Source organism: Arvicola amphibius, chromosome 1, assembly GCF_903992535.2.
Source record: "Arvicola amphibius chromosome 1, mArvAmp1.2, whole genome shotgun sequence".
In the NCBI taxonomy this organism is placed as follows: Eukaryota; Metazoa; Chordata; class Mammalia; order Rodentia; family Cricetidae; genus Arvicola; species Arvicola amphibius.
This window is the reverse complement of record NC_052047.1, coordinates 184,449,861-184,593,173: the sequence shown is the minus strand read 5'-3', so window position 1 is coordinate 184,593,173 and position 143,313 is coordinate 184,449,861. Positions and strand designations below refer to the sequence as shown.

The 143,313-nt window shown below is 49.1% G+C and overlaps 1 protein-coding gene across 2 annotated transcripts; it reads right to left on the bottom strand.

The window, feature by feature from the left end:
• Positions 1-25,039: 25,039 nt before the first annotated feature.
• Pax2 (paired box 2) lies at positions 25,040-109,222 on the bottom strand. Of its 2 annotated transcripts, XM_038336023.1 has the most exons (13): positions 109,215-109,222; positions 108,384-108,400; positions 103,351-103,461; positions 99,735-99,903; positions 98,919-99,116; positions 72,205-72,290; positions 70,271-70,390; positions 64,288-64,356; positions 44,396-44,571; positions 41,958-42,084; positions 27,836-27,937; positions 25,653-25,739; positions 25,040-25,161 (listed from the first exon to the last, which is right to left on the bottom strand). In XM_038336023.1, the coding sequence occupies exons 1-13, from the start codon at positions 109,220-109,222 to the stop codon at positions 25,040-25,042; spliced, it is 1,392 nt and encodes a 463-aa protein (XP_038191951.1). The 2 variants fall into 2 exon arrangements, with proteins under 2 accessions (XP_038191951.1, XP_038191961.1); XM_038336033.1 differs by lacking the exon at positions 64,288-64,356 and having other exon boundaries at positions 25,104-25,180.
• Between the last annotated feature and the right edge of the window lie 34,091 nt (positions 109,223-143,313).

The following is a 143,313-nucleotide window of genomic DNA, read 5'->3' as shown; positions in this document are numbered from 1 at the left end:
AGTATCTGGTCCTTTCCCCCTGAAAACATATGAACTTTTAAAGGTAAAATACATATCTGCATTTAATGCAAGCATGGAGTGTTCTGTGTGTACAAGTCAGTTAAAGATTTTTTTTTTTGTTCTATGGGTTTGGGCAGGTAAAAGGCATCTATTAACCTTACAAATCTGTTTGGACTATATAACCAAACCTCTATCCATGCATGTAATAATAATAATTCATGAGGACTCTGTAGCCAACAAGATTTATCATGTCTCCTCCAGTCTCAGAGCTGTTCCTATAGCTTATACCTCACCTATCTTGTAGACTTTTTTTTTTTTTGCTTTTTCCCTCATATCTGCAGTCAAGATCCTTAGGAGATCTCCCTTGATCAAATATAAACTTTATTAATTTTGAGGAGTGTTGGGAGGCAACTTAGTTCCCAGCTGCTCGGCTCCAAAATAATCACACAGAAACTATATTATTTAAATCACTGCTTGGCCCATTAGCTTCTAGCTTCTTATTGGCTAGCTCTTATATATTAATTTAACCCATCTCCATTAATCTGTGTATCACCATGTGACAGTGGCTTACCGGGTAAAGTTCCAGCGTCTGTCTCCAGTCTTCTGTGGGGCTACATGGCTTTTCCCTTACTCTGCCTTCTTCCTCCTAGAATTCAATTTAGTTTTCCCCACCTAGCTCTGTTCTTCCCTCTCAGGCCCAAATTAGTTTCTTTATTCATTAACCAATGGAAACAACGCATGAACAGAAGAACCTCTTACACTACATCTCTATCAATCTGTGTATCACCATGTGGGAGTGGCTTACCCCGTAAAGTTCCGGCATCTGTCCAGCAGGGATACATGGTTTCTCTCTGACTCTGCCTTTTCCCTCCCAGCATTCAGTTTAGTTTTCCCTGCCTAGCCCTGTTCTACGCTATCAGGTCAAGGCAGTTTCTTTATTCATTAATGGTAATCAGAGCATACAGAGGGGACTCCCACATCAGAAGAGAACCATAACTTTTTGTTTACTGCAGAAACAAAGGTATAACCTCTCCCACAATGCAACATATTTTTTGACTTCCAACTTGAAGTTAAGAAATCCTTATAATACATAGGTTAGTTTAGTTTAGCAGTTTCCATAATCCAATGTCTCTCAGCAGCTATTGTCTTTTGTTTATTAAATTTTTTTATTTAAAAAATTTATAATCAACAAAGTACCATACAGGATACAGACACTCTGTGTACTTCCCATCTTAATATGGCTTTTTAAAACATTACTTTACTCTTCCTTTAAAGACCTTACTTTATTATTTTTAAACTATTTATTTTTTTTATGACTGTCTATATTCATTTTCCTTTCTTTCTTTGGCATTTAAGCACATTTTAAAACATACTGTACCTTTTTAGAGGGTTTTCTATATCTGAACCTGGCTTTACTAAGTATCTACAGTATTATCTGACCACGTGAGCCAAACCTTAATATTGCTGCAGTTCCACACAAGGTGCTGGCTGGCTAAAACCTGCAGACAATGGCTGGGAGCCTCCTTTCTGTAAGCCACGGGTCACCTGAGAGACTGCAGGATTAGGAAGCTGTATCTGACTGGTTGCATTTTTGGAACTTTTTAAAAAAGATTTCTCAGGTCCTATGTAGAAATGTGTGTCCTCAAGTTGGACATCATATGTGACAAGTCTTTGTCTGTCCCTACAGTCAGCTCCCAAATAATGATACAGAGACTTAATATTAATCATGAAAGCATAACCTTATCTTAGGCTTGTCCCACTAGCTCTAATAACTTAAATTAACCCATTTATATTAATCTATGTTTTGACTTGTGGTTTTTTCTTTCATCCCATGTCCAACTCCCTCCACATCTTGTTGTCATCTCCCATACACCTAGATGCGTCTCCTGTTTTTCTCTCTCTGTGTGTAAGTTCTGCCTGTACCTCCTACCCAGCTACTGGCCATTGAGTTTTTTATTACACCAATCACAGCTTGATAATTGTTCTTTTTTTTTTTTTTTTTTTTTTTTTTTTTTTTTTTTTTTTTTTTTTTTCGAGACAGGGTTTCTCTGTGGCTTTGGAGCCTGTCCTGGAACTAGCTCTTGTAGACCAGGCTGGTCTCGAACTCACAGAGGTCCGCCTGCCTCTGCCTCCCGAGTGCTGGGATTAAAGGCGTGCGCCACCACCGCCCGGCGATAATTGTTCTTATTGTATATAATTTTACTATTTTATTTAGTATTCACTAATTTTATTTAGACAAAAGGGGGAAATGTGTGATACTTGTACAGTGTGTGAAAATGTATCACTGTGCTTGGTGGTGATGGCACACAATTTTAAATCCAAGCACTCTAGAGGCAGAGGCAGGTGAATCTCTGAGTTCGAGGCCATCACCACCTCACTGAAATTAAGTTTTTAATCAGATAAAAACATTCTCCCTGAATTCTTCCTTATGTACAGAATCTCTGTGCTAAAAATATTTTTTTTCAAATAGTTTCCCTTTCATTGTTTCATTGTGGTAGAAAAAGAGAAGAAATGCACCATTTTAGTCTTTACAATTACACACACACACACGCCTACACACACACACACGCCTACACACACACACGCCTACACACATACACACACCTACACACACACACACGCCTACACACACACACGCCTACCTACACACACACACGCCTACACACACACACGCCTACACACACACACACACCTACACACACACACACACCTACACACACACACACGCCTACACACACACACGCCTACCTGACACCCTTGGAGGCCGGAAGAGGGTGTCAGATCCTGTGAAACTAGTTACAGATGATTGGGTGCCCCCATGTGGGCCCTGGAAATCTGGGGATTTAACCTAGGTCCGCGGGAAGAGCATCCATTGCTCTTAACCCCTGAGCTATATCCTCAACTCTTATTTTAGTAATTTTAAAGTATTCATTGATTATTCAGTGTGTTGTACAACTACCACCCCTCTCTATTTAAAATATATTAATTGCGCCAATAAAAAATAATGACAATTATCACTCCACCATTCCCTCGTGCCAGATCCTGACAACCCTATTCTACTTTCTGTCTCTGAATTTGTGTACTCTAGGAACTTTGTGGACATGAATTCACATATTTATCTTGTACACCGGAGTCATCAGGGTTCATTCCTACAGGGGTGTTTACCAGAGAATCTTTCCCTTCTGTGATCCAGCAATGTCCTATTGTTTGATTATGGCACATTTTGTTTCACCAGTCGCCTATTGATGTGTAGACATTCCTTCTTTAAATCCATTCCTTCAGATTGATGTTCTGTGTGCAGATACTGACTGGGAGCCTGTTTTCTGTTTTTTCAAATGGGAAGAATGTTAGCAGGCTGTGTGTCAGCTCAAATCAGCCGACTTCTTGAACCATAGCTAAAACCCAGGAAAAGACCTGTAAATAAATATCAGCTTCCAATATCAGCTTCTTTTTCCTGTGTGCGTGTGCGTGTGTATGCGTGTGTGTGCGTGTGTGTGTGTGTGCGTGTGTGTGTGTGCGTGCGTGTGCATGCATGCATTATGGTGCCCATGTGGAGGTCAGAGGACAACTTGTTGGAGTCAGTTCTCCCCTTCCACCATGTGAGTTCTGGGAACCAAACTCAGGTTGTCAGGTGTCTTTACTCATGAGCCATCTCACTGGCCCCAAAAGTCTTATGCTAGGATGTAAAGAACCTAGCACACTGCTTCCTGGGTACCAAACAGTGAGTACAACTGGCAGGAGCAGGACCTTGGTATTGGCCACACTCCAGGTTCGTATCCACTTGTCCACAAGTTTTATTTATTTATTTTTTTCAGACAGGGTTTCTGTAGCCCTGACTGTCCTGGAACTCATTCTGTAGACCCAGCTGGCTTGGAACTCATTAGAGATCTGCCTGCCTCTGCACCCTGAGTTCTGGAACTGGGTGCTGCTGCCCCAGCTGCGATCCTTTTTTGCTATTATTTTGAGGCAGGGTCTCACCTAACTCAGGCTGGCTCCGACCTTGCTGTATAGTCGAGGATGATTTTGAACTGTTGAGCCTTTTTCGCTTCTGTCTCTGGCATGCTGGGATTACAGGTGTGTGTCATCACACCTAGTTAAACAGCAAACACAGGGTTTCCCGAATGCTTGACAAAACTCTACCAACTGAGCTCAAGGGCCACACATATTCCTGACATTCTACCAAATCTATTGGAAAGGCAGTTTGGGATTCTTCCTGCACACCATTATATTTGGAATATCAAACTGAAATAGAAGACACACATACTGTGTCTGCTTTTGCTATATAGATGGTTAAAACATGTGCTATATTTAATCCCAGCACTCGGGAGGCAGAGGCAGGCGGATCTCTGAGTTCGAGGCCAGCCTGGTCTACAAGAGCTAGTTCCAGGACAGGCTCTAGAAACTACAGGGAAACCCTGTCTCGAAAAACCAAAAAAAAAAAAAAAAAAAAAAAAAACCAGAAAAAAAAAAAACCCAAAAAACAAAAAACAAAACAAAACAAAAAAAAATGTGCTATACATGTATCATACAGAGCTTGGGTATTACAGCCCTAGAGTTGTTGGAGGCAAATATTTATGGAATTTCATATGTAGTTTAAGGAGAAAAAGCAAGTTATATGGATTTATGTGCATAAATGCAGACCTCTGGAAGAATGTATGGCAAACTGTAAGCAATAGAGAATGGATTAGAATGGGTGATCAATGAGAACTTTAGCTTCATCTCTAATATTTGTATTTTGTAGAGAATGCATTTATATATTACTAATACAACTAAATGTAACATATATTTGTTTAATGCCCAAGATCTTTAGGGTAGAAGGTTATGATGTAGGATTAACCAAGACAGAGAGAGTCCTCTAATTTTTCTTTACGTTTCCAGAGTTAAGGTGAGTGATTTCAAATCAGAAGTAGTAGGGGAAGATCATAATTAAAAGTCCAGATATAAGACACTTGAGACTCTGCTGACAGGGACCTTCGGGGACTAATAGAGGATGGGAAGGGTCCTGTGGAATGTTCATCCCACAATGGGAAGGACCCTGTGGGTGGTCACACACAATGGGAGGACCCTGTGGAGTGGTCACACATGATGGACCCTGTGGAGTGGTCACACATGATGGACCCTGTGGAGTGGGCACACACAGTGGAAGGACCCTGTGGGTGGTCACACACAATGGGAGGACCCTGTGGAGTGGTCACACACAGTGGAAGGACCCTGTGGAGTGGGCACACACAATGGGAGGACCCTGTGGAGTGGTCACACACAGTGGAAGGACCCTGTGGAGTGGGCACACATGATGGACCCTGTGGAGTGGTCACACACAGTGGAAGGACCCTGTGGAGTGGGCACACATGATGGACCCGTGGGTGGTCACACATGATGGACTCTGTGGAGTGGACACACACAATGGAAGGACCCTGTGGAGTGGTCATACATGATGGACTCTGTGGAGTGGACACACACAGTGGAAGGAGCCCGTGGAGGAGTCACACCCAGCACAGACAGTGATAGCTTTTCATTGTTGTGGTGCAATAACTGGGAACATCAGGGGTACAGGAGCGAAGTTTGGCTCACAGTTCATGATCACTTGGTTTTGGACTAAGGTGTCCAAAATGTCATTTTGGGGAGCACGTAGGAAGTGAAGCAAAAACGTGTTTCATCTCATGGCAGCCAGGAAGCAGAGGGAGAGTAGAGGAAGGAGCCCATATCCCAAAATACCCTCCAAAGGCTTGTCTCCTGTGACCTGCTTCTTCCAATTAGGCTCCCTTACTCAAAACCTACCAGCTCCCAACAGCACCACTGTTTGGGGCCCAAATCTCACACATAACTTTTAGATGTATACTCTAATATATGAGCACAGGATCTGAAAATTAAAGATTGTCAAAATGTTGTCCCTTGGAAGAATTCTAGAAATGGTTATTGTTTTTGGAAAAGTAAGCAAATATGTACATCCTCTAATCTCAAGTTGATATTCTAAACACAATGGCATGCAGGAAGAATCCCAAGATGCCTTTCCAATAGACTTGGTAGGGTGTCAGGAATACATATGGAGCCCGAGCTGCAGCTTAGATGGTAGAACCCTGCTTAGCATGCAGGAAGCCCTGTGTTTACTGCTTAAACTAGATGTGGGGGCATACACCACATGCTGGCGGTGGAGGCAAAAGGAGCAGAAGTTCAAATCACCCTCAGATATTCTTGACAAGGACGGTGATAATTGGCAGAAGTCAGAATGTTTCCTCCATTAACCAACACCCAAGGAAGAAACATTGTATTCTGTTGTTGATGAGAACAACTAAATAAGTTGGTAGTGGGCAAAGGTTTTGGTTTTCCTCTTTTGCATCTGTTTTGCCTTCCATAAGGCAGTTTGTCACGTTGTTCTGTGTGTGAGAAGTGTGGGCTTCACGACAGCTGTGTCTAGAGGATTTTAACTAACCCAAAGAGGGATGATGCTGTGCTTTATGTCTTGCAGGTGGGAGCTCCTTGAGGCAGGGACTCAGCCCCACGTGAGGTTTCTCTCTCGGAGACTCAGATGAAGATGTGGGTGTCCAGCTCATTGCTTTCAGATGACACCAGGAGCAACAGGACCCTCTAATAGACTGGATGACAGGACTTAGATCGGAAATGATCTCGACAAGTGGAACAATGATCTGCATGAACAAACGGCACACGGGGAGGGTGGGTGTGGAGTCCTGCAGGCAGGCAGAGATGAGAGGTTCACCACATAGCTTAGGGGTGGATCACAGAGAAAAGGCTGAGGTTTTTCAAAATGTGTTCATCTCGAGTCAGTTGTGTGGCACTACCTGGAGTGTGTTGACTCCCAGACTGCCTCAGGAGAGTTCAAGTCCTGAGAAAGGAAACATTAGTGGTCCTGCTGGACCCCATATTTTGCTATGTTCAGAGCTAAAAACAAAAACAAAAAAACCCTTCTTTTAAAAGTTTATTAATTTTGAGCCAGGCAGGGTGGCACATGCCTTAATCCTAGCACTAGGGAGGTAGAAACAGGAGGATCTCTAAGTTTGAGTCCAGCCTGGTCTACAGAGTGAGTTCCAGGACAGCCAGAGCTACACAGAGAAACATCGCCTTGAAAAATAAAAAAAAAATATTTATTTGTATTTTATGCATATGTCTGTATACATATACCTGTGCACCTGTGTGTATCTGATGCCCTGTGAGGCCAGAATAGGACATCTGATATCCTGAAACTGGAGTAACAGTGATGGGTAGCAATGTGGGTGCCGGGAATCGGACCAGGGCCTCTGGGAGAGCAGTATACATTCTCCTGTCTGTGGGACGACTTTCCAGCCCCTAAACCCCTTCTTAAGAGCAAGGGAGGGAAGCTCGCAAGAGTGAGGGATCTAAACATTCTCTTATGACTGGAGTGATCATAAAATTTATAACTTTAGACTGGGACCCATTTGAAAGGGAAAACAAGTTATTAATAATTGAAATGTATAGTAATTCCACTTTGAGAGTTCATTTGGAGAAACTGGGACTTTTACCCCAGAGAAAGCAATCATAAACATACGTATATGGCCTATTATTATTTTAATTTTTAAAGATTTATTTATCTTATGCATATGGTGCTTTACCTCCATGTATACCTGTTTGCCAGAAGAGGGCATCAAATCTCTTACAGATGACTGTGAGCCACCATGTGGGTGCTGAGAATCAAACCCAGAACCTCTGGGAGAACACCTAGCGCTCTTAGCTGCTAAGTCGTCTCTAGAGCTCCCATTTCTAATATTTTAAAATTTGAAGTAAGAGAATTTGGTAAAACTTGGTAGTTTCTAAAATTTGAGGTATAAAGTATGAAAGTTTACTGTATTATTTCTTCCCATTTTGTGTGTGTCTGAAATTTTCATACCAAAATGGTCTATTTATCTAGTCCAGAAATGAACTGAAAAGAATATGCAGCTGTCTTCTGTTAGCTCCTTACCAACAACCTTTCTGGTTGTCAGATTGTCTAGATAAATCTTTTGGTGTGTCATTCCTTATTTTCCTAGATGATGCTTATATGCACATTTTAATGTTTTGTTTTTAGATGTACTCTGCTCACCAATGATGGAGGATTACGATGAGGGTCCAATATTACCATCTATATTCATTTTTTTGTAGTCTCCTAATATCCCAGTATTTTATCTTTAATAAATTAAATCTATTTTCAACAGTTGATCAATGTTATTTTATCACACTTCCTTCCTTCCCTCCCCCCCCTTCCTTAGCTTTTCCATTCCTTCCCATTTTTACCTTTATTTTTGGCCTCGTTGTAGCCCAGGTGCTCCTCAAACCTGTGTTCCTCCTACCTCGGCCTCCCGAATGCTAGGATTACAGGCTTTTGCCACCATGGCTGCCTTGTCACATTTAATTTCTCATATAATGTTTGTTTTTCCCTAGAGTTGATAATTGCCTTATGTTTTTGCTGTTGTTAAATTTTCTAGTCACTTATTCCTAATTCATTGCTAATAGAATAAAGTTTCCTTTGCTTTTGCTAAATACATATTGTGATCTCTAGTACTATGTTTTTATTTTAATAGTGAGATATTTCCTTGGTTTGTTTTGTTTTATCTCTTTGTTTGGAGGCAAGGTCTTGCTATATTGCCCAAGCTGGTGTAGAACCTGCTACATGCTCCAAGCTGGCCTTGACCTGTCTGTCTTCCCAGTGGCATGCTTTTGGGACCTGAATGTATCCATTAAGGGCTGCCACTTGGACAAATGACTATTTTGAATGAATTAGAAAAAAGTACTTGTTACAGATAGATGAATTTTATTTTATTTTTATCTTTATTTTTGTAGGGTTTTTTTTTTTTTTTGAGTCAGCTGTATAACAGCCCTAGCAGTCCTTAAACTTGCTTTGTAGACTAGGCTAGCCTCGAACTCACAGAGATCTGCCTCCTGAGTGCCGAGATTAAAGGCGTGTGACACCACACCAGGCTTGACAGATACAATTTAAAGGGGAGCTTTCTAAAATGACAAATTCAAAGATTTAACTCTAAGGGAAAATTAGTAAGAAATCCCTTTCCTAGAGTTGGGTGCAATCCCTCATCAGGACCTTGTCATGGCAAGCAGAGTGAAAAGGGGATTTCAGCTCTCTCCGATGGGCTCAAGCCAGATGCCCTCGGCTGTGGAACACCTGATGACCATATTGGTGAGCGCATCCTCAATCCTGTTTGGTACAAACAACACCGTCATTGTGAAATTTTCCTTTTCTGCCATTTTGAGGATTTTGCTCATTTCTCTCCAATGTTAGATCCTATGCTTACTGGATTTCAAGCAGTCTCCTTTCTTGGTTAATTCCTTCTTTTTTTTTTTCTTCTGCAACAAAGTTTTTCTGTGTGGCCTAGGCTGCTTTGAACTTGGTATCTGCCAGGCTCAGCCTCCTGCGTACAGAGATTACAGGTGTGCACTCTGTGCCCAGAAACCCAGTCTTTGTCCATGGTGGACACTCTCTAGCAATTTTTCAAGGTAACATTCACGAGAGCTGAGTTTGGGGAGACTTTGGATGTATGTTAGTGACATTATTTCAGTTTCACCGATGATTGATATGTTTGGTTGGGTATAGAATTTTAAATTTGAAATCACTTTTCCCAAGAAAATTTCACTTGATATTTGCCAAAAGGCCACGGAAATTTCCTAGGAACTTTGAAGGCATCATTACATTATTAAAGTTTCCATTGTTGCTGCTGAGAGGTCTTAGGCTATCCTTCTGAACAGTCATATTGGATCCTTCATGCACCCCTTTCTGAGACAAGGTTTCTCTGTGTAGCTCTGGCTGTCCTGGAACTCCATCTGTAGATCAGGTTGGCCTCAACCTCAAAGATCCGCGGCTGCCTCTGCTTCCCCAGATCCCAAGGTATGCGTCAACCACACCCTGCTTATTACTTTTTCTCCTATTCTAGAAGCTTCTATTTCTTCTTTGATGTTCTATAATTTCATTCAAATGGACTTTAGTGTGAGAATTTGTAAATCTATTGTACCTGCCTTTCTTAGGCCCCTTCAATTCAGAACTACATTCACTTCTGAGGAATTTCTGTAATTATTTTATTTTCTCACTCTATTTCCTTTTGTTCTTTTTCTGACATTCTTGTATAATGTTCAAGCTTTCTGTACTTATGTTCTCGTTTAATGTGTGTGTGTGGGTGCATATATGTATGTATGTGTGAAGACGGAGGACAACTTCATGCATTGTTCCTCAGATAATGTCCTCTATTATTTTTGAGACAGGTACTCAATTGTTCTGAACTCACAATGAGGTTAGGCTGCATGGCTTGCGAGGCCCTGCTTTCCCAGTTCTGGGATTATAAGTGTGCCCCACAATGCTTAGCTTCTTTTTACATGGGTCCCGGGATCAAATTCATATTCTTGTGTTTGTGAAGTAAAAATCTGACCAATTTTGCTATCTTCTCGGCCACAGTTAAACAGTTTCTCTTCTTCCCAGTTTTCATCTCTGTTGTCCTTTTTCATGATTTCTTGAATTCTATCTTGGAAATTTCTACTGGATTTTTTTTTTACTTTTGACATACACATACACAATGTACATATATTGATTTCATGGAATTAAAAATTATCATTATCTTCTTAAAGTATTTATTTATTCATTTTATGCACAGGGGTATTTTGTCTACATGTATGTCTGTATACCGTGTGCATGTCTGGTGCCCTTGGAGGTCAGAAGAGAGCATAGAATTCCCTCAGGACTGGAATTATTATAGATGGTTGTGAGCCACCATATGGTTTCTAGGATTCAACCCAGGCTCTTTAAAAGAGCAGCTAGTGCCCCTAAACATTGAACAATCTCTCCAGAGCCTCTCTGAATAATACTGAATCTACCAAAAATTGAAAATGTAACATGTTCTTGTTTCCTGGAGTGAGTTCTTTTTTCTTCTTTGATGGTACACAACATAGTTTATAAACGTCTTTTTTTCTTTCATGAATTGTTTTTATTCTTTTTTAATTAATTAATTTATTATGTATACACATTCCAGAAGAGGGCACCAGATCTCATTACAGATGGTTGTGAGCCACCATGTGGTTGCTGGGAATTAAACTCAGGACTTCTGGAAGAGCAACCAGTGCTCTTAACCACTGAGCCATCTCTCCAGCCTGAATTGTTTTTATTCTTCAAACTCTTTTTCTTTATGGTTTGTCGAGACAGGGTTTTTCTGTGTAACAGCCCTGGCTGTCCTGGAACTCATTCTGTAAACCAGGCTGGCTTCGAACTCACAGATCCACCTGCCTCTGCCTCCCAAGTGCTGGGATTAAAAGCAAACACCACCACAGTCCAGACAAACTATTTTTTCTTGGAGCATTTAATTTTGGAGTTTATCACTCTTGGCCAATGGGAGCCTCTAATTGGTGCCCTTTTGCTTTCTAACAAGACTTCCAGAACCTTCTTGCCTGTATTTTGTTCTATACCTGCGGTCTTCCATTTCCCCTAAAGAGTTCTGGTTTCTTCAAGTCAAAGTGGCGTATAAAGACCGCAACCTGGGAACTAGAGGTGCTTGTTGCTGTTGCATTGCTTGACTCCTTGCTCTTCATGGTGGAGACCATCCTGAGATAGATACTTTTACAATTAAGATGCATTGAGAGTTATCGCCGGTCCTTCCCAATCAAATTCAAGATGAGGGAGACTTTATTAATCCTCACTCACCATTTGTTTTTGTTTGTTTCTTTGCCCCACACCCAGAGCCTCCAAGAACATCAATATCATTACGTATTTGCTTTATTAGTGTATACCCCACCAGGGATGTATGTGGAGTCAATTATTGGATTTTAAATTACTTGAAATAGTTTCTCTCTATGTGATGATGACACCAGCTCAATAGACAGTTAGGTTCATTTATTTCATTTTGCTTTGGAGTTTATTTATTTATTTATTATTTGCTTGATTTTTATTGTGCCATCATGTAAAGTATTTTCATGCTTTTACATTCAAATCTATAAAATAAGCTGTGCTTGGTGATCTCTCTCTTCTACTCCATCCTCTCTTCACTTTGTTTCTTCCCTTCTCTAGTAATGATTTTAAAAAACATTTTAATCTTTTCAGTTCATGAAGTGTAAGCAAATAAGTATATTCATATTTCTCATTTTAAGAAAAGATAAACGGTTTCTATTATGTGCAATTTATCTACCTTAATATTTGCCTTTTAAAACATTTTTGTAGAAGAATGTGTTACATATTTATCTTGTGACTTAACCTGCCTCCTGATTTTTCTTATGTTGGCCCACTGCACACTTCTTAAAGCAAACAATGTCAAAGGTATGGATTGCTACCCCTCTCCTGCTGTGTGATTTGAACAAATAGGTTCTTCTCTTTGGGTGTCTTTATCCTCATCTGTAAAATGGAAACAGTGAGACTCTCCTCATAGGCGTTCATCATGGCTGAGCAGGAGGAGCGCTTGGCACCATTGTCAGTGCGTGGTAGGTCAGGTAAATGTGAGCGTTCAATCTTGTCACGGTTCGAGCTGGAGTTTCTTTCTTAGTCTTGTCAATTTGAAGATTCTAAGGATCTTCCACTTTTCCCTTCCTTTTTTCTCTCAGAGGCTGAGTAAGCTGTCATATCACTGAGTGACGTCAAAGAGATTCAGCTGCCAGTCGGCAGAGATGGTCCTCCTGACCTAGGACCAGCCTCCTCCATCCCAGCTGACTCACAATGCTGTGTCCTGTCTTTCAAAGCCACCACCACGTCCTGCCTCCTCTACTTTACTTCTTGGCTCAGCTCCTTCTGTCTCTGGATGCAGAATCCTTCCGGCAACAACCTTTATGCCTCTGTTGCATCCTAAAGTATCTTTCCAAAAATAATAAATGTCTTTTTATTCCATTCTTAGGGTACCCGGACCTTAGTCTAACATATCCATCTTCCTTCCTCTGCCTTTGAGACTTTATCATCACATGACATTATTCCTGTATCTCCATGATGTCATTTCATCATTACATCAGTACATCATCACCGAGCTACACGATTGCACTGTCAGGTTGTCATTCTGTTGCTGGGTTCCCCATACAGTTATGTCAGCACTACAGTCAGGATTACATGGTTACTTTATGACAGCCAAGTATTACTAACCTGCAATGCCTTGGCCCATCATTTCTTGGTTAATAGTAGTAAATTGTCACATGGTTATCTTATTTTGGAATATGTCATTACAGCCCTGCACTATGACTTTCACTTCATGGTGGCATGTCTTTGCTGTATTGTACAATTACGAGATTATTGTGGTTTAGTATTTTGCTATTATTCAGTTGAAGAATTACAGACACCATTCGCACTGAAATACAAATTTAGAGAGTTGAAGATGGAGGCAGGAGCATATATCTCCCAATTCCCTGAGCTACTTCACTGTAACTCTGTTTATGGGACATCACACCCAGGCACATCCAACTCAGGCATGGATAATCAATATACAAAATCATGCTCATTGTTAGAGTCCCGACTTGATCCCTCTTCCTACCTCTGCGAATGGCCCTACCAGCATTCAGTCTCACAGAATGCAGCCTCGGAGGCAGTCATTTTTACTCTGTCTCATTTTCTCATCTTCGTATCTAATTGATAGCCAAGTCCGGATCTGCTTGCTACTCCAGTGAGTCTGCATCAAGACCTTCTTGGAATCAGATATTTGGGGTTAGTGCCCATCCAGACACTTCAATCTGCTCTGCCCCTCGAAGAAGACTTCTCCATTACAGGTCAACCTGAATCTCTCTCTCTCTCTCTCTCTCTCTCTCTCTCTCTCTCTCTCTCTCATATATATATATATATATTTCTCTCTCTGGATATATATATATATATGAATGTATATATATGAATGATAGATATTTGTGTATATAGATAGATAGATCATTCTCTTCTTCCCTCTCTCTCCCTTGCTTACTGTATTGACCACTTTTATATTGCTGTGACCAGAACACTTCACAGGAACGACTTAAAGAACAAGGGGTTTAGTTCCTCATGGGTAGAAGTTCTGGCAGATCACCACAGTTCATGGTGGCAGAAATGTGCTGAGTGCTGGTTATACCATGGTAGATCCGGAAGCAAAAAAATCAGACCAGAATAAGGGACTAAAGAGCCACACCCCCTGCCATCTACTTCTACCAGCTAAGCCCCCCTCCCAAGTTTTCACAGCCTCCTGAAACAACACCATCAACTCAGGAACAAGCCCTAAAAAGACAACCTTACAGGGTCATTTCAGATGATGCACTAGCCTCCTAATGGCTTCCGGCCTCTACTCACCCTTCAACCTCTCTGTCTAGTAGCAGAATTAACTTTTCAAATATCACTTTGCATTGAAGATGCCAAACTCAGCCTGGCATTCATCACCCATTTTAAAATCACTCCTTCTTGTCACCCAGTTAGTATTCAAGTCCTGGCAGCTCAACTTCTAATGACCATGTCATCAGTCTGGGAACATTTCAGCTGTGTCCCCTGCCAGCACAAGACTTCAGTCAGCACAGGCTCGGAGCCAAGCCTGCTTTACCCAGACCCCATCTCTGCTCCTCTAGGATGTCTACCAGCAACCCTGGCCATCTTCTCTGAAACTAACTGCTAGCTTTCAGGACCTACCCTACCCCCACCACTGTCTGAGCCCCCTCAACACAGTAGTGTGAATCCCTATCATGGGGTCACAAGTTGCTTAAATAGTCTGAAATTTTCTCACCTCTTTAGCCCCTTAGCCTGTCCTGGGCTCCCAGCAGACTCCTGATTCTGAGGAACCAGGTTCTTAAATCAGGATAGGACCTGAGCCAACGCAGGTCCAGACATGTAAACATCTGAAAAGTGTTTTCTAGTATCTACTAAGATACATGGACTCCATTCTCATGGAACTTAGCAGTTTGGTAGGAAGAGAAAATAAGGGCTTGGATAGACAGCTCCATGGGAGAGCGTGCTGCTTTCCCAGAAGTCCCGAATTCTCTCCCAGCGCTCACATTAGGCAGTCATGGTCCCCTGTAACTTCAGGTCCAGGGGATCTGCTGCTCTCTTCTGGCTTCTGTGGGCACCCACACGCGGCATACACTCATATTGACGTACACACATGCACATAAAAAGAAAGAAGGAATGTACAATTACTAGGATGACCTATGAGTGAATGCCTTGTGGAAGTTTGAAGAACTATAGAAGTGTCTCACAGGGTCAGAAAAGGGTTCTGCCTACAGCACATTAATCCAAGTTTGGGAACATAGCTAGGAGTTAGTTAACTGACTGGTGGGAGTCTAGGGGTAGAAGGAGTGAGTCATGCTACAAGAACAAGGTTTACAAATGCCAGCAAGGAAGGTCAGTGGGGCTGGAGACAGAGAACACCAGAAATCATGCTAGAGATGTGTCTGGCTGGCAAAAGAGGCGAGATCACATGGCCTGTGAGTTGTTTAAGAGTTTGAATAAGATCTCTTGCAGGCTCATGGTAGTCTACCAATGTGTGTGTCGGTGTGGAGGGGTGTAACAGGATGTTACTTGTGTGTTTGAAGATTGTGGTCATTCTAAACAAAGGTGTAAGGCTGGAGTTGAGTCAGAGGTCATGATAGCTCAGCCTGGGGTGGTAGAAGAGAGCTAGAAGCAAGGGAACAACTAGATTTGTTGTATTCCCAGGGCTTTAAACTCTTAAAACTTAGATTCTGATTGGATAAGAGAGACGAGTTAGAGGAAGGAGCCAAGATGACGGACAGAATGCTGACTTGTGCGGCTGAATGGATGGTGGTACCAGTCCCTCAGATTCCCATCAATGAATGGGACAGTTGTGCTTTGGGTTACAAACGTCACCTAAGATGGGTGGGTGTAATAATAGAGCAGGATAAGAAGTTATGGTGTCTAACTCAGTTAAGTGGTTGAGACGCTCTTTTCGATTGGGCCAGCTGGTGGCAGGGCCATGACTAAACTAGATGGGAGGGGCCTGGAAGTGGAGAATCTGGAGACCTGGAGGCTTGGAAGTGGACCCAGGGTGGCCCAAGGCCTGGGTGACTCCAGCCTTCATTGGTGACAGACGGCTGGGCTAGGCCAGGCTGCCCTCTCCTCCTCTGATAATTAATCCCGCGCGGGGGCCGCGGGCGATGACAGGGCTGTCTAGCGTGCACTTAAGCATTAAATGACCAATTTCTGTCAGACTAACTTCCCCAGCCTCCCCATCCCCTCCCCTGCCGCCTACCCCCTGCCTCTACCCCCTCCCTCTGCTCCTTGCACTCTGAGTTTTTCAGCAACTGATGGCTCCTGGTTCATTTCTGTGGAATTAATTGGTCCCTGAATGAATTCTGTTGACAGGGCAATTTATCATGTGTTTGGGCTGACAGTGCGGGTGTGTGTGGGGGGGTAGGGGGTGGGGAGATAGACTGGGAAGGGTCCGGAGATGGGGGAGGAGGTTCCAGGTTGGGGTGAATATTGGCTATACATAAGGGCCTGAGAGGCATAATTCTAAGGGCTTGGGGTACCATAGAGTACCCCAGTCATGGCACCATCCTTTGCTGCACATCTTGGTGCCAGAAGCTTGAAAGCAAACCCCAAATTAGAAAGAAACCCTAAAACTTTGTCTGGCTTCTCTTCAACTCTTCCATCACCCAAAATTCAGGTGTTTTCATTGGGAGAACTCATTACCATCCTGCACTAATGTTGAGAGAGAGAGAGAGAGAGAGAGAGAGAGAGAGAGAGAGAGAGAGAGAGAGAGAGAGATAAACATTCTCATGCACTTAAGGAGTGAAGGGCTGATTAGTGTAGAGGTAAGTGGACAATCCCCAGGGAGCTGGGCGCTCAGCCGGCCTGGCTAACAGGGGCCTGAGGGACTAGCTAATTAGGGTATTGGGATGGTTTGGGCAGGCAGGCAATGGGGAGAGGGTGGAAACGTAGTTGGCCTCAAATAGCTGCTTCCTTTGTCTCCCTCCCTGTAGGCCCTACCTTGCACCCTCAAAGGCCTCCTCAGGCCACTTTCATTTGCCTTAATGCTTATGGTCTTGATCCTAGGGACCTCCAGGCAGACGCTGGGAAGAGAGACAGGAAAAGGAGATGGAGGATGGAGATGAGCCATTCAGTCTCCTCCTGTACCTTCTCCCTCTGCCTGGAGCCTCCAGAACTTTCAGGAACTTCCCCTGGCCACAGAAATCGCTAGAACAATATACAGTTACCAAAGACTGGACTGGAAAAGTGGGAAAGGGCCCTAGAAGCCATCAGCTTCTATGAGGAAACAGGCATAGAGAGGGAGAAACTTGTCACATAGTGACCTTGCAGGATGACTTCTGGGTTTCTTCTACCCTTGATTTGGCTGAACCTCTGCACTTAACATCTTTTTTTGCTGTTGTTGTTCTGCTTCAGGTCAACATAAATGGGAATTTCTGTGTGAAATTCCTCCTCTACACGTGTCCAGGCCTTGGCGTTAGACAGTCACAGTGACCAGATAGTGATGCTGGGATCCAGGTAGTTAGGGAGGGCCAATAAAGGATGGGGATGTGGTGGGAGAACAGGAAGGGAATGGAATCTTGGACGCTCAGGTGTGTGGCAGGAAGGGTGGTGACGAGTGAGCCACAGCGTTGCCACAGAGACACGGTTCTGCCCCTACAGATTTCCTTCTGCATCCTCGAAGAGGGATCACCATAATTCCCTGGCCTCCTCAAGACTGGATCCAGTCCTGTCCTCCTCTCAGGAACAACACTGTATCTCCCTATACACCTTTCCACAAGTCTCTCTCTGCCTCTCCCCTCTTCCTGGGCCCTCTTTCCTCTGCCAGCAAAATTCTCTAAGCCCCATCCACTGCCAAGGTGTGTGCCTCTCCTCATGCCTTCAGGCTTCCTTCCACAACCCCTCTCAGCAACTGCAGCAAGTTTGTCCAGGTAGTCCTGAGCCTGAAGAGACCCTCTCCTGAGCTCACTGGCCACGCCACCTGGCCCCTCCTGCTCCCCCTTTCAACTGTTCTAAAGAACCCCCACATTCTGTTCTCTACTTCGTTGGGCTCCTTATCCTACCTACACCTTCTGAAAGCACAGCTGAGAGGTCACCAAGTCACCTTGCAACAAACCCAGTGGCCTTTCAGTCACTGGAGAATCGAAAGAACCACATTTGATTTCTTCATGAGAAATTACACTTCTATGTGTCAAGGATCTGGTTGTCTATTTACTTTTTATTTATAATAAAGTCAAAACTAGACTTGAAGAAGTACCCTCAAATCTCCCTCTTGCTTTGTCCTCCCCCACACTGCTCTGTTTTCAGAGACACAGGCTTGCATTAGATCGTTATTGGGCTTTCATTTCTATGCAAACATGAAAATTTCTTGCCTTCTGTCTCCTCATACAATGTTTTCTCTATTTTGCTTTATTCAAAAATATAGCCTTGTCAGTGTCTGGAGAGATGGTTAAGAGCACTTGCTTTTCTCGCAGAGGACCCTGGTTCGGTTCCCAGCGCACACATCCGGCCGCTGACAACTGCCTGTAACTCCAGCTCCAGGAGAGCCAGTGCCTCTGAGGCTGGCACGTAGAGTACCTATTTACATGCAGGCACTCACACGTAAAAACAAGCAAGTCAAACGGTGGATAGGCTTATCACATCTCCATCTCTGCTTCTTTCCGGAGCCCATCTAATTGTTCAGCTAGTCCCCTCTTTTCTGGCTTCCCTGCACTGAGTTATGGGTGCCCGCACACTTCCTCCACTCATGGGCTCTCCTTATGTCCCAGTCCGTGCTATTGGCAGATCGTTCTTTCAAATAGCAGGCACACAAAGCGATTCTCTTTTGCCTATAAAAAATATCTAAAACCTTTAACAGGGTTTCATGTCCAGAGCTTCATGGTTGCAAACAACACCCAAAATATATTTGTTTAAGCCCCCAGATGGAAGCTGTATTGGCTTCTAACCCTGGAAGCTATAAAACAGGCCCTTATTTCAGATCTGTCTGGATCCAGAGGCTTAATTATCACTGCCAGGACTCTCTGGTGCTCTTTGCTCAACTGTGCTAATCTCTGCTTGATTGAGTGGGCCTCACTTATGGGCAGGCACTCTGCACAGTAACACATCAGAGGGGGTCCTTATGGCTCCTGGGCCCTCAACATTGCAGCCCACAGTACAGGTGGAGACCTTTGCTCCTTCACGAGCCAGTAACAGTCCTGCTGAGATGCTGAGAGAAAAAACTACCCTCCCTCTCTCCCTCCCTCCCTCCGTTCCTTCCTTCCTTCTGTCATTTTTTCCTTCCTTTCTTCTTTCTTAATTTTGAGACAGGGTTTCTCTGTGTAGCCCTCACTGTCCTGAAACTCACTATATAGACCAGGCTGGCCTCAGTCTCAGAGATCTGCCTACCTCTACCTCTTGAATGCTGGGATTAAGGGATTAAGAACAACTGCTTCTAACTTGTGGTCTGTGCCCTGCAGCCAGACACACAGGGTCTTCATTATCAAATGGGGTCCCAGGCCGCATGTGCGGTCAGGAGCTGATGTGGCACTCTGCCAGTACCATAAGAACTTCACAGGAACTGATTGGAGCTTTGGGTTGTGAAGAACAGTTACTTGAGACGCATGGGGCTTATAAATCTCAAGCCTTTGGTCTGTGGAAGGACCAGGAGCAGCAGCTGTCTCCTGGAAACTTTTAGCAACTCAGCTGCCCCCTCTGTGGCCACTCCTCCTTCTCTCCTCTGCTCCTGCAAGCCCCTGCCTTTGCCTCCAGCCCCCTGTTGACTCACCTCATTCGTGTTTGTCTGCCATGTTTGTAGAACAGCTATTGTGTGCCAAATGCTGTTCTTGACATCCCAACATACAGCACTCACACAACAAACACAAAGTTGCCCTTATGCCTCTTTGTGCCCCATTGGCAGACGATAGGAGAAAGAAAAGTATATTGTAACTGGGTGTGGTGATACACACCTTCAATCTCAGCACTCAGGAGGTAGAGGCAGGAGAACCTCTGTGAGTTTCAGACCAATCTAGTCTACAGAGAGAATTTAAAGCTAGTTGGGGATATATAGAGAGACCCTGCCTCAAAACAAAAACAAACAGACGAAAGCACATCCTTCCAGGTACTGCTAAAACAGTATGAAGCAGGGAGCGAGTGGCGAATGGTTGTGCAGTTTGCTTCTTTATTTATTCCAGTACTGCAGGATTAAACCCCCAGTCTTCTGTGTAGTAGGCAAGCGCTCTACCACTAAGCTACATCACCAGTGTCTGTATGCTACTTTATTTAAAGTGGTTGAAACTGAGAGAGCCAGTCATGAGCTATCTAGCAGAAGGATTTTCCAGGAAGTACATGTTTGCTGTGACCGTGGCATAACCCAGAGGTCAGCAGAGAGAACCGCAAACTGAGAGCAATAACAGGAGGTGAGATGAGGTGGTTGTGAGGGTGGAGCATGGGCAAACAGCCAGAGAGTGGAGAGCCTGGGAGTCAGTCAGGATTCACTCTGACTGGTGGAGAACCAGCTGAGGGCTTTGAACAGCTGGGAATGTGATCTGAGCATAGCTGGGAGGCTCATTCTGGTTGCTACCGGAGGAGAAGATGGAAGCAGGAAGACCAAGTAGGGCTTTTTCCTTTTCTCCCTCGCCCCTGCCCTTCTCTCTTTCTCTCTCTTGTATTTCTTTACAAGTGGCTTGAACAGTATGGTAGAGCAGGAAGCAGGAAATGGGCACATTCTGAGCCTATTTTTAATGGAGACTGATTTTGCTGATGGACCAGGTTGACGTGCGAGTCCATGAGAAAGGTGGGAGACTGGGAAGATTTGAGCTTTAGCCTTGAGGATCGAATGGAGCTAACTTTGCTGACCCAGTGAAAATTAGGGAATCCCCTCAGGGTCTTCATGGGGCTTTGCCTCTCCTGAGGAACAGCCTTAATTTCTCCATACTACCTACCTCTGCTTTGTGAGAAAGGAAGGAACACTGACTCAGTGTGAACTCAGCCCCATCTGCTTTGTGCCTGGGCAGGATGTGACTGTGGGGGACACAGCTTTTCTTAAATGGCAGGTACCATTCTGACATTCTCACCAGTGTCCTGGCTACTAACGAAACCATTTTCAGCCCCATCTGACATTTCCTCTCCTTATTCCTCCCCAAGTACCTGACACTCTAGCCGCTTTGGTATATTTTCATGTCTTTGTTCCCAACTGTTTGCCCAACCTGGGGCACATTTTCCCCCCTCTATTAAGCTGTTATATTTGGTTACATCACTTGGGAATCTGTGCCAATGAGGTGGGGTAGGGATAGCAGACAGAATTTGGGGACAGCAAAGTGAAGCTGGGAGACCAGATTCTCTTGGTGTCTGGGTGGGTGCAGGGGCTACAGTTAGACTAGGCAGCTGGCAGAGACCCCAGAGCAGGTTTGGGGGCTTTCAGGCTGATTCCAATATGAAACCAAGCACTCCAGGAAGGACATAGTGTGAGATTTCCACCCAGAAACAGTCATTGTAAACAGTGTGGCCCCTGCTGAAGATCAAGAAGTCTTAGAACTTCTGTTTCTATGTTTTCCTATTTCGTTCATAATATCCTAATATCTTTATGGGAAGTGTAAATAAATAGATTTACTTAGATTGAGGAGAACTTCCAGAATTCTTTTACAAATGCCTTAGTATGGCCAAAGAGATTGAAGAGTGTCTTTCTGGAGACTGGAGGCCAGGAGGGGAATCAGCCGCAGGGTGAAGTGGGATTGCCTGTTCCTGCGCAGGAGTGTAGGTAGACACAGGTGAGAAGGGAGAGAGAAGATGCTGGTGGTTTGCCAGTATTTTGGGGGTCCTGGTATCCCCCTGGTGACATGATATGAATAAGCCTGGGTAAATAGCTCTAGGAAAAGGTCTCTGGCATGTTGGTGGGAAGGAACTGTCTGGAAGGCACTGCCCCAGCCAAGCAGGGAAGGTCACTCTTCAGTCTGCTTCCAGATCCTGCTTGCAGCTCTAGAGTCAATCAGGAAGTTAGAGGCTTTCATGTGGATGGAGGTTGAGAAGGAAGTTTATGGAAAGTTTAAGCTTCCTAGAGTTAAGAAGGAAAGTCTCTCTGGGTGGAGCACGGATAAGGGCTGGTACCACAAGTCTGTGTCAGCAATAAGGAAAGGTCTAGAGCCGACAGGATGCTGAAGAGATGGACAGGGGACATTTCTAAGTTTCTCTGATACAGCAGGGCAGGCATGGACAATCAAGGCATCCCTTCTCTAAGTAGGAACAGACAAACAGGACAGACACAGATCTTCCCTCTCACCTGAGTGCAAATATGTTTTAAAAGACCAACACTATTCTTCCCTCTTCACTTCCAGACCCCTCTAGGACACACAGGCCCACACAGAACAACAAACGTGTTTCCTTACATGCAGGAAGCAACTCATCCACCCACCCACTCACATTCTCTCTCCAGGTGCACCCAGACCCTAAACCTGAGCCACTAGTTTCAGCTGCTGCTTGACAGGTCCTAAGTGGGACTCTGCAACACCCACATGGTCCAAGAGGTCCCACGAGCCAGCTCTTAGGGTCTAGAAACAAATGTTGAAAGAGAAACTCGGGGCCAAGGTCTGCGGCCTGTGTGGTGTCTTAGGGGATACAGCACAAAATTGGACAGCTGAAGCCACTGGGGGAGAGCAGAGAAAGACAGGGCTGCAGGCTACCCCTATCCACAAAGAGAGAGCCCTAGCTGTTGCTCATTCTGGGAACCTGCACCCTAGGTGTAAAGGTTGCAGGACACTAGCAGCAAGGCAAGGCTGATTTCTTAGAGAAGGGTAATGTCAGTTACTCTGAAGTTCCAGAAATCCAAAACTCCTCTCTCTCTCTCTCTCTCTCTCTCTCTCTCTCTCTCTCTCTCTCTCTCTCTCTCTCTCTCTCTGTGTGTGTGTGTGTGTGTGTTTGGGGGGGGGGGGGGGGGTGAGGAACAGACTTCTCCCGGCCATCATCAGAGTTCAGCTGCAGTCCAGGGGAGTCTTGGTCAAGGATTTAGAGGAATTCGCATTGGGAGTGGAGTTGAATCCTTGACAGAATTATTGAGGGTCCTCCAGTTGGAGTACAGGGGCAGGGAGAGACAAGCCTGGAGCCATGGGGAGTGCCATACAAAATTTTATTATTATTTATTATTATTTATCGTGTGCACAAAAAAAAAGGAAGAAAGGAAGGAAGAAAGAAAATAAAAATAATTAAAAAGAACCGACACGTTGAAAGTGGCGGAGGAGACCAGAACTGTGGAAGACCTTTCGAAGGCTAGGCCTGATCCTGGATTCCGCGCTCCTTGAGCGGCCACCAGCCAGACACAAGACTGGGGTCAAGCCTGGCCTCGAGCTCGGACCTAGGGCTCCGCTGCTGGGCCCGGACCAGGAGCCGGCAGTGCCCTTACACTGTTCTCTTTTCTCACTTTCCTTTTCAAATAAAAAGGCTCGAAGGGAAGAGAGATCTGGGCTAGGACTCCAAGCCTTTTCGGATTTGTTCAAGGATTTTTATTTAGTTACTTATTTATTTTTTCACTTTTATTGACTTTGTTTCTGTTATTTCGAGTCGTCACGATCCACGGTTGAGGAGACATGCAGGGAGCATCGCCGCTACCGAGAGAGAGCAACTACAGGACGGGGAGGGACAGGGCAGCCTGGCGGGAGCACGTTGGCAAGGCCACAAGGGGCTTGCCCGGAGGCTGGCTTTGCCACTTTTAATGTAGCCTTGGCGGCCTGGGGCAGGAGGGCCGGGACCGAGACAGAGACAAGTGAGGCAGAGAAAGAGACACAGAAGGGGAGAGCAGCAGAGAAAGGGGAGATGAAGAGGGAGGGAGAGATGCAGGGAGGTGAGAGCGGAAAACACGGAATTACAGAGAAACAGCCAACAAAACAGAGGCGAGAGGTGTCCACCGGACCATGTTCGTCATTTTGCATAGAGATTTCTTTCATAATTTTTTTGTAAAGTAAAAAAAATGCCCCCCTCCCCCAGGACGTGCTGTGCTTGAGTGGGCATGTAGCTGTGTCCCCCCTCCCCCCAGCGAGCGGCGACCCTCACAGCATGGACAGCAGGTGTATCTACAGGCAGGGCGGGCGGGGGACAGGGACTCTACGGTACCCGGCGGGCGGGCGGGGCGGAGAGGGAGGGGATATGTACATAGAGAGGTTCGCCTCCACACCACACACACCGTACTTCTACAAAGCAGCCTTTTGGGATTTTGTTTTGTTCGTTTATGCAAAGACCATCATATTAAATAAGTGTAGACTTTAGGGGCTCTGTTCGGCTGAGAGTGGATGGAGTGGGGCAAGCAGCCCCCGGTTTCCATCTCCCGGGCAGCTCGGTCGTCAGTTCCCTCCTGGCTCCGACCGCCCGCAGGTTGGGAGTTTGGGGTGGGGGGCAGCAAGTTACTGCTGGGAAAGACCAGTGCTGGCAGCCGCAGTCGGAGGAAACTGTTCCCGCGGTGGCCCCGATGGGGCTGCGTGCAAGGTGTCCTGGGATGAAAACGCGCAGGAGGGGAAAGTCAGAGGCCAGCAGATGGAAGAGGCGCTGAGGTAGGGGCAAGGCGGGGCCGAGAGTAGAGTCACTGCAGGAGATCCCACGCCCTGGGGAACTAGGCAGTCCGGGTGGACGAGCTCAGTTGGCGTCTGCTTGCCTTGGGTACCAGCCTTGGAAAACTCTGACGTCCCAAACGCTGTCCCTCGAGTCCGATCCTCGCTTCCCGGTGCCACTGTAAGCGGCTGGACGCTGACAGAAGGCGGGGTCAGCCTGGCAGGCACAGGGGGTGGGGTGGGGCAGGAGTTTCCCCAGGGGTTCCGACCACGGCTCCTCTTTCAGCACAAAGTCCTTTCCTTAGTTTCCCTAGCTCAGCTTCTGCAGCGAAGCCTCCCGGCGCCCGGGCGTTAGAAGCGGGCTGCCCCCGGGTGGGCCACGCTGATTGTGTGTCACAGAAACGTGCCGGACGCGCGGGCCAGAGGCTGGCGAGCTTCCGGGCGGCGCGGTGGCCCAGGCAGGCAGGGAGGGGCGGCGGGCGGGGCTGGCGATGAGCCGGGGCCTGAGGGTCCCACCCGCCCCTCCACCGGTGCTGTCAGGCCAACGACAGGGTGACGTGAAGGGCTGCGGGGGAGGGGGGTAGGGTGTCTCGAAGTGGAGGGGTGGGACTGGGACGGTGGCCGAGTGGCAGCTCGTCGCTTCGGTCCTCCCTCCCTCTGGGGTGGGCGGTCAGACTGGGACGATGTGGAGGCCGAAGCTGTCTGCCTGAAGCTTGATGTGGTCCCCGCGGTAACTAGTGGCGGTCATAGGCAGCGGCAGCAGCGGCAGGGGCGGAGCCCCGGGGGGCGGCACTATAATAATAAGGGGAACCTGGAAGTTAACACAGGAGAAGAATGGGCTGGGTGAGAGGACAAACAGGAGAACAAAAAAGGAAAGAAAAGCAAAGAAAAGCCCTCCCCGGGTCCGGCAGGATCAGGACTGGAGGAATGTGACCGCCCTGAGGCCAGATCCCCAGGAAGAGTGCTGCGTTCTCAGGGCGGGAGAGGGACAGGACAGGTGATTCCTGGCGGCCACAAGCCAAGGGGTCCTACCGGCCCCTGCGGCCAAGAGCCTTCCAGTGACCGAGAGACAGGGGAGGGGGAAAGAGGCAGAAGGCAAGGCGCCCCCGAGGAGTCCTCAGGCCCCAGCGTTGCTACAATGAGTCTGTCTCCCTGGCCCATCCGGGTACCCAGAGTTAGGGTGGTCTAGAGTGGGATCGCTGTCCCGAAGCAGCCTGCGCGCCCGACCGGGCGGGCGAGCAGGCTAGCCGCTGAGCCGCCCGCCAGCCAGGTGGCGTACTCACTTAGTAAGGCAGGGTTGCTGAATCTCCAAGCCTCGTTGTAGGCGGTGTACTGGGGATGGCTGTAGGGGTTGCCTGAGAACTCGCTCCCTGTGGGAGGGTGGGGAACTGGAATTAGATGTGCTCAGTGTGCCCGGTTGGCCTCTTCTGCCCGCCCCACTAGCCCCAGTCTCAGGTGTTGCAAGCAGAGCAAGGGTCCGTGGGGACAGGGTAGAGGTGAGGCAATCCACGCTCCCCGCGTGGGGACAGCCACCAAAGGCAAGAAGTACCCGTATCTCTGCGCACCTAGGCATGGAGGGATCTGTGGGCAGGTTTGTGCCTGGGCTCCCCCGCGAAGCACTTCTGGCTACCCAGAAAGGGTTTGGCTTGGTCTGGCTGTGCTCTCTTAAGTAACTTGGGAGCCCGAGAGCTTTTATGGTGGACACCTGCTTTAGGAACTTCATGGGATTAAAGAGGGGGAGAGTGGTGAAGGAAAGCCCTTGAGACACTTTGTCCCAGAAAGTCCTAAGAATGGTATCTCAGCGCTGTGCCAAAACTAGGCAGGTGGTGATGGTGTTGTTCTCCCGGGAAATAACCCCTTCCACTTTTTTCTCCTGAGGTCCACAATGAGCACCACGCAACTGGAGAAGGAGATTTGCAGGAACCAAGTGGACTGCCCGCAGGCCCAGGAGCCTGGGTAGTGGAGGGCACTGCCTTCCAGCGCTGCCTCCCTCCCTTCAGGAGGAGAAAGGCCAGGCCTATGGGTTTCCCCCTCGCCCTTTCTCCTGTGTGATGACCCCAGACTGTTTACAGTGATCCCTAACCGCGGGTTAAGTAGAGGAGAAGGGGCCGCACTCCAAGAAGGAGCTGGGTGGGGGTGGGGGATGCAGCCACTGGAAAGCCTGTTTATTGACGAGGAGGGAAAGCATGCGTGCAGCAGGATAATGAGCTTCTGAGCTCAACTGTGACCAAGAGGAACTGAGCTATCTCCTTCCCCATCGCTAATGAAACAAGTGTAATTTCCTCATCAGCACTAGATTCTGTTTAACGACTCCCCCCTTGCCACCATGAGCTCTCTGCGGCTCCCCTCATCCCCACCTCCCTGCAGACTCCCCACCCCCACCTTCCCACTCTTTCCTCACCCCCACCTCCCTAAGACCTCCTCCAGCCTCCACCTGCACACTGATCTACCTCCAAAGCCTCTCTTGCCCCCCACCAAGGCTTCTACTTGCCTTCTGCAGAGCCTGAGTGGACTCCCTTCATCCACACCTCCAGCTTCTCCCAGTCCCTATTCTCTATTGCCATTGCCCTACAGCGGACTCCCTCGTTTTCTCCACCCACCTCTGCTCACTCAGGGCTGTTCCTTGATGGATGAGGCCAATCACCCTTTCTAGCCTCTCCTTCTCCCCCTTCCAGTGAGAGTTGAACTTCAGGAACAGGGCAGACAAAAGACTCCAGAGGCAGTGGGTTGCAGGCTGGGAAAGTCTTGGTCATTTTAAGACAAGAGATTTTGGTGTTTCTTTGCCTTTAAACCACACCCATATGGAATGGACAGTGGAGATAGCAACCACCAAGGCTTTAAATACAGTCTCTGCCTCCTTAATTCCAAACCCAAGTACAAGGTCTCTCAGCAAAAAAAGGTGCGCTGGAGTCCCAGAGGGGCCCAGAGGCCCATGTCCTCTGAAGAAGTGTAGAGGTGTTCTAGCTTCTCTCTGAAGTTGGGGTCTCTCTGTTTCCCTCCTGTCCTCCACTTTGAGACTAGCTTTCTTCTCTCTCTGAATTAGGGTTGGTTCTCTATAGTGCTTTCCCCTCTGGCTTGGTGTGGACCAGTGTGGCTTTGTCTGAATGACTGCCATGCCCCTGAAAATGGTTTTTGGTTCCAAGTTTCCATGGAAACCAGGGCAGGCTCTTCCAAGCAGTGTCAGCTAACTGGGGTGGGCTGGAGCATTGGGGCATAGGATTGGATGGTTGGGTGCTGAGGAGGGGCCATAACCTACAGCTCAGTACACAAGGGGCACTTCTGAAAGTTTCCTCCTGGCATGACTTCTAAAGGAAGAACTGTGGCTTCTAAGGAGAAGGAGGGATGAAGGACAATGGTTTGCAGGACAGTGGTTTGTTGGCTCTCCTCCCACTCCCAGTCTTAGACTACAGACCATTTAGCAGCTCACCCACAATTTAGATCAGACATCTCCAGTATTGTCACCTACCAGGCACCATTCCTGCCAGGGTGGAGGTAGGATAGCTCCCCTGGCCAGTGGGGGGCACATGAGGGGGGTAACCAGGTAGAGTGGTGCTCGCCATATCACGACCTGGAGAAACACAAAGGGGAAGGCATGAGGCCCGGAAGAGAGGGGACTGCCTCAGCTCACACCTGGATGCTAGGGGGAGGAAGGGGATGTGCATCTGAGCAATCGGGCCCCTGAGTGCCTGAATATGGTCCAAATGTCTAGATGTGTGTCCGCCATCAGCCTTGTGCGCGTGTGTGTGTGTGTGTGTGTGTGTGTTTTATGTTGCTCATCGTATATCTGTGCATACATGTATGCCTCTCAACTGAGGAGGAGATGGGCGGAGATGACCTGGGTTTACTCCTCTGAAGACACTTAGCTACTGTTCTAGCTGACCTCTCATCCTGTCTACTGCTCTAACATCTATCTTTCCCTCGGGTTGAAGATACCTCACTACCACCTCCACAAGAGTAGAGTCCTTCTAAGCGGACCTGTAGATGCCAGGCCTGGACGATGGGGGACTAACTGGTGGGCTATTTTGCTATGGTTGGCACATAAGTGATAGAAAACCATCTCTGAAGTGAATCAGGAACTTTGAGGGCAAGCAGGATTGGATCAAGTTCCAGTGAGCAAAATCTGTTCCCCCTACCAACAGCCTCCCTGGAAGCCTCTATTAGTCAGAGCCTACAGAGTGGGAGATGGGACTTCCCTTGCCAGAAGCAGGGAGTCGAGGCAAAGTGAATCAGTATTCGAGAGATACTTCCACCCAGAGACATTTGTCCTGGAACACAGCAGCGTGTGTCCATTTCTGTGGAAGGGTACCTTCTAGCATACTCCAGTCTTCATGGACAGCATTGGTTCCTTCCTACCTCCCACACCCCATACACTAGAGCCTGCCCTCTCCGGGGGCCCATGTGTCTGCTGCAGATTCCCCTGTCTTCCTCTCCAGATGGTGTCATTCTATTCCTTGGGCCTCTGTCCAACCCTGGGAAGGCAAGGTGTGGCTGGAGGAAGTCATAACACTCTGTACACCACCCCTAGTTCACTTTCTGTCCCTTAGTTGGGTCCTAGTCATGGTTAGATCCATGGAACTTTTCATGCTATTCCATAGCATCTTTCTTCGGTACCGTCCACTTGATGACGTCACCTACTTCATTCCTCAGATGTATGCTTTCTCATCCCTGCCTCGACACCTGTGAGAGGGTCATCCTTCTCTAGGAGGAAAAAGCCACTGCTCAGGCTTTTCCATTTCCTGCTGCCTGCTGAATGCCCTCATTAGCTGTCCGCTGTCACCTCCAACTCAGTAGGAATAAAGGCACATCCATCTTCTTCTCTGTCAGTTTCCCAGCCCTTTTGAAGACATACCTAAAACTTCAGAGCGCTAGACACAGCCTTCTTTCCCCATCCCTGCTAATATGCAACAGATTCTCCTTAGCCATTTCTGTTGTATTCATTTCTATTCTCTCTGTCACATTTGTAGTTCGACCCCCGGGTACCTGCCTTTGGCGTGCTCCAGTGATTTCTCTTTGCTTGTATTCCTGCCTTCACAGTCTTCCCCCTTACCAATCTAAAATGTGGCTGCTAGCCCTTCCGAAACACTGCTTGCTTTCATTGTACCACTTCCTTGTAAATACTGCCATTGACTCCCTGTAGGCTACAGTTTGAATAGGGAACTCTCCAGACTCCATGTCCCCCAGGTAGTCACCCCACTTGGCTTTTTTTTTTTGGTTTTTCGAGACAGGGTTTCCCTGTAGTTTCTAGAGCCTGTCCTGGAGCTAGCTCTTGTAGACCAGGCTGGTCTTGAACTCACAGAGATCTGCCTGCCCCCACTTGGCTTTCTTAGCTCTGATTCTTACCTCTGGTTGCGTTTGTTTTCATCTTGTAATGTAAAATGCCTGTGTTTGGATATGACCTTTGCTTCCTTCTTCCAGCTCAAGCCTCACCATTCCCATTCTTGTACTCGTCAAGGAAGTTCCAAGTTTCCATGACATCTGTGCTCCATGGCTGACTATGTCAATGTCATTATATTGCAAAACGCAATGTCAGTTCTGCTGTTTCATGCCAAACCGACCATAACTCAATCAAGGGTAGGGCCTACGTTCTGATCTATCTCTGCATAGGTGAGAGCGCAGTAGACTCTCAGTAAGTACTTATTGACCAATTCTTACAATTCCTCCATTGCATCCACAGCCGATCCCTGATGGATGATAATGGGTTCTCATTGTTTCATATTGTGTTGGTCTACTACAGAGTAGCATAACCAAGACGGAATCTGCTTGTGTCTTTTCCCTTTAACAATCAATTGAAATGGGGCTGGAGAGGTAGCTTTATGGTTAAGAGCACTGGCTACTTGCCGAGAGGACCCAGGTTCAATTCCCAGCAGCCACATGACAAATCGCAACTGTTTCTAACTCCAGTCCCAGGGGACTGATGCCCCCTTCTGGCTTCTTTGGGTACCAGGCATGTGGTGCCTACACACGCATGCAAAACACCCTTATTTATTGAAATAAAAGCTTAAACATTTGAAAAATAAATTAAAACAGCAGTGGGATTTTTACAAAGATTTTCAGTGGTAGGTTTATCTCTGGTGACTCAGATTTACTATGCAACAGAACGGTTTCCTTCTATGCCTGTCGGGTGTGGCTGTCGCCTTACTCGTCCTGAAATGCACTAATCAGACAACCAGCAAAGAAGATGCCACTTCTGAATCCCAGGCAGTAGAAGAATCTGCATTTGCTTTTTGTTTGTCCTATTTTGTTTTGTTTTAAGACAGTCTTACACCTAGTTCAGGCTTGCCTTAAACTTGTGATCCTCCTGCCTCAGACTCCTGAATACTGGGATTACAGATGTGTGCCACCACATCTTGCTTGTGTTTGCTTTGTTGTAGGTTTTCTTGTAGTGTGTGTGTGTGTGTAAAATTTGTTTTTTCAAGGTTGGATTTCTTTGTGTAGCCTTGACTGTTCTAGAACTAGCTCTGTAAACCAGCAGACCTCGAACTCAGAGATCCACCTGCCTCTTCCTCCCGAGTGCTGAGATTAAAGCTGTGTTACTGCCTGACATCTGTATTGACTTCTATTGCCAAAAAAAGTGCACATCTCCTGAGCATCTCTCAGTGGAGAGGACCTGAAGCACACAGCAAGAGAAAAACACCTATCAGTTCCTAGAGAGAGAAATGAATTATATGGCATTTATTTGCCAGAGAAGACGCAAGAGAAAAGGAGATTATAGGAGATGTGGAGGTTTTGAAGAGATAAAGAACATGATTCTTCCAGGTCCTGTGATCTCAATATCCATAGAGCAGCCAGGAAGCAGAGTGTGCCTCCCTCCTTCTTTGCCCCTCCCTTCTTATTCTTTCTATTGTTTTTCATTCTGACATCACGCCTTTTTGTTAATAACAGGAAAATTGAATTTGATCTTCACTGCTGTCATTCTTACAACTAATTGAACACAAGTTCCCCTACAATGGAAGGTATTCACATGAAACAACAGATCAAAACAAAACAACAAAACTCAGAAGAGACTAAGAAAGGGTGGATGGTCCAGAAGCTGTCTCCAGTCAATTCTCTTGCAAAGTTTATTCTCACAGCTACCTGGCCTGCAAAATGGCATGTTCAACTTCCAGCAGGTAGAAGATATTGCCTGCTGAGAACCACTCTCTGAACGATTGATTAGAAGGCATGTTTCCAAATTCTACTTTTTAAAAAAAAATCTGTATCTTTAGGTAGCAATTTAAAATTTGAAAAATATGGGAGAAGAGGCCCGTGGTGAGGAAAAAGCATCTGAAGTTTCCAGTGTTTGTCCTACACCTGTGCTGTGTTCTGTAGCGGCGGCGTCACAAGAGGTGCCGGTACAGGACCTCTAAGTCAACACGGTGCCAGCCGCTGCATACAAAGCGCGCTCAATAACTTCATTAGCACACAGATGACACCTGACAAGCAGGGAAAAATTGACCAAAGTCTTGCTAGAGCCATATATTCTCCTGGAACACCATTGTCAATAATGGCAAACACACAGTGCAGGAAGTTTTCAAATTACTAAAACTATCATACCGTTTGCCCAGCAGCGTTCTTTGAGCAAGCCTCCTTTGGTGAGGGAATATCAATCGGAAGCAGAAGAATTGACAGAGCGCTGGGTACTGCAGCCTTACAGGAAGACGGGCAGATGGCGGTGGGGGTGACTCAGACACTGTAAGATGGCAAACAAGCCGAAGCACAGAAACAGGAGAAAAGCCTACACGGCAGAGTGCATCAGTTATGAAATATGTGCCATCCCGTGGAAGACAGGAAGCAGTAAAACATTGGCTTGCTCACTGACACTGCCAGTAACATAAAAAGCACCAGGAATCCAAACGGATAAAAAGTCAACATCCCTGTGAGGGAGTGGGCATTTCATATGGCCTGCTTGCCTTCTGATGCTACAAAGCTTTCAAAGATGAGTCTTTGGGATGACCATGCCCTTCTTTTAAAGGTAGAGAGATGGGGACACAGAGGCATAGTGACTCTCCTGTGCTACACGGCTAATAAATGATAGCACCAACATTAGAAGCCATGTCCATGCCGCACTGCCTTTAATGGCAGCATGGACCCAGATACTCCCCCAAAAGAGCTGAAGAGAAGGAAAAGAAGTTTTCCAGCAAGCAAAACCTCATACCACTACATTACCATTAAGATGAGGCAAGGAAGAGAAAAGGGACACAAGGAAGGAACAAGTGTGTGGGAGGTCTGTAGTAAAACTCCACAGGGTGGAGTCTTCGTCTCCTTTGAGAGTTCTTTAACACAAAAAAGCCCCTGTGAGAAGCAGCGGTAGTGGAGAGTCTTAAAGTACCCAGAAGTGTTAGAAGCACTGTACTTGATGAGGATGTCTTCGCAGTTCAACTGCGGGAGTCCCTGAAGACTCCAAAGCCAATTTTTGCAGCAGTCGCTCTGTCTGAATCAGACAGTGCACTTTCGTCAGGCATTCCTTAGCAAATGGGCCAGAGCAAATCAACTGTTTTGGAGAATTTAAAGTGCAGCCTCTCTCCCAAGCATGGGCAGAAGCAAAGTCCCAAGCTTTATGAAGAAATTAGAGGTTTTAAGTCATCAGATAGTGTGTGCCGTTTGGTTGAATCAGCAATCTCCTGGCTCCTGGTCTTTCTAGCATCCATTGAACAGCTACCCTGTGCTAGTCTTCACCCTCATTATCTTACATGTGTTATCATCTCCTTTAATTCTTATCAGTTCCACCAGTTGAGCTATCTTTAATCCCTGATTTTTCAGATCAGAAACTGAAACACAGAGGAACTAAGGATTATGGTCAGGATTTCACAGCTAATTGACAGGGAACCTGGACTATAGAAATGATAGACCAGGAGATTGATACCGAATGATACTCCCAAAATAACAGACCTAAAGACAGAGTAACCTGGGCTCATGCTAAATGAGCCAGTCCTTTAAGAGGACATCTTAGACTGTTTTGGTTTGGTTTCTGGAGACAGGATTTCTCTGTACAGCTCTGGTTGTCCTGGAACTCACTCTTAGACCAGGCTGGGCTTTAACTCAGAGAGATCTGCCTGCCTCTGCCTCCTGAATAGGGGGATTAAAGGCATGTGCCACCACCGCCCGGCTCAACACTGTTTGTGCATTTCAGCTTGCCTCATTTTTGTGCAGCAGGGGCTTTTAGACTAGGGTTCATTGATTTGGTAGGGCACCACAGATATATTCAAGGGTTCCATAGAAAGCTATATGTAAATATTACTATACCTCTTTCTGAGCAGGAGGTACATTTTAAAAATGGTATTCTCAAAAGTATTCATGACTCCAAAATGAATAAGCTATGCTTATAAAGCAAGAATGCAAATGAGGGAAACTCTGTCCTTTGGTAGAAGAAACTGATTTGCTTGTACCTTCTCAAACAACATTAATGAAACCATATAAGAAACAGCCAAGTGTGAAGCATCAGGCTTATCTCAAGTCCAGGTCTCGGTCAGTGTTCAGAACGTCAGAGGGAAGCTGCCTAGGCACAGAAACTGCTTCTAGAGTCTTTGGCAACAAGGCTCATTAGACACAGATTTACACAGCAGAAGTTCTACCCAAAGACTTCAGAGATGCTTTTGCTTGGCATCTTTCTCGGAAGATGAGCATTTCTGCTATCCATTTGACACTGCGGAGAACCCTAAGGCCAGAAAACATAACTCTTGTTTTACTGCCCTAGCCTCACGTTTGTCTGCTTCTCATATAAGGTGGCAAGAAGGAAGACGTTAGATTTCCTCAAGGCTAGTGGTCTGTGCTTACATCTGACACAAACATAGTGCATGCAAGAATATAGTCGCCGACTTTTTAATTGCTGCCTAAATTTTTTCTATCTTTGCATTTACAAGTTGTATGTAATACATTAAAACAGTGGCTCTTGAATCTATAAATGATGCTTTCAAGAGAGGGAAATCGTGTTCTATGTATTTCATTTTGGTTTTTATTTCTAAGATTTCCAGACTCTCCCAAGGTTTGCCTTCTAGAACAGAGGAGCCTGTGGAAGGACCCCACTTACACCATTGTGTGAACTTGCCTGCTCCGGATTCCAGCAGAGGGGGCTGTGCTCACAGCTCAGGGTGGCTGTTCTCCTAGCTGAGCGGCTTGTCCACTGACAGCTGGACCTTTAGTCCCCTGAGGTATCCTAGGCAGAGATGCTAGACCTGCACTGGCTCAGTGAGGTCTGTGCCTTGACCGCCAAACATCTGGGCACAACTGGTCAGGCTATTTCCACCTTCTCCTCTCACACAAGGCCCTTATAGGGCTGTGCTCTGCAGCATGGGGGCGGAGGGAGCCCAGGAGGGGGCGTTCCTCTAACTGGGCACGGATGGAACTGCTGGCTCAGCCTGAGAGAAATCTAAGGAGAATCGCACTTTCAAATAGCCAGAAGGTAACTTGGCTCACTTACAGAGGTAGAAATTGTGACTTAGGAAGGTACCGTCTTCTCTGACTCCATGAGCAAATGAAAAGCAGAGTTGGGCAGATGCCAGTGCCCAGGCCGTTGGGCTCAGTGCATAAGAGACCCTCGTGCTGGGTGGGCAGAGGTTAAGCCGGTTTGCACAGTCTCCTGCTACTCCCAGGTCTCCCAGTTCCTCTTTGGCTTTATTTTGTTCTCTGAGAGCGCTGGGTTGTCAGCTCTAATCCTTCTGAAAGCACAGTGTTTCTCAGGCTCTCTGTGTAAGTGAAACCCTAATCCTAAGGAAGATGGCCACTTAAGCTGCTGGAGCATTAGCCTGTTCCTGGAGCCACCGCTGGATTTCCTCCTCTCTGCCAGGCAGCCCCACTGCCACCAGGGAGGAGAGCAGAGGATTCCAAGCTGAAGGCAGCAAAGCCCCTCAGAGTGACAAGAGCGGCAGGACTGCCTAGCAGAGCTCAGGGTTAAAGAGGCATTGGCTTATTTGTCCTGAGGGTCTTCCTGTCACCTTGTGGGTATCTGGTTTTCTGAGAATCAGATTTCAAGTCTTGCCTTGGTGGCTTTAGGGCCACGAAGACATTTCTGAGCCATACCTGTGACATTCTTTAGAGCACCACCATTTAGAATTCCCGGTCATTCGGGAAAGGCTGTATTAGCAGCCTTCTCCTTAGACAGCCTCTGCTTAGGAAGTGCCAAAGAGTAGAGCAAACAAACTCAGTGTCGAGGGACCCTCTTCAGGCCACCCTAAGCATCTCTAAACAACATTCGGCAGCTGAAAGGGTCTTTCCACCTCCCTCACTGTGAAAGCAGGGTGCTAGCCCAGGTAGCCAGCCCTCCTTAGCCCGAGCTGGGTACTGTACAACCGCACATATTTAAAGACCATGGGTTTTGTCAGAATGTTTTGATTCACACTAAGAGGCCTGTCTCTCTTATTGCTAAGTAACTTAGAGTGCATGATGGAGGAAAAGCGTGGTTTGTCTGACATGCCCAGCATCTTGGGCTTGTTTCATGGATAGAAGAGATAAAGAGAAGTGGTAGAAACTCCCATGGTGTGGACCACATTCTGGCTCAGCTTAGAAGGCCACAGAACAAGTCTGCTAAGATGCCCCAAACCCTTGTCATCTTCCCCATGATTCCCTGTGTGGTCCCAGTGTGTGCTTCTGCTCAGTCCCACTTCTGGGGAGACTAGTCCAGCATTCCTGGGATGGCTGGTAGGAAAAGACGTGGGTATGTGTTACAACACTTCAGCTTGGGTTCTACTCTAAAGAGTGAGCTAAAGGCTCTTCTTCACATCTCTCTCTTCAAAAGGTAGACTGAATAAAAGAGGAAAGGAAGAGTCCCACCCAATGCTTCCCTAAGCTGCAGGCCCTGGGCACCAGCATATCTGTCAATGTCTCATTGCTATGGAAATGCCTCCATAATTAAATCACAGTGAGGTCTGGGGCTTGAGGTCCTTGGGGACATAGCTAGAGACCTCAGAGATAGCTAGAGGAGGCCTTACCTCTTTGCCTCAGGCCTTCTCTGCCTAAATAGAGGTGTTGAGGAGAAGCCCTCTGGTGGGGGCTGATCACCACTGGAGTGGGGCTCTTTGACTCTCCACAGGTCTGGAGTTGCTCTCTTCTTTCAAGGTTCGAGGGAAACTCTGGTGTCTGTGGTCTAAATTCCTCCAGCTAATCAGGGGCTGTGAACCAACAGACAAGAGTAGGAGACTCCCAGCCTCCTTCGGCAGCATTTCTGAGCTTTTATTGCCTTCTCCTACCTGTAAGGGAATAGCCAGGGGCTATGTGTTTATTTTATGGGGGGAAATGCAGTTGCATTGGAAGGGGGGTTGTTAACTACAGGAAAGGGGAGGTCCCTGGAGGTGCTCAGGACTCTGAGTAGAGGAGGAGGTTTCCCAGGGTTCACAGCTCTCTCTGGCAAAGGGTCACTTTGCTGTCCATTGGAGATTCGGGGAACATGAGCAAGATGCTGCACTGGCACCCTGCAGCCAAGGTTGTGCTGCCTCTAGCCCCCAGGACCGGGGTCAACCCTGCTTTAGCTCTGAACCTGGGGTGTCTAACCCCCTTATTCTGTTCAGAGTCGACAGTTTCTACCTCCTCTGTCTCTGCACTCCCCTCTTGGGTAGCACCCCAGATCTTTCCTGGACCTAAGTGACAGCTTCCTTCAAAGCTGTAGTTTCTAGACAGCCAGGAAAATTGCCCTGAGCTCTTGAACAAAACTACCTCCTCTCCACCAAGGCTGCAATATTCACAGGGGAGGGCAGCGCTGTTCTGGCTCTGAAATCTCTCCTAGTCAATATTATACAGAAGAAGAGCAAGACTCTGTACTGAAAAGACCGAATTGAGGTAAACTCGGAACGGGCTGGCTCCTCTTCCCGTACTCTCACTGGCCTTTTGGGTCTCCAGTGTCTTCCAATTGGCTTGGTACCAGGGGAAACGGCTCCTGGGTTTGAATCTGGGCTAAAGAAGAAGCTCATCTTTCTCTTTGAGTTTTTCCTTAATTGCTGTTCACTTTGGGGTATTCCATGAGAGCTAGCTCCTGGGGACATTAGTTGTCCTCTGTATCACTTCTGCTAACTTTCCCTTACGTTGATGGTTCATAGGCACATGAAATGTGGAAGCATTTTTATGATGAGCTCATCTTCTATGGTAGGTTCTTTTGTTTGTTTTTTGTTTTGTTTTCTCAATGGGAGTCCTCTGCATCTTGGATCATGGGCTATCTCTATATAGAAGGTTTTACTTCATTCCTGCTCACACCAGAGTAAACTATTGTCTTCCACAAAATTCCATTTAAGTTCTTAGCGTGGGGTTCTTATGACATGAACCTGGTCTTAGGTCTGAACTTTCCTGGCCCCTTTCCTCACAATGACATGTGCCTCTCTACTTTGTTTCCCTGGGTCATGAGGAAGAAAGCACCCGTGGCTCTCCAGTCCCTGAACAGTGTTTCCTTGTTCTGTCTCCATTTCTCTTGGGTCCAAGATCACACCTTCTGCCTGGTGCACTCTGTCTTAACATCTCTGCACTAGGGTTTACCTTATAAGAAGGCCACAGTGTCTCACAACCTGCTTTGACTCTGACTTTCCTCTGTTTCTGGGTCCAGAGTGAGGTGTGACTGTGTATTAACCACTTCTGCTGCTATATTTTAACCAGCTCTGTCTTATCTATAAGCTTAGTCTGCCTTGTTTCTGAGTACCAGGGCCGTTCCTCTCATACCCTTGACTCTACTGAGGGGGAGAACTGCATTTGTGCAAGGCTCGCCCAGGGCTTGGTGGTGTTGCCCACTAGAGGCCAGTGAAGCCCACTCTATGCAGACGCACTCTCTGGGGGCATGTGTGCTCCTTAGCCTCTCTGAGAAGCATCAGGGCTATGCTGGCACCAACTCCCCTCAGCATCATCACAGCCCGCATACACCCAGGAAGGAAACTTGCCCTGCTGTAGAGCAGATTTTGCCTAAGTCAAGGCACTCTCGAACCCCCAGGGACTTTGAGGATTCTAGAACTTGTTTTCAGCTTCTCCTCTCAGAACAACATTACTTTTGGGGTCTCTGCAGGCTTCCCTACTGCCGCAGCCTGGGCCAAGGCCAGAGAGGAAGCCATGGGGAAGAGGCCTCTTGCTGCTCCCGGTGATGGGAAACTTAAGAAATAAATGCTACAACAGTGACCTCAGCAGAGGCCTCTCTGTAGATCCCAGATCAGAGGGCTGGGGAATAGGTAAGGGTTAAAGGCTACTACTCCCCTGTGGGGTCCTTTGAAGAGGGTAAGCAGGCTTTGAAGGCAGCTCCAAGCAACCGCCCTGAGGAAGCCTGAGGCCAGAGTGCCCCTGGCCCACTCTCCCATCTAGTGGGTTCCCTTTCCCTTATCACTTAGTTGAGACTCGGCTCTGTTCCAGACCGGCAGCCTAGAGCAGTGGGCTGGAGCAAAGAGATGCAGCCGAGCTAGGGCAACCCAGCGGCGGCAGAGAGGAGAGTGGGTGATAAATTTAAATAACCAGCTTGACTTGGCAGCTTGCTGAGTTGTGATGCAGTGAAATTAAAATCTCGGCAGAACTTCCAAACGCTACCCTGAGAAATTGGTGTCTTGCCTTGGTTCCCTGCTGGAAGCTGGGTGGGGAGGCTCTCAGGCTGAGTCCTAGCCTGTGGCAGCCACCCTTGCCTGTGATGTGATAAGCTGTGTCCTGGCCCACTGGCTCCCACTCTCCCAGCCACACAATAGTACAGGCTCCTGTCTCCTCTCAGTCCTGACCTTGTGGAACAGCTGTATCAAGTGGCTGGTGAAGTTTGAAATCAGCCTCTAGTGCCAGGAGGTGGCAAGAATATCAATAAGGTCTGGTTTGCAGGTTGGGCCAAGGCCTTCCCCGCCAGCTTCCTTAAGACCCATTTCTTAGGGTTTGCCTCTTCTTAGGGAGGAGGCTGAGCCGGGTACCTGGGGATTTGCGGAATGCCATGGCACATTAAAGGCTATAGGCACAGCATGACCTGGCAGCTCCCTGATTTAGCACCCATGAGGTCATGCCTACTACTAAGTTCCCTTTTTCCTCCACGAAAGCCCTTACTATTCTCAGATGAAATAAGCTTTTAAAGAATGTTTGTGAGCTGGATGGAGTGGCTCACTTTTTTAATCGAAGCACCCAGGAGACTGAGGTACTTAGTTGGGCTGTTCTGAGTTCGAGGACAGCCTGGGTTACATAGTGAGGCTCTATGGGGGGCGGGGGTAGAAGAATTGCTGCAAACACACCAAGAGTCTCTCTCACCTCCCCAGCATGCTTGGAGCCCAGTTCTCACAGATGTCAACATCTCTCTAGAACTCACTCAAAGTCCATTTGTTCTGCCTGTCCTGGCCATACTGCTTCTTGCTACCTGTCAAGTCATGGTCCAAAAAAGCCAGCACGCTAAACCTGTCCCCAAGATGGCCCACGAAGTCTCTGGGCAATACCCGTTTCTCACCTTGACAGTACCTCCAGCAAATTCTGTTTGTCCCCATAATAAACACATCATGAATCATTCATCTTTAATAGATTATGCAAATTAGGAGGACATAAAATCAACAAAGATCAATAGCTTCAGCCGTTTAATTGCCAGCTAAAACATTTTAAGAATGAGCATAATCTGCAGCTCTTTCTCGAGCAATGGCGCTATTAATCCAAACATTGGCTCTTGGTCTAAGTGTGAACAAAATCATTCTCTGCCCCCAGCCACCCCTCCCTCCCCTCCCCCACTCCCTCCACACTTCTCTCTTTTTTGGTAATTTCCAGTTTCTGAGCGAGTTTCCCCGTCATTACCACTGGCGAACAGCTCCGAATGTTAATGGTTCTGCTTTTGTTACTCCTCGCTTGATTGAAATGTCGCATACAGATTGAGACGTTAGTGCTAACTTGCCACCTGGGAATGTCAAGCTGGGTCTGAAATGAACTTTTCTCACACTTGGATCCAGATGGATCAGCCGAAGATGTTCCCAGGCTGAGCTGGGACCGTTCCAGGGCCATGGGGGGGAGACTGGTGGGGGCTGCTCAAGGTGGAAGCATTTTTCTACATTAGCCCCCCAGGGTCCCTTGCAGCAGGAGTCCTGCCCGGAAGAGCCACATGTCCACCCCCAGGAAGTTCCTGCCTTCTGGACTGCAGCGCTGACTATAAAGGTCCTTACAATCTTTTCCGACTTTTGAGGAGCAGCCACTGTGCCGGAAAGCTGGCCTGGCATGGGCGGGACCATCAGAGAACAACTATATTGGGCTTCAGAGAACTCATATCCAGGGCCTGTTGGTCTAAGCTAGAGGGTTCTCAACCTGTGGGTCATGACCCCTTTGGGTCGCATATCCTGCATATCAGATAATTACATTATGATTCATAATGTAGCATAGTAACAGTAGCAAAATTACAGTTATGAAGTAGCAACGAAATACTTTTATGGTTGGGTTGGTCGCCACGGCGTGAGGCATTGTAGAAAAGGGTCACAGCAGTAGGAAGGAAGGCTGAGAACCACTGATCTAAGCTGTGTCCTGACTCAGCAGGCGTAGCTCAGGACATCATTCCGAGAAGCCGAGTCAGCTCAGGAGCCCATCAGAGACTCAGTCTCTGGATTCCTAGCCGAAGACGACAACTCTGTTTTTGCTGGACATGGCTGTATGGGGCATCACTTCAGGAGAGCATGGGAGATGTAGGGCTCTCTGGAGCCCCCTGGAGGGGCCTCTGAGCCCATCTCTGCCTGAGTTGACCTAGGCACCGGAAGTCACTAAGTCATCAACACCAGTCACCTCAGAGCCCTGTCCTGCTGCAGAGACTGTGCCTGCTCCCTGTCTGTGCCACTGAATGTGATGCTGGCTGCCTACAGCCTCACTGCCCTGTCCCCAGGCCGTCTCAGCTCACTCACAGGTAACGCCTCAGTGTCTCCCAATCCCCACCGAGACCCTTCTCAATCATCCTGTCTCCCAAGGTACAAACGGCACATTGGCTTTAGTGCCTCCAGAATAATAAGGTGAATTTTAATAACACCTCGATGTGTGTCTCTCTTACTTGAGCACTCTCCTGGCCTGGAAACCCTTCCATGGCACCAGGGACCTTCTGAAGCTGGCCTCTGAGGCCTCTCTACCAGCTTTCCCCTCTATGGCCACTCCAGCGCCTCTGCAACTCTCATCCCTGGAAGGCTTGGCCAGGATGCCTCTGTCCTGTATTTGACCTCCCCTGGCCTTGGAATCCAACTTTCCTCTTGGTGGCTTTCTCCAGGAAGAAGAAAGCAGAAAGGCCACAATAACTGTGTTCCACTCTTCAGGGCTACTACTACACCCTCAGGTCCCAGGCCACAGCTATTCAAGTGGCATGAGAGAGGAAAACAAGGCCCTCGGCACCCTCAGGGACAGAGAACTGTGAAGGCTGGAGGCTGGGGGCCTCTTAGGCGCTTTCCTCAGCTGGCCTATTTGCCCAGACATTCTTCTGCACATGTCCTAGCCAATGTGGGGAGAGGGAGGAAGGAAGGAAGAACAGCGGAGAGCAGGCCCCTAGCTGAAGCCCAGAGCCCTAACCACAATGTTTCAAGCCTACATCCACACACTTCTGTTCAGGAAGGCTCTCCCTCTCTATCTCTCTCTCATTCTGCAGATACCAAGGCAGGGGGCCCACTTGTCACACTAGGCCCCAGATGGCATCAACCGAGGCACCCCACTGAAAGCAGCACCCACCCTCCTGGAAGCCAACTTACCGGTCACGACGGGGTATGTCTGTGTGCCTGACACATTGCTGCCCAGCTCGGGGTTGGCGGATGCAGAGAGACCTGACTTGACTTCATCAAGCCCAGGGGTCAGGGCCGGGAGAGAGTACTCATTCCCCTGGGAGGAGAGAGAAAAGTGACAGCTCTCTATTGATGTGTATCCATGGAAAGACGCAGTGTGCAGATGGAGAGGAGGACCCTGGAGCCCTCCCAGATGGGGGAAGGAGATGGCTGGGTGGGGCAGAGAGTCAGGGAGAGTTTGGAGAGAGTGGTGGGCTAGTCTACCCTGGGGGTGGGGTTCACAGCACGCCTGGAGCTTCTTCATTAGCTTCTGCCTAAGGAGTTCCAGGGGGGAGCATAGCAGTAGGGAACCCCTCGCTGAGACATCTGGGGTGCTCAGGTTCCTCTGAGTAGGAGTCTTGGGGAGCAGAGATGGTCCCTGACACATGGCCGAGGTAGTTGTTGGGGGAAGGGCCTCGTAGGGCCTCCAGCCTGGCACTGCTGGGTTGGCTGATGGGGTATGGGCGCCCCTTTTTAAAAAACAAACAAAGACAGCCCCATGGGCCCTTTGCTCTCTGCCTGTGCACTGGGGTATGAAATTGGGGAGGGGGAGAGTCCACATGGCTAACAGAAGGGTGGGAGGGGGCCAGCCATTGAGTCTGAAAGGGTGTCCTGCCCGAAACACTTGGGTAATTGCCTTTTTATTGCAGCCACCACCAAGCCAGACCCTGGAGCTGGGCAGACCAGGAGCCTGCACAGAGCAGGAAAAGTTGCTCTGATTAATATTACGTTAAATTAAAACTGATTTTCTGCTCTTTCGGGTCCGTTTTTTTTTCCTTCCGCTTCCTGGCCCCCCCAGAGGACCCCCTCCCCTCTCTGGCTGGACGGGATTGCCTCGTCATTTCCAATTCCTTCTCGTATTGATCTTCCTGTAGAAATCAGTTTTGTAATTAGCTGCAAATTAGGCCTTCTACTGGGGGTGAAGCTGCCCCCTGATTTATCACCAGAGTAATTCGCTGTGATCGGAGAGAAATTAAAATGAACTCAATTAGGCTTCGGATTTGCTTTATGGGCCCTGCTCCGAGTTTCAGGGGGAAAAATGACTGTGCTGGTGTTTAATAGTCTAATGAAAGTAAATAAAGGTTATTCATTGTAATACAGCCGGGGACTTGGGGAGGGTGCACTGAGCCGCCCGCCTCGGCCAGCTCCTCCTTTGTTGGTTTATGGCTCAGGGCACCTTAAAAAGACTTTTGATTTTTGTTTTATGAAGACAAACAGCTTATGGGATAAAAGGCCGGGCGGGGAGAAAGTTGAGAGGCTAGGAGCTGTTGGAGTCTCTGAGTGTAAGTGTGCTTTGTGGAGCCTGAGGGGCTTTGCCAGTTTACAAGCGTGTGTGTGTGTGTGTGTGTGTGTGTGTGTGCGCGCGCGCGCGCGCACAAGCGTAAGTGTATCACAGCAGGCTGTGTTCTGCTGCACTCAGAGGCCTGACCTAGGTCATATATGTAGGCAGGCTGGGGCTATGGTGATGTGCGGTTGGAGGCGTGTGCTAGAATGAGTGTTGAGCGGGTGACCTGGGAAGCATGCGCACTTATGGGGTTTGCAGGACAGCTGGGTTACATAGCAAGAGCTGTGTGAGAGGGAAAGAGTGGGTAATGGGAAATGGGGAATCTTCTTTAAGTTTTAAAATAAAAAATTATAGTGTGGCACACATGTGGAAGGCAGAGGACTTTCACACATGTGAAAGTCTGTGGAGTCAGTTCTTCCCCTTCGCCTTCCTGAGTTCCGGTACCGAACTCAGGCTACCAGGCTTACAGCACTGGGTGGCAAGTGCCATTCCCCTCTGAGCAATCCTGCTAGCCCTGAAATGGGAGGTGCTTGGGGAAATGCTTCCAAGTGGTGTGTTTTGCTGATGTGGCGTATGCGCCAGGCTGTGATGCGCTCTGTACGCTTCTGTGTCTGTGGGCATGGTGGGCAACTAAGACAACCGTCGGCTGGCCTGGGTTCAGAGTAGGTGGATGCATCAGAAGGCAGCCAGGTGGGCTTTCCTTCTGACACAGGACGAGAGGATCTTCACGGAATTTCTGTAGGACCTCGTGAGGGCAGGGCACGGGTCGGAGCAAGGGGATATTTCTGTCCTTGTTCCAGGGTCACAGAATGCAGAGCTAGGGTGGGGGACTGAGGAATGTTGTACTGCCCTTCATAAGGAATCGGAAACTCTGACTAGAGATAATATTTATCCTTTCACCAGGGCTCATCATTTTCAGCGACTACATCCTGGGATTATTTCTCTAAGCTATGCCTTGCCGTCACGGTCACATAGTGCACACACGGCAGCCACATGAACGCATGCCGTGCTGGGCGTTTGGTGTGAGAGGGCCTTGCTCCCCAGTTCCTTTCTGTTCTGGGTGAACAGGAAGCTCCCCTCTCACCTGTTCTGATTTGATGTGCTCTGATGCCTGGAAGACATCTGGATAGGAAGGTCGTTCAAAGACCCGATCCAAAGCTTCCAGCTGCTGCTGGGTGAAGGTGTCGGCTCGCAGGTGCTTCCGCAAACTGTCCACACCGCTCTGGGAGTCTCCATTAGGGACAGAGCCCTCGGACACATCTGGGGAACACATAGACACTTAAGGCATGGGCACTAGGGGCCAGTAGAAACAAGGAAGGATGCGGTGGGTAAATGATTGGGCACTTGGCTCTGGACCGCGGCACCCTGTGCCCCTGCTAAGGTCCCTTACTTCTAGTCCATAAACCAGAGGAGGCTGGAGGCCTAGGCCTAGAGGCCTAAGAGTCTAGCCCTTCCTCAGAGCCCTGAAAGAGTTGAAGAGAGAAAAAGAAAGGAGGGCATAGCTGTATGGACAAGAAAGACAAGGCAGAGGTGGAGCCAGGGGGTCCCACAACGCTGTTTTCAAGGCTTTCTCTTCCCAGGACCTCCCCCCATCCCCCAGCCTGAGTCATCTAGACGAGGGGCTGGGTTCCCAGACAGGCATTACTGTGGAGAATTGAACTGGGTTCAGATAAATTTCAGTTCCACGGATTCCAGGGGCTGAAAATCATCAAATCTCTGAAGCTGAGTATAACACAGCGTCTGGGCAAAGTAATTAACTGCCCCCCGAGGAGGAAGGGTTCTGAGAGCAAAGCTGAGGTCCCCTGGCTGGGCTGGAGACAGAGCAAAGAGGAGCCATGTTTGGTTAGCACCCTGGACAGACTCGAGAGAACACGCCAACTGCTGTGACCTGGGCACCATTCTCGCCTGTAGGGTCCTGGCTCAGGCCTCAGTAGGCACTAGCTCCCTGGACACCTGGTTATTCCTTCAGGTTTCCATCAAGAGTCAAGGCTTGCTCCATGGAAAAAGGACTGGACAGTGACCACTAGAGCCCGTTTCCAGCCAGAAAGCAATTTGGTCTCCAAGTGAGGTTCCATGGTCCTTGTTTGCTGTTCATTGCCCTGTTTGTCCCTGCCTTCCAGTGTTGGGTCACTTGGAGCTTTTAGAGCATACTGAGAACAAAGCGCCTGCCCTACAGCCCCTTTGAGCCCATACCTAGCAACTCTCCTGGTCTTCCAGCCCCAGCCCTCCATCCCTTGGCTTCCCTCAGCCCATGATGAGCTAGGGAGCCTTGGACCACGGGCCAGCCTGTGCTTTAGGGCCCAGGGTGTTCCTCTGGGACTGTTATATATATCAGTTTATAGGTGATTATATGATATGATATAATCAATATCGCATTATATACAGTAACATCGTACAGTATCATTTGGGAGACCATAGAAAGTATTACATATTGATTAACCTCAATCTACAGCCATCCGCCCTTGCTGGCAGCCCAGATGGAGCAAAAAGCACTGCTTTCCAAAAGGACTTCCCATCTTCCCACCATACTGTGCAGGAGCAAAGAAAGAGTGTGGAGGGGGGAGGGGGAGAGAGGAAATGTGTAGAAAGACAGGGGAAGGAAGAGAATAAGAGAAAGAGAGAGAAAGACACAGAAAGAGAGAGACACACACAAAAAGATGACTCTGAGGTGGGCAGAGGCAGCCTTGGTGGCATTCCTGTGTTCCTGTGGATGCAAGACCTGGTAGCTGCACTTTTTTCTGCATGGTTCTGGAACCATGTGTGACCCTATAGGGAAACTGGACTACAGTATACTCATTTCCCCCTTTGTGTGGGTGTTCTCTGTGCATATATATGTGTATGTAATAAACATCTGGGTGAGTAAGTGTCTCGATGAGTATGAATGACAATGGGAATCCTTTTTTGAAAGCACACGTGCATATAAGTAATGTGAGCCATGCCCCCTCTCTTCCGCGAGCATCTCTTTCCAGGATGTGTATCTCCCTAGCTCCACCGCCTGTCACCGTCTGCATGGCCCACTGTGCCTAACTCTCTGCTTGCAGCCCTCCTGCTTTCCAGGGAAGCCCTGCTGCCAGGGCCCGGTGAGAGCAGCATCAGGAGACTTGGTATTTATTGCTCCTACTGAATGGGTCCCAGGGAGCAGACGGCACATTTGTCTGTGAGCATGCCTTCAAATATGTGTGTGAGTGTGAGCACACACACGTGGCAAGAGGCATTTCATGCCTCTGTGTGGATTTGTGTACATGCCTGTGTGTGGCTTGCTTCACCCTGTGACCGAGATGTGTGTGTGTGTGTGTGTGTGTGTGGGTGTGTGTGTGTGTGTGTGTGCAGGAGCTGAACTAAAGCTTTGTCCTCAGGTCACTGGCTGGAGGAGTCTCTTTGCCTTCATTTATTCAGGGGCCCTTCAGATCTTGACAAATCTGTCACTCTAAATTTGCGAGAGATTATGGCGCTCTCTCCCCAGCCCGCAGAGAGGTGATATATGATATCTGCTGCCCCTATTGATTGCCTGATCTGGTGGCAGAGGCCGGCGAAATGAACTTGAAATGAACATCATGCCTCAACTCATTGTGCGTATAATACACTACTTAATCCCACATTTTTCAGCCGCTATGGAATTCAATTGATCAATCATGTTCCACTGATAGTACTGTTTTAGGGGTTATTGCTGCTCCCTCCGCTCACTGACCTTTTTATTTATTTATTTTTTTGTACACACTGGCCCTGGTGGTAAGACAGGTTACAGAGGCAGCAAAGGAAAGCAGGGGAGGGCTGGAAGGGAAGGGAAGAGGAAAGCACTGGGAGGTAGAGACTGAGGAAGGGGCGAAGGGAAGTAGGGCAGACAGGTAGGAAGAACGGGCTAGTGGCTGGTGCCCGAGGACAAAGCTGGCAGAGAACTCTGACCTCAGGCTGGAGGAGTCCCGAGGGAGTCCCCGAGTGGGAAGAAAGGCCACAGAGGAAGCATCTTCTTCTGGAAAGGTGGGGTTTTGATGAGCAGTGAAGTACGGTAGAGGGACTCATGGCACTATGTGTGTGTGTGTGTGTGTGTGTGTGTGTGTGTGTGTGTGGTAATTGAGCTACAGGGCAGGGAGAGGAGTGCAGCTACTGCTGGGAGGCAGGGAGACATTTCCCTCCAACTCAGTCACAGGCCTGGGCTGTCACTGGGTGCTTTGTGAAGGCAATGAAGGAAGGGGGAGGATCTAAGGCGGGGGGGGGGAGAAAGGGGGGAGGGAAGAAGAGAGAGGGGAGAGGGAGAGGGAGAGAGAGAGAGAGAGAGAGAGAGAGAGAGAGAGAGAGAGAGAGAGAGAGAGCAAAGAAAGGAGATGGCAGGAAAGCAGGGGAAGGGCAGAAAGAGGGAGAGGGAAAGGAAGAGACCTTCCACACCAGAAACCAGGAGGTGCTGGGCAGCGTGAAGATGCTTAGCAAGAAGGATGGAACCTGGTGTTGCAGCTGAGTGTCCAGCTCTGGGGAGAGTCTGGAGCTAGGAGCGGGTGAGATGGGAGGCTAGGAAGAGGAGGAAAGGGGGAGAGAGCATGAAAGAAGAGGGTGGGAAAAGTGGAGTAAAAGAAAGCGGTGGGCAGTGCTTGCCACCTGGAGTGCCCTCCCTGAAGCCATGGAGACAGCACTCAGGCAGTCTGGAGAAGAGGCCACTGCAAGGGCCAGCCAGGGCCTGAGGGGCTATCTGGCAAAGCTGTGAAACTATGGGCAGAGTCATAATTGTGTTCTGACCTAAGTTTTTTACTGAAAGGGAAGGAACACATGAGAATAGTTAGGTAACACCAATCGCAAAGACAATTCCCCACCCAAGAAGTTCCTATGGGCAGGGACCATGGATTTCTGTAACTCTGTGCTAGGCACGACACATATCAGGTGCTCACTAGCTGACTGACTGACTGACTGAATGACTGACTGACTGACTGACTGACTGACTGAATGAATGAATGAATGAATGAGACTCTCCCTTAAGTTACTCAGAATGAGACCCCTGGCAGAAATTTTCTAGACTGGCCGGTCTCACCAGATTGGTCCAGCACAAGTACATGCTGTCGTTTGTCAGGTCAGTCCTACTGCCTGTTAGCTTCTGGCAGCATCACCTCAGGTCCCCTGGAAGTCCTTCCTGCCTCAGGAATGCCACCCACTTACCTGCAGTGCCTGAAGCTAACAGAAAATTGTTCCTAGTCCAGGGGAATGTTACCTAGAGCAGGTGGCAGAAGCTGCTCCAGGACAGGGTTCAGGATGTACACGAGTCTACATTTGAATGCCCTGTGCCAAGAAGGCTGGAGTATGGTGTCTGTATGTTCTGAACTTTCTAGAAAAATCCCTATTTACAATATTTCTTTCAAGACTCAGGCTATGCTTTTAGAGAGAGGTGGAAAACGCTGTTGTTGGCTTTTCTCAACATTTGTGGGAAATGACTGGGTGCTGGCCCAACAGTTCCCACAGATGAGTCAATCCTGCTTTCCCCTGGCCCCTGCCAGACACCCTAGCACTGCCCAAGGATCAGGAGCCCCTTGGACTGGGATGTGGTTCAGTGAGAGCATATACACAGCACATTCAAGGCCCTTGATCCTGTCTCCAGGACTATAACACAAACAAACACACAAACAAACAAAATAATGAAAAGAATTCTAAAACGTACATGGCAATGCATACCTGGAATCTCAAAATTCAGGAGGCTACAGCGGGGATATTGTGAGTCCCAAGCCAGCAGGGGCTATCTAGTGAGACCCTATCTCAAAAGAACCAAAGACCAAAAAGCAATGCTTCTGCGCTTCAGAACTCATTTAATCCTCCCAACAACGCCGTGAAATAAACTCCATGGCACTTATTTCATGTATAAGGAAGCCAAGACAAAGGACATTAAGTAGCTTATTAAAGACCATGACCCTAGTAAATGATAGTCAGGATTTGAGTCCGGTCTAATACGAGAGTTTGCCTTCAAATTACTTTACTCTGAAGCCTAGGTACTGAAGCCAGGGGTCCAGTGGAGCATCACTTGGCCCTATTCAGGGTGCATCCCCAGTTCTTTGCTGGTACTTTTCTCTAAAGTGAGGCTGATCCCTATGGTGTGTGCTGGCTGAGCACAGACTACTTAGACGATTAAGGCTCTTTCTACTAGTTGGGTGGACAGGCTATAGCTGGATTACTGAAGCCCATATTATCTTGTTTGACTTCTTACTTATTCACAGATCTTGGATTATTTGGGCTTCCAAACAATTACCCAATATTGCTAGTAATTAGTCCTCTTTTAACTTTGGAGAGAACTAAGGTTCAGAGTCACTGAAGTACAGATTGTGTAAGGGTTAGGGGCCAACTCTAGGGCACAGCCACCAGGGACCCCAGCACAAGGAAGTTCTTCAGCAAACGGATAAGCTCTAGGTTGATCTGAAAGACAATACTGCCCGCTCAGCTCAATAGTAGGAAGCCTCCGTGTAAAGAACAACCATGAACGCAAAGGTCATCTCCACTGGAATACTGCCCCCAACATGCTCACTGTGGCTTCTTCCTGATATAATCAAGTTTGCCTTCTTTCTGTCTCTGCCATCTTCCATTGTCTAGACTTTGTGCAATGGCATGTATTACCTCTAAGATCTTTATTTAAAAATGTCTCAGGACTAGCAGGGGAGCTTAGCGGTGTTCAATGTCCAACACACATGCACACACACACGCACACAGCTCAAAAAGGAAAGAAAGAAGGAAATGTCTTACCCCTCCATATGAACACCTCCTAACAGTCTTATCCCATCAATACTGTCACCTCCTCTGTTCGTGAGCTGCTCTGGAGCAGACACCGTCTCATACTGGACCCCGGGCCAGAACCCTTAATCTGGTCAGTCACAAATGGGAACGTCCAGTGAGGTCTCAGCAGCTCAGTGAGTAGCAAGTCACTGAACACCATGACTTGGGCTGGAGACAAAGGAGAAACGTATCCTCTCTTCCCTGTGTTTACCTTCACCTGGATTCCAAAAGTGGTCAGTGAGAAGGAAGGGAGGTAGATGGAGCCATGCACTCACCAAAAGAGAGGTGGGTTATGGGAGCAGGACAGAATTAACCATCTCTTTTGTCAGAAGGCACCAGGGCTCCTAAAGTCTACACCCTCAGGGTGAGGTGAGCTGGGACAGTGCACTAAATCCCAGCAAACAGGATTGATTTGAGCTTTTAAAATTATTCTGGTTTTTTTTTTTTTTTTTTTTTTTTTGACAGGGTTTCTCTGTGTTAAGAGCCCTAACTGTCCTGGAACTTGCTTTGTAGACCAGGCTGGCCTTGAACTTACTGAGGTCGCCTGCCTCTGCCTCCCAAGTGCTAGGGTTAAAGGTGTGTGCCACCACCACCTGGCTGATTATTTTTATTTTTAATGCTATATAGGCATGGGTTTTTTTCCTGTGTGAGAATATGTGCATGTGAATGTAGGTGCTACAGAGGTCAGAAACATGGGCTCCCCCTAAGCTAGAGTTATAAGCAATGTGAGATGCTCAGTTTGGGGGCTGGGACTTGAACTCTGGTCCTCTATAAGAACAGCACATGCTCTTAACCAGTGAGCTATCTCTCCAACCTCCAAGAAACTTTTTACCATAGGAAAAAAAGCCTATATAACTTTTATATTAAATTTTAATATAAAATTTAATTTAATATAAAAATATTAACTTTTTTTTCTTCTAGAGGTGGCGACCAAACTCAGGGCCTTAAATATGCTAGGCAAGCATTCTAGCATTGAGCTTTAGTTGTCTAAGAACAAACACAAAGGTGCAGTGGTCATGGAAAGACGAACAGTACACTTTTGCTTAAACTTATTAAATCTGCTCAACTTTACTAGGTTCTTGTTATCGTCATCATCATCATCATTGTTTTTCAGATAAAGAAATAAGTCTCAGAGAGCAAGTTGCTTTGTCTAACAGAGAGCTGGTCAGTAGCAAAGCCTGGATCTAAAGCCGGAAATGTCTCTTTCTTCCAAGAAAGCCGAGTTTGCCTTTGTCGTCCGACAGCTCTCAGCACAACCCTCATTTACTGTTCACTTCCTGCCCTCTTGGACAGACTCAAGGCATTTGCCACACGCTGCCTCTAGCCCTCCCTCACTGAGCACCTGAGAAAGAGATCCTGTCCGTTCAGTTTTACAAACAAGGAAACAGCTGTGGAAAAGTTCAACATGACCACAAGAACTGGTACAGAAGGGCAAAGAGTGTGGAAGAAAACAGCAGAGGCTGGGACAGGAGCATTAGATTTATTCTTCTACCTTATTTCCTCCACGTTCTTCCCCCTCAGAAGGGCTCACCCCCAGCCTGTCCCCCAGTCTCCCCAGCTGCCGGTTGTTGCAGTTTCAAACTCAATTGTTCTCCCCGGTACTGAGGCAAATGGAGTCATTAATTACCTTCTATCTGCTGGGCTGAGTTCAGAATGCGATCAATAGCTCTCTTGTCATTCAGGGCAGTCGGCCTGCGCAGCCCCGGCCCCACCCCCCATAGCAGTGGCACAGCAGGACCTGGACAGGTTTGGGCTGCCATTTGGGACCCCCCCATCTGATAGTGGGATGGGGATGAGATTGCTCCCCAGAACAAGGAATGAAGGGAGGAGGCAGAAGGAAGAGGAAAGAAGCCAAGAAAACAAAGGGGCATGAGCAAAGGAGTCTGGATGGGAAGAAAATGGAGAACGGACATGGGAAAGATAAAAAGAGAAGACAGGAAAGCCTGGGAGAAGAGTGAAGGAGGAAGAGAAGGAGAGAGAGAGAGAGAGAGAGAGAGAGAGAGAGAGAGAGAGAGAGAGAGAGAGAGAGAGAGAGAGAGAGAGAGAACAGGTGTCACTGTGTCCTGCAGTGGCCTGGGTAGGAGATAGGATGTGGTACCCCACTGCTTCCCACCTTAAGATGGACAACCTTGAAGTTTGGTCTGGCCACAAATACCAAATCAAGCTTGGAAGTCATGAAAAAAAAAAAAAAAACCCTTGGAAAGCCAGGAGTCATGGGGCCCGCCTTTAGTTCCAGCACTTGTGAGGCAGAGGCAGACTGATCTCTGTAGTGTAAGCTCAGCCTGGTCTACAGAGTAAGTTCCAGGACAGTCAGAGCTAGATAACAAGACTTTGGAGAGAGAGAGAGAGAGAGAGAGAGAGAGAGAGAGAGAGAGAGAGAGAGAGAGAGAACAGGTGTCACTGTGTCCTGCAGTGGCCTGGGTAGGAGATAGGATGTGGTACCCCACTGCTTCCCACCTTAAGATGGACAACCTTGAAGTTTGGTCTGGCCACAAATACCAAATCAAGCTTGGAAGTCATGAAAAAAAAAAAAAAACCCTTGGAAAGCCAGGAGTCATGGGGCCCGCCTTTAGTTCCAGCACTTGTGAGGCAGAGGCAGACTGATCTCTGTAGTGTAAGCTCAGCCTGGTCTACAGAGTAAGTTCCAGGACAGTCAGAGCTAGATAACAAGACTTTGGAGAGAGAGAGAGAGAGAGAGAGAGAGAGAGAGAGAGAGAGAGAGAGAGAGAGAGAGGGAGAGAGAGAGAGAGAGAGGGAGAGAGAGAGAGAGAGAGCGCCAGACCTTGGGAATCTGGCCAAGGCTTTGGCTCTGGGCAGTGTTAGGTCTGCCCAGCCCCCTAACCCTGGCAAACCCCACATGCTACCTTTGGCCACACCCAGCTTCTAAACACTGAGTGAGTTCACCCTAGGGTGAGAAGCTGGGGTGGCTGATAGTATCCCTGCCTCATGCTTGCTATGCCATATCCACTTACTTCTGGGAACACAATATTAGGGACCTTAAAACCAGGCTGGAATAGATATACCATCCTTAAGACAAAATCTGGCCCTGGAATAAATGTAACATTCCCCAGGGCTGAGTCTTGACTTTTCTTGCTCACATTCCTTGTGACCTTGGACAAATCCCATGAGCTTTTCTAAACTGAGTTTCCTTAGATACAGATGAAAAGGCTGGGGATCATCCGGCAGCAACATTGGTTTTTCCCCTCTCAGTGATCCAACGCTATCTACCCAAATCTCTGCTGTAGCAATAATAATAATATGGACCCAGATTCCAGTATGATACCAAACCCTATGCTTAACAGGAACATGTGGATTTAACTCGTAGAACAATAGCATGTTCTAAGTGTATAATCGGTTACTGTAGTAACACATTCAGTGTTCATAGGAAAAACTTTATCAGGGAGTTTCTCTTATTATACCCATGTCACAGGTAAGAAAATAGAAGTTTGGAAATCAAGGGACTTCCCCAAGGTCACATAGAGGCAGCTAAAGCCTCGCTGTTGTACCTCTGGAAGCTAAGCTCATAACCTGGGGAAACTGAGGGCTTTCAAAGATAGGTAACTGCTCCAAACAACTTACCATAGCCAATACGTCTGCCCCAAACAACTTACCATAGCCAATACGTCTGCCCCAAACACTTACCATAGCCAATACGTCTGTCCCCAAACACTTACCATAGCCAATACGTCTGCCCCAAACAACTTACCATAGCCAATACGTCTGCCCCAAACAACTTACCATAGCCAGTGTCAGAGCCAAAAGTAACCTCTGTAGGCAGCACAGTTACATTGCCATGCTTGCTCTCTTTACTGAACTGTCTCTGAAAGCAGAGACCCCGCATTTTCTTGTCTTTGTAAACCTAGCATCGAGACTGACGCACGTGATCTCAAATGTTGGCCGACTCATCAGATTCCAGGGCAGAGGTGGATGAGCCCTAAGCTTGCCTCCCTACCATTTCACTTTTCAGAAGGAGAAAAGAAGCAAAGATGGCCTCACCCTCACCCTCTCCAGCTGCCGAGTGTGTGCTGAAGATGCTTTGATCTGATTCCATCTTAGAGATAAAATCAGAACAAAACGCAGGTTCAGAGAGGCTAGGTAGTGTTTCTGTGTCACTGAGACGATCACCTGTCCTATCCCTTGACTCTGGCCAAGAAAGAGAAATGGATTAAAGGGAAATGATGGGGATCTGGGGGCAAAGCCACCCTGTCTAAAGCAGGCAAAGGAAAGGGACATCAGCAGAATCCCACAGGAAGAGAAAACACACATGAAACTCCATGTTAAGAGATTCTAAACGAAGACATAACCCCACAGATGGCAGATGCTCCGAAAGATGAAATTCTGCCTCCATAAGCTTAAACCTGATGAAGTAAGAGGACTGGGAGAAAGGGAGGGCCGACCGAGAAGGGCACTTAGGGAAAGCACCGTTGCCGCACACGACTAAGCTTTAAAATATGATGAGCCTAGACTTTAAAAGGACATGTACATTGAACAGTGGAAGATTATGCAGCCATTAAAAAAATCATGTTTTCAAGGAATATGTAATGACATGTGAAAATGCTACTATATAACGTTAAGTAAAACTAGCAAGACACAGAGCTGCGTGCAGAGCAGCGCTCCAGCTTTAATTAAGAACTACATATCTAAAGTTGCACATGTATAGGAGGAAAAGGCTCCAAAGTATTGCCTCATTTCAACACTGGTTATCACTCAATGGTGAGCTTATAGATTTTTGGGTTTTTTAGAAACATATTGTCCTATCCAAATATTTTACAATAAGCATGGACTGCACTTACAGTCAGACAAAAGCACCCTGTCCCCCAAAACGGTACAAAACAGATGGAAGGAGGGACCATAACCAAGGAGAGAGATGAGAGTAGCATATGCCTGCAGAAAGACAAAGACTCAGAAGGAGCCGAGACAATGCAGAGGGGTCTTCCTCTGCTTAGAGGGGAGTCACAAAGGAAGGCATGCTGGGCTCAAACCTTGGGAAGAAGATATGGAGAGGAGAGGTGAGAAGAGGAGAGGGGAGAGGAAGAATGGGGAGGAGAGGAGAGGAGAGGAGAGGGGAGAGGAGAGGAGGGAAGGGATAGGGAGAAGAGAAGAGGAGAGGAGAAGAGAGGAGAGAGAAGAGAGGGAACTCCTAGCTTGTCTTTGTCTCCATAGGAAAAGGCAACGATGCCCAGTGTGAGCCCAGGGAGCTGGAGAGGGAGGGCATTTCCCATGTGCTAACTCTCTCAGATCCCTGCTAGACCTCAGGACTCAGAGGAACCAAGGATCCTATTATTAAACTGTTATTGCTGAGTCCTTGAGTCCAGATGGTGGTTTTCAGAAGATTTTGCAAACGACACTGCAACGCATTCAGTCTTAGGCTTTGGGTATTCTTCTGAAAATAACCGAATATTACATCACCAATTTGCAGGGACTAGAAAAGAAAAGGTGATACCCCGGAACCTGAATGCACTCACTGAGAATAAGTTGTGACACATTAAAATGCTCTCCCACCCCTGCCGCCATGATGAGTGTGCCCAGTTGCCTTGCTGGAAGACACAACTCTGTTTTGTCTTTTAAAACATTCCTCGTAGCCGTCCTGCCATGATCACAGCATCAGTCATGTTCTTCCTGTGTGACATGTGCACATCGGCATATATGCATCTGTCTCTCAACTAGATGATAAGCTTCTTGAGGTCAAGAGCTGTCCCATTTACCTCTCTGTAAGTCGATCGCACATCTTTCCAAAGCAGGCGCTCAATTTTCTTACACTGATGTTTTCTTTCTTAACTGATTTATTAAGAAAATCATGTGGATATAGAATATGTTAACATTTGACAAAGACGCCCCTCCCCTTCCCGGGGGCAGGGACAGGGTAGGGAGAGTGCGTGCGAAAAGTTGGTGACTGCAGAGTTCAGTGGTATCTGAAGCGCTGGGGGGGGGTTGCTTCACTTTTTGCCACATGATTTTCTTTCTTTTTTTTTTTTATTTTTCGAGACAGGGTTTCCCTGTAGTTTCTAGAGCCTGTCCTGAACCTAGCTCTTGTAGACCAGGCTGGTCTCGAACTCACAGAGATCCGCCTGCCTCTGCCTCCCGAGTGCTGGGATTAAAGGCGTGCGCCACCACCGCCCAGCTCCACATGATTTTCTTTATGTGAAAGGAGAATAACAACGAAAAGAAGAGGGAGGAGGAGAAAGAGGAGGAAGATGAAGAGGGGAGGAAGAGGAGGAAAAACTCCCAGGACTTCTTGGACAGTGATATAGAAGACATCCTTATGACTTTCTTCGGGTAGAGTTAAGAGCCTGAACCAACAAGATGAAAATGCAACAGGGATAAATGGAATGCCCTATGTTTAGGTTAAAAAAAAAATCAATTACACAAGTACAGAATGGGTGGACCTGGCTGGATAGCAATTGATGTGAAAAAGATCTTGAGGTTTTAGTTGACCATGAGCTTAATATGTGCTCGAGTCTGACACGGCCGCTAAAAAATCGAATGTAATCTGAGGCTACATTATGGGCGTAGAGTCTCCAGGCGGGAGAGGGGCAGAGGTTCTGCAATAAAGTACCTGGCCTTGGTTGGACTGTCTCTGTCTGTCAGTGCTCACGAATCCAGAGATAGGTGACCAGGATGGAGAGGGGACCCCCTCGAGAGGAGGAACCGAATCATGAGGGAAGCTGAAATCCACCCAGGGTTCAGCCGAGAGTTTGCTGAGAGCCTAGCAGATAGGGTGGAAATGACTGAGGGAGAGGACAACAAAGGACAGATATCAAATGGAGGTCCTTTATCACCATCCGCTGTGGTCCTGGTAAATGTCATGACCTCTAAATATTTTACCAGAAACTCAGATGCTGCAAATACTCAAAATAGAGCCAGAAAGGTATGGGGTAGGCTCCTGTCCTATGCTGTGCCTCAAGCAGAGAAAGGCATAGCTGCAAACGGCGGGCACTGTTCAGCTATGCCCCGCGTCCACGCGCAGGCTGTAGTCCAGCTAGCGGAGTTGCAGAAAGGCGAGCTCTATGGAGAAAGGCAGGCAAGACCAACGACCCTCAAGAATCTGGGACTCTCCCTTGTCACCGCTCTCCAGGTCTCTGGAGACAGCCAGTCCCAAGGCGAGCCCCGCTGCCTGCTTGCTCTTTCTGTCATCTCCCTGCACCCCTCCCAAGTGCATAGCCGCAAGGGTCAGCTCTCAGTGAGCAGCCGGCCTGTGAAGCCCTGGCTTTCCAGTACAGTGGGCACCGGGGCCCACACTGGTACAAAACTCAAAGAGGACTCCTGTGTTTTCAATACCCTACCTACTGACCACAGCAACTCATAGCCTGTCAGCTTTGAAATCTGTCTGCAGACAGAGAGATCGTGAAAATGATCATTTAAGGCCCTCAAGGTTCATAGCCAACCTAGAAAAAAGAGACGGAGTAGAGGAAGCCGAGAACCCCAAAAAATTGCATGAGCACAGCTAAGTGGCTCATTTTGGGTAAGCTGGCTTCCTCTTCCACCCCAGAAAAGCCCGCAGGTTACCCACTGCTGAGGCAGAGCCAGCCCCAAACGTGGCCCCTGTAAAAGAAGTTGGAGATGCTCAGTGAATAGAGATGGGGTAGAAGAAGAAGGCCAGAGGCAATGGGAGGGCACACAGAGGTGGTGGGCGAGCAGACAGACCCACGGGAGGAAGGAGCGCTAGGGGTGAGTTCCTGTTGGCTTACCCGCAGTGGAGTGAAGAGTCCCTATTTGAACCCCAGTTCCCTTTCTACCCCCTTCAAAAGGGACTGGGGCCTTCTGCCTGGTGGGCTCCAATTGGGTCGGAACTGGTCCGAAACCTCTCTAAAGCTAAGAGGGAAGGGGTCTTTGTTAGCTCTAAGGACACAAGCAAAGCGAAAAATTACATACCAGGCCGCCCTAAGTATGCTTGTTTAGAGAAACTGCTTGCATTTATGAAGTCTTTGGTGCGGAAAGCAGGGTTGCAAATGACTGCATCAGAGCAACAGTAAAGGCCATTAATTTCCTGTTATGTTTTCCTGTGTTGGGGGCTTTATTAATTTAATTTTACACTGTCGAACAACAGCGAGAGCTGACACTGCCACACCGCCACGGTTGGGGTTTTCTTTTTGTGTGTGTAGCAAGGCTTTGCCTGACATGCAAATCAAGGCTATTACCAGAACCAATAAAGACATGCGGAGGGGAGAGGGGAGGGCTGAGTGGAGAGGGCAGAGGAGAGAGCAGGGGACAGCAAGGACCAAGGCCATCCCTGGACAGTTCCAGTCTTAACTCAGTGCCTGGTATATCCGGCATGCCCTGGTCTCCACAATCAGCAATTCCTGCCTACCCCTTCCCCCCTCTCCTACCTCTCCTCTTCTCTCTGTTCTGTGCCTTTGTGGACTCTACCCCTAATTCTCCTCTGTCCCAGATCCTGGCAGAACTTGAAGAGACATGGGGACAGGGTGGCAAGCTGACATCTCATTGCCAGGTCAGAGTCAAGACACTCTTCCCTTTCAGCCACATTTTCCCTCACAGTCCCATTTCTCAAAAGTTTAACCAGGTCCTGGTTAAACTCAGTAGGACATATACTATACACAACACACACACACACACACACACACACACACACACACACGACAGAAGGGAGGAAGGAAAGAAGGAAGGAAGAAAACAGGAAAACTAATCCCCCCTCCCACGAAACCCATGGCAATGGAAGAGGAAAGGGACTGGTTGGAAAGAGGAGATTAGAAGAAGGGAGGGAGATAAGAAAACATTATGGGGTGATATAATAAAAATATACATGTATGAGATATCATACTGAAATCCATCATTATCTATAACTAATATTTGCTAATGAAAAACAAAACATTATAAAAATAATAAAGTTATGAATTCTGGCCCATTCACATATTCCTAGCGCACATTAAGCAAGAGCTAGCCCTGTGCTGTCTGCAGAAGGTCTGAAAGGCTGCTACTCTAACTTGATTGTAAGTCCCTCTGAGATCTCTCACGGCCTCACCTTGCCAGTCATTTATTTCCTTAAGAATTTTCGGAGAAAAGCAAAGGTCTCAAATAATCTTTCCCTAAGAGACCAGCTGTCTTCAGTAGCTACGGGGAGCCCACGTGGACATCCTCAGCATTGGAAGAAGAGGTAAGTTTCAAGATCTAGTGGTACCACATTCTAGTCCCTTCCTCAGCCAAGTCTTCATTTCCACTGCCCAATGGGAATGAAGACCCATACTTTCCCTTACTGGCTTCCACAAATTGGCTGTCCCAGCTGGTCCATAATGTCTTTGGTTCAGTTTACCATACAGCCATGACACCCAGTGCCCATACTGCCAAGTGTCTGGGCTGGTCACAGTGCCCAAGGTGGGAATAGAGATGGCAGGTGGGCCTGGAGAGAGGAGGAAAGAGGGGCTGCTGGAGCTTCTCCTTCCAAACATCATACCATCTGCATCCCTCTGTCCTGGCTTCTCAGACATCCTCAGCCTGTGTGTGTGTGTGTGTGTGTGTGTGTGTGTGTGTGTGTGTGTGCGTGCATGCGCGTGTGCGCCCACCTAAGCATTTGCACAATGTCTGTGCATTTCTCCCCCTGTCACTGGTTCACTCACTCTCCTGCCCACACTTTTTTCTTCTAGAACCACTTGGCAAGCTTGAAGCAGCTGTTGGATGGAATCCAGCTCTCCCGAGGAGGAAAACATAAACTTCATAACCTGCATTTACTTTCATGCAGGTTCCTGGGGCTGTTTTCCTCTGGCTTCTCTTTTCCTCCCCCATCTTCTCTGTCTCCATCACCTTCTCTGCCCCTGTATGTACCCTGACATATACATGTGTGGGTGTGTACACTACACACACACACACACACACACACACACACACACACACACGCCGTGCAGGTACATGTGCTATATCTAGACCTGAGAAGATGAAAGCTGGGGTTGAGCATTGAGCAGAATGGAAGGGATACAAGTTCTGCGTGTCCATTGATGGGAGGCCACAGTCGAGGGTCCTCCACAGGCTCCAAGGGATGCCCACGTCCTACCTCCAGTGGGGATGAGCACAAAGGGGCTTTGAAGTTGGCCTGCCTCAGGGAGGGAGGGGATGCTGACATTTCATAAGGACGGCCAAATGAGGAGCCACCTGGGAGCCAGGCCGCAGGCCCGCTAGGAAGGGAGGGAAAGCAGGCCAGCCTGCAGCAGGTTTGTGAAGCCTCTTGTGTGGTGCTGTCAAGGTCAGCAGGTTTGGGTTCATTGAAGGGTCAGGATGGTTTGAATTACTGGCTCTGCTGCAACTAGGCTCTGAGACTCATGACTGACTTCCAGCCCCTGTGCCAGGCCCCACCCTCTCCCAGCCTGTCTGGCTTTTCCACTGCTATGGGCCAGAAAATGAGATCCCAGACAGCCCCAAGGCCGCCATGGCTCTGAGGAAGGCAGGATGAGGAAGGGTCGCTCTCTAGTCTCAATGCTCTAGAAGGCTGCCGGCATCCTGGGGCTCTCAACCCTTCATTTTCTTCCATTCCGAGGGGTTCCATGCTGCCTGTCTTTCCCCATTGCCCATTGGTCTGCAGAAGATGGGGGCACCCAGGAAGGTGGGCTCAGAAGCAGCAGGGTCAAGGCTTTCCTTGATCTCCCTATGAGAAGGAAGAGCCTGTCCTGGGGGAGGAGAGCAGACCCGAAGCAGGGAATTTCTCCAGGGACGCCCTTGCTGGGAGGGGGAAGGAGAAGCCAAACCAGCCTACAGGGCTGGAGGGCAGCTGCCTAGGGGAAGATGAGGAATGGCAGACATATTCTGATACGATGGCTTCCCGTGTGAGGGTGACAATAAGGAAAGGTGTGGAGGACCTGTTTGCCTTTGTGCAGGAGCAGAGAGCCCCAAACCATGCCCTCTGCAGCAAGTCAGTACCTCCTCTCCCGGGGCTGCCAACCTCTCTGCTCTTTTGGTCAGTGTACAGAGAAAGTACACGGTTGCAGCGAGCCTCAGAATACTTTAAGTAACTCACTCTGGAGCCACAGCACCACAAACTAGCTGGGAAAAAGGAAATATACCAACATGACTTTCATCTCTAGTGTAGGTAGACGAATCACGTGACCATCCCATACAGCCATGGTTAAACTTGGTACCTCCCCACAGAAAAACACGACTTACTTCTGCACAGAGCCCACCGCGAAGGCTTTAGTAATACATCAATACAACCTGCATTTGCTTCTGAAGAGTCACAGGTTCATGGCCAGTGTTATCCAGAGAATTCAGCTGAAATATGCGATCTAACTGAGATAGAAAAGAACCTGCCACAGGTACAGCCAGTCTCATTTCCCTGGTTATCAAGAACGTATAATCAGAACCACAAATGAACGTTCATAAGTGGGTTTCTCTCTCTGAAGTCTTAGTGACCTTTGAACTTAACTCTTTTTCGAACTGGACAGTAGCCAGGTTTGGAGTCTTTGCTGGAGATGAACATAAATTATTAATGCAGTTGAACCCAGCACCTGCCTATGGGGGCTTCCATGATCAGGCTTTGCTTCCTGGACTGCTGAAGGACCTGTTGCTCTGAGGCAGAGCCTGTGACACATGCTAGGTAGCATCTAGCACACACAAAGCCATAAAACCCCAGCGTGATCCACAAGGAGCCTTAGTTCTCCCTTATGGCAGCTTTTGCTTTCCCTGGCTTCAGTTATCTTCCCTCTAAAAATATTAAGTGGATGGGACTGGAGGGATGGCTCAGTGGTTAAGAGCACTGGCTGCTTTTCCAGGGCTCAATTCCCAGCAACCGCATGGCAGCTCACACCTGTCTGTAACTCCAGTTCCAGGGGACCTGACACCCTTGGCTAAACACCAGTGCACATAAAATAAATAACATTAAGTGGAAAATTCCAGAAATAACAATTCATTGGTTTCCATTCATATACCTTTCTGTGTGGGACTATAAAACTGAGCTGTCTGCTCAGTCCCACCCTGTGAGCAAACCATCCTTGTGCTCAGTGTATTCCTATTGGTCACTCAGTGGCTGTCTCAGTTATCAGATTAACGTTCACAATAGCAAACTCTCACTAAAATTGTCTGCTTTATTATCGTTGTTATTTATCTCTAACTGTGCCTAATCTATACATTAAACTTTTGTATGTATGCATTGGGAGAAACAAAGCCTGTATAGATAAAATTGGGCATATAAAACCCTCCATGAGCCGGGCGGTGGTGGCGCACGCCTTTAATCCCAGCACTCGGGAGGCAGAGGCAGGCGGATCTCTGTGAGTTCGAGACCAGCCTGGTCTACAAGAGCTAGTTCCAGGACAGGCTCCAAAGCCACAGAGAAACCCTGTCTCGAAAAACCAAAAAAAAAAAAAAACCAAAAAACAAAAAACAAACTCTCCATGTGTTCAAGTGTCTGCCTGGGGTCTTGGAGAGACTTCCTTATGGGTAGGAAAGGATTATGGTATTCTCAAGAATCCAATCAGATAGCATCCTCATCTCTTACCAACTTGCTCTCACTGAACTCTTTCCCAGACCAGAGAGAGAGGTGGGGGGGGATTCGGTGGGCATAATTGTGCCCAGGTGTTTGGTTTAGGCTAAAGAAGCAGTCCAATCTCATGTTATTGGCCCAACATGTGCAACCTTATGGTGTCTTCTGACCCCCTCTCAGCTCTTCTCCCAGCTCCTTCTCCCACTGAAACAGCATGCAGTCAGCAAAGCTTCCTCGTGCCCTTCTCATGGGACAAGCTCCAAGACTGAAGGCATTGAGAGAGTCAGACTCAGTTTACAGTCTCTGCCTCTAAATGCCAGCCCACATTCCTCTCTACCTGTCCAGCTGTGCTCAGCTTCATACCCACCCCTAAGCTGCTACCACAGCAAGCTGTACCCAGAGATCCAAGGCCAGGACAGCTTCTCCTCTTCCCCAGAATCCCCCTTGCCTGTCTGGTCTCACACCGCTTCTCTTCCCACGGTTCCTCCAAAGGACAGCTGGGAGAGCTCGGTGACCAGGGCACGCCTGGTTTCCATTAATGAGATACACGAGTGTAAGCCAGCCATGGAGGCAGCCTACAAAAGGAGGTGATCACGGGCGGCCAGGAGCCGAGCTGCTCAGGTAATTGGTTTATCTATCTGGAAGCAGGGGGAGCAATCTCCGCACAGACAGACTAGCAGTAAAGTCTCTTCCTTAAGGCTATTTCCTTTGTCTTTTCAATTGCTTGCACATCCATGTGAGAGAGGGAGAGAGTGTTAAAGAGAGAGGGAGAGGGAGAAATGTTAATTTGTGAATTAATGGCTTTTCTCAGCGGAATTGTAAATTCAAATGTCACCTCACACGGTGACACCACCGCTGGTCTGCTGAAGAAGCAATGATAAGATCCCCCACCTCCCTCAGTGCCCCTCCCTCCCCAAAGATAGCTGCGGAGTGGAACATGCTACTTTTAATTTGCAATAACAACACAACAGAGGTATGCAGTAATGACTGCCTCTTCCACCCTCCTCCCAGCTTCCTGCCCCCCAGTCCAGGTGGCTCCCCCATGTCCTCTCTCCCCACCCCCTTCTGAAGTACCTCACCTCACCCTGCTGCCCCCATCCACCCCAGCCAGTGGCTGATCACATGGGGGGTGCCTTTGGAATTGACGATGCTGCAACCCTCTCCTCTCCTTCAATAATCAGGGAATTAATGACCCTGAAGTTAAAGTGAGGCTGATACGAGGCCCTGCCCAGCGCTGGGAAAAAGCCTTCATTGTTTTCAAGCAGGAGGCGGGCAGCAGTGAGGGAGATTCATGGATGGAGATTGAATATGCAATTTTCTTTCACCTTGCCAAGAGCTGCCCCTGGGCTGTGCCTGGCCTAAATTTTTCCTTTTACCATCTCTGCCTTATCCGGCCCTCCCACCTCCCTTCCATTCTTTCCAGAAAATTACCTTCAAAATTGATTTCCACTTTTACAAACAAATATAATGGGAACACAGGAAAAAACTTGGGCCGTGATGAATTAGGGCTGTCAGGTGCTTCCAGGTCTCCTTTGCTTTTGTTTTACTTCCCGATCTACTCTTTGTTTTTCCAAGGGCTGGAAAAACTGCCCCCATCCACTGAGCGGCTGACCCTCTGGGCCACCAGGCCTCAGCCCCAAACCGCTGCGGTGGCCCATGGTGGAAGGAATCCAGGCAGAGACTGTTAGCTTTCTAAGGCTCCCAGGAAAGTCCGCGCCTCTGCCTCCAGTTGGCTGTCTGCCCTTAGGACCCATTTCTCTAGCCACCACCCCCAAGCTATCCCCCTGACCCCCACACCATGTTCCCTCTAACCCTCATACCTCTTAAAGTCCAGACCAGATGCAAACCTCCACCTCCTCTAATGTGGGCAGGATCAGGGTATACCTCGACTAGAGTAAATAAGAGATAGACAGACACTGAGAGATCCCGAAGGACAGGCAGGTAGATCGGGGGCCAGATCCCCAAACTGGGAGACCAGGCTCCTCTTCAAAGAGCTGCAAAAGTTCTGAGCTGCACATCACACACAGCCTGAGTGGGAAGGACTAGTTCTCTGCCTCAGTCTCCCTAGTCTTGGGACCGGGCAACTCTCAGGCGTAGGTGTAGGACAGCCCACTGATTTGCCAACAGATGTAGGCTGATACCAGTGGGTTCTTGGGGCTAAACTATATGCAGGTCCATGCCCAGGACCATGAACACTCAACACGCCTAGGTCTGACTTAGGATTCTGCTGGCTACCGATATCAGCATGGCCATGTAATACTCTCTGTAAGCAAGTGAATTACCTAGAAAACTGCATGCCTTCTGAACATGTGACATCCCACATCGCGTGACTCCCAAAGAGCTCAGCGACATCACACACACACACACAATACACTTACTTAAACCATAGAAATATTACATAGGTTCAGAAAACAAGCGTATGTTCTCCCAGGTAAATAAACAAACTTGCATGTAGGAATAGAAAGGCACACAGAAAGACAGGGAGCCATAGCCCCAGATTAGAAAAACAACGGGACTTTCATATTTACGTGCATAGAAAAACTATAGTGGAAGTTGAAACATGACGAGCGGCCCACTGAATGACCACAGAATGACGTGGACAGGGAGAGGCAGACAAAGGTGTCTCAACCATGCAGGTGAGGCCAACTGCCTCCTTCTTTCTGGAAAGAAGTGACAAAGAGCCCTGTTGGGGTTGGGGAGTGTAGGCCCAGATAGATGTCTTTCTCTCACGGCTTCATTTCCTCCTTGTGAAGTCTGAACCTGCCTATTAGACTATTTTTTGCCTAGATACGCAGTGACCCATCATCCAGGGTGGAGCTGGCTTAACACCTTAGAGCAGTGCTTCCCAACCTTACTAATGCAGCCACCCTTTAATGCAGTTCCTCGTGTTGTGGTGTCCCCCAACCGTAAGATTATCTTCATTGCTACTTCATAACTCTAGTTTTGCTACTGTTATGAATCATAAAAAAGCTGTGTTTTCTGATCGTCTTACGTGACCTCATGAAAGGATCATTTGGCCCCTAAATGGGTTGTGACCCACAGGTTGAGAAGACTGCTCTAGACACCTAAGGTTTTAGAAACTTCTCCGTAAAAAATAAGGGTTGAGCCAGGTGGTGGTGGCACAGGACTTTAATTACAGCACCTGGGAGACAGAGACAGGCAGATCTCTGAGTTCAAGACCAGCCTGGTCTACATAGTGAGTTCCAGGACAGCCAGGTCTACACAGAGAAACCCTGTCTCAAAAAGCAAACAAACAGCTGGGCGGTGGTGGCGCACGCCTTTAATCCCAGCACTCGGGAGGCAGAGGCTGGCGGATCTCTGTGAGTTCGAGACCAGCCTGGTCTACAAGAGCTAGTTCCAGGACAGGCTCCAAAGCTACAGAGAAACCCTGTCTCGAAAAACCAAAAAAAAAAAAAAAAAAAAAAAAAAAACAAACAAACAAAGAAGTAATGGTTGTTACTACCCCATTTGCCAAAGGAGCTGGGGTGGTGAAATGACTTCCCCAAGGTCACACAGTTGAGTGGCTCTAGGACTCCAGTCCAGTGTTCACAGTTAAGGCAGCGCTGTGAGACAACTCGTCCCTGCTCCTTCCTTCCTGATACGGAGTTTGGAAACTTTCTCCACCTCAGTCTAGGGCACCTAAACAGGTGTTGATCATTCCCATAGCTCCGTCCCCTCATGTGCTCCGAGCGTCACCTAAGCACTGCTCTTGGGAACTTCTCGGAGGGCACTAACCAAGGAAACAATCCTCTCCTTCCAGCGTCAGTGGCATCCAAGGCCGAAGGGAGCGATTCACGCAGTGACGGGACTCAGCCTTTTGCAGCCATGCAGCCTGTCCTGCCTACAAATGCACAACTGCACCAGCTTGGCACCACCCCATTGCACAATTCATTGTACACCTAATTAATGCAATACAGAATCACGGCCCCTGCAAGCCCACACATGGAAGGCTGACACCAACACACCTCCCTTCCCCAGGTCAGCAGACTCTCACCATATGACTTCATTTGCAGTTTTGGGTAAGTTATCAAACTTCCCTGAGCTTCAGCAGCGCCACCAGTGGACAGCAACGCACTGGACTGTGGCTGAAAGCAGCTGCTTGCCAGGCTGTGGATTGAACCTAGGACCGTATGCCTGTTAGGCAAGCACTCTACCACTTAGCCACACCCCCAGCCTGGCTTGAGCTCCTCAGTCTGATTATAGATGGGCTGGTTCAACACTGTTTTCCAACCACAAGAGACGAGGTGTGTAATATTCGGGGAATTATGTGTTTTAAATTCCCAGAGGAGCAAGCTCTAATATACCTGCTCATGACCGTAGGCTGGAACTGAAGCTTTCAACAGGGCATGGATAAAATATCTCTCCTCCTTGGACTGATAGACAGACTGTGTCCCAGTTCCCTCATGCATACTTTCTTTATCTCCCCCTGGTCTTTCTGCCTAGGGTCCTGGATCCCTAGGAGGAGGGATCAAGCTTCTTGAATGCCACATTTCTCCAAAGAAAGTCTGAATTTTTGCCCATTCCCACAGGCCAGAGCTTGGGAAGCAGTCTCGATCAGCTCCCCACCTCAACCCTGTGACAAAAGCCGATTGACTGGCCCCCGATGAATATCCCCATGGTTGCCACTGACACCAGCGATGCTGTCAACATTCCAAGAGCCAGTGCCAGTCACATTCTGGTTACGACCAGTGCGATACCAGTAACTACTGCTGAGAAGGAAGGTCTGCACTGATGCCAGGACACACTGCAGGTATTGCCCTTGCTAATGTGGTTAGAACTAAAGAATGGGCCATGTTGTGAGGTGGAAACCAGAGTAGCAGGAGGGCAGAGGGACACCCATCATGCCTCAAGATAAGACACTTCTGGGGAGATGTCACTCCATCCGAGGTCAAAGGAGGGTCAATATAGTTGATACATGTAGGAGTCTCCCAGAGGAAAATGCACCCGGTCCTCTAGTTCCTCTGGGGTCTGGTCTTTGAACATCCATCCCAATACTTTGCACTCCCTCAGATCAGTCTCCATTTTACCCAAAGTCCTGGCCCAGGAGTTGAAGGACACACCTGGGTGTGTGTACAGCCTACGCCTGAGGCTCCTCCTGCGACAACTAACTGGCCTGCCAGCTGCTTTGCTACCTTGGCCCGACTGCGGAGTTGGGCTACATCATCTTGACACATAATTATCTCTCCATTCTTAATCATCTGAGCTGCTCCCTAATGCAAACTGGGGCCTGCTGTTTGGAGGCCTCTGGAAGGGGGGAGGGGAGGAGTCCTCCAGGTCTCCCTTTACATCCTTTTTCTCCCTCTTCTCCCGTCCCACCTGGGTCCCATGGATCAAGACTGAGATGGTGGTCAGGGAAAGCTGGCATCCCTCCCAGGGCCAGCTTCCAGGAAAAGGACAGCCCCATCTGGCCTGGGGAGGGTGATTTTAAAAAGAGACAGAGAGGTAGAAACAGGGCAAGAAAACTCCCACAAAAAAACCTGGTGGGACACCTGATGTTTCTTGTAACCTGGTTAGGCCTAGCAGAGAGTGTCTGAGGCTCTCACCATTCCTCACTTCCCGGCTGCAGCTTCTTCCTGCACTGGCACAGCACCGGAGGCCCCAGACCAACCCTGCTCCAGAGTCTTCCTGCCCAGATACATTTAGGGCTACTCTATAGCTCAGTTTTGGTCACTTCCTGTGACTCTGTCTACTTGGGCTTCCTTCTCCAAGTTCCCCTTTTGCCCACTCAACTCGTCCTTGCTGAAGCCACCCTGCGATTGCTGTTCACAGACTTGATGGAGCAGATAGAATTTCAGGCTGACATTGTTCTCAACACCCGCCTCAGCCATCCCCAGGGCCCTCCTCACAGGACAGCCCTTCTTGGCCGTGAGTTCTCTCACTACCTCCTCCGTATAAAGGCCTGGCCAGATCTCCACCACACCATATCTGATGGCCATTCAACTCTCTGGACGCAGTGTTTAACATATGCGCTAGAATATAAGCTTCCTAAGGACAAGAATTATACCTTGTTTGGCTCAGGGACCTTCTGTACTAAGTCAGCTATTCTCATAGCTGACAGTCTGAGTGGGGTGGGGGTGGAGGTTGCTGAATTTAACTGACTAGGAACAATGGATGTGAGCAGGAGGAGTGGAGAGCGTTCTGTTCCTGCTCTGGCCGACTGGCCCAGCCTGGATAGCCCCAGCCTCCCTTCACCATCCATGAAGGCCCAGGCAGCAGAAGGCGCACAAAGCCACCACTTCAGACCAATGAGGGGTGCACAGAAGGGTTCTGGTGACCTTCCGGTCCCCCTGGACACCTCACACTCTAAACAAGGCAGGTGGCTAAAGAGAAACCCTCAGGGTTTGAGGCAGACTCTACCAAGGCACTCAGGGTGCCAGGGAGCTTGGCTAAGGCCTGGATGTCAGAAGCCCCAGGGAGAACCGGGGCTTAGGGCCTCTCCCGTAGTCTCCCTGTGCCCATCAGGGGCTGCCGCCAAAACAACCACAATGAAATTTAGTGAGTGGCAAAGGCCGTGGCAGCCAAATGGGTTTGGATATTTTGGAAGAAAGAGAAATCAAGCCAGACAAGCTGTTTCCCTGTGAAACGAGGCCATTAGGGCTCCTGGAAGGAGGCCAGCACCAGGTCATCACTGTCTTGCCAGACCTGGGTCTCTCCTGCACTGTGTCCCTTCTCCTGGAGGCCAGGGCTCTTCTACTGTCTTCCCTCTGCCTGGGTCTGCAGCTTAAGGAATGTCATCTTTGTCCCTCTCTCTGTTCTTTACCCCCTCAGGAAGAGCTTGTCTACGCTTGGGATGACCACAGAACCTACTGTCCAAACACAACATTTTCCGAAGGGAAAGGAGACATGCCTGGTTCAGATGCAGGGACAACAGGCATAAATAAATTACTTCTTTGAGCTAATGGAACATACGGTCACTTCCTCCTTTATGCTCAACTTCGCAGGTTCTGTTTCATGGAGAGTATCTTTAGAAACCCGTATTCCTTGAAATGCCAGACGTTACCACTTCCCTAGCTAAGACCATGAGAGAGCTGGAGTAGGAAGCCGGCCTGAGATATTGGCATCTGTGTTCATCTGAGGGCCCAGTCCTCTCACACCAGAAGAGAACTAGCTGGCCACCAATGTACCACGAGTACCAAGCTTCTGAAAAGCACCTTGTCTCATGCTTATGCCTATCAGACTCTCCCTTAATTTTCTCTCATTCCATGTTCTCCTCTTAATTCCCCATTCCTCTTAACTGGGTTCGTGCTACCCAAGGTACTGGGTCAGGGAAAAGGAGGAGAAGCGGGAATCAGAATGGTGTCCACTCTCATGGTGAAGAGTATGGTAAGACCCTATGTCCAGCTCCCCAAGTGGTTTCAATGGGAGCAAGTGGTGTCCATGTGCTACAGAGAAAGGACTCCAGGGCCGCCCACGTCCACATCACCTGCTACCTCTAACTGGGATCAAGTGAGGCCAAAGCAGGCTGGCCTTTCATCCCCAGGTCAGATACCAGCTGTCTCTCCAACCTCTACCACCTTCCCAAGGTAAACAGTTTATGCCACTCCTCCTGGCATCCCATGGGGACAGCTGGGGTGAGTCCCAGCAGAAGGTGAGACCATCGGGGCTGAGCAGATGGTGAAGCTGGTGGCCCCAGCAGCAGCCTCCCTCCCTCGCTTCAGGAACCAGCAGGGCAGTGGGGGTACCTAGGCTTTGCTGCTAAAACTGATCTCGCGGCAGAGCAGCTGCGAGGCCAGCAGAAACCGGAGCCCAGAGTCCAAGGACAAAGCACGCAAAGGGGAGCCAAAGCTCTTCCCTCCCCCTTACCTTCATCACGTTTCCTCTTCTCACCATTGGAGCGAGGAATCCCCAGGATCCCATTGATGGAGTAGGATCCCACTGGGTCATTAGAGGCGCTGGAAACGGGAGGGGAGGCCGTGCTGGGAACTGGATGAGAAGGAGGAGGGAACACCATCAGGATAACAGTTGTGACTGGAGCCCGGGGCTGGGACAGGGGGGAACAGAGGGCAGAAGGACAGGAGCTCATATCCTTTTCCTTCCTCGGGCTTGAGGGAGGAATCACTCCCACAAACAGACAATGCAGGCTGTTACCCAGCCTGAAGTGAGTGGTGACCAGTCAACCCAGGCCTCCAGGGCCACAGATGGCATTTACTGGTCCCTCAAGCCCCTCCTCTCAAACGGATATAGTTTAGGCCCAGAAACTGTCAAGATTAGCTGTCTAGAAAGCACTTCAGTGGCCTTCTGGATAGCACAGTTCCAAAAGACGCCCTCTGGGGCCACATTTCTAGCCTTCACCTAATCCAATGGCTGAACAAATCCTTCCAAGCAAACCCCAGCTCACTGCTTCTTGGTCTCCTGGGCCAGCCCTGATTTAGCATCTGAGGTTTCCCATCTCTGACACTTGGGGAGACACAAAGCTGGTCCCAGTGTTGCTCACTCTCTCCTGGATGTTTCTGGCCTCGAAATCACTGGACAAGTTCCTACTCCCCTCTTGGGAACAAGCCAGCGAACACACTCACTGTGCTATGGTCAGCTCAGGTACAGCTCAGCACACCCCAACCTCCAGCACACTAGCCCAGGCCTGGCTGAACAAAGGCTCCCATAGCCCTAGCAGAGCTGGATCTGTCTGTCTCCTGCTGGTCAGCAGGGAAGGAAAGCAAGGCAGTCAGTGTGCCTATGCGTGGGGCCTTGGAAAATTGCACTAAGTGTTCTGGCAGGCCTAGGTTGTATCTCTGAGATCCTGTGAAGAGCTAAGGGGGCCAGAGAGGCAGGCAGAGAGCAGCAGAGGCAGAGTCAAAAAGATGGAGGAAACAGGCCAAAAGAAAAGAAGCCAGGAGGAATGATGCAGAGAGACAGAGGGACAGATCCATAGCCGTGCACATGAGGTGAGGGAAGAGGACTGGGAGAAAGAGAGAGATGGGGAGAAGAGAGAAATTTTTTTAATTTTTCTGAAAAAATTTAAAGGCTGGGTATGTAACTCCATAGGAAAGTGTTTGCCCACCGTGCATAAGGTTATGAGTTCCGTGCCTTCCTCCTCCCCCACAATTTTTACTTTTTTTTTCAAAACGGGGTTTCTCTGTGTAGCCCTAGCTGTGCTGGAACTCATTCTGTAGACCAGGATGGCCTTGACTCAGAGATCTGCCTGCTTCTGCCTTCCAAGTGCTGGGATTAAAGGCATGCGCCACTACTGCCCACCAATATTTATTTCTTTAAATTCATGTGTATGTGTGCACACATGTGCACATGCATGCCCGAGGAGGTCAGAACAGTATCAGAGCCTCTGAAACTGGAGTTACAGGTGGTTATGAGTCTTGCCTGACATGGGTCCTGGAAACCAAACTGAGTTACTCTGTAGGATCAAAACATGCTCTTAACTGCTAAGCCATTTCTCCAACACATCCCCCAATTTAAAAAAATGTTTTAAAAAAGAGGAAGTAAAAAAGTAGATTTGAAACAATGTGGCACTTATTCAGGGAGAGTGCATCAGATAGTATAAATGAGGGAGGAACAGAAGAAACACCCGAAGGAAAAGGTTGAGGGGCAGGAGTAAGGAAAGGAGAGGGAGAGGAGGGTAGAAGACAGACTGAGGAGGATGTGGGAGGCACTGAGCTGGCATCAGTACCCTAGGAGGGACAGGAGGGATTGGGGACCACGGGACCATAGATCTCCCTGGAGTGGACAGTTCCCAGAGCTGAGTTGTGTTTTCTAAGTTGATTTCCCTCTTTCCTGAGCCTTCTTACCGATGGTGTGGCCAGGGGCAGTCACTCCTGTCCCTGCGCCATCCGGTGTTGGGTGGAAAGGCTGCTGAACTTTGGTCCGAATGATCCTGCAAAGCATCACAACATCATTACCGGTCACAGGCCAGGCCCAGGCTCGCCCTGCCTGGCAGAGGGGGCCTGCTGAGCTCAGCGCAGGCTTTACCCACTGCTGTAAGGCATGAGCTTCCTTCCTGTCTGCTCCGCAGTTCACCTAGCACAGCTCTCGGCAGAGGTGGTCTGCATGCTGTCCTGCCCTGAACACCAGCTGAGCTGCAGCTTGAGTTTGGGCAGCAAGAATTAAGGCTCAGTCAAGTGGACCACAGCATCTTCTCCATTTCTGAGGGGTGAGGACCGCCCGGGTGGTTAGTGATCCACCTTCCCTCCTCAGTCACATTTATGTAGCCCCTCGTACCAGGAACACCTGGGACTGGAAGTCATTTTGACTGAATTTCCAACTAGGACCAAAATTAGGGAAGGAACTTCTTCATGTACTGAAGATAGGAGAGAAGGCAGAAATGCAGGGCTGGTCACCGATGATCCCACAACATCTAGTCTCTGCCAGGCGGCAGGCCCCTCACAACTGGCTCCTCATCTGGCTGGCTTACAGTCTCCCTTTCTGTTCTATGGTCTTCCTTGAGTCAGAGTTTCTTTACCAGACTGGTTGAAGAGCTAGCACCATGCTTTGTACACCCCCAGGAAATAAAGGAACAAATGAAACCCTCTCAGGAGGGAGAGCCCACCTCACAGGAGTCCAGAAAAACACAAGAGTCCCATAATGCGAGAGACCAAGCCCAGGGACTGGGCAATTTGCTTCTCCCTGCCTGTACCCTATCCAACTCAGCGTTGCTCCTCCCTACAGAAAGCCAAGTTCACATTTACCACCCCAGGAAGCTGCAAGCTGGGAATCTTTCAACTTAAGTTTTCTTCCTTCCTTCTTTCCTTCCTTCCTTCTTTCCTTCCTTCCTTCCTTCCTTTCTTTGACAGGGTTTCTCTGGCTGTCCTGGAACTTGTTCTGTAGATCAGGCTGGCCTCCAACTCTCTCACTGAGATTATCCCTGCCTCTGCCTCCTGAGTACTGGGATTAAAAGTGTGCACCACCACCACCCTCAGCTCAACTTGAGCTTTTTCTAATCACTTACTACAGGCACATAGTTGGGACACTTTCTCCCAGTGCTGGAAAGTTGGGGGAGGGGATTCATATTTAAAGACTGCCAGGTAGCCCAAGGCAATGAGGCCACCAGTGCCAGAGGAAGAAGCATCCCTTGAATGTAGGGACCAGTGGGAAAAGTGAATAAGGATGTGGAGCCTGACACAGACCCAAAGCAGAGCTAAGCTGATTGCAGGAGGAGCACAGGAAACGGGAGAAAGTGTACCAGGCTGTACAACAGAGCCAATGTTTGGTTCCTGTCACTAAGAAGCCACACAGCCTCACATTTATCACTTAGTGTCTTTGTGCCTCAGTGTCTCCAAGTGAACAATAATGGGCTCACAGTGACACAGCATCTCCAAGGTCTCTTTCCCGGGGGTGGGGGAATGAACCTGGTTTTAAGACGAACAAGAGAATGGTGGCGCGTTATACACAGGTGCTGGGGGGGGGGAACTAGTGAGGAAGCCCAGGCAGAACACTAGGCTGGGGCTGATGCCTGCACCTTCAGTCAGAAGTAGCAGAGGTGTGAGCACGAGGAGAGGAAACAGGGCTGAAAGCTTGCACCTGATGATAGAAACAGCTCTTTTTTGCTCATTAAAATGTGTACATCAATATTATATATAATCTATATGACCCCATATGTACTTCTGTTCATTTGCACAACTTCAGAAATAAGGACCATTGCCTTCATTTTGCAGATAGAAAACCAAAGCCGACAACGGTTAATGATTAAGGTTTCTTTAGGACCATACTGCCAGTTAGAGCGGAGCCTAAATTCAATCTCTGAAGCTTGCATCTTTTGCTACTTTGCTATCCTTCTGTCATCATGTAAGAATCAAGCCTTAGAGGTCTGAAGCCATGAGCAATGCTCAAACTAGAGGGGACGTGGTCAAAGTGATTGATCACAGGAAGCTAATATGTACACGTGAGGTACTAATGAGGGGACAGAAAGAGAGAGAGGGAGAGAGATGGAGGGGTGAGAATCTTCAAAAGAAGTAAGGGAGACTGGTCAGAGTTTGATGACTAACTGGAGTCAAGCCTGGCTCTAAAGCACTCCTGGACAATGGAAGCCATGTGGCATGTATCATTGTGGAGAACAGGCATGCAGGAAGGTGAATGGCATGGGAAGGAAGTGTGCTGTTGGCTCTGGATGTGTGAGGTGGGCGAGCCCAGGCTTGGTCTGGCACAGAAAGGAGTCCATTGGAAAGGGACACGGAACAATATGGAAGGTTGCAGTTGTGGCCACCGGCAGCACCCATATAGAGCAGGGGAGCCTGACCTCAGTAGATGGAGGGAGACTACAGTGGCAACGGTGGCCATTAGTGACTTCCAGGCAGCTGGAGCAGGATCCTGGCAAAGAGGTGCAGGGAAGAGAGGGGACTTCTAAAAGATGACGTGGAAGTTAGAGGTTGGCCCAGTAACCACAGAGGGTAGGAAGGGGTGATTCAGGGCAGGAAAGAGGAGTACCAGAGAAGAGGAAGAGGGTGAGGTTGCCAGGGAGACAATAGATGGAGGATGCAGAGCAGGGCAGAATAGTGGGGGATTAGAGTGAAGGACAAGGGCAGAGTTAGACAAAGACAACCAGAATGTCAGAAAGGAGCTTTTACAGCTTTGTACCCTTAGCAGTCAGAAGATAGAGGAGAGGTTCTGAGTCACTGAGAGCAATACGACCCCACCTTCAAGAAAGCGTAGAAGGTAAGACTTCTCCCAGGCAGCTGTTTCTACACAAGCTTCCAGTGTCTGGTGAACCTGCAGTGGCTCTGCTTAAAGACTGACAGGCTCTGGTTTAAGGAGTTCCAGGGCTGGGGCCAGGGCACACAGATAACTGGACTGGCTGGTGCAGTTGCTGTCTTTATTACCAGAGCCTCTGACCCCTGAGGCACCGATACAGATTTAGCTGAGGCAGCAAGTGATGGAAAATCACTATGCCCTGACAGCAGCTTGGTGGTGCCTGGGAGAGAAGCTGGGCAGGGTGCCTGCTATGAGTTACTAAGGCTCTTGGTGCCCATCCATGACCCCAGGCAGTGGGCACCTGCCAGGCACCAGAGCTGATCATACGGAATCTAAGAACTGGGGTCCTGAAAACTCTATGGTTATTTATATTCCTCCTACATCCTGGGCTCAGCGTGAAAGAGAGGGCACTGCTCCCTTTCCCACCCGAGCGGACTTCCCCACACAGGATGCTCTTCCTCCTTCATTTCAGTGAGAGCCCACCTACTGGGAGCTTTACCTTGCTCCCAATAAAGGGGCTGCTGGGATTGCAGTGTCTCCCAAGGATGCAGGTATAACTAAAGGAATTCAGATCTTGGTTTTGCTTTTTTTTTTTTAAAAAAAAAGATGTTTTCATTTTTATTTTACAAATATTTACCTGTATAAGTGTATAAATACTATCCACATGTCTGGTACCCATGGGGGACAGAAGAGAGAATTGGACCCCCTGGAACTGGAGTTGTGAGCCATGATGTGAGTGCTAGGAAGCAAGCCTGGGTTCTTTACAAACTCAGCAAATGCTCTTAGCCATCGACCCAGCTCTTTTGGCCTTGGTTTATTTTGTCTTTGTTTGCTTGTTGTTTTGTAACAGGGTCTCACTATATAATCCAGAAATGCCTCAGAGTTGGTCCTTCTGCCTCCCAGGGGCTGAGTGGTAGTAATACAGGTGTGTGCCGCCACCCCTGGACCCGCCAGGGGTTTGGGATATGGGCTCCAGGCTCAGTCTACCTGGGTCAGAACCCCAGCTCTGTTTAACTCTTTTTGGGAAGCCCTTGGACTTTTCTTGCTCCTTTATCTGCGAAATGAGATAGTACTACTATGGACTTCCCAGGGCTGCGGCGAGGATTAAGTAGGATAATTCATGTAAAATAGCTAGAGTGATGGCCGGTTCGATATATGCTAGCTGTAATAATAATGTTCACTTGTGTTATTATCCCTGTGGGTGACCCCTATGCCTAGCTGCTTTCAATTTAGGGGCCAAGCCAGGTGCAGGCAGGAGGCCTCCCTTCTTAATATGTCCCAACTGGATCAATGCAGGTACTCCCTGGGAAGAAATGGAGAAGACACAGCAGCAGGAGACACGGGCTGATCCCGAGGTTGCCATCAGAAAGACTTCCCAGAAGGCAGACTGCGCCTGGACTGAGTTCTGCCCGAGTGCCCTGGGATGGACCCACAGAGGACTCAGGTGATGAAGCAGATGGTGAGGTCACTTCCTCTTTGGTTAAACTCCCAGGAGACCTCCACTTCCTCGCACCTTGAAGATCAATACAGTCTCAGGTGCTCTCCCAGCAAGCCTGTTACATTGGTGAGGAGATAGCTCAACCTCTCGGACTCCTACTTAACCCTTCTCTGTCTTTCTCCATCTCTCCATCTCTGTCTCGGCTCCTCTTTCTCCCTCTTTGTCCATCTGTCCATCTCCTTGCACCCTGAAGTCCCACTATGACTGTGTGAGTTTATTGATTCCCGGGAGCTGGGGGAAAGTGGGAGGTAGGGCTGGGGTGCGGGGCTCGGGGATGGAAATAGAAGGCTATAAATTATTTGTGACAGGAAAGCAATAGTGGCAGAGTGCTGAGCACAAGTCCTGTGTCACTATTAGATTCCTTTTAGCCTGATGACACTGTAAAAAAGGTTAAGTGTCTGCTGGAATCGTACACCTGGGGGGCCGGGTTGGCCTGGGAGCAGAACAAGCCACTGAGAGCAGGTATATCAATTCTCCAGGCCAATAATATTCCTCTCATTGATCGCCACGCAAAGTTCAAAAATCTCATTACAGCCAGGCAGACCGGGAACTTTTTACAAATCAATAGAATGATATAATGTATGTATACTTAGTACAAATGTATCTATTCATCCATCCATCCATCCATCCATCCACGGTCTGCCTCAGGGTTTCCAAGTTAGCCTACCCATCATATTATGTTATGTTATGTATGATAGTATGTTGCATTATATTATATGATAATAAATGGTGTGCAAAAACTTCCCCTCAGATGGAAACAAGAGGCAGTCCTATTAGCATTGAGCTGACCTCAGACAGCTCCCCTTGGAAGGAGTAAGGCCTAGGTGGTCAGCCCTGCTAAGAGTGACGCCTCCCGGACGCCTCCCGGATGAGACTTTAGTGATTAAAGAGCACTGGATCCTGCCTGGGTGAGAGAGAGGCCATGTTCTAAGTACGTCAGACATTTGATTTGCTCCGTTCTCCCAGGAACCTGCTTTGCAGGTAGTCAGAGGCCATCTATTTTACAAATGGCAAGTCAGAGATTTGGATTTAAGAAGACTCATCCCAAGGCCCACACCCTCAACCCCTCAGCTCTACTGCTCCCAGAGAGAGACTTTCAAGCAAGCAGACTCCCAAGCTCCTGTATCCTAGACCTAGACAAGGAGGCTAAGAGGCTGCTGAAACCTACGGGTCCTCACCAGGACATGGGAATAACAACGTGTATGCCAGCTGCCCAGACACGGGATCTCCGAGAACACCCACCTGAAATCCCGCTCACTGGCTTGAAGCAGTCTGCCCTGGAAACTCTGGAATCATTTCCTCAAGGAACAGCAGGCTGCCCTCAAAAGCCTGCTCATATTATTGGTTTGCTCCAACAGCCTTAATAGTAAAGTGTCAAGTATTTGAGCATACGTCCTCTGTACATATTTAAGCCAGCTTAGACTGTTCTACTCTGGAATCTACAAAACATACTCAGTTCCTAGTATGGGATTTGTAAGGCAGGGTAGGGAATGTTCCAGACTAGATAAGATGACTGCCCACTGAGCCTATAACCAGTAAGAGGGCGGGGCCTCTGCCAGTGACTTCAAGCTGAGTGGCGATCAAGAGCTGGCTCATTCTTAAAACAAACAACTATATTTGCTTCAGCAAAGGATATTTCATCCAACAAATGCAGGTAATTGCTTCATCTCAGGTCTCTGAGCACTGCCTGGGTTGGGCATGTATCCCCGGCTTGGCCCTGAGGCAAGCCAGCTGGAGACATTTCCTAGCAAGTGATATGCCATAGATCACCCGGAAGCTGTCACCTCTCCTGATGTGCTGCCTCCTGCAGAGGACCCCACAGAACTGAGTAACCTTACAGATGGGAGGCTGAGGTTTACCTTCTCCTCACACTAGGGCCCCCGGAAATCCTGCCTCTGTCTCCACAGTGACCACTTGGAGGGCCTCCACGCACACTCTCCCTTTGTGGGCTCTACTTCTGCAGTGTGCATGGTTTAGAGGTGTGGCCCAGGCTTGCTCACAAGCTCTGTGGGGTTTAGTTTGAACAATGAGAATACCAGTGAGGTAGTCATTCCCTACAGCTGAGAACACACCTTCCCGTTCCGGCTAGAGCAGGACACAGCTAGAACACACAGGTTCTCGGTTAGGAGGGATCTTCCCAGAGGATGTCAAGATCTCTCTCTCTCTCTCTCTCAATATATATTTTATATATAATATACAAAAGATATGTGTTTATATATTATATATACATATAATATATTTTTAATTTACACATTTATATGCAACATATTTAAACATTTTATATACTATATTGTATATATTTAAATATGTTATATATATATATATATAAAAACAAAGAGTGAGGAAGAGACAGACAGACAGACAAACAGATAGGTTGGTGCTCATGTAGCCTAGGCTCACATCTTAAACTTAATATATATGTAGCTCAGGCTTACCCTGTACTTTTTTTGTCTTGTTTTTCAAGATAGGGTTTCTCTGTGTAACAATTCTAGCTGTCCTGGAACTCATTTTGTAGACCAGGCTGGTTTTGAATTTATAGAGATCCACCTGCCTCTGCCTCTGCCTCTGCCTCCTGAGTGCTGGGATTAAAGGTGTGCACCCCCACCACCCGGCTTGCCTTGTATTAATCTTCCTGCCTCCACCTCCTGAGTGCTTGAATTGTAGGGATGCTCAGCTGGATGTTATAATTAAGCTTCAAGAATGAGAACCCTACCAGAAAGCTTGCAAAAGGGTGTCCTCAGGTGACTGCCCTGGAACTACGTGCATCAGAATCCCTTGGGACATTGGTAAAACTTAAACCCCTCAGTGTCTCCTTGATCTTCCTAAATTAGAGTTTCTGAACTCTACAGTCTGAGAAGATGAGCTCAAGCTGGGGTGTGAGGGAAGCACCTGCTGGTTGGGGACTGGGTGGGGTGGAAAATCAGGAGATGCTCTTAGTGCACGAAGATGGCTTCCTTCCTGATCCTTCAGGCCACAGTTCTCACTTCCTGGTAACCCTGACTCCAACCAACAGACACCAAAATTCCAGAAGCTATCATTTCCTCTGAAGAGACTAAATTCTAGGTTAAAAATGAAAACGTTTCAGAATAGTTCTTGGACATCCCAGGATGATCACCTTCTAGTGGTTTTCTAGATTCTACATGGTTTCCTGTCCTTCTAGGACTGGCATTGAGGGTGACAGTCCTTTCACTGTGTGTCCCTGGGATCCCAGGCCAGACACAATTTACCAGGTTAGATGGGCCATGGGGCTGCCCAAGGGGGCAATAGTGATAGTTTATGTGATGAACAGTAAGCATATGGGTTGATTTCACATCAAGATATGCATAGGTTTAAAAATTAAGGGGCAATGTGTTTAACTAACCGTTTGGAAACCGGTCTGTGGTGCATGCCAAGCCAGAGCGTGACCAGACTCCCTCTTGTCACTGGCCTGGCCCTCATCTGTCAGGGCTTCCCGCTAAAGCTGCAGTCCACAGCTGTTCACCCCACGGTCCTGCCTGGGAGGGTCTCGTACCTCAGGAACCGTCTACTGTAATGGTAAACCAGTAACTGCTATAGGCTCACTACTGCAGCGAGTCTTCCCTCTGAGCCTGGCCATCCTGCCTCCGGCTCCATACATATACCCGCACCCCTCTGTAAGCAGAAGGAAGCCTGCAGGGATATTGGACTTTCTAGTGACTGCCTGGCCTTGCTGCCTCTAGCACTTGTCACCTCAGCCACTCAGGGACTCAAAAAACAACCCATCAACCGTTGTCCTGAAAGAACAGGAAGGAGCTAACGCTGTCCTTGCTTCCTGTTTCAGACATGGTGAAGTCAGAGCTTCTCAGTCTAGTTTTTAGAGTTGCCCCCACCAGCCTCCTGCCCCTCCCAGCCTCCTGCCCCCCCACCAGCCTCCTGACCCCCCACCAGCCTCCTGCTCCTATACCTTCCCAGTCCATCTCTTTCTGCTCCCTTTGCCAGACAGAACTGAAACCTTTCTCTGCTTGCCCAGTTCATACTGAATCCTCCCATGGACTCAGCTCAGCAAGAACAAGTGTCACAATTATTTTTCTTACCGCCAAGCAACAAACAAGGTCAGCTATAACAAAGAGAACTTAACTACCGAGTTATTAATATTATTGGAACAAAAGAGTCTTAAGGGCTCCTGTGTGCTAACTTATGTTCTCTATGTACCAGGCATTTTCTAAGTGCTTTATATGGACTTTAAAATTTAACCCTTGTACTCAGGAAGCAGAGGCAGGCAAATCTCTATTGCCTGAGGCCAGCCTGGTCTACACATCAAGCACCAGGAGAATCGGGACCATATAAAGAGACCCATCTAAAAAATAAAATAATAATAATAAAATAAAATTCAAGTCTTATAAGTGTCTATGAAGATTATTATTCCTGTTCTTTGATGTGGAAACTGAGGCTCAGAAATATTAGCTAACTTACCTAAGGTCACACAGCATTTCTGTAACAGATCCAGAATTTAAACATGGGTGTCTCACTCTAGAACCCGCTCCGCTAATCACTTGGTAGAAAAAGTTAGTCTTATCACGAGCAAGTGGTAGGATCTGTCCAAGGCTAAAGCTCAGAAGAAGAGCTGCACAAAACAGCAGTGAAAGTCATAACTATCATATGTTTTAAAGCTTTTACATGTATTCATTTGTGTGTGGAGTGCTTCAGGGGAAGTCAGAGCGGATCCGTTACCAGAGGAAGCTAACTCTTTACACCAGTCTGGTTTTGACCAGGGTGGGGGGATTGAACGCAGGTCATCAGTCAGGGCAGCAGGTACTTCACCCACTGCATCTCCTTACTGGCCCCTATCATTTATTTTGTATTCACTGTATAATAGACATTGTACACAATGCATTTTTCATCCAAATCCTAACCATAGCTCCATCACAGAGGTGTGTTCTCTAGTCTACCGTAGAGTCAACAGCATGGCTAAGCAACTCACCCAAGGTCACATTCTTAATATCATATTGCTTTGGATCCAGGCCTGTGACTTCAATATCTGAGAGCTAAGGTAATATAATCTCCTCTGGAAATTTCTATATTAATAGCCCTTGTGTCTATTAATTTGAGTGTGAACAATTTCCTTAGTCTTTCCACAGACGTGATTTGGACAACTGCAAATATCTGTAGACAACCAGCAGAGGTTACATGTGGCTGTGTTTCAAAACATGCTTTCCTCTCCCATGCATGTGCTATAGATTATCTGATAAGCATCATGTCTGTTACAGACAAACCATAATTTGCAAATCGTGTACACAATCCCATGATGATCCTGCATATGGATGTTTCTCTGCTTCTACACTTTAGAAACTATTTCTGTGATGAGCACATCTTTATATTCATATCTTATTCGTATCTGTTCTGATGCATTGATCTGAGATTTACAACAGTGAATATTCTTATCAAAAGCTGATCATGAATATCTGCCAACTTATGCCTGTTTCTGTTGCGAAACCCATCGATGTTCCCTTTTCAGGGTGCTTGAAACTCTCACATCGCAGCCCCGTTTTTATATTGGCCTGTGTGGCTATCGACGTGCATAAATGTGCATTTGTATACCTGTGTATCTCCCTGTCTGTGGTCACAATGGGGTGGGGGTTGGGGATGTGGAAATGAGAGAATTATTAAATGCCAAGTAGATGTGCAATAAATTCCATTGATTTTATAAACTCCAACTTGTCTTCAGTCTCCTTCCATTCTTTATCCTGGGGGCATTGCAACAAAAACCTATTTTAAATACCTTGGCCTCCCCCTCGTCCCCTCCCCAAAAAAGTGTCAATATTTTATTTGGATTTTTAACTTCGCTCCATAACAGTTGTTTGACCTCCTGACTCGTGCAAGTCACATAAATTCTGGGACTTTATTCAGGAGCCATGTTCCTGCTATTGAATAAGCAATTTGGGAGGGTGAATTAATGACTTGTGCTGTTGCTGGAAAGTCCCTGAAGAAATATTAAAATTGCTTGCAGACCGAATCGATACTCAGTGAACACCCAGCAAGAGACGGCTTCAGCTCAGAATGGCCACAGAGGCAGGAGTCAGAGGGGAATTCCTGCACCCAGCTTGAAGAGCCCCCAGCCCCCACCTCTCCCCATCATCCCTAGAGTTCTGTCATTTGCCATAACAGCCAGGTCTTATTAAACCCCAACCAGGATAGAGCTGATTTGTCCTGTCTCGGGAAGCAGGCTCTGGGGACAGTTTACTCTTTTAGTAGCGGCCAGAGCCTGGAGGCCTTGTCAGAGGTGATGGTCTAGATACATCCACCTGCTGGACAGGGGCCCATGCTGGCAGCTGCACTGTGCTCAGGAACATTGTGGCTGTGACTGTATTCTATTCTGTAGGGTGTGCTGAGGGCTGGGTGTTTCAGTGCTGACTCTATCTTTGTATACCTTACCTACGTTTTTCATTGCGCCGAGGGCCACCTAAGTTCAGCCTTTGTGTCCAGGTGGCCTGTGGCATGGTGAGTTTGCATTGCCTTACGGGTTGGTGTGTGTGACCTCGTGTGGACAGCATTGCAGCAACTGGCCTCAGGTTTGTTTTGGTTTGTGGTGTTGTATCGGTGTGACGGCACTTCTTGTAACAATGAGTTGGAGGAATGTGAGTGTTGTTTGGTGTCGTTTCTGCTTTGAATTATTGTGTGCATTGATCATATCTGCATCTCTTTATTCATAATGTATGTCTCAGAGATTAGGTTAATGGGTGTCTCCTTGGTGATGTGGGCTCAGTAATGACGCTGGATCTGGGTGGTGGCTGTGTGATTCAGTAATTGCTTTAATGGCCTTCTTCTTACAGTTGTGGGTGAGAGGGCCGATCCTTTGGCTTTTTTTTTTTAACCTTACTCTGGCCTGGTCATTTGCACTGCTCCTTTCCAGAGGAAAAATTCCAGAGATGCAGGACAAATACCCTTTGGATGATGAAGTTTAGATTTTCTATTTCTATTCCTGGCTGGAAGAGTTCTGATATAACCACACGGGTTCAGATCTGGGTGTCTGAACACCCTCCCTACACCTGCCTAATCTGGAGAGTGAAACTCTATCCCTGTATTGAGTCTAAATCCTGGCTGGGGATGGGAGGATGGGTGGAAGTAAAGTTCCCAGTCCCAGTGGGAACAACACCATGGCCTCTGTCTCCCAGAGCCCCTGTTCCTCTCCACTCTGTGGCACTGCCCCAAAACATCTTCTCCCCCACCATTCCTGGATGATGTGGCCCAGGAGCAAGCAGATGGGCGTCATGGAAGATTTACAGGCTTGCCCTTCCACTGGGGCACAGGGTGCATATTTTAGGTTTGTAAGTAAATATATGAAATCGCAGCAGGGCACAAGACAAAGCAGGGACTAGTCAGGTCTGCATTCTCTTTGGTCCAGAGTAGACAAGAACAGTGCTGTAGTAGATAAGCACATGGGCTCCAGCACCACAACTGCATGGGTTCAAATCCTGGCTCTGCTACTTAGCCCGTGACCTTGAGCAAGTTATTTGACTTCTCTGTACTCTAGTGACCACAACTATAAACACTGCTGTAAAGCCCTGTGGGGTTGTTCATCAGGCTTACATCAATTAATACATGTGATCTGCTTAGACTGCTCTGCTGTAGCAAGGACTGTCTGAAGATGTCATGAAGATGACAAGGATTATAAAGTTTACTGGGTAAAGCTGCCATGAGAGTGACCAAGTATAAACACGTGTGCAAGTATGCACATGAAATCGTAAGGCCGATCAGCAGGTGTATGTGTGTGTTTTAAGAAAAGAAATATAGAAAGTGCAGCTGGGTAGAACGGGGCTGGCAGGGAACTCTTTCCCAGTTGTTTGGACAGTCAGGGGCTGGGGGTTGACAATGGTAACAGTTGGCTCTGAACTAAGGACTAAAAAGAAAGGAAGATGGCAGCCCTTGTGTAGGTTCATACTTAACTGGAAAAACTCTGAGGGTGATTGAGCCCCCCCCCCCCCCATTCCAACTTAGTTGATTTTAAACTCTTCCAAGGGTTAGGGATATAACTCAGTGCTAGAGTAACTGCCTAGCATGCACAAGGCCCTAATCTCACACCCCAGCACTGAGTTAGCTTTATAATTTAAAACATCAGGACCTTTAACAGCCAACTTGCCTGTTAGATATCCAGAAAGAGGCTGGAGAGATGGCAAAGCATTTAAGAGCACATACTATTCTTGTGGAAGACCTGACTTCAATTCTCGGCACCCCTGTCTGGCAGCTCAGTTACTGCTTGTAATTGTAACTCCAGCTACAGGGGACCCAACAGCTCTGGCCACAAGGGCACATGCCCTCACATACCCATACCCACTCTCTCTCACACACACAATTAAAAATTAAAGAAATCTTAGTATATCTGATAAGTGACAGGTAGGCCCTAGAGTGTGGCTCTTTGGGGTTCCCAGAACTGAAGGAGGTCACTGAGCAGCCAAAGGGGGATAGCACAGGATCGGTCCTCAGCCTCATCCCATGGGATATCCCATAGAGATGAGACCCATCATCCTGAGTTGGGACATATTTGGTTTTCACCTTATTTTTGCTGGGCACCGAGTAAGTAGAAAAATCTATTAATATGCAGTTACTTTGGGCCATTGCACCAAAGTAATTTTATTTCCCCAAATCTCTTCTTAAAATACTTTTCCCTCAGCAGTGGTAGTAACTGCAGTGGTTACCAGATCCCCGTCCTCCTGTGAACACCCAGGTACAAAGGAGAACACTTGACAGATGTGACTTGGGTTTGTCAACTACTGGCTTGCTCCTCTCTTTCATCCTTTGTCTTATCTCTATTTTCTTTCTTTCTTCCCCTCCTCTTCCTGTTTGTTTCCCTTCTCTCTCTCCAGCACAGCATTTAAGAACCAGGAAAACCCTTCAAAACTATCACATGACGATTTCCCCCACCACTGTTCCATTTATCTCTTGAAAAAATTACAAATGCAAAGGAGAACAACTCGGGAAAATGCCATGGAGCCTGGAAAATGCCAACCTTCAACTCCTCAAGCAACGGCAAGCTCATCCGGAAAGAGTGCAGCATAAACACGTGAGCACGCACATGGGCACACCCACGTTCACACATGTTTACAGGCTGGACTACATGCGAGCACGCACACAGGCACGTACACACTCACACGTGCATACAGGCTGGACTACACGTGAGCACGCACACAGGCACGCACACACTCACACATGCATACAAGCTGGACTACACATGAGCATGCACACACACGTGTATACAGACTGGGCTTTCAAAGTGGACAAAGGGACAATTACTCGACTAGCTCTAGTCAGTGCTCAGAGACCAGAGGCACAGAGATTCTCTACCTCCTGGAAAAGACACAGAATCAACTCCTTCCTGAAATCAGCTGGGCTCACAGAATGCCTTGATTCTCACTGGCTTTCACGATACTCAACCCTGCTCATCGACTACACGTTTGTCTCTTTAAGCCATCTTTCTTTCTTTTTGTTTTTCTTTTCTTGTTTGTTTTTTAGGTAAGTTTTCTCCATATAGCCCCCAAGTTGGCCTTAAATTCATGAACTTACTGCCTCAGCCTCTTGGGTGCTAGGATTACAGATGTGAGCCAAGACACCTGACCCTTCAGACATTATTATTTAAAATACTTCAGTGCTCATACACAGACAAGCCAGAAGACATACATATTGACACAGACTAGAACTAGAAATGCATACTATTATTACTATTGTAATAAGAATAGTAACATTTATTGATCCCTTAATATTATATAGTTGCAATTCTAAGTAGATTTATGGCTCATTTAATCCTCATGAGAGCCTGTAAGAGACTTAAATGATTATCCCTTCCCTATAAGACTAGGGAAACTGAGGTACAGAAAGGACATGAGATTAGCCAGACTCAAAATATGGCAAATTTCCCCTGGGATCTGCCTCTTGCTTTGTGCCAAGGGGCTTTATGTGACTTGCCTGGCACATAGCAGGCGCTTAGCAGATTTCTGAATGGGTGAATGGAACAATGAATGAGTGAATGACCATGTATATTAAGGACCTTCAGATGGCAGGTTCCCTAGTGGAAACCAGGCCTAATGGACAGCCGAAGGTTATTTGGATAAAGCCTCTTCCAGTGTGTCCAATGGCTATGCTTGTCCAGACAGTAACTACTGCCACCATTGTGCCTGGCCAGCACTCAGACCCAAGTGCATCCATTAAGCTCCCTAAGCACACTGTTCCCTAGAATATTTTCTTCTGAAATAAGTATTTCCTGAAATGCTGATCCTATGCCTGAATGGAACCTGAGAAACCCAATCCACCAGGGGGACATGCTAAATCACCAGATCTTTGGCATCCTATGGACAGCTAACATCGATGATTGACTAAAGTTTTTGATTTTCATCCAGATGTTTGGGCGTTGCCATGGTCATTAACCTGCTTGTCAGCAAGTGCTCATGCATTCCCAAGACACAAGTGAACACTAAAGAGGAAAAGAACAACCCAGAATAAAACAGACTAAAGAGGACAGGGGTAGCAGTTGTTTGTGAAATCAGTCAGGCAGGCGGTGTTCCAGGAATGGGCTGCTACCTCGGAGAACCATTAGAACGTGGATCCAGCTCACAAGGGACTCGTGTGCTTAAAGACCTTTAATGACCCTCATGCGGCTGTATCCTTGACTGTCTGCAGAGCCGTACCAATCAGATCCCGGCACAGGGAGCCGATGGATCAATTCCAGTATCCAGCACAGTGAGCAGCCTGCCCACTGCCAGGCCAGCCCACCCTGTCCACACTGTCAGGATGCCCTGGATGTGTGCACTCAGGCACACGGGACCCCCACCCACTGTCAGTCCAGGTTGTAGATTTTGCAAAGCTTGGTATAAATCTGGGTTGTGACTTTGTACATGAGCCCCTATTTGTGATTTAACACTCTGCCTTTTTTCATTTCTCCTGGCTCTATTTCCCATCCTTCTAGCGTTTTAATGCTATTTACAACTTCCTTACTCGTACAACACCATAACTATTTTTCAGTGTCTCTAACTGATATACCCAAATGATTTTTCTTACCTAGGTTTTTCTCTCCTCTCAGCTTAGTTTATGTTTTAGTAAGCAGGAACTTCATATCGCTTCATATCATTCAATAGTATTAAGGGTTACTGCTTCTATCAAAGGGATCGTGGTACTAAAAGACTCATCGCGAGGGCCATTTGTTTATTCTTATGAGCACCCAGTTCCCCCGATGTGTAAGAGGCTGTGTGCGTGCAGGCGTGCATGCACAATGGCCTTCTCGATGCATGCCTCTATGCTCCACTGCCCTGTGTCAATGCCACTTGGCACTGGCAGGAAGGACCCAGCAAAACCACGATGTGGACAGCAGCTGACCCTGCAAGTGCTGGAGAGAAAGCCAGGCTGTAGGCCTCCCTGTTGACCTTGTTGAGTTCTTTCAGAAGCAGATTCATATGTGCCTAATGGGGTTCTTTCCTCCAAATCCTCCCTCCCACACCTCTTTTTACCTCAGATGCAAGGAAGGCTTATGATGACATTATTCACAAGCAAGTTTGGGTTTGTGGGGGAGGAGTTTCCATTTCTTATAGAAGGAGGAAGGTTAGAAAACCAAGAAAACGCTTTCCTACATTGCAGGGTTATCTATTGCCTTTTCTCTTCTTTAATTCGTCCTATAACGTCTCCTCACGACTAATTGTGTTTGACCTTGACCTCCAGCCTCTTCCTGCACAGTTAAAATTTGTTGCACAATGGACAGAACCTGCAGAGTGGTTACCTAGTCTGACAGGCCTAGAGACCAGCAGTCAGAGGGGCCAGACCATCACTCCACTCCTGGAAATAAATCCCATTGTATTTGCATTTTAATTTTCCACATAAACAAAAGCTCAGAGTACTCGCTTGGGCAGCATCACTGGATGAATTTAATTAGAAATGAAAAGTTTATAGGGCCCTCTTTAATGCGATTAATGCTCAGTTAACATTTATCACATTCGGGTGCCGGAATCGCCTTTTCTGAGCAGCCACTGGCCATGAAATGAATTTCTCTCAACTTTTTGTGCCTATCCTGAGAGGTTGGTCATCTCTTAAGAAGTCTGCATGACCTTCCTGAGTGTCTCCCTAGGGTCGGGAGTTGAAGAAATAAATGGGAGTAGAGGAGGAGGCAGATGTTACATGGTAGACAGGAGGGCAGAGGGCAGACAGTGGGTGTGGATTCCACCCCCCACCCCATTTCTAGAAGGAACTGGACTAGAGCCAGAGCTGTGTCCTCTGCAGGCAGCCAAACCCCAGCCCTGAAGGCTCGCCCAGCCCAGAAAGCCCCACAGCTGCCTGTTTCAGCCCCAATTCAAATCAGGCTTGAGGCAGGGCCAGTCAGTGCCACAGCATCCGGTCCTCACCTCTCTCTCCTGCTGGTGTAAGGAACCTCCTTCCCTCTGGCTTTCCCAAAAGCCAGACAGTCACACTAAGTGGAAGTGTGCCTGCCCTTCTTAGACAAGCAGAGGAGAGTGGGGAACACGACACCTCCATTGGTCCCTGGAGGAAAGCTGCCTTTCCTTATCTTATCAGATTCTCTTCGCTCTTCAATTAGAATCAGCTGAGATTGGGCTGCTCCTACCCATCCTTCTAACCCAGGGAGGGAGGAGGGGAGGAGTGAGGAGCAGGGGAAGGACTGAGGGATGCAGGACTGCGGGGTGCACCCTGAAGATGATTGCAGATAACCGTCCTGACCCTTGGTCTCATCCACACACAGGTAGAGACAGCCAGCGCTATAGCCACACACAGGTGACACACTCACTTCCAACAGAGCAAATGTGCACCCATCTCACATGGGTCCACCCTCCCAGATCCAGGCGTGCTCATAGATTGTGTCAGAACCCTTTGTGGACCTGACTGACCCTTACTCGTTGACTCACTAGGACATCTACTGACATCTACTGTCCCTCTGAACCCTTGCATAGCATTCAGCGACATCCCGAACGAGCAGACTACCCAAGTGTTGGCAGGGAGTCTTGCTTTGGGGCCAGATGCTTCTGCCAACCAGAAGCTTTCTGAATAAGGAAACCACCAGCTCCTGGTTTGACAAGCCTGGCTTCTGAGAGTTCCCAGCAATGCTAGGTCAACCTCCCAGGCTGTGAAAGCCAGGCTCAGCTAGAAACCACCAGCCTACATAAAACAGAGCCACAGAAGCCACCCAGGCCAGGTCTTTCAGCTTCTCTCAGGACACGATGAGCTTTGAAGCAAGAAAAAGGCTGGCAATGTAAGGGGCAGAATGAGGTACTTCAGCCCAACTCTCAGGGATCCTTCAGACCTGACAGTGTCGGCACCTCCTGAGTCCTCTCCTTGCCTGGCAAACATGGACTGGGCATTTAAACCCCCAAAATTCCAGGGCCAAGAAAGAATACCAGAATCAGGACAGGCAGTCTCACAACTAGCTAGATGTCATTTGCTTGAGCTCTGGGGCCCCTTTGTTGTCCCTTTATGGCCTGTTCTTCCTCCTAGGTCACTAAATCCTTCCTCGCGTTGCTCCACTGTGCCTGCAAGGTGAATACTGTTCCCTCTGCAGCCAGCTGCCATGCTCTATACCCTGCCAGGAAGAGCCTGGCACGGTCCCCCAGCTTTCTCTGCTCTCAGGCCACTGCAGAGGGAGCACACCATGGAGAGCCAGGCCTGTAGACAGGCATAGCAGGAAATCTGGAGCCTTAAGCTCCAGGTAGCAGGTAGAGGGGACTCCATTGTGGAACTCCAGAGAGCAGGGGCACCCTACCTTCTTCTTGACCTCACTCATGCTTTTCTTGGGCCTGCCAATGACAGCCACAGTCACTGCCAGGAAAATGCAGTGTGCTGAGGGGTGGGTGGTCACAGCCGTGTTCATCTTCCCATAGGTCTCTCTTAGAAAGGACAATAAAACCCTGACCTTGAGAATATGCCTGCAATGTCATTTCCTCTGCCCCACCCTCATGTCGGGAACTTCTCCCCAGATGTCGTCTCCTTTTCGCCTTTGTCACCTCTGGGCTTCTCAGAATGTCACCAGCCTACACTGCCAGCTATCCTGGGCACTGGCTTTCTCTAACCATGTCTAAGATGCTTCAGGGGACCAAATGTCCCTTATTTAGATTTTGACACCGTACCCCTTTCTCAGCTGTAGTTGGCATTCTCTGTGTTCAGTCCCAAATACTATCAGGCCAAGGAAGCTATCAGACCCCTTTCACCTCCCAGCTTCTCACCTCCTCCATCACTCTTGTGATCAGTATCATATCTGCTGTCTCTGTCACCACCCCTGACTCCCCCGCTCCTCCTCCAGGTAGAAGGAGTCCTACCAACCCCCAGGATGGCCCCAGAAGCTGCTGTACTAAGATACAAAGGAATGTGGGACCCCTCCCACTTGCTCTGAGCTTACATTGCTCTTTCCTAAAGCAGAGATCAGTGTGTGGAGTTACACAAACTAGAGGCTGCCGACTGCCGGCCAAGGTAGAATCAGACCCAATGTGTGCTTTATTTGGCTAGCACGGAGCTGTTAAAATTTGTTTTTGGGGGTCCTGCAAGGTGGCCCACTGGGTAAAGTCATTTGCCATGCAAGCCTGAAAATCTGATTCCATCACTGAAACCCACAAGGTGGGGCGAGGGGCTGGGGAGATGCCTCATTGTTTAAAGAGTTTGTGGTGTAAGTGTGAGGACCAGAGAATTGAGATCCCCAGAACCCCCACAAATGCTGAGTAGGAGTGGTGACCCATCTACAATTCCGGCCTCAGAAGACAGAGACAGGGTCCCCAGAGCAAGCTGACTAGCAAGACCAGTCTTATCGGCAAGCTCTGGGGATTAATTGACCTTTTTCTCAATGGATAAGATGAAAACTATGGAGACTGTGTTCTCTCTCTCTCTTTCTCTCTCTCTCTCTCTCCACACACACACACACACACACACACACACACACATACACACCATGCACAAAAATGGGCGGGGAGGGGGAGAAAGAAAGAATAAAAAGGGTAGAATCAGCTCCCAAAAATTGTCTTCAGACATCATGCACACACAAACAATAATAAATACAAAAACTTCCTCTGTATCAGTGTTGTAAGCTGGGCCATGTCCAGCTCCTATGACCATCTATGCATCATTTCTGCCAGGGCCCTGGATACACTGGTGTATGAGCCCTGTAGCTACACGCATTTCCATCACTGCTCTCGGAACACGCCAGCTTAGACATCGGGACTCTACTGCCCTTACTCTTGCATCCAAAGCCAAGCTTTCTGGACTGGATGATCACTCTTAATTCTTTTCTCTCTGTCTCTCAGCACAAAATACCTTCTCACCACATTGTCACTTAAGAAACACACACAAAAACAAGGCCCCAACATTTCCACGACTTGAAAATAAGCTGTGAGCGGAACTTGGCTATATGACCACTGCCCTCTGTCCCCTTCCACCTGCCTTCCTTTCCTGCCTGGTAATTTCTGGGTGCAGGGCCCTACTCTTTCTCCTTCAGGTCAGGCCATTTTTCTCTCTTCTCAAATGCCAACAGCTCTCTTGCCTAGCCCTCTTAGTTCCCAAGTCACCCTTTGATACTGAGCCTTGTCTGGCTTCACAGCCTTCTCCAGTTCTACCATGTGTTTAATTTCTCATCTGGAATCTTCCCTGTTTCCTACTGCCTGGGAAGGATCTGGAGCTTGGGCCTAGGTCCAACACAGAGGAAGCTGTGTCCGTAGCTATGTACTACTGTTACTGCCATGTTTCATCCTGGGTATCCTGGCCTGTGGTTCCCTGACCTGATCACAGTGTGTGTGTGTGTGTGTGTGTGTGTGTGTGTGTGTATGTGCACGCGCACGCATGCGTGCATGCATGTGTGTTTGGGTGTTTTTTTTTTTTGTTTGTTTGTTTGCTTGTTTGAGACAGAGTCTCATTCTGTAGACCAGGCTGGCCTTGAACTCATGGAGGTCTGCCTGCCTCTGCTGTGATCAAAGGTATACACCTCCATGCCTGGTGTGGATCAGTTTTGGAGAAAATTACACACCTGGGAGAACATTGTCTTGGCTACTGATGTGACTGGTTCCTAACTAGTTCTAGCAACAGGCCTTGGGCTCGTGTCAAAGTAAGAATGAACATATGATCACAGAAGTCCCCCTAACCAAGGTGGCGCCACAGTGACAAAGGCTCTCGGATTGGGGTTAACTGGACTTAGGAATATTGTAATACAAACAAAAATTGATGGGAAACTTGACCTCAGGTTGTCTAAATTGTGGGATGGAACCACCGTTAGCCCAGCTCTATGACTATTGCCACTTCAGGCAACAACCTCACTGACTGACTTGTGATTAACCACCCGAGCCAAGGACGAGGTGCCCAGCCTTGTACTGTAACAACAGGCCACATACCAGAGACTGTTTTCTTTGTTCTCTTGACCCCAGAGCCCTGCACCTAAGAGTGGATACAGGTAGACACAAGCGCACACAATTTCCCGCACAGAAGATGATGACCTTTACTCCTGTATGCCATTGTGCATACATTCTAACTGCACCCTGATAGCATCAAACCCAAAACTGTGACCGGCAAGAAAAAAACCACCTGTGCCCAATGGCAGCAGATAATTCCAGGAGACACCTTCTCTCCAATTAGTGTTTCCCTTGCTTGGGTACTGGCTGAGAGACAACAGTCTTCAGGATTTAGGAACCCTCTGCCTTCCCTGGGTGCTTCATTGACCATAGATGCCTCTATCTTGTGAACCTGAACTCTGGACACCTAACCTGATAGGGAAGGAAGTATGAAAAGACACAACAGGAATCTAGAAAATTCGCAAGTCGGATGGGCATCGTCTACTGGATTCTTTTAAGGACATGGAAAATGACTTCTCCTCAATGTATTCATTCTCCTCTTAATAGGAGAACTGCAATGTAACCCCAGATAGCATCATGGAGGGTCTCAGGGGAGCCCTGAGTACCAAGGCCCTGCAGGGTAGCCAGGTCTGCAGCTATAGGAAGCTGGGAGTGGACAACGGGCCCCTGGGTTAAAGTGTTCCTTCATCAGTCCTGCTTAGAAGCAGGACCTCCGTCCTCTACGGGCTCATGGGAACCCCCTCTCCAGAGTGCAGGTTTTGGGGAGAATGACTCATCTATGCTGGTTACTACTCCTGCCTTTATGTCTAAAACTGTGGCGTTCTAATCCTTGAATCTGTCTCATCATGTTGGCCATCGAACCATCGTCCGTGTACCACAAGCCCATTCCCCAGCCGTGTCCTCTAGAACACGTGTTACCACCACCACCATTCAGTGTTGCCTCTCCTTCCCGAGGTTGACTGCGCAGCAATGCCTTGCTTGTATGCCAGGAAGCATATACAACCCTGCCTTCCCAGACTCTCCTCCAGGAAGCCCCACGTCCTTCTCCAGGAGCTGCTCCTGTCTGGCAACATCTCCACTTGGCTAATTCCCCTTGTGGCCCCTCTATTGAACTGTTGTGTTGTCCATTTCCCTGTGACAAGGGCTCTGGTTACAGAGTTATTGATTGGTTTCATGCAGACAGATGGGCCCTTCCTGGCTCCCATCGAAATCCCTGGCTGTATGGGCTGATTGTTGCCTCTCGGGGTATAGGATTGCACCAGAGACCACCCTCCACGCAGTCTCCTTTGCCCGGGCTGTGGATGGTAATAAATGGAGTCAGCCTGAGCAATAATAAAAGCAATCCAGTAAGGTTACCTGTGCAGACACAAGATTTATGCCTCTTCATATTTGATGTGATTGTTTTATTGAGTTCTCAATACAGTTGGGACTTTATTTGTTTATTTTGGGGTTCCCCCTCTCTTTTCCTCTTTACATCACCTCCTAAACCCAACCCGGAGTTTTTCTGAAGATAACCCTTCATCTTCTCAAAAGTTGCCAGCTGTGGTAGGAACTCACGGCAACCAACCACTGAAAACCCACAAGCCAACTACCAGGGCCTAGTCAGACCCGGAAGTCAGCGCAACCTTCTAAGTTCCATCCCAGAACCCACAAGGTAAAAGGAGAGAACCAACTCCCACAAGCTTTCTGCTGACCTGCACCTGAGTGCTGTGCTAGGTGTGTGCCACACATACTCACTCACTCACTCACACACTAAATAAATAAAAACGAAACATTAAAAACACAAGAAACAGATCAACAACCATGCCTGCCTCACATGCCTCTCTACGTATGGGTGACCAGAATAGCAGAGATGCCCTCTAGGAAAAATAGCTTTGAGACAGAAACCTCGGAGAAGACACTGCTTGCAGCCTCTTCTGCAAAGCCTGCAGCCCCAGGACAGTTCTCTGTCCTATCTTTCTCATTCCTCTTTGGGATGAGGCCTTTTTCTTAACTCACTGACCCGCCCCTGACTCTTGGCCTGTCACCAACAGTAGTGACAGACAGTTGCAAAGATCTAGAGATGTCGCAAGCAATGTCACCCCTCTGCCCTGGCTTCCATGGTCCAAGAGTCAAATCTACGCGCTCTAGAGCTGAATTTCAGAGGCAGGAACAGACGTGTTGGTCTAGGATGCAGCTCCACAATCCCCATGGCTGTGATTAGTGACTATCAGCTCACTTAAAAAAACAAGTGGTAAACCGCTGCCCACCATCAGACCAGTGACAAACACCTGAGAATTACACAGCAGGGACACCCAAGTGACACAAACTAGCATTGCTCAACACAGCAACAAGGCTGCAGCAGGCTTGAAGCCAGTGCTGTCACTGCAAGGAGAAATGTGCTAGAGGAAGAATACGGGGTGATTGGCAAGCCCTGAGGGTCCGCTGCAAAGATCTAAGGTTGCAGAGTCCTTGACCCCAAAAAGTGTTTACTAGCCTCAAGACATCCATCAGCTAGCTCAGAGACCACTCCCAGAGGGTCTTCAGTAGCCCTAGACTCCACCTGGAGTTCTTGCTGCTCTCTCAAAGAAGTGGTCTCTACCCAGGGCAACAGTCCAACCTGAAGACTCAAGCAGGAAAATCCTTCCTGCTTCATCAAAAACTCAACCTGGCCGGGCGGTGGTGGCGCACGCCTTTAATCCCAGCACACGGGAGGCAGAGGCAGGCGGATCTCTGTGAGTTCGAGACCAGCCTGGTCTACAAGAGCTAGCTCCAGGACAGGCTCTAAAGCTGCAGAGAAACCCTGTCTCGAAAAACCAAAAAAAAAAAAAAAAAAAAAAAAAAAAAAACTCAACCTGATGAGGTAACTTGCCCCTCTTTCGGTACATGGATCTTCCATCTCTCCCCTGCCCATAGGCCATCTCCCATGCCAGGTTTCAATCTAAAGTTACCTGTTTACAAACACTGTCCCCAACAGCGGTGTCATACAAGCTGAAGAGCTGGCAACTCCACACCAAGCTGTAAGTAGCCCAGTATTTATAATGATTCAATAAATTCCACAGCCTGCTCAGAGCTAAGATTTTAGCCAATGGTTTCTGGGTGTGGATGGTTCCCTACCACACCTTTGGCCCAGAGAAGCATTTCTATGGGGATTTGCCAGGGGAAAACTCAGGTTGGACAGCCAGGGTTTTATTGTGGCAGGACCAAAGAATGCCAAAACCATTTTTAAAGCATGAAAAGCAATTTAGTTTATAGCCATAACAGCATATTTCAGGTGCAGTGACAGCATCTGTTTGGGGGAGGAGAAGACGAAAACCATTGGCTCAGGTGGGTGAGCAGGTGTAGACTTCCTTTCTTGCCAATACTGGCTCCTGAGCACCTTACTCCGGACATGTATGTATGTACGTGTGTGTGTGTGTGTGTGTATCAACAACAACAGCAAAGCGAGTGGACACCCTACTACCCCCCAAGCTCTGAACTCAGGCGCTCCCCACTTCCTAGTGCATACCGCTTTCTATACACAGAGAGATCTCCAGCTCCTTCCTACAGTGAAAATTCTCAGAACAGAAAGGCCCAAGTTCCTGATACAACCAGCACCTGCAGGAATGCCATGCCTTTATTGGGCTCCACAAGAACCTTCCCCTTCAGGGCAGAGTACCAACAGGAATGACATTGATGGCTGGGGTGACCAAATGTGTACCCATGACATACTGGGAAGCCTCAACCAATTTTTCCAAAGTACCAACCGTGGGAAGATTCTTCTCAAAGCAAAATTTAGAACAGCCTAATAGATCCCATTGACAAATTAAGCCTTGAAATCTAACTACAGAGCCAGGGCTGCCCATGTTGCTGGATGGTGGCTTCCCTGCTCCTGGGCTCATGCTCCATTCACCTTTCAGCAATGCCTACCCAGAAATGCCTCCTTCTTCACATCCAAAGGAAGCCTGTGGGTACCTCGCATAACAGACACCAGAGGCCAGCAGCCTCTGTGGCTGGTAGAGTGGTTGGGCTTGGGCCATTCTTTCCCCGCGCTCATCTCATGGGCATCCCACTAATCTACTTTCTTATAGCTTGGTAGATGCACCTTCAGACCTCTGGAGTTGTATGTTAGGGTCCCTTGTCCTCTGTACTCTAGGACTTTTTAAGAATGAAACATCCTCAAACTTGTGCCTAAACCAGCTTTAAAAATAGTTCGGCCATCCATGGATATGTGTTGGAGGGGGAGTGGACAGGGAGGGTGCTAGGCAAGGTAGCCGCCACACCCCACCCAAATGAAGCAAATCACTGTGACTTATGTGTCTTGGAGTCTCCCAAAGCTTGCAGTCCCCATCACAGACAATAAGTGTATCTCCAAACAGTCCCCAGGGCACCGCTACCCAGCCAGGTGACATTGCCCCTCACTGCAGTCACTCTTGGCTCAGCTACTGTCCTCCCAAGACCTCAGCTCTAACTCACAGCAAGGACCACCAGCTGGTCTAGAGGCAAAGTCTCGGGTGGGTGGCTCAGGGAAAAAAAAAGGAAAAAGAAGAGTTGTTCCCTTCCCCTAACTGTCACACCTGCCTCAATCCCCAAGCTTCCCCAGCTTCCTGACTTTTAAACGCAAAGCACTTATTGCTTTCTCAAACCACCCAGTGTTATTCTCCAGCTCTTTTGGAAAAGTGTCTAAATGTCAAACAGCCACACGTTTCCAGTACCTAGCTGAGCCAGGCCCAGGGAGCTGGAGAGTATCAGAGGGTGTATAATTAGCCGATCAGTATTATGTTACCCTGTTCATAACTGAATAACCATTTTAATACAGATGGCACACACTGGGATAATTTCTGGGGTCGCCTTGCAGTACGTTACAGCACGAGTGTGGCAGAGGGAATCTTCTTTAGCCAAGGTACATTCTACCAGCTAATTCTACCTGCTGTTTTCAGGATGATTTGGGATAATTCCATATCATTTGCAAAATATTAAAAAAAAGACAGGTGACGTTAGCTGCAGAAAGAAACACCATCTGAATTATTAGTCATCCTGATAATGGGCCTATGAAGAGTACAAAGAATAACAGAGTATGAAACCCTTAACTCTCTTCTCGTTTGGGGGTCCCTGAGAATGAGGGGGACCTGCTTCTGGCTGGAGTGTGACTTTCGCAGTCCTGAATCTCTGTGTACCATGGTCAGGCTGTAACAGTTCTGAAGCCAGTTTGGGATCCTGAGATTGAGGGCTGCCTGAGTGTTCTGTAATCACCCTAGACTGATATCCTGGCTGGGGTGCACATGCATAAAGCATGACCTGCGATCTCCCAGACAGCACTCCAGAGTGATCTGGGACTTAAGAGACCAAAGTATCCTGCAGGCTGAGCTGACTAGAGCCCGCATGGTCCCAGTGTCTGAACCTATCATCATGGAAAAGATTGCAGCCTCCAGAAAGGCATGCTTAGTGGTGGGAGCATCTCCCAAGAGTCAGCCACAGGGACCCTGCTCTCACTCCCTGCCTGGCATCCCGGTCCTTATCCAGTTCCCCTACTCTCTGCCAAGTCCTGGCTGGTGGCTGGCGTCTGCTTTGTGGGCCTGGATGCCAGTGCTTCTCGGCCGGAAATTGGTGTGGCACTGGCTAGCAAGACCTGTGCTCCTGGGAGGCAAGCTTTGTGGGAGCTGGCTGAAAGGGTAAAGGAGTCAGGATTCTGGATGCCCCTGGGGAAGGGTACATGACTTTAGAAAGAAAAGTCTGTTTGGAAGCGATGAATAGACAGTGGTCATTTTAAAAGCTTTGCTATGGGCTGTGATTGTCTCTAGATCCCGAGGCGGGTAATCTTGGAGTCTTAATTACCACAAACACTTGGATTCATTTCCAGGACACCGGCGGGAGAAGCCTGGCAGGGAAAACCCAGCTCTGAATTGGAAAGAGCCCTGTCTGTCTTTCTGTCTATTTATGCCTCTCAGGTCCATTTTCCTTACCCAAAGACTTCAGGCTAGGGGCTGGAAGGAGGGATAGAGGCTGGGCAGAGCGAAGATGGACCCTGGGAGATGGCCCAGCAGGCAGGAGCAGGGAACTGGAGCCCTGCCCTCTAAGCCTAGGGGGCTTTGCTCACCTGTTGATGGACGAGACGCTGGGCACTGTGTCATTGTCGCAGATGCCCTCAGCTAGCAGCCGGTCACGGATCTCCCAGGCGAACATAGTCGGGTTCTGCCGCTTATATTCAGCAATCTTGTCCACCACTTTGGGCGTTGCCACCTTGGGCTTGGAACCGCCAATCACTCCAGGCTTGATGCTGCCAGTCTCGTAGTACCTGGGCCAGGAAGGCCGTCGGGGTCAGCAAGAAGCCGGTGGTGGCAAGGGCAGGGGGGCTGCAAGCTCCAGAGCTGCTAAGCCGCTCTCCCTCCCTAGGCATCAGTGTGAAGGGAAAAAGGCCCTGTGTAGCTGAACAGACTCCAAAAGGGGCTTGACTAGGGCATAGTAGCTGGGCATGGACAGCAGCTAGAGTAGGCACCCTGGGGAATGGAAGCCTGGCCTTCAACTTAGGAAGCAGAGAAGGACCCCTGCTGGGAGAGCTGATCCCACCTAAAGCCCAGAGTCCCTATGGAACCTGGACCCTCCTTTAGCCTGCTTAATGCTGTCTTTTCTCCTCTTGGGATGCCCCTTCCTCCAACCCCATTCACATTGCTTAGCTGGGAAAAAAATAATCCCTCCTTTTCTGAATGTAGCTGCCTTCCTCGGAAGGCCCAGGGAGCTGGGTTATGTTGGGTAGACTCTACTCCACCCTCACTCCAAGGCTCAGCCACCACAACGGCCCTTTCAAAAGGGGCAGCCTTTTGATCCCTTTAAGTCTGGACCTTCCTTTCCTGCCTAGCACCTCAACTTTTAACTAAAGCCTCAGCTGGGAAGGGAGGCAGCGCCCGGCCCTCACCTGCCCAGGATTTTGCTGACACAGCCATGGCTGACCCGCAGCTGCCGGGAGATGTCACAGGGCCGCACACCCTGGTGGGCCAGCTCCACGATGCGCTGCCTCACCACGTCGGGTAGGGGCCGGCCGTTCACAAACACCCCCCCGAGCTGGTTCACACCCCCGTGCCCTGCTGGGGAGAGACAAGAAAAAAACACAACACCCCACACACAGCAGGGACCGGCCATTAGTCAGGGTCCGAAGCCAGCCACGTGCGAAGGGAACAAGCAGGGCTAAGGGGCATATCCGGGGATTGGGGAGAAAGGTGGCTTGTTTGCGTGCAGGAAAGAGGATTAGATATCGGACCCCGGCTAGCTGTAAGAACCGAGAAGCTGGCCTAGGGAAGAACCTGCCTCTCAGACTAGCGAGCTGCAAAGGAGAAAGTGCGGGAAGAGTAGAGAAGCCAGGAGAGAACAGAAGCGAAGAATGGAGAGGGAAAACAAACGTCAAAGGGGAAATAATGTCAGCAGGGATGAAAGCAGGGAGATGGGGTGAGAAAGGACCGGGTCAGGGACAGCAATGTTGCCGACTAGGAACCCGCCTGCGCCGCAGGCTAGGCGCTGTTTGGGTATCACAAGGGCTTGGAGCCAGATGAGTTTGAAGGGTCGGGGTCCTCTTGACTCAGCTTAGCGGAGCCTTCAGTATAAAGAAGGACTAAGTCAAACGCACCCCTTTTCACTTTCGCTACCTGCCTCTCCCTTTGTATCTATTTTTTTAATTGTAATTATACCATGTCCTCTTTCCCTGTTTTTTTTTGTGTTTTTTTTTTTCATTTTGTTTTAATCGGGAGTTCTTCCTTCCCTTTATGTTTTCTGTCTTCAGGTATTTGGAAGCATATTTTCCCTCTACATCCCTAATATCTAAGATGGAAAGAAATCCAGGTTAAGAAGAAACTGCAGAAGAGATAGTGATTCGGGATCCGCTGCACTCAGAGACCGCGAGGCGGCTAAGAGCCTTGCTGGTCCCCGGGAGCCGCTGATGAACGTGGGCTGCTGGGGTTCTCTTGCCTACCATGCTGCTCGGGGGTGGCAAGGTAGGTAGGGACCGCACCTGCGAGGTTAGGACTGAGAGGCACTGGGTGTTGCAGTCTAAGCCAGTTCGGGACCCTCTGACCTCTCAGACCTCGGCAGCTGCCCAGGAAACCCAACAGTAAGGGCGGATGCACCTGCCGGAGCAGAGCCCTTGATTTCCAGACCAACTAGGGGAAGGAGGGCTCCCAACCTGGAAGCTGAGAAGGCCACCGGGGTGCCAGGCTCGAGGCCGCTGCCGACTGCCCCATTTTTCGCGGCCTAAAGCAGCCCAGAAATCCTGCACCTGGAGCGGTTAACCTACAGCTGCAGTTACTCAGCAATCTAACCGCAGAGACTTCTAGCGGAAGAGTCAGGACAGACAAGGTCTGCAAACTGCAGCCACTACCCCATGGCCTCCAGCGAGTTTCGGAGAAAGCGGGCACAGCTCGTGCCCCCTTTATCTCTTTCCCATAACATTCTGCCGAGACCAAAACAAGCTTGGGAGAAGCCCCTGGACAGAGGCCTCTAATCGAGAGGCTCCGGGAAGCCAGAACCTCTTATCTTACACCCCCAGTCCCCATAGTCTCCCCATCTTGGTCCCACTCTTCTCCCCCTCCCCGCCCTACAAACCCCGACCATCAATAATTTAGGCCCCGGGAGAACTCGCGTTACCGGTATGAAAAGGCGGCAGCTGCGGGCAGATTAAAGATGAATAATTCAGCCTCACCGGGCTCCGGGCCCGGCCCCTCTGCCCCAATATATGGGATGGGGATTGCAACGGGGCACTTCTGGAGTTCAGGGCCGAAGGACCGCGGAGGACCCGCGCTGAATCAGGCCTAGAATGTGCTACTGCCGAGGGCGCCGACCCGGGCTGTATGTAGCTGCTCGCCCGCCAGCCGGCCGCCTTGCCGGCCCGCGCAGTGCCCTTCTCCCTTCCTTCGACCACCTTCTGTTGGCTTTGCTCCCCTTTCGGTTTCAGAGTGGTTCCCTGAGTCTGGCCCTGACTGGCGCGTCCCGGAAGCAATCCCCCAAAAATACTGAGCTAGGCAGCGGCAGAAGGGCCGAGACGGAGGCTGGCCGCCTTGGTGAACCGGCGTGTGGACTGTTTCATTCCCTCTGAAAAAGAGCTAGGCTTCCCGGCTGCCTGAGACACCCGCAGTAGCAGTAGTCCCTCACTTGGGTTTCCTTTATCTAAAAATTATTTAGGGAACTATATTTTATTCCGGAAGTTTTTTTTATCGTCCTGTAAAGTTAAACGTGTGCTTAGAAAAGGAATAAACAAAACACGGTTCTCTCTTATTGTATCATATTTTAAAGTACAGATCAAGGCTAGGTCTAAAAAGTTACCTCGTGGAAAGTTACAAATTATCCTTAATTATTAATCTACACATGGGGAGAGCTTTTCTATTTAGAATATTATTTATCTTTTTAAGCAAAGGAAAATATCTGACAAATAGTTTTTCAAGCTAAAGGCCTAGCATGAATTAGATAAATTCAAAATTCATTAGATATTTCCCCGTTTCCTATTTTTCTATTTTTTCACCCCCATAACATTCTTTTATTTTCTTTCCTTGATTTCCCCCTCTTGATTTGATTTCTCTTTCCTTTCTCCCCGGCTTTAGCATTTGCCTTTCTTTTGTTCTTTCCCTCCCATTTTTCAATTCTTGCTGACCCCCTGGCCAGGGCGCTGGCTGCTTGGTCCTCAACAGAGAGTGGAGGCAGGCAAAGAAGTCTCCAGAATGCAGAGCATCCAGGAGCTGGTTCAGAAGGCTCTACTACATGCTTTCTTCCTGACTTTGATTTCTTCTCAAAACCCCTTACTGTTATTAGAACGATCACCCCTCCTGGGCAAAGTCAAGAAAAGTGACCACCTTCTCCTGCCAATCTCGTGCTCCTAGCTGAAAGGGAAGGGAAGGAGAAGGCGGAGAAGTGAGGATGAAATAAAGAGGATGGAAATATTCCAAACCAGTCCCAGTGAAGCCTTGGTTAAGCGGGAAGGAACAAGAAAGCTGGGGCTCAGAAGGGGGTCACACCCCCAGGAGCTTCTACTTTGCGGTCCTGACACCGAGGCTGCTCAAGCTAGGATCCTCCTCCTGATCGTCCACTACTCTAAGTTTGAGAGAGGTAGATATGAAGGGAGGGTGAGGAGAGAGAGAGAGAGAGAGAGAGAGAGAGAGAGAGAGAGAGAGAGAGAGAGAGAGAGAGAGAGAGAGCGCTGTCAATTAATCCTTCAGTCCAGGGCAAAAACTAGGAAGTAGGTGGCTCGGACCTGGGCCCAGGGCTGTGTGTCCCGCGAGGTAAGGAGGAGCAGGTGGAAGGAGCAAAGGCAGGTGGAGCACTAGCGAAGGTACAAAGGCAGACAGAACGATAAGCATGGGGTGTCAAAAAGCAGAAGAGAGAGTAGCTAAAGACAGGAGAAACACTAGGTAAGAGAAATAGGCAGGGCGCGAAAGGAGGGGCCGAGGAAAAGCCGGTGTGGCCTCTAGGATAAGACCTGAGCGCAGGGGGCCGGGCAACACTGGGGCTAGACGGGATTGGAACCGAGACAAGAGCCGGGCGCCGGTACTCACGGTGCATCGCGGAGAAGGGGTCTGCTTTGCAGTGCATATCCATGGGGAGGCAGAGGAGCGGGAGCAGCGCGGCCGCCGCCGCCGTGTCGCCTCTCAAACTCAACTTCAGGACTTGAGGAGAAAAGGAAGGGACGGTGGGGGAGGGAGGGTGAGCGGGCGCCCGGCTACTGCGGGGTACGCGAGGGCGGGGGGCGCCGCGCTGGGCTCCCCGCCGGGACTCCTCCGGGCCCGCCGGGGTTTGCAACCGCAGCGGCTGCAACTTGCCACCGTCGGGGCACGCGGCTGGGCAGTCAGTAAAGCAGCCCCCGGGCGACGGGCTGGGCCAAGGGGCACAGGGAGCGCATGGCTCGCGCGCCAGTTGCGGCCAGAGCTGAGGCCGGGTGGGGAAGACGGCTCACTCAGCTCCCCTGGAACCTGGTGGTCTAGGAGGCTCTGAATGGAGAGGGCTCAGGGCAGGGGCCGCCCGAGGGCGCCGGGAGGGGAGCCGGGCCGCTCCAAGTGCCGGCGAGTTGGCGAAGTTGGCAGAGAAGTAGCAATCCCCGGGATGTCCAAGCGGCGCCCGCGGGAGGGGAGCGCGCGAGCCGGCCCCCGCCCCCGGAAAAGGCAGGCGCTCGCCGCGGCGGCCGGAGGGCCAGGAGGGAGGGAGGCAGCCTAGGAGCCGAGCGGCGCCCGCAGCGCTGGGCTGGCCCCAGGTGGGTTGCGGCTGCAAGAAGACTCGGCCGGAGACTGGAGTCTGGGCTCCCGGTGTGTGTCTCTCTAAAAGCTGCAAAGCCCCCTCCAGACCCCCTCCTCCTCCCCGCGCCGGGAGATGGATGACTTGTCAGACAAAGGCAATAGATTCCACCACTCTGTGATTCGCCAGCGCCGGAGCCCCGAGCTTCGGCAAGGAGGGCCCCGCGCCTGTCACTCCGGTGCCGGCGAGGGGAGGGCCGGGGAGGGGGAAACGGGAGGGAGCAGCGGGTGAAGGAAGAGGGAGGGTGAGGAGCGGGCCAGGGGGAGGAGGACTGGGAGACCGGGATTAAAACTACACAGAGAAACGAAACTCGCTGGGAAGATAAACGTTAGATAAGGATAAAGAACGGCCAGCCTAATGAATATTCAGGCAGCCACAGAGGGCCTTCGAGGGCGCTGCGCCCCAAGCCAGAGGCTCTCTGTCCCAACTCGCCCATCCCTGCCATCCACCGGCCAATGCCCGCAGATCCCACAGCCCGCGGGTCCTTATCCTTAGTCTTAAATCGGCTCTCCTTAGCGCTGAGTTCCCTTCCGTTCCTCCCTATGTCTTCCTTCCTCCCTCCCTTTACCTCTGGTCCTTCCCTTTCGCCTTTCCCTCCTGTGGTACCTTCCCATCCACGCACGCCTGATTCTCATTCCGGGGCAAAGTGTCCAGCAGTTTGTCCCCTCCCGTCCCACACGCGGTGGCGCGCACCCCCTCCCCGGAGTCTGGGCAGCCCTGAACGCTTGGTTCAGAATCAAGCTAGAGGCCTCTGGCTAGGACCCACCTGCCTTGGTGGGACCCAACGGACGGCAGGAAAGCCAGGGAACTTGGCTCTTGGACCCTCGGGTCGCTAAAGAGGGAACTGGGCTAGAGACAGTGCGCAGCGGCTTGTCCGCCACGGCTGCAGAGAATGCAAAAGCCCAAGGCGGGACCAAGGCGCTTTCTCTCCCCGGTTGGGAAGAAGAGGAGACTGTGAACGCGGCTGAGCGCCGCCCGCCGCCAGCTCTGCAGATCCGGAACGAGCGCAGCCGGCGCAGTACGCCGGCACGGCCCGGCTTCTATCCGAGCCGCTGGCCCAGTCTCTGCAGTCTGACCCTCATTCGCTCCCTTGTTCGCTGGGGTCCTCTCGTACGCACTAGGCAAGAGAAGTCCTTTGTCTCCTAACTGGTTAAGTACAGAATATCCGGGAGATCTTTATGAAATATTTTCCCTCGTCTCATAAATCATCTTGGCACTTCAGCTGATGTTTTAACTCTCTCTCTCTCCCCCCTTCGCTCCCTCCTCCCAGGCTTCCCTGGGTCTGAGAAAGGGCGGCTCTGGGAAGCTCGAGCTGCCACACAGTGCTTTCTTGCCTGGCGGATCCGAGCCTCTTGGCGTTGTCTGCAGCTCCTGAAGCCCAGAGGAAGGGAAGTGAGCGGATTCATGCCCCTGTCCCTATGGCCAAAAAGCCTCAGCAGTATTTGGGATTGGGGAAAGCACCCACTAGACTCAGACTGACTCCTACTGGGCATCTAGAACCCTGGTTTCCCAGGATGCCCTTACTCTGGGAGGGTTTCAGGCCAGGCTCGGCGGGCTTTCCATTGCTTGGGGAGTTGGGTCCGCTGGGATCCGGGCCTTTGCCCTGTCTCCCGCAAATTTCTGATACCGATCTTATTAATCCAATTGCAGAGTAACTGCTGAAAAGTAAAAATTAAAAAAATAACAGAACAAGATAAAATACCTACCTGTCTGCAGCCCACCGCTCTGTCCCTCACTTCCCTTGGGCTGAGGACTAGGTTGGTTCCCCAGGGCAGGAGGTTGTAGGCTCAGGGGTCCTGTCTGGAAAGCTAGTACCTTCCTCCCAAGGCCTGCAGATGGCGCTCGCAGGTTTGCTTTGGCCTCACAACCTCGGGAACCCGCACTAACTTCGCGGTGGGGAACGAAAAAGGAGAAACAGAGTAAGGCAGTTCCCCAGCCAGGAGAGCCAGGAGCTCTCAGGTGGCACTAACTGGCATAGCCTTAGCTTCCTTCCAAGAACTAACCAACTCAGAATTGAATGTGGGGAGCGTTAAAAACAAACCGTGGTTAGAAACCCATAAAGGAGCCTTGGCCAGGTCTCCGTATGATGGGCGTACATAAGTTATGTCTTGATGAGTCTGAACTGTTGGAGAAACAAAAAGGAGTGGAGTCCCTCGTACCATACAGAAATCCACACTTCTCTAGAGCTCAATGTATTCCTTTTTCGTACACCATGAAGTGTGAATGTGGACAATGGGCATTTTGACGTACTGGGGGAGGGGCTGATCTTTACATTTTGTAAAGAGAACTAACAGTTTGTAAAGCAGCGTGTTTGAAGTTTGCACTCCCACACCCGTACCTTTTATATAGACCCTCTTGGGAATGAGGGCTAGTAACTGTCCAATGTCCAGGTAGCCTCAGAAAGCCCTAGCACGCCTTTCTCCCCTTGCTTCTGGGACACTCTATCTAGCTTCCCAGTCGGTTTCTGGCTCTAGATAATCAAAAGGCAAACCACCCCCGCTGCTTTGGAAGCTCCGTTAGCCTCTGCACAGCCTTCTCTCTGGACTTCAGCATGAAGGGCTGGCCTGCATCTGTCCCTCCTCGGTGGCCTCTCGCTCCAACTCCCCTTTCCTGTTCTTTTTCTTCTTCTATGGGTCCTAACAGAAGGGGAAAGAGTAGGGGGAAAAAGAAGAAAGAAGAGGAAAGGGAGGAAAGAGAAAGAAGAAAACAACCCAACCCCAAACACAACCAGGGCTCCGACCTGTCAGGGTTGGTTGCCTTTCCCTCGTCTGCCTCTAAATGAACCTTTTCTCTCCAGTGTTTTCAAAGCAGCCCTTCCACCCCCACCCCAACCTAGGGGCATTTACACTTCAAACAAGGCGCCCGCCTCCCTGCGGAAATTTAAAGGCAAATAAACTTTTGGGGAGTTGCTCTGATACCCATCTCGGGATTTGCTTCATTAGCCGCCTCTGTGCATCTGATCTGCCCAATAAATCTTCCTGTGGATCTCAGCTTCTTCGCCTTCTCCGCTCCCATCTCTGCCATGCTCGCTTGGCGCCTGGCGGCCCACTCCTACCTCCTCCCTTTCCGATCAGCTAGGGTTCTCCACTGCTCCTCTTGAGTGTTAGCGTGAGTGTTAGGTGTGCGGAGGGTGTGGTCGCGATAAGAAGGACCTCCTGTATAAACTTATGCAGAGGTGTGTGATTTACACCTCAGCTTTCAGTGTATATCTAAGCAGATTACGCCTAAGTTAAGTGTGAGTGAAGATCCTGCCTGCTAACCACGCTTGCCCAGACTCGTATTTGTGACTCTTTTGCTAGGTTTTTGGCTTGTTTGCTGCCGAGGAACTTTCTGTCAGGACGGAAAAGAGAGTGACGTGGCTGCCTCCCTTCTGCTCACACAGCGCTGCCCTGAGACTAGGCACGGGGTCTCAAACAGTTCTCGAAGGTGTCTGTGCTACCAGGGGTCTGGAGAGGGCCCGGCTGCAGTGGAGCATCCCAGCTGTGCCCCTCCCCCGTGGCCTAGGCTTGTCTCTTTCCTACTACCTCCTGGGGAGTAGCGAGGGGAGCTAGGGCCTGAGCTCCAACAGAGGGGATTAGAAATTCCGAAATTAAGCGTATCTCCCCAGGAAATGCTCCCCACAGCGCAGACCAAATTAAATGCATTAAAGTGTGTGTGTGTGTGTGTGTGTGTGTGTGTGGTGTGTATGGGGGGGGGTGCTGTTTAGAATTAAGGGACAAAAAAAAAACCTAGTCCGAAGGAAAGGAAAGCACAATCCAAAGAGGGAGAAAGCGCCGGTTGAGTAGCTACTACGTAGCCCAGTGTCTTTTCTGGATTATTCTGTTTAGAACTCATTATATCCACTAACAAAAAGAAAAGAAAAAAAAGTTCTTACAATCAAACTCTGGGTCGCACACCCGCGGCCCACTTGCCCTCCGAGTGCGCCCTTGGAGGGCGTACCCTAGGCGTCCACATCCCTGGCAGTGGGTGAACGCTCTGAGGCCCCTCTCCTGCCCCGCCTGACCGGCTCCCGCCAGCCCCCCTCCCCTCCCCCTGCCTAGCCGGCTTTCTGGTCACATTGGAGGATTTTTTTTTTTTTTTGGAAGAGCTTCTGGTACAATATGGAGCACCATGGGCTGCAATTTCACACTCCACAGCACATTCTCCCTAAAGCTACTTTTTTTTTCATCCAAGACCCCCTAATTTCTGCTTCCTCGCTCTCCCCCCTTGCTCCCTCCCTCCCTCCTGTTCTCGCTCTTCGTTTCCCGCCTTTGTTCCCAATATTTGGACACCCCACAAGAATCCCGGGGGTCCTGACTGCCAGCTGGCCCCGCCCGCCTAGTCTGTTGGTCCTGTAGAGGCCAAGCGCACGTGCTGAGCCTTTATCCTCCTTGGCTCCTCCTCCCTTTAACCCTGCTTTCCTCCGTAAGAGGACCTAGCAACCTCCCCGGCCCTCTCAGCTCCTTTGAGGAGTAATGACAATACAAACCACTTGGCTACTAAAGGGGCCTCATATTGGCACGGGTCAGCCAGGTGGCTTCCTGTGGACCACTGAACTGGTGGAGGGGTGTAAAAATAGTCAAAACTTGGCCAGCAGGTCCACAGGGCAGGAGTGGAGGACTTTGACCAAAGAGGGAAAAGTAGATGGGAAAGAATCAAGGAGGCCCCGATAATCCTGTCTCAGACCTGAATACCACCGAACCGGACCAGGCACCCAGGGAGAGCTGCTAAAAGAACCATTCACCACCACCCCACCACCCCCATCCCACCTCCCCCACCACCAACCCCGCCCCGCCTTCAGGAAGAAGCTGTCTCTGCCTGCATAGTCCCTATGCTTTTTTAGACCCCCAGTTTTCTCACCTGTAAAATGGGGACAATTACACTTGTCCACTATGGAGCCTTTGAAAAACAAACACTTCTATAGTGGGTGAAGGAATAATTGTCCAGCTTTCTGAACACATGACAACCCCAAAGAGGGAAGTGGGGGATCTGAGCTTGCAGGCTGGCAGAACATGAAGGTGTTATTTTCCATCCTACCCCATAAATGTTATTGGGATCCCTCACTGCCACTCCTTTTTATGTTTCTGCCTTGCAGACTCCCGCCCCTTTCCTTTTGACTACACCACACCCATCCAGGTTTCTCTTTTGCCACTCCTCCATTCCCACTTCCTGAAAACACACACACACACACACACACACACACACACACACACACACACCAGTCTACTGTAACCGCTAGATCAATTTCTCACCCACATCCCCAACAATCGGGTTAATTGTGACCCGAAGCGCAGTCCCCTTTGGGCCACTCCGCCAAAACCTTTGGCAGAGGTTGAGGAAAGGAAACCCCGTTCTGTCCGGTTCCAAACAAAGAGAGTTGGTCGTCCTAGAACCTGCAGTCAACTTGCCAAAGACCGAGCAGAGATGAGACGTGGCAGAGCCTGATAGGAGTGCTAGGAGGCGAAGGGAAGCAGAAGAGGTGAAACGGAGCACCCAAAAGGGGTGCTGAGGCCACCGAAAAGAGACCTGCCCCTGGAAGGCCTGCCGAGGCTGGTAGGGCAAACCGATCTCCATCGGGCCAGCTGCCCCCTCCTCTCTGAGCCTGGGTGAGAGAGTCCAAGGGTGGTTGACTGTTGATGGGGAGGTAATGATTAACCCTCTTCTGAGCCTGCTAGAGCCCGCAGCTCAGCGGACTGTAGTGGAGGGAGACTGTGCTGGAGGATCTGGGACGTCCCCAGTGCCACCCACCGCTACAGTGACCACAAGGACTGCAGAGGGAGAGGACAGGAGGTAGCAAGTGGTAGTTGAAAGGAATGCAAGGCAACTCCAGATGCGGGGAAGCTAAGGGTAGCGAAATAGCCAGGGCCCACACGTCGGGAAAGGCAGGGGTAGCCCGCGAACGAGGGCTCTGGGCCCTGCAGCACAGATGAATAGTTGGAGAGAGGGGCGGGAGCACCAGGGCAGAGTTTCCCGGGAGTTACGAGCAGACACCAAATCTACTGTCTCGGATCCATCCTCGCGCCGCCCTCCCTTCCTCCTCTTGCAGCAGCTGTGTGGATGTGAGGAGCAGGCGGAGTGCGCGCCTGAGCCGGGAGCCGGTAAGGCAGAGCGAAACCTGCCAGCGAGGCAAGGGAGGCCTTGGGGGCACGGCCGCACAGGCGGGGGAAGGGCTGCGAGGTGGCTAGAAACAAAGGACCGGAGAGGAGGGGAGAGAGGACACAGGGTAAGGAGGGCTGGATGAGATGATAGAGGCCCAAGAAAAGGGGTCTCTCGGGGACAGACCAAGGTTTGAACAAGGTTTGCCTGTCCTTTCCGTCAAGCCTAGCTTGGAGCCAAGACGCTCCCGGGGATCTTGGCCCGACGTCCAGTGGCCTCGGGTCCGGACAGGGGCTATAGCCAGGAGTAGATGCAGCTGCTGCAGAGGTGGGGCGGGGTGAGGGGCTTGTAAGCGTGCGAACTTGCAGGTGACTGGGCTGGGAAGAAATAGCAAGGGGAGGTCCCTCCTAGGGGTTAGATTTCTGCATTTGATGCTGCAAGCCTCTGCCCTTTGCTCTTGGCAAGCCAAAGCATCTATCCCCTCAAACTTTGCTGAAGCAAAAGGCCTAAATGTAATTTTTTGAGGTCCTAGGACAAATTCCCTTCTTTGGCGGGGAAGGTGATGATTTGGTTTGAGACTCTAAGGGTCATCTGTATCCAGGATTATCTCTTAAATTTCTGTCACTATCCTTAGAAAGAAAAAGCAGCGCACAGTGAATCCCTGGTAGAAAGCTCAGACTCGGGAGTTCTCTCACCACGTCTAGACCTGCAAAGAGCTCTAGACCCGCAGCTAACGAATACATTGATGAAACTGACTCAGGAATGGAAACCCCCCCTCCCTAACGCCTGAATCAATGAGGAGGTGTTTGACTGAATGTGTCTGAGTTCTGTAAGGGATTTGAAACGGTGGTGATGGGTGTTTAGGCAAACAGCTGTCTGTGTTCCACACCCGGGCTAAGGAAGAACAGGACCTATTTCCAGTGCCTCCCCCTGTCCTCACCCAGCCTCTCAGTCCAGGCTGCTCCAAGGCCAAGGCTTCCCAGCCTCTTCCAGCAGGACTGCCAATCAATCTTGCAGGTCAACACAGCAATTAATAACGGGGTGAGGAGGGCCAGCAGAAGAGGGTGGGATGTGTCAGGCTGCGTCTTCCCCCTAGGCTCTGAAGACCCAGTGACTGGATCAGGGAGAAGGAAGAGTTCTCTGAGGGAAAAACAACAGCAACAAAAACCCTGGGAACTCAGTGGGAGTCCGGGAGATCACTCTGGGTTGCCAAGGGGAAAGGCAGGAGATCATTTACAGGGAGCCAGAAAGCTGATGGGGGATCTGGACTGGTCAGAGAAACAGGGAGGACCCAGACCCTTAATTTTTATACTTTGGGTGCAAGATCACAATCTCCTAGCTGCCGATTCATCCTCCTTCGTCCTTTCTTTACCCTTCCTGTGTTTGTTGCGGTTGCTCAGAATCAGGCTAGAAAAACTAAATAAAACCCGCATCTCACGTAAACCCCCGCTGCAGCGCTACCGCTCCCAACGGGCTTATTTGCTGGCTGGCTCCCTTGCTCTTCTGTATGTCGTTGTCATTTTAAACAGTTAGGATTAGGAGCAAAAAGCTCATAGGGGGCCCATAGGGGGACACGGGGCACTGAGAGCTGTGCAGAAGTGAGACAAGCCTGTGATGGAGAGAGTGGGGATAGAGGAGCAGAAAGAATGGAAAAGAGAAAAAGGGAAACATAATTCAGCTGGGGAGGGTGGTGCAGGACTTGGGCCTGATGTGGCAGCCATGGGGGTATCTTGAAAGAAATAGCCCTTTTTCCTCTTCAACATTCCCTGCCTCGCTTGGCAACTTCTTCCCACCCTGTACGAACCGTGCCTGACTGGCATGCCAGCCTGACTCCAGGAAAGGAAGGCATGGCGGCACGTCTGAGCTGTAGCAGCTGGGCCACGAGCTGAGCCCCTTGCCTACCCCACCCGGAGCTCCCAGGGTAAGTTTGAAGAGCCTGGTTTCTTCTCCAGTGTCCCATACAACTTGGAATGAAGACCCTGACAGGGTCGCAGAGATGAGGCAGTGCTCTCTGTACCTCTGCTTCCTGGGGTGCTGAGCAGGAAGCTCGCATTGGGCACCCTGCGGGGACTAGGAACCCAGTCTAGGCACCTTATGTCTACAAGGCAGGCAGAGGCACCTGGTAAGAGAAAGGATAAAAATGTTGGAGTCCGAGCAAAGAGGACCTGGGGAGGAGGGGCAGGGGCAAGAGGCAAAAGAGATTCAGAGAGTGCGGTGGGGAAAACCCTACTTAGGAAAGGGAGGAAGGGGGAGAGAGGTTTCCAGGAAGGCTCAGCCATTAGGTCTGTCCTTGGGATGCATATTTATACGGTCGAGGAGGTGCACAGATGGGCTCTCAATTGAATTCCATCTTCAACACCATCAGAGATTGATTTTATACTCGCTTTTAATTTTGCCATAATTAATTAGATCATTACAACTGTTTGCTATTGATCTTCCTACTTAAACCTCTGGTGTGGAGGGTCTGCTCAGAGCCCTAAAAGCCCAGGAGGCCGCAGTTGACACTCACAGGGGCTCAGGCTCTTCAGTGGGGACACAACACTAAAGAAGAGTGGGGACAGTCCAAGGATTGAGCCGAGAAGTTAGAGCAAGAGACTCCTGTTGAGGCGGCAGCACCTGAATTATCAGTTGAAAGAACTAAACTTGAGCTGGGGTCGCGGGGTGGAGAGAAGAAATGAGATTTGTGTGGGTGAGGAGTGAAGAAAAAAGGCCGCGAGTTAGGCCTTGACCTCTACAGAATTATTTGGAAAACTCTGGAAACTTGATCCAGCCTTCTCACTCACTATCGATCTCAGTTTGGGTACTTGGCTTCCCACCCTTGCACTAAGCCAGGACGCCTAATGGGCAGTCACAGCTGAGTTGGCAGGTCTGGAGAAGAGGGGGAGGAAGGGAAATAAAGGAGGGCCACACTAACAGCTCTTGGATAGTCAGTTTCAGATTCTCCCCCCCCCCCATACAGGTCCCCTGGCGCCTGTCATCTTTCCCCTAAGCCCCCCCTTGACCCTCTCTTGATGGTGGGGGGGTTGTTTCTCTACACTACTGCTTATAACCAAATATTCAAAGCCCACACACGTGACACTGGCATATATATATTTCCAATACTGGAAACCAAAGCCTGCCCAATGTTCCCAACTTAAGGAAAGTTGTGTAAAATATTTATGCCAAGAGAAAAATAAGAATGATCAAAGTCCTAAGCACTCAATAGAAAGGAAAAGCCAAATTCTGCAAAGAGAAGTTGTAAAATCCACATTCCCTGGGTGGAAAGTTTTCAATAGAAGATTTAGAGGTCACCGGGAAAGAAGGTAAAAAGTCCCAAAAAGGAGCGGCCACAGAACCTCTTTTCCCCAGCCCTCACAGTCCCAGGTGTGGACCGAACCGGGGAAGGAAAGGGAACCCGCTCTCACCTACACAGTCCCCATCCTTCTCCAGTGACCAGCACCCCCACTCCCACTCCATCATCCCACGCTCTCACTCCCAGCCTTGGCTGCGAGGGGTTCTAGGTCTTACCTGCTCGACCCATACACTGTTCCATGCTTTGCTCGCTGCTGCGCGGGCCTGAGGCTTGGCTTGCAGTCTCCTCCGTCGCCCCACAGTCGCTCTTGCCTTGGCCGCCGCAGCCGCAGCCGGGAGATCCGGGAGCAGCCACCCGCGACCGAGCGGCTCAGATAACCGCGGCTGCCGGCCGCCTGGGCGGGCTGTGAGCTCCGATCGCGCCCGCGCTCACACACCCGGCCGCAGAACACAGCCAGCCACTGGCCGTGGAGCCGCGGGCTCTCCGGGCCGCGCACAGGCGCGCACACGCACGGAGGCCCCCAGCCCTGCAGGCAAGCCTACAAACATATTCTCGCTGCCCAGAGACATCCGAAGACCGAACCTCGGGTCTAGACGCCGGCACACCCTCTTACCCCACCCCCTCATCTTCACGGTCACACGACCCCCCCCCCTTTTCAGATTACAGACTGCGCGGCCAGGCTTTCGCGCTCTGGCCCTTGCCTTCTCCCCCAAGTTTGTGCGGTTCCCCTTCCCCAAGACTTCCGGTTTCACCGCGTCAGGTACCTTCTCCTGCCTCGGACTTTTTGGCTCTCAGTTTAGCTTTTAAAGTATCCACAAATGCACCCCAACTTTTGCAGACCACACAGTCTTTCCCAGAGTTCCCCTGGATTCTTTTTTCTTTGCAACAAATAAAAACTTAGGATAAACGGTGTCCTTGAAGAGGTATTGAGGACCATGGGGAGGAAGGAAGGGCCCACCCTTCCCTTACTCATTCTGCACTTTTTGGTGTTTGGCCAGAGCCTTTCTGCAGTATTGTGAGTCCCATCCCCCGCCCCCAAGTTTCTTGGGCCTTCACACTCAACCTTTGTAACCACACCCCTGCTTTCACCCTTGTCCCCGGCATCGTACCCCCTCAACCTGGAGCTCACGTCTCTCCCACTTCGGCCATAAATTCTGGAAAACTCTCACAGCCCATTTATGCACCTGCTTGTACTTCCACTTCTTTCAGAAGCACACACACGTGCCCTCATGAGCACTGCTGTGCGCTCCTTGTGGTCCCTTTCCTGGGTTGTTTCTTTTATCTTGCTTGCCCCAGCACTCCCCCTCTTAGAGCCTTGTTCTCATAACTAACCCTGAGCGGCTGTCCAGGAAAGCACTGGATGAGTCCTGTGTGAGAGAAGAGGTCCGTGATGTGCTCGCTCTCTCTCTCTCTCTCTCTCTCTCTCTCTCTCTCTCTCTCTCTCTCTCACACACACACACACACACACACACACACACACACACACACGTGCACACCAGGCACTACAGAAACTGAGGCAGGCAGATCTCTGAGTTTAAGGTCAGCATGGTTGGTCTAGGGTGTGACTTCCAGGACATCCAGGGCTACACAGAGAAACCCTATTTTGAAAACCAAACCAAACCAAACCAAACAACAGCAAAAAGAATGTGATTAGTCCACCACACCCTGTTTCCTTACTTGAAGATTTGAGTTAACTTCTGAGACCACATCCTTTCCATTGAGTTCACCCTAGAGAGATTGTCCAGCCAGAAAAAGGAAGCTGGATTAGCCTGCAGAGTCACAGGCAAGCCTATAACTTCCTGTCAGAAGATGAGTTTCTGGGCGAATTATCACCTCATTGGCTTTTTCTTTTCCAACAGCACTGGGGATCAAATCCAGGGACTCTGCCTAGGTATGCACTCTACCACTGAGTATGATATGCAGGCCCCAGACCTGGCTTACCAACATGTTTTCCTTCAAACATTAAATTTCATCAGCTCTTCCTCTTCCTTTTCCTCCTTATTTAACACTGATTTTCCAACCCAAATGCATAAAATTTTAAAAATAAAAAAAATCCTCAGTGGATGCACACCTTTAATTCCAGTACTCAGGCAGCAGAGGCAGGCAGATTTCTGTGAATTCGAAACCAGCCTGGTCTAGAAAGTGAGTTCCTGGCCAGTCCAGTCAGGGACACACACACTGAGACCCTATCTGAAGCTGTTTTTTTTTTCTTGTTGTTACATACAGAGAAATATTTCCATGGTCTAGAATAGGAGATGATGTGCACAATTAGACTCTAGTCTCTCTCTCTCTTTCTCTCTTTCTCTCTCTCTCTCTCTCTCTCTCTCTCTCTCTCACACACACACACACACACACACACACACAATCATGTGATTACTCTGTTCATGCAGGTGAGATGATGACTCGTAATTAGCTTCTCATTGTCACCTAGGACTGCACCGAGGTGTACAACTTTTTTAAATGTTTTTTTTTTTTTGCACTGTGTATGTGTATGAACAAAGAGTCCCATTGGGGGATCAGAGGGCAAGATTGGCAGGAGTTGGTTCACTCTTTCCACCATGTCTGTGGGGGTCAAAATCAGGTGATCAGGCATGGTGTCAAGTGCCTTTACCCCTTGAGCCACACTACACATACATGCTTGTTGGTGGTGATGGTGATGATTTTTGTTTTTTGTTTGCTTCTTTGTTGTTGTTGTTTTGAGACAGAATTTCTCTGTAGCCTGTCCTGGAACTAGCTCTTGTAGATCAGGCTGGCCTCGAACTCATAGAGATCCACCTGCCTCTGCCTCCTGAGTGCTGAAATTAAAAGTGCTGCCACCACCTGGCTTTGTTTTGGTTTTTGTCTTGTTTGCAACAGATCTCATTGTATAACTGGCTGGCCTAGAACTCAGGGTGGCCTTGAACTTGACCAGGGTGGACCCCAAAGACTAGGGTGGCCTTGAGCTTGAACTCACAGAGATTCACCTGCCTCTGTCTCCCAAGTGCTGGAATTAAAGGTGCACACTGGCACACATGGATTTTGTCCTGTGGACTCACACCTTCACTGCAGAGTTCTCTGTGTCTTTGTCTCCTAGCATCTGAAATGGTGGTACTAATCCCTACCCTTCTCACAAGTTTCTTAGGAGACAGGGTGCCTAAATGATTTACAAAGCAGAAAGCTGGACTACACTTTCATCAAATATTCTTGTTCCTTCTAAAACCAGGAATTGAGACTCAACCTCCCAGACACACAGGTAGGTAAGCCCTCTAGTGAGGACTTTTGAACTGAGGTCCCATACTCAGCTGTCTTGTTCCCGAGCTAACTACCCACTGGTGTCTAAACCCAGGGTTGGGGCAGTGCCGGGGTTAGACCTGGGTCCTGGAGAGGCCACTGAGTCCACTATACTAAGCAGCTTGTAGGCATCGTGGAAGGAGCTTGAGAGGGAAAAAGTTTCTTAGCTTCTTCCCCTGCTACTCTCCTCCAGAAGCCTACAAGATGCTGCCAGTCAAAGGCACCGGTCCTTCAGCTCCCTCCAGCCTCCTCCCTGGGGCTCTCTCTCCTTTTGTCACCAGGCCCTCACTCCTGCACCACACTGTCTCTTGGGCCCTTCTGCTCATCGCTGGGCCCATTGATTGAAAGTTTCTCTCAGGATCTCCCAGGAGTCACAGGAAAAATGATCCGCCAGCCTATTGATTCTTCATTAGAATTACATTTTCACGTGTGCTAAATTGGTTTTAAAAGCTTTTTTCTGTTGTTATTGTCTTGTCAGACCCTGCGGTCCAGGGCAAACCAAGTTTAAACGTTGTGGCTTCTTAAGGAGAAAAAAAATCACCAGCCCTGGGTCTGTGATTACCTGCCTTTCTGCCTTACTGCTGTCAGTATGACGGCTCTGGTTTGGTTTAAGTGTCTTTAAGAAAGGGGCCTCCTAAGAGGAGGCTCCCCAGGTCAGGTTGGCTGGCTGGTAAGGGATCTGAAGCCCCAGAGGAAAGACACTAGAACAGGTTTTGGGATTTTTTCTTGTTTTGTTTTGCTTTGCTTTCCTGAAATTAAATTTAGCAGTAGAACTTTGATAACTGCTTCGGGGACAAAAGGGAAGGCACAAATTTTAAGAAGGATCTTTCTGTTATCCTTTTCCCCTTCCAGATGGAAGAGGAGAAATGAAGACACTTTTTCTTCTCCTTATGTGTGTGTGTGTGTGTGTGTTTCTAAGTTTTGGGGGAAAAGGCTATTTTGTTTTGAGTTAGGGCAAAAGCCTAGTTACAAGAACTTTGGTCATCGTCATATTCTGGGCTGTCCAAGGAGGAAGAAAGAAAGACTGAGTCACGATAGAATAAGGGAGAAGGGAAGCTAATACTTGGGACTGGGGAGCAGGTATGAGGGACAGGGAGTGAACAAGGATGGCAGAGAATTGGAAAGAAAGAAAGATGGGAGGGAGGAAGAGAGGGCAAGCAAGCACAAGAAAAAAGAAGGAAATGAAATGGAGATAGAGAAAGAAAGGGAAATGGTCAAGAGAAGGAAAAGAAAAGGAAAGAAAGAGAGAGAGAGAGAGATCAAGGCAGGCAGAGGAGTAAGCCCCAGGGACTCCCTCTAGGCAGCCTTCCCTGCCTCCAGCCAACCCCCCTTTTCCTGGCCTGGCAACTGGCAGCATTGTAGTGGGCACAGGCATGGATGGAGCTGAGGCAGGAAAGCCGAATGTCTCCGTGATGTGTTTATCCCCTAATCAGTTCATTAGTTATAAACAACATGACATTAGAAGTTAGGAGGCAGTTGATATTAATTTTTATTTAACTAGTTGATGTTTAATCCGTCACGCCAGGCTGGGTAGCAGTGAGAAAGATCTTCCTGACACAAAACCAGTTAGAACTTCATAAGGCGCAATCAGTGTCCGTGCCTCGAAACAAACAAGAGAGACAGAGACACATGAGTGCGCGTGTGCGCGTGTACACACACACACACACACACACACACACAGAGAGAGAGAGAGAGAGAGAGAGAGAGGAGAGAGAGAGAGAGGAGAGAGAGAGAGAGAGAGAGAGAGAGAGAGAGAGAGAGAGAGAGAGAGAGAGGACAGAGACAGAGACAGCCCACCAGAGTCTGAAAGAACCGGGCAGGCAGGGAAAAGCTAACTCAAGGCTAGGGCTAGGGCAACAGAAGCTAGGAAGACCAAGAATGGGAAGACAACTGTGCACAGGGCAGGCAGGTCCAGAGTGTCCTGGGCGAGTCAGGCAAGGGCAGCCCTAGGAGCACGGGCCTCGGTAAGCCTGTCACCAACGCCTCTCAGCGAGGAAAGATCCTGGCTCTGGCAGCCTGGCGGGAGGCTAGAGGCTAAACGCGCTAGTCTAATCAGACGGGGTCCTAACTCCCAGGTTTTGAAGGCAATGACCTTCTGGTTCCCAGCTTCAGGAAAAACAGGCCTGACAAGAAAGGGGGGAGTGGTTAAGGAGTTTAACTAAGTTTGCAGTGGTCAGAAGCCAAAGCAGGGTGTGTGTACGTGTGGACTGTGGGGTGCTGTCAGTGACAAAGATTGGGGAAATGAGTGATCGATCGTCCCGGGTGTCTGCAGGCCTGAGACGGCTCTCCCCAGTTCACCTGTGTCTCTTGAACATCACCCAGCAAGCGAGGCTTGGGGTCGAGATCTGGCTGTTGCTTTTGGGTTCCTGGTATGACTTTACTGTGCCTGCCGGTGGCTGAGGTCCCGCGCTAAGTCTGGTTTAAGCTCCCCCCTCAACTTCGCTCCAGCACAGGAGCTGGGCTTTTTCCACCTTCTCTGCGGGCACTGCCTAGGTCACGGCCCCTGCTCAGGCAGGCGTGGGGGACCGGGGCTGTAGTTTTCCGCTGTCCGCCGGCGGGACAGTTTGGAGAGACAGTCATCTTCGTGGCGCGCAGACTCGAGCCGATCGCCTCCCCGTTTGCATGTTAATCTGCTTCCACGGCGAAAAGGAAATCGCTGAAATTCCGAAGAAAATTGCCTCTCGACAACGGTTAATAGTTAACTCAGACGGGAAAGTTCCCAGGGAAGGGTGAAGCTCGGGCAAGAGGGGCAAAGGAGGCTCCTGAGAGGCGCCCAGGGTGGCCCGCAACCCGCGTCTTTCCCCTAGCTGGCCCAGCTAGATCTGGTCCGGCGCGCCTCCCCTCCTCCGGCGGCGGCGCGTCCAGTACCCCGTAATTAGCGTCGTTTAGTTCACAAAACCCTTTCTGGGAGAAATCTGTTCCCTCGTTCCGGGGATCGGTTCAGCACCTGATTCCACAGAGCGAGGCGAATAAATCACCCTGGCGGCGGGGGAGCCGGACCCAAGCCCGCCAGACGGGGGACCCCTGGGAGAAGGAAAAAGTGAGAAAAGGGCGGAGGAGCCAGGGAGATAACGCCGGGAGACCATGCAACCTTCGTCCAGGGACAGCGGGGAGTCCAGAGAAAGAGACCTAGGAGACTAGAGGCCAAAACAGAATAAGAGAATAAAGACAGTCGATAAAAGAGAGGCAGAAAGAGAAAGAAAAGCGAATGGAAAGAAAAGGGAAAGTGGGGGAGAGAAACGAAGTCAGAGAAGAAGCGCTAGGAGGATGGAGAGGAAGAAGGAAGAAATAAAGCAAAGAAAAGTGAAAGAACAAATGCTTTTGCGGTTAATCGCGGCAGTGAATGCGTGCCATGTGGAGGGCAGGGTTGGAGCGGTGGCTACTGACTAAGGAGGCCACAGCAGGGAGCTCAGTATGTGCCCTAGGGACTCTAAGCCGGGTCCCATATAGAACTGGACTCAAAGGAGAAGTTCCATGGTTTGACCACACAGAAGTGTGTGTGTGTGTGTGTGTGTGTGTGTGTGTGTGTGTGTGTGTGTGTGTGTAAAATGACATTCTGAGTCCATGAAGTGAGGGAAACCCATGCAGATTTAATAACACAGGGTTCTTTTTAGGAGTTAAATTGGGTGCCCAGGACTTTTGGCCCTGCCTGTAGTGGGGCGGGGACCGGGTGGGAGCAGAGGACCGCCTGCACCCCCGCAGCTCGTACCCTTCACTCTTTAGCAGGTCCTCAGAGAATTTCCTAGTGGATCTGGAGCAGCCAGGAGAGACGGGTCACAGCCGTGAGAAAAAAAGCTAAGCAGAGAATCGCGATCCAGCGCCAGCGGAGGGCGCATTTCCTAAATCCGCTCCCAGGGATTTCTGAAAGGCGCTGTATCGATCCTGCTTGCTTTGGCGTGCCTTAGCCAGCACTGGCTGCCTAGACCAGAGGGTAAATAGGAGGAATGAAGAAACCTGAAAGAGGAAAGTAGTGGGAAAGAGAAGGGAGAAGAAGAAGGAAACGTGAGGAAAAAAGAGAAAGGGAAAGGAAGGCCTAAGGATGATAAGAATTGTCCTATGAGGTCTTTGTGTGAATATGGGTGGGAGCGCCCTCCCCTTTTCGGGTTTCGCCATTGCAAGCCCCAGCTTTGTCACTCCCGGGATGCCAGAATGAAGACTGAGGCTCCAGCAGGGTTGCTAAGGGCCTCTGTGTCGGTGTGACCAAAGTAAGGAGAGGAAGTCATCCAGTCTGGCCTGGCAGCCCCTGGATGACAAACGTTCAGGAAAATTTCCAGACTTCGAGCCGCTGGGTCGATGGGATCCAACCCACACACCACTGTTTCTGACCTTCCCTCCGTGCTGAAGCAGGATGAGAAAAACAGTCCTCCAGGAAGCAGATGGGCCGCTAGGTCACTTCCTACACGTGTAGGGACACGGGGTGTATAACTGATGCTGAGACCCGAGGGCAGAAAGGAGGCAGCACGGAGCTGGGACAATGGCCAGAGGCAGGATATCCCTTAGTAAAGCCTAGGTCTGCACCATGATGCACACAGTGGCCACAGATGTTACCCCACCCCCTGTTCCCATCCCCACTCCCACCCCTCGCAAACTGGTCCTTTTTAAGGATAACATTATCAGAAAAACTCTGAACATGTCACTATGTGGGCTCTTGTTGGTGCATGCCTTTATCCCAGCACACAGGAGGATGAGGCAAGCTGATCTCTGAGTTAGTTCAAGGCCAGTCTGGCCTAAATAAGGAGTTACAAAGGAACCAGAGCTACATAGTGAGACCCTGTCAGTCTGGGCTGGTGGTGGGTGTGGGTTGTCAAGGTGACTGGAATACAGGGGAACATAACTTAGTGCCAGAGAACACTTGGTTAAAAGTATAGGGCCTCACAGTGACTTGAGTTGAGCCTGTTACTGTAGGCGAGTGATCCCACTACTCTTTAAACTTTATGTATATGTGTGTGTGCTACATACATGCGAAAGCCCACAGAGGTCAGAAGAGAAGTGAAATCTGTAGCAATAGGCAGTGGTGAGTTGTCATTGTGGGAACTAAACCTGGATCCCCTGCAAGAGCAGTGTCTTTAACTTCTGAGCCTTCACTGTGGTCTCTGTCTAGCTACTCTTGAGGCCAACGCAGGAACACAGAAAGGTCAAGGCCTCTCTGTATTCCAGAGCAAGTTCAAGGCCAGCCTTGGCAACTTAGGAATTTAAAAACAGGGGGCTAGGAAATCTGGGGATATAACTCAGTGAGATATTGCTTTCCTAGGGTTTGTCATGTTCAGTCTCCTCTGGGAGGGGTAACTAAACGTACCCTAAATGGAGGGGTGAGGTGCATATTCTCTGGGCCTAGAGTGTATAAAGAAAAAAAGCACGGGGAGGGTCAACAATTTACCTATTGGGGAACTGTTAAACAAACAAACCAACCAACCTAAGAAGCCATGGAAGGGGAAGACAGAGACAAGGGCAAGAAGACAGTGGAGTAAAACAGCGTTTTCCCTAAGTTTTGATTTTCCTTGCAGGCCACGGGGTGTCACTGGGTGATTTTAGACAAGGGAGCAACAGGTTTGATTTTGGTGGGGAGGTCATTAATGGAGGGACAAGTAATAGGCTGGAGGTGAGAGAGAGAGAGAGAGCAGCAGAAACCAGGTCAGCTATCTTTCCCAGAAAAGACAAAACTCTCAAGGCCAACTAGACTGAGGCAAAGCGAGATGAGAGGTAGATCTCTCTCTCTCTCTCTCTCTCTCTCTCTCTCTCTCTCTCTCTCTCTCTCTCTCTGTTGTGCAGTGAGATGCTAAGTAAAGGTCCACTTAGGTTCCTGAGGAAATTTAAAGTATTTTTATTTGGTATGTGTGCATGTGTGCGTGTGTGCATGCGTGTGTGCATGCATGTGTGTGTGTACGTGTGTGTAGCATGCCTATGCCACAGCATGCATGTGGAAGTCACAGGACAACTTGCGGGAGTCTGTTCTCCCATTCCTCTCTTCAGGCCTCAGGGATTGAACTTGGGTCATCAGGCCTGGCAGCAGCTGCTTTGACATGATGGGCCATCTCACCAGCTATTGGATACTTTAATCCCAGCTCTGCCTCCTCCCAGTGACTTCATTCTCTCCCCAGGCATCATTCTCACTGGCAACCCCCACACAACAGTGCATAGTATCCAAGAGTCTGGCTTGTCACCAATCCCAAGACATCAGAGAGCCCTGAGGTGGACTCTTCCTCAGATAAGAAATATACCCACTGTGTGGTCAAATCCCCTTGGACAGGATTATAATTATAATTATAAATGTTCACATTTGTAATCCAGAGCACAGATGTTAAATACCCCTATATCCTTGGCACGTGTGAGCTCATTTCCAGCCCACTTTCCAACATTTTTTTTTTTTACAGAAGTCTCACTATATTGCTCAGTCTGATGTCAATCTGGATACCCACCTGTCTCCACCTCCAAGTAGCTGTATTATAGGTATATGCCACCGTACCAAGCCTTTGACTTCTTTATGCTGAGCACAGAACAGGGTGCCGGAAGCACAAAGACAACTTAATACAGAACTATGGGGGGAAGCAGTCAGTTCAGAGGGCAGGCCTGGGGTGGCAAGGTGAGTGACCGGAAACAAAGGCAGCTAACATGTTCATGGGCTCACTGCATGCGTATTTCACACGTGTATATATGCATGATTTCATGTATGGGCACGCGGAGGTGAGGTGAGAGTGCAGGCATGTGTGTGTATGCCTGTGAAAATCAGACATTACCATGGAAGGTCTTCCCCCATTATTCTCCACTTTCCTGAGGCAGGGTCTAACCAGTTTAAGCTAGCCTAGCTAGCCAGTTTGCCTTCTGAGTGCTGGGATTACCTGCGGCATCTATCCCATTTCATGTGAGTTTGGAGGATGTAAATTCTAGCCTGTAAGCTTTAGTAACAAGGGCTTTATCCATGGAACCATCTTCCCAACCCATCACCTACCTCCCCTCACCCCAGACAGGGTTTCTCTGTGTAGCCCTGGCTGTCCTGGAACTCACTTTGTAGATCAGGCTGGTCTTGAATTCACTGGAATCTGCCTGTCTCTGCCTCCCAAGCATTGGGATTAAAGGCCTGAGCCTCTATCACCACAATCACCTACTTTTATCAAGACCATTTTACAAATGAAGAAAGTGAGACACACAGACTTTTAGTAACTTTTCCTCCATCACAATGAGCAGGTGGCATAGACAGGCTATACCTTGAGGTTGCTTCTAAGGCTTATAGCTATGTGCTTATGCTGTGCTAGACATCTCTGGTTCCCAAAGGAGAGTCCAAGGGAAGAGAGATTGGCCTGCATCTGGGGACTGCCTGGGAAGTCTTTCTTGTGCAACACCGGAGCTTTCTTCCACGCCTGCCCTGCTCCCCACTCTCTCTCTCTTCCCAGGGCCTACCTAAATCTGGAAACTGAAAGCTGGCTTCTGTGATGACCCCCGAGGCTGCGGGGCCAGGCTGCCCTCACTCAACCCACACTCCAAATGTATTCTCTGTATTGAGAGGCTTCCTTCCCCAGCCAGGCCCTGCTCTGGCTAAGATGGCTTCTGACTTGGCTTTAAACTTCAGCATGGGGAGGTAAAGTACCCTTTGTACCTATGGCAGCTGGACTTAGCCTCTAATTCAGCTCGTTCCTCAACACCAACTACAGACAAGACCCCAAGGGTCTAGGGATTCTCAACCTTCCTAATGCTGACACCCTTCAATTCAGTTCCTCATGTTGTGTTGACCCCCAGGCATAAAATTATTTGTGTTACTACTTCATAACAGCAATTTTGCTACTGTTCTGAATCATAATGTAGATACCTATGTTTCCAGATGGTTTTATGTGACCTCTGTTAAAGGGTCACTTGACCCCAAGAGGGTCGAGGCCCACAAGTTGAGAACTGCTGCCTTAGGCTGATCTTCATCCCCAACTCCAAGGCAAGACCTGGGTTGCCCCATACAGAGGCAACTGAACCTGGTCAAAGCTCCCTGCACCTGCACTGGAGACTGGAAACACCACTGAGAACCCCACTCCTCTCTACAGGGCTCTCTGTGTTCACGTCACACAATGGGTCCTGTGACTATCCTGAAAAGCTGAGGACACCACCTGTACCCAGGCTCACAGCCTTTCATCACTGCTCCTTTCTCTAAACCGGAAGTCCTCACCTCCTGGCTGGCAAACCCTGAAACCCTCCAGGTCTGTGAGGGCCATGCCTCCCTTAACCCCAGGAGGAAAGAAAGGAGTGAGTGTGCCGGGAGAGAGGAGGATCTTAGGCGCATGTCTCTGGAGAAGTCTCCTTTTGTTAAATATGAAACAGTAATGTTTCAAAGTATATACATATAATATATACAACACTTAATACCTTCTTTCAAATGACCTTGGGGTTCTGTAAAACAGTCGCAGTAGTCGAGCAGATAGATAGTCCCACAGAGCAAGCACCATGGAGCAGAAACCATTTATGTACTCCTCTCAGGGGTCTGCCTTTACAGCTCCAAGTTTAGTCTTGAAAAATCTTGCGGTAGATGGACAGGGTGTTGGGCAACATGCCAAATCGTTCAGAGCCGACACTGGGGATGAAGGTGACTGACTGGATGGATGTAAATTAGAGATAGGAAATGTCTCTCTTGCGTCTCTCTCCCACCTCCTCACCTTTCTCAGCCAAGGAAAAGTGTGTGCGTGTTCCGGGAGAGGAGAGCAGACAGCTTCCCTCCTAAGACCAAGTTACTCTAGAATCTTAGGTCCTTCGTCTGGGAAGTGGGAAGCCTCATCCATGGGATTAGGGAAACCGAATTCTTAAAGCTCCTCGCACAGTGCCTAGCGTTCAATAGGAGTCTCATAAATATCATTGATTTGCCTTTCAAGGATGCGTCCTGCTCTAGGTCACAAGCCCTTGACACCTCTGGGGGCTGGGGAGGGTGGAAATGGAGTGGTTCTTCTAGCAGAGCCCCTTCGGGCTTCTGTTGCAGACTTGCTGACCTCCCAGGCTGACCTCGAGGAAGAGGGGGAGGGTTCACGCAGGTGCGCAGGTCAGGCCTGGAACCTGCTGCTCTATGGAGGCCCGGGTGACAGGTGCACAAGATCACTGGGGGACTCTGCAGGCTTCAGCTCACATCAGAAGGGGACCTGATCGCAGTCATCGCGGAGCCCGCCGGGCTTGCAGATGCCCCGGGCTCCAAGCGGACTGCACACTCGGGGCCTCGCTCACCAGCAGTAGCCCCTCCCGCCAAGCGCCGGTGCTCGATTAATAATCATAAACCCCCCGCTCACCCTGCTCTTAAAATTAATAACTCTGTAATTAGAGTCATTTCAGGAGCCTCTGGAGCCGCCGAGGCCAGCAGGGCCGCCGGCCGCCCCGCACGGTGGGCAGTAGTGAGGAGAGGCAGGGCGCGGGCGCGGCATCTGCAGGTACCGAATGAGAATTAAAATCGCTCTCGCCAATCCAATACACTTTTTATCAGCCATCTATCTGGGAGCCGGGCCCATTCATCATCCGAGGCATTCTCCCTGAAAACAAGACCCATTCAGATTTTATACAAATTATCATATTTATCATCGTCTCCAACTCCGGAGTAACATCTCCGCAAAGTGTCTGCGGTCTCCCCAGGGAGCCGCGCGCCTCGGAGCGCCCGAGCGCCCGCCAGTCCCCCACCACCACCCCCCGCCGAGTCCCTCCCGGGTCCCTCCCACCTCCTTCCCCCCCCCCCCCCCCCCCCCCGCACTGGCCTTTGATCCGTTGTGGTTCCCCAGCTCTGGGGTCCACATTTCCCCTCTCTCTGAGCTCTCCTCCTTATCTCTCAGCTTGGCCTTTGATCTCTCAGTCCCAATACCCCTCCCCCTCCACTTGCTGACCAGGGCCCTGTGGCCTACTGGTCTGCCCGGCTCGCCCGCCCTTCCCCTCCTCCCTCCCTTTCTTTCTTCCTCTCCTTCTGTGTCTACATCCTTCTCTCTCTGGTCTTCCTCCATCAGAGCACAGCTCATCACTTATCTCCCTAGGAAAACTAAGAAACAAGAAGGGCCCTCTAGAATTGTTTGTAGACTTCGCTCAGGGACTGCGGAAGTCTTCCAAAGCGGGGCTCACACTAGTGTATTGCAGGCACCATTTGGGGCCCGCATTCGGGAATGAAAAGAAATGAATCAGGGTTACATACATACCAGACATACCCATTCTAGTGTGTCAGCATGGCTGCTACCCAGTTCACTGCACACAAACAGCACACATAGCACAAAACCTCCCCCACAGATCCCACTGCACAGGCTGCATACAGTTCTTGCATTGTACATCCATAGCCCTAAGTTCTCACACAGCCTCCCAGTTGCATAAAGTCACATAAACACTAATACTTAAATCGAACTCTGGGCACAAGCATAACCCAGTCTCCATATGTAGACATAGCTCTCCGTGGTGATATTTTGTTTGTGCTTTAACAAATAAAGCTTGCCTGAAGATCAGAGTGCAGAATTAGTCACACTAGTTAGCCATAGAGGCCAGGCACTGGTAGCACACACCTTTAATCCCAGCACTCAGGAGATAAAGACGGGTGGATCTCTGTGAGTTCAAGGCCACCCTGGGCTATAAGAGATTGAATCGGTCTAAAAGAGAAACACAGCCAAGTGGTGGCGGCTCACACCTTTAATCCCAGCACTCGGGAGGTGGAGACAGGAAGTGATATGACTGGGATGAGAGGGGACTATAAGGTGGGAGGAGACAGGAGCTCAGCATTCAGTTTGAGGATTCCTAGAGAGAGGGTAATCCATTCAGCCTGAGGTTTCCTAAGAACTAGTGACTGGCCGCTCAGTTTCTCTGATCTTTCAACATGAACCCCTATATCTGACTTTGGGTTTTTATTATTAGGAACAATTAGAATTCTCACTACAGCTCTCCACATATTGCACACAGCTTCCCAGTGTGCGCACAGCTTTCTGTTGCATACACGGTCTCCCAAATACGCAGATACACGAAGATGCAAACACACGAATGTGGAGATCTACACTGGTTTCTTCTAGGGTTCCCACCTCCCCATCTCCCTGCCACTCTTGCCATCCTTCCTCCCCTTGTCCCCCTTCCTTCCTCCCCTTCATCTCCCTCCTTCTCCACACTGATACCCCTCAGGTGAGCACAGGCCAGATTACAGCAGTATCAAAGACATGTCTCCTCTGGGTGGGGTGGGAGTAGTCTCCCTATAGCTTGTTGCCTATACAGCCTTTGGAACTTGCTCTGCTCTGTGAGGTTGATGAGGTTTCTCTGGGTAGGAGGGCTTATCCGGACTTCAAAGAGAAGGTGTCACACATACAAAAGAGAGCAGCAATATTCAAAACCCAGGCTTCTGGCTCAACCATCATGAAGAACAGCTTCCTTCGTAGGCCTCAGTCCTGGCAGTGACCCTTTGGCTCCTCTGGGAACAGCTAGTCCCCAGCATTGTATTGATGTCCACAAGAAGCCCATTCTCAGTTTCCTAAGGCTTGCCTCAGTTTGCTGCTGTGGAAAAGTTTGTAGTTGTTTGTCCTGTGGGTCGTTGGTTGGCTTGTTCATTCGTTAATGTGTTCATTTGTTCCTTAGTTGTTAATTCCCACAGCGTTATTGAGAACCAGCTGGGGAAATGGCATGAGAAACAACAGTGGTGAATAAGACTTAGGGAGTTCCTGCCTTTGTGAGAGTCTAGTCTAGAGCAGGGTAGCCATAGAGCTCCCAAGATGCTGCAGATGTTCAATCCGGAGCCCACTAGCCACAGGTGACTGCTGAACATCTGAAATGTGGCAAGTGTGATTGAGGAACTGGGAGTGTGGATGTCCTCGTGAGTGTGCATTGGGTGCACCTGTGTGTGCCCGTGAAGGCCAGAGGTGAAGCTCCGGGGTTGTCTCCCAGGTGCTATCCACCTTGGGTTTTGAGACAGGCTCTCTTACTGGCCTGGAGTTATCAAGTGCCCAGTGAGCCACAGGGATCTGCCTGTTGCCACCTTCCCAACATTGGCATGATAAGAACATGTTACCATGACAAGCTTTATAAAAACAAACAAACATGGGTTTGGGAAATTAAATCCAGGTCCTCATGCTTGGATAGTGATCACTTTGCTAATGGCGATATCTTTCCATGTTCGGGGGTGCTGGTTTTTTCAGTTAATTTAATTGACATATTTGATAGAATTGTGGCGAATGGCTACCATATTGGCCAGCAAAATGCTAACAGGCACGTTAGTCTTCATTTTGTTAAATCCAACATGAACTAGGTGGAGGAATTTCCTCCCTCCTTCCCGAGCTTCGCAAGACCTGTGAGTGTATCTCTGAGAAGAAGTTCCTCTTCCTGTTTGGATCCCCAGTTTCCTAAATGCTCTCAGAATGCAACCTGGGTCTGCAGAGATGGCTCAGCCATGAAAAGCACTGGCTGCTCTTGCAGAGGACTCGGGTTTAGTTCCCAGCACCCACATAGCAGCTCAGGACCGAAAGTCCAGTTCTAGGGGATCAGACACCCTCTTCTGACCTCCAAGATACCAGGCGCTCATGCAGTACATACACACAAGCAGGCAAAACACTCATACACATAAAGTTAAAAATATATAGACTTGGGGCTGGAGAGATGGCTCAGAAGGTAAGAGTTCAATTTCCAGCAACCACATGGTGGCTCACAACCATCTGTAATGAGGTCTGGTGCCCTCTTCTGGCCTGCAGGCATACACACAGACAGAACATTGTATATATAATAATAAATATAAAAAAATATATGTAGACTTAAATAAAGTCCCACACATGCATAGAAAATATTCAGTTAAAATCAGAGTCCTCAAAACAGACACATTCTAGAACTGTAGTTAGAAGACTAGCTCCTTGTGAGAGAGAAATAATCTATATTACGTACTTCCTTGATAGCAAACACTATTTTTCTATGGTCTGTTGCATAAATCTTACCAGGGCTCAAATGTGCAGGAAGAGTTAGTTGAGAAGACAACAGAAAGGGGCCTATGCTCAGAGAGGGGAGGCCTCTTCTTTTAATAGTCTGTGAACCAGTCTAGAGCATGCTAAGAACATGCATTACCGCCAGAGCTCCACCAGCAGCCTAGGAAGGCCTCTTTAAAGTACAGGGTTTCTCGGTTCTGAACACACCAGGCTGGGATGTAGCTCAGAGGCAGAACAGTTGTCTACAATGTGTGAGGTCTTGGTTGAATTTCCAGCTCTGGGGGACAAAAGGAGACTATGGCTATGCAGAAGATGGAGTTGATGGTGACAAGTTGTCTGGTTGAAAAATATGGTTTGAGGGTTTATTTATTTATCTATTTTTGACATTTTGGTGCAGAGACCTAAACTCTGGATTCCATGAAAATCAGGCTTCTGCTCTCCCATTGAGCTACATCACTGACCCAAGTTGCTTGCTTTTTAAACAGCAACCAGAATGACTGATTTTTAAATGAAACACACTGGAAACTATTTAAAATATAAAAGACAAGTGACCTAATGGGTCAGTGATTAAAGGACAGATAAGCAAGGATAGTCGTGGCCATTTTACTTGCATGTCATTGAAAGCCATAGAAGTCGTTGAAATCCCACACTAGGCTGCATACCAGTAACCCCAGCACTTGGGAGGTAGAAGTAGGAGAATCAGGAGCTCAAGGCCATCCCCAGCCTTATAGTGATATTGAGGCAAGTTTAGGCTACATGAGACCCTGTCTCAATTTTTAAAAAAGGAATCCTAATGTCTATTGTTAGGGTTGAGCTAACAGACTTAACCATTTTCAATAGAATGCTATGTAGCCTTAACCCAGAGAAAAGTCTCTTCATGTTAAGACATGGAAAGATCTCCAAGATAAATGAGGAAAGAAAGCAAGAAACAGGTGTGCAGTATCTCTGATGTGTGAGAAAGAACATACAAATGTTCACATCCCCACGGTACCTTCATAGATCAGTTTTGGATTGACACAGAAAAACCAGGTGCTTCCACGAGGGTAGGGTAGCTTGAATGGAAGGAACAATCCTTTCTCCCCATGTACCCTTTGGCATAGTTTAAGACTTGTTTTTGTCTGTTAAGACAGCATCTCACAAATAAATAAATAAATAAATAAATAAATAAATAAATAAATAAATAAATAAATAGCAGCTTACTATGTAACCAGCCTGGTCAACGTACAATCCTTCTGCCTCAGCCTCCTAAGTGTTAAGATTCAAAGTGTGTACTTCCATACCCACAAGTCTGTTTAGACTTTCTCTCTAACTATGTGATTTACCTATTTACACTGTAGGCTGAGCAAACCTGGCTGAAGACCAGCTGTGGCTTTCAGCCACCTGTTTCTAGGCTCTGCTCCTCATGGGGCATCTCTTTGAAGCAGGTGTTGTTGAGTTTATTGGACAGATGAAGAAACTGAGGCTCATTCAGGTTGAAGTTGCACGGATGCTCAGAAATTATTTCATGGTGGGGCTTTGATTTCACCCAGCTGACCCAGCTGGAGCTGCACAAACCTCTTCTCATAAGGGGTAGAGGGTGATGGTGAGGCCAAATGTCAACATCGGCTAAGAACACGTCTGCACCAGGCATTTCCAGAAGTCTTTCAGGTAACAATTAGTCCTCAAAACCACCTTATGGATTAGATGCCATTATTATCCCATTTTACAGTTAAGGAACTTAAGGCAAAGAGGTTAGTTAAACTATCCAGTTATCCTGCCCGAAAAGTAGTTGACTTGAGAGCCTTATATGAGTTTTCTAACTCTTGAGCTGTTTCAATGCATAGAGAGAACCCTGAGCATTTTAAATTTTTAAATTATTTGTGTATGTGTGTGGTTGTGGTGCTAGAGACTAAGCTCACAGCTTCCTTCATGCTAGACACGTGCTTTACCAGTGGGTTTTCTTTCTTTCTTTTTAAAAATAATTTATTTAACTTTCTTTTATGTGCATTGATGTGAGGGTGTCAGATCCCCTGCAGCAGGAGTTACAGACAGGTGTGAGCTGCCATGTGGGTACTAGAAATTGAACCTGGGTCCTCTGGAAGAGTAGTCAGTGCTCTTAACTGCTGAGCCATTTTCCCAGCCCTGCTTCTTTCTGTTTTATGTGCATGCCTGTGCTGCCCCAAGACCGAAAACAATGAGAAACGTCTCTATCTTCTAAGTACATGTGAGTGTTGGACTCTTAGGACCTTGGGCATTAATGACAATAAGAAAATGTGGATCAAATTCTCTTTCAACCTGTAAAAGCAAAAACAAAAACAAAAAAATAAAACAAAACAACCTCCCCCCCCACAAAGCAAAACAAAACCCAGAAAGAATTACTGCTCCTCTTCTGTGCAAGACATCACAGAGACTCATCTATCACATCACGCACATACAGCCTGATCTATGTGAGACCTTATCTCAAAAAATAAAACAAAAAGAAATAACCTAAAAGTCCACTGTTAGGAACCTGGTTAAGTGACTTATACCATCTCCTCAACAGAATCCTCCTAGTCAACCTTAACATGGACGGAAATGGAATGATTGGGTTCAAATTAAATCAACTGCTCCATCATCTCTGGCAATGCTTCAAGTTCTTGCGACCATCTGGGACCTGCAGGAGAAGCCTTAAATAAGGACCCCAGACTGGAAAAGGAAGCTATCCTTTATAGCAGCAGAGATGTAATGGGAGAACCCTGGCTTATAAGCAAGAACTCATCCCATTGGCAGCTGGAGTATGACTTGAGGTCTGATGTCTCTTTCTGTGGTCAAGGACTTGTCTACTCCGGTGGCTCCAAAGGCTCCAAGACCCCCTGTATGTTTACCCACAATACCTTCGTTCTTCTACCAAACCTGTTCAAAGGGCAAATGGAGAAGAATGCCCCCAAATTCTCCACCTCCTCCTGCTCTAGGTGCCTAGCATTAATCCCAATACCACACATGACAAAGAAAGAGGAAACAGGCAGGCATTGAAGGAACTTTCCATACCCCTTCTCCTACATTCATGTTTCTGTTGGCCAAACAAAAGCTCTGGCAAGATCCAGATTGGTTGGCCTAGGGTAGCCAGAGACAGCCTTAGACAAAAAGTGTATATCTTGGCCTTGGCCTTCCCTAGGGCCTCAAATATTACCTCCGAAGAACTAGTTTTATAAACATTAATCAGGTACTTTCAACACCCGCGGCACTGTTTGAAGTAAGTTATTGGCATGTTAATTTCCTCTTGCTGCCATAACAAATTGCTACCATCTTTTAAAACACATTTTATTTTATTACATGTATGGGGTTTTGTCTGTATAAATATATCTGTACATCACATGTGGACCTGTTGCTCAAGGAAACCAGAAAAGGGCACTGGATCCAAGTGTTCTTGAGTGTTAAGTCATCTCCATAGCCCAAAATGTGAACTTGGGTGGAAGCCTCACCTCAGCCCTGGCTTCCATATACCCAGAGTCTGTAATGTTTGGGCGGAAGTTCCATCCCAAGACCCTCCCCAGGGAGTGTCCTTAGTCCAGACTCCACCCCCAAGAAAGCCCAACAAACGATGACCCCTTCCTAGAGATGCTTAAGACCACTCCCACAGGGTATTTAAACAGCCTCCCACAGAACAAACAAGCAGTTTTCCAGTCTTCCTTCCCCATCTCCTTTCTGGGGGCCTGGAAAGGCCACTTGGGAGCGTTGGTATCCATTAAACCTGGGCTTTTTCTAATTCAGTTTGATTTGGATTATTGCATCGGTGGAGAGGCTTACAGGGACCAAAAAACTTTTTAGTGAACATCTTAAAAATCACGTTTATTACATTTTGGGTTTAGAATTTTAAACTGTGAAAATGGGGCTTGACTTCTTCTCAAGGCTCTGAGAGAGAATTTGCTTGATTGCTTGGATCTTCTGGAAGCCATCCACATCCCACAAGTCATGGCGGCATCATTTCTGCCTATGTTTTTGTCCTCATTTCTCCTTTGACAACGTGTGTTCGCCTCTAATGATGGAGGAGAGTTATCTGTCTATGTTTCTTTCATTGGTTAATTAATAAAGAAAACTGCCTTGGCCCTTTAAGAACAGAAAATTAGGTAGGTGGAGTAGACAGAACAGAATTGTGGGAACAAGGAAGTAGAGTTGGAGAGACGCTTCAGGCAGTCGCCATAGTGAGTCTCCATGCTGCTCCTCTCCGAGATGGACGCAGGTTAAGATCTCTCCTGGTAAGCCACACCTCGTGGTGCTACCCAGATTACTAAATATGGGTTAAAGGAAGATGTGAGAATTAGCCAATAAGAGGCTGAAACTATGGGCCAGGCAGTGTTTTAAAAGAATACAGTTTCGGGGGCTGGAGAGATGGCTGAGAGGTTAAGAGCACTGCCTGCTCTTCCAAAGGTCCTGAGTTCAATTCCCAGCAACCACATGGTGGCTCACAACCATCTGTAATGGGGTCTGGTGCCCTCTTCTGGCCTACAGGCATACACACGGACAGAATATTGTATACATGATAAATAAATAAAACATTTAAAAAAAAAAAAAAAAAAAGAATACAGTTTCCATGTAATTATTTCAGGTGTAAAGCTAGTCGGCGGCCGGGTGGCGGGACACAGCCCCGCCGCTTCCCACTACACTCTGAAAGTATCTTTCTTATGGCATAAGGCCATCTAGATCATCTACAATAATTCTTCTTCTTCTTCTTCTTCTTCTTCTTCTTCTTCTTCTTCTTCTTCTTCTTCTTCTTCTTCCTCCTCCTCCTCCTCCTCCTCCTCCTCTTCTGGCCTTCTCTCTCCCCTCCCCCTCCTCTTCTTCTTCTTGTTCTTGTTCTTCTTGTTCTTCTTCTTCTCCTCCTCCTCTTCCTCCTCCTCCTCCTCCTGCTACTCCTCCTCCTCCTTTTCCTCCTCCTCTTCCTCCTCTTCCTCCTCCTCCTCTTCCTCCTCCTCCTCTTCCTCCTCCTCCTGCTACTCCTCCTCCTCTTCCTCCTCCTCCTCTTCCTCCTCCTCCTCCTTCTCCTCCTCCTCTTCCTCCTCCTTCTTCTTGGTTTTGCTTTTCAAGACAAGGTTTTTCTGTGTAACAGTTCTGACTTCCCTGGGACTCACTTTGTAGACCAGGCTAATCTCTAGTTTCTTAATCACACCTTGAAAACCCTTTTGCCATGAATACAACCTATTTATAAGTTTTTGGCATTTTTGAGGCACCAGTTATTCTTGTTTCCACCATAGCAAGTATTAATTTGTCTAACTCCAATGACAACCCTGTGAAACAGACACTGTCACCATTCTGCAACGAGTGATCTCAAGGTACCTAGAGGCTATTGGCCCAAGGTCATACACTCAGAACACAGAAAACACATACAACTCAAAATACATTCCCTGCGTGTGTGCTCCTAATCGCCATGAGTTTGGAGGCCCAATCCACAAAGATGCTCTGTGTCTGCAGATGCACATCTGTCAGCTCACATATAATGTGTTTTTCATGCATACACATATACTTTTCAAGAATATGTATTCTGCTCAAATATTTATGCACTATAGATATAGGCATTTATAGCAGATATCTGGGCATTTGCATCTATAGTCATCTCCGTTGCTCATTTTTACTCCCATCACACTCATGTGCACATGCCCTAAATACATACCCTGCACACTCACACTCATGGGTCATAGATCAAGTACTGCCTATGCAGGCATATCATGCAGACATAGAAAACATACTTTGTTTGTATGATAGTATTTGGACTTACCCTGTATTAAAAACCATGTAATATCCTTTGATGTATGCACCCTGCATACATCTGCACATGGAACCATGCAACACATAACCTCTTGGAAAAATATACCGTAGCTGCACTAAACACATGCACTGTCCACAAACACACCATACAGACATGTACAGACACCAACTGCCTATGTTCCAATGTTATCTAGACTTATATCTCACCCATACATACTGTTCATACACGTATATATTGCACACAGAAGCTCATTTATCTCACATACATGCTATAAACACTCAATGTACAACTCAAAACGTCTTGCCCTGAGCTCCCTATTTATTTGCACATACCATGCTTTTGTCCTCCAAATGAGTCATATAGAGAGAGCCCGAGAACACGGTACTGCGTACACACACACACACACACACACACTCAAACACACTGAACTCTTTTTTTTTTTTTTTTTTTTTTTTTTTTTTTTTTTGGTTTTTCGAGACAGGGTTTCTCTGTGGCTTTGGAGCCTGTCCTGGAACTAGCTCTTGTAGACCAGGCTGGTCTCGAACTCACAGAGATCCGCCTGCCTCTGCCTCCCGAGTGCTGGGATTAAAGGCGTGCGCCATGCACACTTCCTGCCGTTGTAGAGAGGTATATACACCCTATGCAGAAATTCTAAATCCATACTGAATTCTCTGCTTCATTCAATACATCACATAAGAAAGAGCCTCACAGATGTGCAAACTCATTCGAGGTCTGGAGGCGCTTCCCTCAGGCTTTCCCCACCTGGGAGTTCTGTTTATGCCCATTTTCCTGGGGAGGAGGCTGAGGCAGGAGAGAGGCGGGGCTAGCCCAGGACAGCCCCGCCCCCACCCCGCCCTCAGCTGAGGTGTGATCAGCCCCGGGCACCGTATCTCCTCAGCCCCAATAGAAAAGTAGTTCCAATACCATGTTTGTTAACTAGGTTATCTAGGCTGTGGAAGATTTTAATGTTGAATTTTATAGCTTTACCACGCTCTGCCGTCCTTGTGAATATTGTAATATTGCATTTTTTACAAGTTACTCTTCTGTTAATGTTCCAGCTAGTAACTTTTATAATCCTCCTCAATGAAATTTTTTTGTATTCTTCCGCACCGTTAACCCCAATGGCGGCGCCTCGGCCCCTGGCAGGAGGCAGATACGAGATGAATTCCTCTTTAATCAGAAATAATAATAATAAAAACACACACGCGGCTACGCTGCCTGTCGCCCCGGCTTCCCTCGCGCCGCCGCCGCCTCTCAGGGCCGCCTGTGAGCCCTGCGGCCTAGGCCCGGGGCGGCCTGCGACAGAAGGCGGCGGCGGCTGGGGCAGCGCGGGCTCGCAGCCACCTCGACCAGCCAGGTCCCTCCGGGTTCCCGGCTCTCTAGCCCGACCCCAGCCTCCAGCACCCCGCTCTGCCTGCAGCCTCTAACTGTGGGTGTCCATCTGTGTGCGTCTCTCTGCTGCTGCCTGGGCCAGCCACTGTTTCTCCCTCTTCTGTCGGTATCTGCCTGTCGCTCTCACGATCCCTTCATTTAGCTGCCCCCAACCACTTTCTATTTATTTTTAGACCTAGATATTATTATTTTTTCCTTCTGGCTAGTTTTCAGCTTTTCTTTCCTTCTTTCTGCACACTCCTCCCCAAAAGACCCAAACTTGGGGTGGAAGGTAGGAAGTTTCAGGGAAAAGATGGGACCCTGGCTTGCGAAGTGAAACTCCGGGCCACTTTGGGGATTGGGCTGGCAGTGGTGTACAACTGGACCCCCTTCCGGGGGAACCATAGGAAAAAATTCTGGTGTCTGTGGGCCTACTTCTAGGGTAGGCCTGTGAGGTAGGTTTGGGAGAGTGTCTAAGAGTTGAGCCTGAAAGGTCAGAGAGGCCTAGAGAAAGCAGTTGGCCAGTGGGACTCGGGTATTGTACCACAAACATTTTTTTTAATTAGATTTATTAATTTTATTTTTGTATATGTATGTGTACTACACGAGTGCCTGGCGCCCGATGAGGTCAGAAGAGGGCATGGGATCCCTTGAAGCTGGAGGTATAGGTGGTTGTAAGTCGGTGCTGAGAACTGAACCCAGTCCTCTGTAAAAGCAACTGTTCTTAACCGCTGAGCCATTCTGGTCCTGGGCTCTCGTCGAAAGGGAAGGAGCCACCAAAGATGCAGGGAAACAAGCTGGTGCCTGGAGTTAGAAAGGATGTAGTTAGGCTATAGTCTTGATGGAGGGAGACTGAATACGCATGCCTTTGTTCTGAGGTAGATGAACTGACTTCATTGATAATACCGAGAAAGCAGGAACCGGGACTCACAGAGTCCAAAGCATTTGCTGAGCATGCGCTAGGCCCTATACTAGACCCTGGGAAGCCAATGAAAAGTGGAAACCGGTCTTGACCTGCGGGGCCTGCAACCTAGTAAATATGCAAATATGTCTCTACAAACTAGGATCGCTGCCAGGGATTTCCGGGGTACATCTTTTATCCTCTGGATCTGATAGAGCTCCAGAGTCACCTTCCTGGGGTTCCCATCTTCCTACCTATGTTACACACACACACACACACACACACACACACACACACACACACACACACACACCTCCATTGGGGAGAGAGCGGAGCCCCCTCCCAAGCGAAATTTTAACCAGCCTCTCTTCAAAGACTCCTCTACATCCGAATTTCCTAGCCACTCCCAAATCTGACCATTACAGCATTCTCCTTCATCATGCAGAAGGGATTGTGGTCCCACACGTGAGAACAGAGGTGCCCAACATCTGGAAAGCAGAGTCTCAGCTCAGCCGAACATCTGGAGCGCTAATAGCAGGAGCCGCCAGCGGGCCCGGGATACTGGGTTCTGGAAGGGTGTTAGGAGTGGAAAGGCTTCGCTATCAGGACACTCAAGTCCTTAGCTTCACGCCCCTCAACCTAGAAAATCCACGTTGGGGCAGCATAAACGGTACCTGGTCCTTTCTGCGGCCGGCCGGCGCCTATACCACCAGCCTAGCCTCACAGACAGAGTCCCTGTTCTTGTAGGAAAGGGTTAAAAGGCTCTGCTTCCCCGCTCTACCTTTATTAACCAGTTTGCAGAGTGCAGGTGAGGGGAATATTGTTAAGTGGGATCTGGGGAGGGAAGAAGGGGGAGGAGGAGGGGCAGGGGCGCCCGCGCGGAGCACGGAAGCTGCGAACGCCCGCGACAGTAAAACATCTGTAATGTGCCATTCGCCGCTGCTCGCTGATTGCTCATGGATTAAAGATTAAAATCTCGGCTTTGGCAGATGGGGAGAGAGAGGAAACTCTTACGAGCACGTTTTGCATCTGCATTTCATTCTGCTCTGTTCCCTGCTCCACGCCTGGTGGCGCCCGCCCTACCCCGCCCACCCAGCTCCCGGCTCCCCCAGCGCGGCCTAGCTGGCCAACCACCCCTCTGGCGGCTAGCCCTCGTCCTGTCCTTCCTGGCGATCTAGGCTTGTGACTCTTCTCATTTTTGTCTAAGGTTCCCACCTCTGGTCCGAGTGATCAGTTTCCCGACCCGGCCCACGCTCTTCGCAGGTCAAGGTGAACATACAGAAAGGATAACGTTTCCTCGCCCTCCCCCCACCCCCAGCAACCCTGTGGCCAGCATGGTGCTAAACTGTCCGCCCTAACCGTCATCATCCTGCCGCGGTCCTTCTGTCTTTGAAGGGAAGCAACTGTGGCATAGCCAGGTGGGCTCACCTGGGCAATTGTCTTCCCATTGTGTTTCTCACACTGAGGGATAAGACAGGGATGAAGACAGAAGCTGCATACAGTTTCCTTCCCCGGCCTCTGATAATCCTTGTAAATTAGCCTAGTCCTAGCTAATTTTTCTAGTCCTAGCTAGAAAGAGCGTGCTTTCTCAGGCTCCTGGGTAGATTCTCTAGTCTCATCCTTTCCTCCTCCTAAAGATGTGTTCTTCACATCAAACTTGGTGGAGGAAGAAAATCCAGGCCGACAGGGTTAGAGACAAAGGACTTTCAGAAAGACAGAAGGGCACTGGAGAGACAGAAAGGGAACAAAAAGCTGCAGAGTGGCGTGGCAGATGCTGGCACCTGCATGTAGTGGTGGGGGCTGAGAAGGCTAGGGCGAGGGGCAGGAGCAGGTCCTGCCAGGTTTTCAGTGGGAGGAGAAGGTGGTCTAGGGTATGCAGAGGAAAAGCTGAAGGAGGATGAATGAGAGGAGGGTCGCTGTGGCAGATGTAATTAATTACAGCATATTCAAATGTTTGTTTACAGAGATGAACAGTGGCCTAGGTCCCATGGTAATTAATTCACAGAATTTCCCAATACTCTTTGAGCCCCAATCCCTATGGGGGGGGAGGAACTTGGGTCAGCTGGGCTGGGTAAGGTGCTCCCACCCTTCAAGAGGGATTAGAGGCCAGAATGGAAGGGGATGGTGGGTAACTCAGACTTTGCCTATTGCAGCTCCATCCTGTCACAGACACTTGGGGGATTCCAGACCGGCGGAGATGAATGGTTCTTTCTCAAAACCACCAGCTAGTTAGTGGTAGAACTAGGTAGGACTGTGGTCTGGGCTTCCTAGGAAAGTGTTCAGGGCCAAAAGAATATGGATGGAGGTCGTAGAGGAGGAGCAGAAAGGGGTGTTGGGACTGAAGGAGGGGTTTGGGGAGAGAAGAGAGATGTGGGTTCTTCCTGGAGAGATGATCAGAGACTCCCTCATTCTGGAGCAGTAAGTAGGCCGGAGTGGCCCCCATCCTCACTGCACTGTCCTGGCCCATGACACACTGTCCCTAGCGGAAGCACTGAGCATCCTCAACCTTAGTGTCCCGCAGCCTTTGTGACTTTAGGGAAACCTTTCTAGCCAGCCTTCCTTCCTTTCTCTAGTCTCATCTTTCTCCTGTCTTGCGCTTTTTACAAGGGAGATCACTGGTGGCTGGAGAGACGGCTCCACAATGAAGAAAGAGCCCCCGCTGCTCTTACAGAGGACGCAGACTCGGTTTCCAGCACCAACATAGCTGCCCTCTGGTTCCAGGAGATCTGACATCCTCCTCTGGCCTCCTTGAGCACTAAGCTTGTAAATGATGCACAGACATACATGAAGGCAAAACAGTCATACACATAAAATAAATAGTAAAGAAAGTAATTTATTAAAGGATCATAGTTGAGTACTTAAGAGACAGGTCTAACTTTAGTATATGTGCTACCGAAGCTAACACTCTTTTCAAAAATGTATTCTTATTTTATGCACAGATGGGTGTTTTTCCTGCATGTGTGTCTTTGCACCATATATATGCTTGGCTCCCAGGGAAACCAGAAGAGGGCATCAGTTCCCTTGGTACTGGTGGTACAGATGGTTGTTAGACTCCATGTGGGTGCCGAAAATCAATCCCAGCTCCTCTGGAAGAACATCCATTGCTATATTTCTTTTTCTTCTCGAGACAGGTTTCTCTGTGTAGCCCTAGCTGTCCTGGAACTCGCTCTGTAGATCAGGTTGGCCCCAAACTCATAGAGATCCACCTGCCTCTGACTCTGGAGTGCCCAGCAGGTAACCAGTGTTCTTAACCAGTGCTCTTAGCCAGTGAGCCATCTCTCCAGCTTCCTTTCCTTTGCTTGAGACTAGGTCTTAGTACGTAATCCATGCTGGCCTTAAACTTACTGCATAGCCCAATCTGGCCTCAGAATTTGGTCTTTCTGCCGCTGTCCTCACCCACTTCACTGTCACCTTGTCCATCTCAGCCTCTGGGATCGGCCACATTCACAAGCAATCGCAGTCCATTCATCTATTCATCAAGGACTCAGTAGATGTGTTGCTGGGAGGAGGCAAGATGAGAGGAATTACAGGACCCACAAAAATTATAGTGGAGGCTCAAAGGAATGTCAGTGGAGGGAGAGATACAGTGGAGATGGGAAATGCACTCCTGGGACATCTGGTCCCTGGCCAGGACACAAAGGACACAAAGGGGAAGTGGGACACATGTGAGGGCAGAGCTAGTTCCGGGAGGGTCTAGGTAAGTTGTCAGGTACTGGTAGAAGTTTGGCCCATCCTCAGAAGAAACCCCATAAAGGCTTCTCCTTAATGAAGAGGGGATCAAGAGTTCCTTCCACACCAAATCTCCTCCAGTGAAGAACACAGTAAGGGGAAATCAGGGTCCAGGTGAGCAAAGAAAAAGCTGAGGAAGGCCGTCTGGAAGGTTCTGACTTGGAGCAAGAATGAAAACTGGAGCTAGTGATCATAGACTACTCGCTATGAACAGCGTGCCCCCGACTGGACTATGCCTGCAGGTGTGTGGTGTGTGGTGTGTGTGTGGTGTGTGGTGTGTGTGTGGTGTGTGGTGTGTGTGTGTGTGTGTGTGTATGCGCACGCGTGTAGGAAGGTCATTACAAAAAAGAAGTTTCTTGCAACCAATACAAAAAAATACACAGATGACAAGGCCCAGAAGACGGAGATGAGCCCAAAGAATAAATGATACCAGGGAGAGATCCCTACATGTTTCTTTCCTTCCAATCTTTTTTTCTTCAGGAACAAGGGCAGAGCAGGCTGAAACCAACTGTGCCTCCCAGCACCTCTCTTTCTCCACTCTTTCTGTCTCCACATCCCAAGCCACCTGGCCATAGGGTCGCTCGGGCTCTCCTGTACAAACCCCACGCTCCGTAGAGGAATTCTGGGGGCGACCTGGCGGGCGTACTGCTGGGGAACCATGGGCCGGTGGGGCAGGCGCGGGGAGACGCGGAGGAGGGAAAGCGCGGAAGGAGGCGGGGCGGAGCTGTCGCATCCCATCAGCCGGAGGATTGTTCCCGACACGCGCAGGCCCCGCGGCGTTTCTGTGTCAGGGAGTTTTGCCGGCTCCGTGACCCATGCGAGGAGGGTCGGGCTCCGCGCGGGGAGCGGCCAAGAGTGACCAGCGCGGCCGGCCGCATCATCACCACCTGGCCGGGTCACTGCTCTGCTCTCGTGCCCGGAGCCTCGAGGAGCGAGGGAGGGCTCCTGGGGATGAGGGAGGACACCGGCTTCTTCCAGTGTCTTCTCTCCTCACCCCTTGGGGAAGGTCGAGGGGGAGAAACATTTCCCACACAGAAGGAAGGAGGCGCCTAGAAATAGCCAAATCAGCACCCGAACTCAATTTCTTAGGCTTGGAACTGGGGGTGAGGTCTTTCGTGGCCCTGCCTGAAGACAGTCTAGTTCCTTGAAAAGTAGCGAAGGGCACGGCTGGGGAATGCAATGTTCGAGGGTGACGGGTCCCCAAAAGAGGTGCGGAGGGGCTATTCAGTCCTAGGTTACCCCAGAGTCAGAACTGCTCAGATTGGGCTGGAAGGCCCCAGGAGGCCGAGGAGGGTGTGTCTATGCAAATTAGATGGTAATAGGGTCGTGGGTGGCCAGTTTCCGGAGCCCAGTGTGGAGGATGGAGGAGGGGCGGTAGAAAGGGCAGGGAGAGCTCCTGACCTCTTCCCCCCACAACCCACTGGTCCCATCTGAAGTCCGCCGGCTCCATCTTCAGCACTTAATGATTTTGACGGGCCCCACCCGCGCACCATCGGGGCTTTTGTGTCTGCCAGACCAATGGCCCCTCTCCTGGGCCCACCCATCAGTCACCCGGAGCTCCAGCTGTTCCCAGCCTTTGGAGCAACCTCGGCCCGTCACCACTACAAATTGGCTTTCAACAGCCGCTTGGAGACCCCTTTTCTGCCATTGTCTCCGGACAAATGGCCTTTCCCCTGCACACTGCCCCTGCTGGCCCAGCCCAGGCTGCCTGCTGCTTCTGGGAAAGGGGGTCCTTGAGCTTTTCTAGGAAGCCATCCTGACTTCCTTTTCTAACTGGTATAATCTAGGCAGGCTGGGCCAGGAAACACCTCGTGATAGCGCAGTACTCCCCCGTCCTTTCCTCAGTGGGCTTCTTGAGGCAGCTTCTGCTGTGTCCTCCCCCAGCCTCAAGTGCTGGAGAAGTCTCACTTGTTGACTGAAGCTGAATTAAGGAGTACAAAAGGAGGGAGGGCTGGATTGCTGGGTAGAGCAGGAAAACTGGGAGCCAGGGATCCCAGGAGC

Excerpts from the sequence above, each read along its gene's own strand:
- Pax2 (XM_038336023.1), bottom strand. Across the intron at positions 25,740-27,835 it reads CCTGGCAGGAATGGTGCCTG|GGAGCGAGTTCTCAGGCAAC; the intron begins GTAGGTGACAAT and ends ACCCTCCCACAG. Across the intron at positions 25,162-25,652 it reads CAGCAACCCTGCCTTACTAA|TGCCGCCCCCCGGGGCTCCG; the intron begins GTGAGTACGCCA and ends TTATTATTATAG.